The sequence below is a fragment of the Lates calcarifer genome, linkage group LG10, assembly GCF_001640805.2.
Source record: "Lates calcarifer isolate ASB-BC8 linkage group LG10, TLL_Latcal_v3, whole genome shotgun sequence".
NCBI lineage: Eukaryota > Metazoa > Chordata > Actinopteri > Centropomidae > Lates > Lates calcarifer.
Window position 1 is genome coordinate 21,395,148 of NC_066842.1, and position 111,130 is coordinate 21,506,277.

At 39.4% G+C, this 111,130-nt stretch overlaps 1 protein-coding gene across 2 annotated transcripts; it reads left to right on the top strand.

Annotated features, from left to right (window-relative positions):
- Nucleotides 1–6,176: 6,176 nt before the first annotated feature.
- LOC108901871 (guanine nucleotide-binding protein G(o) subunit alpha) lies at nt 6,177–96,544 on the top strand. 2 transcript variants are annotated; one of them, XM_018703525.2, is made up of 8 exons: nt 6,177–6,949; nt 7,793–7,835; nt 25,632–25,773; nt 65,249–65,409; nt 73,744–73,872; nt 75,310–75,439; nt 90,365–90,518; nt 93,560–96,544. In XM_018703525.2, exons 1-8 carry the CDS (start codon nt 6,832–6,834, stop codon nt 93,745–93,747), a joined length of 1,065 nt encoding a protein of 354 aa, XP_018559041.1. In that variant the 5' UTR covers nt 6,177–6,831; the 3' UTR covers nt 93,748–96,544. The 2 variants fall into 2 exon arrangements, with proteins under 2 accessions (XP_018559041.1, XP_018559040.1); XM_018703524.2 differs by lacking the exons at nt 90,365–90,518; nt 93,560–96,544 and adding exons at nt 80,270–80,423; nt 82,681–89,505 and having other exon boundaries at nt 6,180–6,949.
- The last annotated feature ends 14,586 nt before the right edge of the window (nt 96,545–111,130 follow it).

The following is a 111,130-nucleotide window of genomic DNA, read 5'->3' on the forward strand; positions in this document are numbered from 1 at the left end:
CTTGAACTGACCTCCAACTGACTTCTTAATGTTTCCAGTTGACTTGTTTTAAACAGAATCCTATAAAAGGAATTTCAAATATGGACTTGATTGCTACATACATGAAATTATGTTGAACTGAGAGTAAACCTAACAGGTCCCTGGTTCAAGAGCACAGAGAACAGCAACAAAATTCTCGCCTGCTGAAAGACATGGAAATAAAGAAACAGCATTGTTCTTGTGTCGCAGTGCAGACCTACTTATGTCTAGTTTAGTATTATAAGAATTAATGGCAAATTGGACTGTTATTTTGTTCTAACTTAATCTCTGTTTGGCTGCTTAGCTTATATATTCATATTTTTAGTTTTAAATCATTACATTAATTTATGTGTTTGACAAATGTGACTGTATCTTGGGTTGGCTGGGGTTGCTGGAGTGCAAACCTCCCCAAATCCAAAAAAGCACTTGACAGAACCTTTAACCTGAATTTTAACTCTGCTAGCATCCACAACACTCTTCCACATCTTCCCTTGTCACCAGCTTGAAACTGGTTCTGTTCTGAAGTGCCAAAAATAAATTGATTTAGAGTCTGAAACGTTGGTTTCCAGCTGGAACAAAAAATTTTGTACAGTTTCATGTGTGAACCATGACAACAACAGTGGGCGTGTCATATTCTACAGGCTGGAAAGAGTTCCGTTGTGCACTGAGCAACACCCTCTGTTGATGACACATTATGAACTGGGCTTTTAACTGTATCTCTATGCACTAATGTGTTTAGTTAATGATGGTGTTGGAAGTAATGCTCAGTTGGAAGCTAGCTAGCTAGACATGCCACAACAGTTATTGCTTAAGTAACAGCAGATAATGACACTGTCTAATCCATTCCCTACATTTTTGCTCATGTGCTTTTGGTTGTGCTTTTGTCCGTGCTGTTATAATTATCAGTGCTACAGATTGTAATTGATCTTTATCTCCAACTATCAAGAGGGTTAAACAGGGTGAAATGTCATGCCCATTGTCAGCACAGATTTCCAATTTAATGAGTTGCAAAATACTTCAAGTTTCTTCTGTTTTTCTGTCCTCAATCAGTAGATCCCACCCTGAGTCTGAGGCAACAGTGTAGTTCTTACATTCTGCTCGGAAGACTTGCATCATATCACTGTTGATAGTGTGTGTGTGTGTGTGTGTGTGTGTGTGTGTGTGTGTGTGTGTGTATGCTGCTTGTGTAACAGTATGTGTTGGTTAATGGACTGGCCAGATGTGATAAAGGAAGGAAAAAGAGAAAGAAGCTGCAACAACACCTCTCTAAGATCAGTGAAAATAGAGTATTCACTGATATTAGAATGATAGTATATACAGTAGTATAGATAAGCACAATTCCACGTATTTAGTGCAGATATGAGATTCTTCATCTAAAGCTCAGTATCATGATCACATTTCCTACATATGCAGAATAAGCTGTTTACAAATTTGCTATAGGCCACTGCAATAAATTGATAGTCTAACATTTGAGTTACCGCATTATTCAGTTTATATTTACTCCTATCATATTGTCGGACTCACAATAGACAGTTTAAAAGAATAGATTAATTGACTGGCCAGAGATTTGGGTGCATTATGCAAATATAACTAATATAACTGTATATTTTGTATATGAAGCTACAGCCAGGACTGACTAGTTTGGCTCTCTCCCAAGGTAAAAAGTCCACCTACCATCACCTCTAAAGCTCACTAATTAAAAGGTTATATCTCATTTGTTTAATTCATACAAATACAGAGGTGTAAAAATGACACCATGGTAACTTCATGGCGATAAGATTAAGAAGTGAGGTAGAAGGCATTATCAGTGAGTTTAAGAGGTGCTGGTAGGAGATTTTTTTTGGACCGAGCCAGATTAGGTGTTTCTCCCTCTTTCTGGTGGATATGCTAAAATAAGCTAACCATGTCCTGGCTCCAGCTTCACATGTAAACAAATAAGTATATTTCCCAAAAACTATACCTATAGGAATGCTTAATGTTGACTACATCTTGAAATCTGTGTCTGACAAGACCAATGTGTTATGTTTCTTTTCCAAAGTCTTGACCATGGGTATGCTCTTTAAGACAAACAACTTGTGGTCAAAATGGGTTGTCAGCTCCTATCAGCTGATTCAGATTCCACTAAGGTTATGTTTAGACTGCTCACTCTGAATAGGCAGCTGAGACACACGTGTTTTGGAACCACTGTCGCTGCTTCTGTCTCTGTGAGGTTTTTAATATGGTATCCTGCCCCAATCTTCCCCAAGTATCAAATGTCTTACTTGAGAATAGTGTTCATGAATTGAAAGTGTTTTAGCATCTCCAGCAGAAAAAGATACTATTATACAGATGAAGAAACCTACCATTATATCTCTCTCTATGAGCCTGGACTCTTTTGAAATAATGCTTTAAATCCCTCTATTTAGCATTTATAAGCAGTATAAAAACAATTAATAAATTGTTTATGCACTATATGCTATAGCTGTAAGCGGTGTGTTCACAACTGTAACACCTCTTGTGGGCAACCAAGGCTAGTATATAAACACATAATGATTGATCATATAAGCAAAACACAACAACACCGTTGTAATAGATTCATACAGCTGTGCAACTACATTATAAATTATACATTATAAATGAAATGATTTTGTACAGCTTATAAATGCTAAATAGTTGGACTGCGTGAGAATAAAGTGGGCTGTCAGCAGGTGTAGACACACTGACAAGCAGGAAGTTTAGAATAGATGTTTCTTTAGAATTACTCTGAATAAAGCAGAATATTGCATATATAGTGGTTGACACAGTTGATGACATTCATTATTCTGTGTGTATTACAATTAAAGTTTGAACGTGTGGGACTGCAGTCATTTTGTTTTTGCTTTTGTTTTCTCACATTAAGTTCTATCTTTGCTGTGAACAATCTATCTTTAAAACACCCCAGGATGTGGCTACTGTATCAGTTAGCAAATGCATGATGCTTGACTTCCTGCACCAGTCACTTGTTCACTTTGGTTCACTGCCATTTCATGCTGGGCAGGGCAGAGAGCTTGTTTGAGTGTGTGTGCAGGAAACAGCTGCCCAGGGTTCCATGTATAGGGACAGATCATAGCCCTGACCCTGAGCTCTGTAGTCTATGTGCAGTCTAGAGAACTTAAGGCTGCACAAAGCCACAGAACAAGGTGCTCATCAACAATAAATGCCATTTCCTGTCCAAAATGTATGAACATTTTAGGGCAATGACTAAACCAGGGCACCTTTCCCTGTATAAAATCAAATGTAACCCCTGCCAAAACCATGACCTCAACGAAAATGTTGTAAAACGATGTCAACCACCACAATATTACATATTACATTTGTAATATTGTTTATAAGAAAAATATGGAGATGTGTTTTATATTGGAAAATGTACAGTGGTATAAAAAATGCAATACAGTTTGGTGATGGAGACTTTAATTCAGAAAAACACGGGACATCTGTACATCTGCTGATTAAAACTAAACATTTTGTTTTGGCCAAAAATGAACCACTCACCAGTTAAATGTATACAGACTCTAATGAATTAATTCCTCTTGTTTCACATTTTAAATTATTAACAAAGGATGAACTAAACACACAGTCTTACCTAACAGCGTTTGTTTTCTGAAGTTTGCAAATCATCTAAATTGATCTAACCAATGCCAGGTCTCAAAACACTTCACCACTTCTGTCAGCAGATTTTATCTTTGGTAATGTCACAGATGTAAAAATTCAAACAGTGCTGAGAGACAAGTAACCTCCAAGTTTCACAGCAACTGTCAGTTGGGAGCCAGATATTACCAACAACCATTAGCCATTACTGTAAACACTGTTATATTTCCCTAAAACCAGGAAAGCCAGTACATTTGTCTTATTGTCTTTTTGACTGAGTTTGAGCTGTTACTTCCTGAGGCTTTGCGTACTAGGTCAAACAGGAAAAGATAAATATGGGCTCTGATGATCAGTTCAAAACACCATCACAAACACACTCATAAGCAAATCCTTTTTTATTTGTTTTATAGCAAAATTAAGTTTCACAACAGAGGATCCATGTCATAACCAAGGTTTTAGTTACTGAGAGACTCAATGAGTGCCTTACATACATACTTTAATATAATTTGCCTTTGTGGATTCACTTTAGATTCAGTGCAGTTTCGTAGAACTTCTGCAGTAGCACTAAGTAATGCACGTGATTACAGAAACAGCACAACTAAAAGAGAAAAGGGAGTATCAAAGTGGTTATGTGATGGCAGTGTGTTTGCAGTTCGAAACTTTTACTGATCAAAGACACCAAAGAAGAAAGAGGGGTCTTGTGGTTCAAGACATCAGTGGGGTATTTTCATAATTGTGGACATTATCGGTGTATCATTAGATCATAATGTGCCCATGATACATGGATCCAATTGGAATATTATCCCATGAAACTTGCATCCCTGGATTTGATAGCAGTGTTTTATGATTGTTGTGTTATTATATTCACAATATTCTACCACTTTCCTGCCAAAGCTAAGACACATGTAATAAACCTGCTCTGATGTGTATGTAATGAATATTATTTTTCTTGTCAGTTTGCTGATATTGTTGATGTTGTCAACAGATGATGATGATGATGATGATGACTAACACTTTATTAATGCCCACTATATTATCACTGGGAGGAATTGGCTGTCTTTGTACATACAATACAGTTGTATGGTGACAGTCTCTAACTGAACGAGATTATGTTCATGCATACATTTGTAACATAACTGTAATTGTTCTTAATATACAGAAAGCATCTCCCTAAGCTGAGATATTACTGCTCTAATTACAGGCCAATTAAGGACCTTTTGAGAAGAAAAGGCAGATACAGATTTGTCATCATGATTGTGTAAGGTCAATTATCAATATTGATAAGTATGCAGACCAACTGAATGCAATGTAATTCAAATAGAGAGAAAGAAAGAAGATTAAGAATTTTAATACATCAAACTGACAAAATGAATGCTGAACAAAATTAAAGACAGAATGGAACATGTCAGAATGGCATGAATATAAGAATATGCTATAACCATCACAACAAAATGAGAGAGAAATTTCAGTTAATGCAAAAAAAAAAAAAAATGTAATCATCAATTTAATCATGCTGATAACAGAAATAATGCTAGCAGCTCTGTGAGGTTGTTTAGGCACAGCAGTGATTTGAGCTAACTGCTAACATGCTCACAATGACGATGTGTGTTGATGTATAGTAAAGTTTACCATGATCACCATCTTAGTTTAGCATGTTAGCATGCTGACATTTGCTAATTACTCATAAAAACCAGGAACAGCTGAGGGAATTTCATAAGTCTTGCAGGTATCTGGTCATAATTGGACAAACAGAATTTTAACCTTGCAAGTAATTCCTGCAGGAAAATGTCTAAAAATTTCATGGCAATCTATCTCTATTGAGATATCAGTCTGGATCATATGATACATATACTGTATATAAAAAGGTCTGGACCAATGTGGTGGACAGATCCACCCACTGACATTGCCATCTCACTGACCCACTGCAATTCACACTAATATTGCTTAAACACAAACAAACGAACAAACAAAGAATAAAAATTAGGAACCAAAGCACTCTTGGAACAGTTAATTGTTATTTGTCCCAGGGTCACAGGTCATCAGCTGAACCATCTTGTAGAAACGTGACAATAAAATAAACTCCACCTGCTGCAGAAGATCACTAAAGTGGCTGAAAGCCCCGAAAAACCTACAGTAAGTAGACGTTTGGTGTAAAACTGCTATTTCCAAGGCCAACAGTGAACCTTAAGCTAAGCTTTAAACAGTTGTGTGTGTGGATAAAATATTGATATCTATGGATGTGTTATTAGAAAATTAACAAGTCCACCTCCGCTCTTACTGGCTCTAACTAACCTTAACACTTCATTTGGATCATTAACCACAGTGTTTGCGAAGGTTAGCTAAAAGCTACAAATTCAGCTTTTGCTGTTCTTGGCCTCACTGGGTAAGTGTGTTATTATTTCTATAAAATATTTCTTGAACATTGTATTTTTTTTAACAACTGAGTTTTATATCTGTTGAATGAGTCTGTAAGGTTAGGCTACTACATTGTGCACCACCAGGCCGCGCCACTGGGAGTAGGTATGCTCTCTCCCCACTATTTTTTTTAAAACTGTTTTGACGTCAGCAACCTGTAAATGAACGAATGAACTAACGAAGGACCGAGCCCCTACCGGAGCTACCGGGAGGCAGTAGAGTTACAGAGCGAGTACCCGCTGGAGGAGCCAAACGGAGGAAGGTCCACTGTGAGCCGCCGTGAGAACCAAACGATGCCAGCGCTGCTCACCGCCGCCCATTAACACGTACTATCGACGAGCGGAGAAGAAGAGAACCGTTACCGTGATTTACCAACAGAGAAACAGAACAGAGACGGAGGACGGACGGACGGACGGACGGACAGACCAACACCGAGACCACGCTTGAGAAGCAAACTGCTACAAGCTGCGGAGGCTACATCGTGTTGTTGTTTTTTTGCGCTGTGGATCAAACCGTGTGGATCCTTGATTTAAATGCTTTAACGGTGCCGTACCACCGGTTTGAGAGCGAGACAGAGGGAGCTGCCTAGAGAGTGAAAGAAAGAGACTGAGGGATCATAGAGGGATCGAAGGCACCGCGCAGAAAAGGAGGAAATAAACCAAGATAGAAAAAAAGAAGGGTTTGCATCCAGATTTGTTTCCACGCACGAGTTTCATTGAATCCATCTTTTTATTGCTTTTTTCTTCCGTGGATCCCGGTACCGGTAACGCCATCAAGCTGTGTTCTCTAACCATGGGATGTACTCTGAGCGCAGAGGAGAGGGCGGCTCTGGACCGGAGCAAAGCCATCGAGAAAAACCTCAAGGAGGACGGTCTCACCGCGGCCAAAGATGTTAAACTGCTGCTGCTCGGTAAGGAGACGCCGGTTGAATTGCCTACCATAGGGCCTGTAAAGCCAAGGCACAGAAATGAAACACTTGGGTGGGGGGATTGAAAGGTGTGGTATTGGGAGTGGGGGGTGGGGGGTGTTCGGTAGAAGCTGATCATCTGAGGGTAATAAGGGAGATGAATTAAAAAAAAAAAAAAAGACGTTTATCATTAAAAAAAATGACATGAACAGAAATCCAGTAAATGGGCGAGGAGGAACTCGTTTGCTCTCTAAACACACCCTGAGTCTTATTACATCGCATTCAAGCTACATGTTATAATAGGATGTAATTCATTAAAGATATGGTTGTTGGCTAAAATGTTATTCTGCAGAGTGTGTTAGAATATCGATTAAAAGGTGGGAAGTACATCTGAGATAACAACTGCAGATGGATACCAGAAAAATGGCAGTATGCAGCAATGGAGGGCTAGGCACAGGCAGTGCTGGTTCTTTGGTTTGGGGTGGAAGATTGATTCATTGATTCTTTGTGATAAATGATCTTGTAAGTAGCACATGTAATCTATTTGAATTGCTAAGTGATTAAAAACAATGGAGGGAATAAAAAGGGATGTTGAGGAAGAAAGGGTGCAGCCACTTTCTCCATCTTTTTTCATCTCCACCCTGCTGCTGCTGTCCTTATTCACTTAGGTTTTTAAGAGGCTGATTCTCCCTTTCTGTCTCACTCTCTAGCTTTCTCCTACCCCCTCCTCTCTCTCACTCTGTCTCCATCTTGCTCTCTCTCTCTCTCTCTCTCTCACACACACACACACACACACACAAACACATACACCCTGTTTACACTGTCTTCTTGTCTCTTATCCCTCAGGGGCTGGAGAGTCAGGGAAAAGCACCATCGTCAAACAGATGAAGTAAGTCTTTAATAAGCACGGTCTAATAACCCTATAGTGTGTATGTGTGTCCCTCTCTCACTTTCTGTCTCTTTCACACAGACAGACACACACACACACACACACACACACACACACACACACACCACACACACACACACACACGAGCCTGTGGCTGTAGCTTGATGGCCTACAGCATCTTATATTTCTGTTGTTGACCCTGTAGTACCCCTGACCTCAACCCAAACTGTGACTGGTTTTGTCAAACATCTGACCAAGCGTCACCCTGTCAACCCTTGTTAAACAGCTGATGTTGCTCTGTGTAGGTAGGAAGATGTACCAGATTGGGTGTGGAAAAAAACATAATGCAGATGGAATGATTTGCTGTGTTGCTGTGTATGTATGGAAACTGTTTGAAGATGTTGCTAAATTATATCAAATGGGTTGTCATATAATCTGTTATACACACACAGGGTCTGATCTATTACTGTCTGAACACTTATATTCACATAAGTCCAGCTCTTCCTGTAGTAGCATGTACTGAAGTGGTTTGAAATTGTTACTTTTCCTGCATAAGCTTGCATTAGTTAAAATGTTTGACATGTGGCCATGTCACCGGACCTCGCTGAAATAAAAATAGTAATGCTGAAGCAAATTTGTATAAGCACGTTAACATCAATTTAACCTTTTAGTCATACTCACACGCTATTCATTTTAGTGATAGTATTTGGACAGGGGACTCTGTAACTGTAAATCACATACTTGTAGGATATGGATGCCTAAGGGCAGGATAAGACAGCCTAAGATCTACTTTGATTTCCTCACTCACATCAATGATTTTGTGATCTCAGGTCTGCACTGAGAGAGGTAACCTTCTGTCACACAGTTGGGCATTTGCTGTCCACTTAAAAACTGTTGCTATGGTGTAGCTTTTTCTTATTGTTAAAAGCCATAGTAAGACTGTGTGGAGGGGGTAGTCTGTGTAGACACAGGGGATTCAATATTTTCCACCTACCTTAGCAAAAACTGATAGTATTCCCATGAGTGACAACTACTCCCTTCAGAATTTTACCAGTGCATTTTAATGACTAAATCCTACTTCTGTGTAACCACAGTATTACTTATTACTATATTTTTATTTTCTGAAACTGTTTATCCATGAATGGATTAGTTGCAAAAAAATTAATCAGCCATAAAAAATAAATTATTGTTCAGTTTTCTAAAATTATTTTTTTTCCAGCTTCACAAATATGAGGATTTAGCTTTTCCCTGTCACTTAAAACAAGGCATTTTAAGATGTCAACTTGAACTGTAGGTAATTGAGAATAATCATTAGTGGCAGCTGTAATATGTTTTGACCCAAAATATGAAAGCGCTACTTTTGGTTATGGCAACATCAGTTGCTACTGGCTGTTAGCCTATTGGCTGTGTCAGTGTCTGTGAATACCTACCTACTAGCCAGGAGTCAGTCTAATATAGCTCAGATAAAATACCACCACAGTACTCCTGTTTTACTCCTGTAGGGACTGAATATGTATCTGTGGTACTTAGCAGTGAATTTAGTGACTTAATTAAAGCTGTCTAATTTTTTTCTAATATGATATCATTATGATGCCCTTATAATACTCCTATAGGGACTTATCTGTGGCACTTCTTGCAATATTTCCATACTCCATAATAGCATTTCTGTGTGTACTATATCGCTGCAATAATCCTGTAATATACCTAGAGGATTTGCTATAGTTCTTGCTTAAGGTTGGCTGCACACATCAACAGCATATTCAACCCACCCCCTACTCCCATGTGTCATTTTATCTGTAATCCAGTCATGACATATGGTTTTTCTTCAATCTCCTCTGTTGCGTCTTTTTTACAGACAGCCGAGTGCGTTTTAGCCGATAATAGGCTTTGGTTGTGGTCGTATAGTGACACATCACAAGGACATGATTCAGTGGATCCAGATGAGCCAGTTTCTCAGCTGTTAATGGTCATTCCAGCAGCACAGCTCATTCTGTACACTGACTGACCAGCGCTCCCAGGGAGGTTCAATGAGTATATACAGTACAGAATATATACAGTTTAGTAGGCCATAACCTTTGGAGCAACTCAATGCATTGATCGCACTGGACTGTAGTAAATCACATATTTATGTAACTTGGAGTGATACAGATGTATATTAATAGGGGGCTGTGTTAGTCCATACTGGTATGAGCCTACTGTGGTGCTACTACAGATGTTGTAGGAGGTGAACCTCAGAGTTGTTGCTTTATCTTCATCGTTACATTACAAAGACTCACATTATGGCTGTATAGGATTATTTCTATGAGATGAATTTTGCAGGTTTTCTTGGTAGAACAGGAGATAGTTTTCTTTTATCTGGTTTACACTATGCTCACTTCTTTCAGTTATTCCAGCCATGCCACCTCCGTGTGTCTGGTTACAGTCTACAAGTGTTTCTTGCTAATTCTAATGGATGAGATGATGAAACTGGATCTGGCAGACATTTAATTGTTAATTGTCAAGACATTTTAGGTTTTATTTAATCCACTCTGCATGCTTCTCAGGGGACAACTTATTCGTGGGTAGAAAGCAGTAATACAATATACCCCAACAAAATTTCTAAATGTCATGAATGGTGCTGTCAGAAGCTTTTTGCCAGTCAGATTGTAAGAAAAAAAGTCGTCCAAACTGGAATATGTTCTTTAGTGGTGCCATTTGAAGTCTAATAAAGGATTATCTTATCTTATCTTATATACATTTTTTTCCCCAATAAATTCCACTGTTTTGAAGGCATCTGATATTATAGAGAGGGAAGCATAGAGTGGTGGACAGCGCCCTGCTAGGGAAGCCTTTACGTTCTTGTTAAGGGATGCTCGGCTATTTCCGGAACTGCATCAGAGGAGTGGAAAGCCCTTACTGCATTTTCTTTCACAGTGTTTTGAACATCTGGGCCGTGCTCAAGTGACCAATTGTGTGTGGGTGTGCACGTGTTTTCTTCAGAGAAAGACAGAGATAAGTGAATTAGATTTAGATTTCGATTTTATGGTGTGTGTATATTGAGCTCTAGTGTGTGTCACAGCAGTGCATGTGACAGTGAGTGGAAGTAAAGTGTCTATTATCAGTCTGTACAATACAGTGGAAACATACTGTCATTATGCTCACTATAAAGACTCTATTCTATAGGCTCTTCAAGGAGATTTAGTTTGAAACGTGCTCTCACAAAAATCCTTTACCAGACAGTACATGTGTCCGGCCAAACTCTGCCTATTGTTCTTTGAAACACAGATTATTGGTTCCTAAGATGATGCAATCACTGAGTGGCAATAACTCATGACAAAGCACTGATAACATCTCCTTGGGGAGCAGAAGTGCACTTTGGTGTGTGTATGCATGTGTGTGTGTGAGAGACAGAGAGAGAAAGAGAGTGGATTACAGCTGTGTATGGATGAGTGATTCAGCAAGGTGTGAAGCCACAGCACAGATCTAATGTAGGACTACATGTGTAAGAAAAAAAGAAGGAAGGAGTGATGAATCGAGGAGGAAAATATATGACTGTGCAGAAAAAGGGGATCTAAAGGAAAAAAAGATTTTCTGGACAAATGTGATTGGCTGGATTGTGTGTGTTTGTGCATACATACATACATGATCTTATATCACTTAGGGTAATATTTGGGCCAGCAACCCAAGGGACTTGGTCATGTGTGAACAACATATCTCTATCTTGTGCATAGAGCTGGCTGTGCATTTGTGTGTGTGTGTGCAGGAGACACCATCTGTTTATGGAGCCTGTGTGTGTTTAGACGTGTGCAAAGGTTTCTCTCGCTGACCAGCTGGCAAACTGACCTCTCCAGCAGTGCTCACTTTGTGTGTGAGTGTGTGAGAAAAATTATTTAACAGAGATTTTTTTTTTCTTTGAGCAGGACTGAGGAAGCCACTGTTAGAGGCAGCCACTAAAAAGTGGGGAAAATATTAGAGGTTCTACCCAGTGGTGGGTTTAAGTGGAGCCCCCTCCCTTTGATAAAGTAATAAGAAACTAGAGAAATAGATTAGATTTGTGACATGCAGTGTTACTTTAAACTGTAAATATGCACTTGATGCTCGATCTCTGTGTTGACATTAGTTTAGTTGTTAATGTAAACCAGAGAGGCCGCAGAGAGGTCCAAACACATTGAAAAAGTGAGCCCAGTGAGTCCTCCTGACTTAAGCTGTATGACTCATAATGTCTTTTCATACCCGATAAAATCTCCAGGCAATCGCTCTTTCAATCATTAACAATCTACAACCCATATAAAGCTATATAAACTATGAACAGAAGATGTGATAGGTTAAATGCGGTTTACAGCAGCAACAGAGATGGCTTCCATTGCTCACACAACAATGCTGATGTGTTGATCAGTGACAGACTTGGCAATTTAAATTTGCTAAGTCTGTCACTGAAATTTGTTTCTGATATTTTGTCCACCTCCAATCTAAAATCAGTAGGCTGTTTCTTGCATTTTGATTTGCATCTTGGTTACTGAACGGTTGCAGTTTTAAGTTGTGGTTTCTCTATTTGAATTAGTTTCCAAAGTATTTTTCATTGAGTATTTACTAGAAACGATGTGTCAGTTATTACTTGTGCCTGTTACCCTCAAGGATGAGCAGATACAGCTAACGGATGGATGGTGGATTTACTAGATATTAGTGTTTGATAGCTGCTATGAGTGCCATTATTTTAGTGTTTGAGCAAAGAAATATCAAACCCATTCAGTCAGTCAGTCTTGTGTTTATAATGTGCAATACTTCTCATTGTCCTTCTAAATCTCAGGCCTTCTCTTACAATGTATGTGTGTGTTTGTGCCTTGTTGACATGATCAGAGGTGACCAGCCGAAGGGAGAACAAACGCTGCCCATCCCTCATGGCTGCACTGTTTCCCACAGGCTGTTCCCACTGTGTGTGTGTGTGGTTTCTCTAGAACAGGAGATAATTAGGTTTAAGCCTCAAAGGAGGAGAATAAAAGGGGAAGGGGAGGAAGATGGAGGAAAAAAAGGTGGTGGTGTTTTGTGCAGAGTGGCAGAGGGAGAGGGGGAGAGGGCAGTTATAGATAGAAGGAGACAGAGAGGGAGTTTTAATGAAGGCAAATAAATACCCAGTGCACAGAAAGAAAGAAGGAAAGACAGAAAGAAAGAAAGATTGGAGCCGATCGCGAGTGGGGATAGAAAGGACTGAACTTACTCGAGTGAAAAAGCATGTTTTATAAAGTGGTGGAAGTAAGGAAAAAGAGAAGAATAACGAAGAATATAGCAAGGGATGAGGAGAGAGGTGAGAATACTCGTGAGAGGAGAAAAAAGGGAGGGGAGTTAGAGGGACACCCAGAGGAAGGAAGCAACCAGGGAGAAAAATTCAATTTTTTTTACAAAGGAGGGTAAAGTGATGTGAGAGTGTGAAAAGAAACAGGAGAGAAGAGAAGAGGATGAAGTAAGATATGAGGAGGGAGGTGAGTGTGAGTGAGGTTGGGGAGGTAAGAGGATGGACGCAAAGCCATTTTGAGCAAGAGGAGAGAGATTGGTGAGTGAAAGAACATATTCTCACTTATTAAGCAAGTTAGAGGAAGTGACAAAGAGAGATGAGAACAGGGTTGTCAAGGACAGAGCGCAAAGGGCATTCCTCTCTTGGACTCTGCCCTCTTTGATAATTATTAGCCTCCTTTTCCTGGGATGGTTGGACACAAGGAGAGAAAACCGAGCAAAAAAAAAAGAGAGAGAAAAGGAGGGTGGGGGGAGGACTTATGTTGGCACCAACTCAAGTCTTGCATGAAGAGACAGTCTGTAACTGGTCATCTGAAGCAGTCCGTCAGCCAGATAGTCACCCTTCATTGGTTAAATATAGCCCTGGGCGTGCTCATCACTGGAATGATTTGATTGGCTGCCTCAGTGAGCTGTGAAATAACAGCAAGGCATCATGATAGTGGTGTTTGCCTGTGTGCATGTGTGCATGTGCCCACTAGCACGTCCAAGCAGTCTTCGATAACAGCATGTGTGTATTTAGTGTTTGAATCCCATTTGCATCTTGTAAATAAGAAGCCATGCAACTTTATATGTAATGTCAAGTAACAAAACTTCAGTCCATTACTCATTTAGACACACACCCATTATTCTCCTTTTCATGTCATTTTGTCAACTCCCTTGAACTTACCTCATTTTCCTCCATCCTTCTTTCCACATTACACATTTCTTCACTGGTGTTTTTTACTCTTTGTTCAGCTCAGCTTTTAGACCATTTATCTAAAATATTTCTGAAAACCATACCATTAACGTGAAAACCATGCAAACCTACAGAAAAGGCATCATCTTGACTTTATTGAATGGTCAAAATGATGGAGACTTTGGATTAATTTCAAAACTAAAACACCAAAGTTGCCTCTGGCCTCTAGCACATCTAGATATCCTATCATCTGGATGACTAACCATCTTCATAGACAGGTCATTACCTGATGACTGTTTTTACCAGATAATGCAACTAAGGAGAGCACCCATATTGGCCACCAATCAGTTTTAGTTTGTCCCCATCTATTACCAGTGTTTGTGTTTATTAACAAGACATCGGCCTGACCTCTCTAGACAGCTAGCCAGCAAGCTGGGTTTGTTAAGTAGGGACAGACCAAACACAGAAGAATCAGTACATTGTTTTGTCCCATGGCTGTATTATACCTTGTCAAACACACTTGAGAATGTGATTGCTACCAGACAGCCAGCCAGACCCCTTGAGGTACGCTCTGTAAAAGTGATCTGTATGCCTGTACAGTGGTGGAAAAAGTATTCAGAAACTAAAAGTAGCAAAACCACAGTGTAAAAAGTTTGCATTTGTGTTTAAGTAAAAGTATGGAAGTTTTATCAGTAAAATGTACATGAAAATATATTAGTATATTAGTAAGTATTGGATTTATACTACTGATGCATTAACATAACTCAACATTTTAATTATGTAGCTGGCTGCAGTAATGCTGATTGTACCCATTCAGTTTTCTTCAGGTGGTATAACAATGACTTGCATTTAACTTCTTATTATAGGTGGTAGAGTATAATGAAAATACTCAAGTTTCAGTATCTTGGAATTGTTCTTAAGAACAGTACTAAAGTAAATGTACTTGTTGTGTCTTTCAGCCCAAATGTTTCAGTGCAGGACTCCTTGGGTGATTACTGTCAGATCAGCTGATACTTGGCATTTAAATTGATGGTCTATATTGGGCCCAAAACTCCTCTCCCCTCTCTTAAAATAATTAAGGCTCTGGAGACAGAACTCGTGCAGTCACAGCTGTGCTGATCAACAGTTTTCCACAGTTTTAGGTGTGGGGCCTGAGCCTGTCAATAATCATACAGTATGTGTCCTGTCAGAACACATCAGTAGTTTACTGGTCACTGGTGATGATTGTTTGATTTTGCCTCCCTACATATTCATGTCTTTCCTTGTTCTCTTCCTCAGTTGTAAATATTTAAGGCTCTTTTTGCTGTAAGTCATCTCTGCTTTTTCTTTCTGTCCTTTTTGGTCAGCACAGTTGTATGAGACCAGGTCAGTATGACTGTGTGTGTGGTCCGCGCACTAATCAGGGCTTCTTATGAAAAAGACAAAGGTCTTTTGTGGGAGGATATTGTGTGTGTTCGTGTGTGCCTGTGTGCGCACACTTACACACAACTGAGAGTGTGTTTCTTCTTCTGTCTGTGTTTTTGTCTGTGTGCATATGTTGATGCAGTTTTGTGACTGAGTGTTTTTTTTGTTGTTGTGTGCATTAGACCCATTTGGCAGATTTCATGTCAGTTCAGCACACTGCGAGACAATGGAGTCTTGTTACAGTGACCGCTCTCAGCTGATACAAAGTCAGCTGACGGGGACTCTGGCTGGATTTGTAGCTGGAGGAGTGTGTGTCTGAATGAATGTTTGTATTTTTGTGTTTGTATCACTCCTGAGTGCAGACAAAAATGTTATATAATCTATACAGCTGTGAAGTAATAAATACGACTTTTGTGATTTTTCTGTGACATTTTTGTTTTTACTGGTCACTCTCTGTAAATCAAGAAAATCTTGTTTTGAGGGTTGATTCTTAAATTCCATATTGGTATTTAGTCAATACAGGAAGTAGATTAGTAGATTAGTATCATTATCATTTCTATTACTGACAAAAAGTGGCTGTTTCAGATTTTGAAGAAAATAGCATAATAGAATAAACCATTAGATGTCTCTATATGACTGTCTCCAGCACAGATTCACTTTGATTAAAGCGTGGCAACATTCTCACAATAACAATGCTAACATGTTGATATTTAGCAGGTATAAGATTCACCATGATCACCATCTTTGTTTAGTGTGTTAGCACGCTAACATTACCACATTTCATGATAATCCATCCAACAGTTGCTGAGATTTTTCAGTTTGAACCAAAGTGGTGGACTGATTGACAGACCAACAGTGACAGAACTATGTGGCTAGCATGGCTAATTCATTCAGATTAATTGAATTTGAACATTTTCCCCACATTAAATGGTTGTTCAAATCTTGAGTCACAATCCTTAGTCTCCACTGACATGGCATATGGCTTTGCTGGGCCTCAGCCAGGCCAGAGCCATCTATCTGGCTCCTGGAATTCAGGGAGGCCCCATTCCTCTTTGTTTCTCCTAGATGACTGGGCTTTCCTTGGTTGCCATTTGAATCCCTCAAAGTAAGTAATTAATATTGACACAGGGGAAGACAGGAAAGCTGAATAATTACATTTCGACCTTGTCTCTGGGATGACCTGATTAAACCCATAGCCTTACTCCTCTCTGTCTCTCTTTCTCTGTCTGTCTTATTCCTTCCTACAACCTAGACCCATCAATCTACTAGTGACTCAAATTGCCTGCACCAGAGCACTTGGTGCCTTATACAGGCCTTAATATTGATGTTATCATCTGCTCCTGGAAACAACCATTTCCCATAATTGCAGAACATGAGTCACTGTTTCTTTTCCATCACTTCATGCATCTAATGCTAAAATGTCTAAATAGTTTTCACTTGTTTTTTTTTCATCTCAGTTTTACAGATGACATATTTACGCGTTCTTAGTCTACTGCCAACGAAGACTGGATAATATGGCTTTAGCCAAGATTTTAGAATTAATAAGGTCTGGTGGATGTGACAAACATTTGAAATGTTTATTACAGCAGCAGAACATTGTTAGAGTTTGGTGTCCAGGCTCTGACCTCATCACTCCCTGCAGATACGCTTACATAGGGATATTGGGGAGTGATGATTCCCCTGCTGGAGTCTGCAGATGGATGCTGGGGTAGTGGTGGGGCTGAAACAACAGGCAGCAATGCTGTTGCAGGGCCGCAGTGGCATTAACAGGCAATGGGACAGTGGAGACATTTTTGCAGCTTAAATATTGGGAGGGTGTGTATATGATAGATTATTGTGTAGAGTGAGGCATGTCATATGAGTACAGCAGTGAAACTCAGGTTGACTGCCTGAACTAGCTTGCAAGCATCATTCCATAAGTGATCTTGATTAAACTGAAAGTTGCAAAAAACTAAATAGCCAAACAGCAGCACTCTACAGCAGACAGATAAATTGATAAAATAAATCAGACGATGGAAACTACCCAACTCTGCTTAACGATAGCTAGCTAGAGAAAAACAATAGTGCTCATAGTTTGCTTCTCTTTATCTTTAAACCATTATTTCGACATCACTGACTTCTGAGTGGTTTCCTCAAAGCCACTGTGTCTATATAACTGGGAACTTTTACAGATAAGCAGTTAAAGATGCCAAAATTCAATCTCAAATGTACAAACCGCACCTAAAACATAATGCTGTGATTGGAGGAGACAGAGAGACAATTTTAGAGTTACAAAAGGTTTTTAATAAATTGACCACATATGGCCTTGAATTTCAACAGCTGCATTGTTACATCCAGCCAACAAAAATACAAAGCAGATGTCAACATTTAATTCACTTATTATTACCAAATATTGAGTTCTGATGGGAGTATCTGCAAAGGGACTGAACATTTAACAGTGTAGAGACTAATGCCACTGTCAGGTCCTCCAGCCAACAAGAAAGATTCAGATTGTATTTGGCTTCAAAATATTCATGAGGAAAATCCTACAAATTGTAACTGAATTGCAAGGCTTCTGTGCAGTTTTGGGTGTGACTCTTTGTGCAGCTGTTGTTACCTAACTGTTAATTAGGCAACGGTTATGACACTGCAGTCTCTGCAACTGTCACACTAAGAGCTTTACCAGGTGAGCACCTGTTTGCATGTGTGTGTGTGTGTGTATGTGTGTGTGTGCTCATGCATTTGTGTTTTCCTGTAGATCCTGTATATCAGCCACTGGGGAGGGAAAAGGGGTGTGTTGTGCACCAACACTGTGTTTTTTAATTAATAGTTAATTGCAAATGAAAAAGGAAGGAAGCAGGAGGAGAGGAGTAAAGAAGAGGAAGAAATAATTAGGGATGAGGAGCGAGAAGGGGTGAAAGAGAACATGAAAGTGAGTGGGACAGACTGATAGAGACCAAGTGTGATGTTAGGTAAAAAATTTACAGAGAGAGAGAGGGAGAGGACACAAGAATAATACGGGATGAAAGAGGACCTGGCAAGGGAGAGAGGTAGATAGAGATAACATGTGACAGTGAAACAGAGAGATAATGGCAGACAGATTTAATGAGGTCTTCCTAGATGTAATACTGAACTGTAATTATTCTGCTCTCCTGTCTGCCTGGCTTTATACCCATGTGTGTGCAGCTCCTAACATCCCTGCTGAACTAGAGTGAAGCAGACTGCGTCCCTTGGCACGAGAACTCCCCATCAGCACGTGACCAAACCTGGAGCCAGGACGACTCCTCTGCAGCAGGGGATACATTGTTAGTGTGAAAAACTGAACACGGGAGGAAACTCCTAATCTACCTGTCACAGTGGAAATATTGTGGCTCTCTACATTGTACCGGCTGTTAGTCGAAGGGCAGAACAGCCAGAGACAAGAGCTTTTTCTCCCTGGGAAGAAGATTTTTTCCATACTTGTAATTGAATATGCAAATATTTGCAAATGTGTTTTTTCTTAATAGAGTGTAATTAAACATTAAAGTGCTTAGCATATGATTATTAATATAATGTTATACAATACGGTGAGCAGGATTTTATTGGCTATTTTACAGAATATTTGTTTCATGTATTCATTTGGGTAATATTACCGTGTATTCATCACTCCTCTAATGTTTTTTGACTGCTGCACAGTCAACACATTTAGCTTTTATTGACTTTTCCTCCTCAGATATTTCAAGCTGTTTTTGAATTATCAGCATTTCTACTCATTACATTAAACAGGCCTTGTTGTTGAAATGCATTTCGTGAAATTTTACTCAACCACACAGGTCAACCCTCTAGTATCACTAGAGAAATTGTCAGATAATCACCAAAATCAGTGGGTCTCATTCTCTGGATACCATCAATATCATTACTAAGTTTCATGGTAATCCATCCAATAATATGTTTCAGGTTGGACCAAACCGGTGGGCTGACCGACTGATCATCCCTAGAGCAATTCCACTGTCGAGGCTTAAAAAAATAGGTTATTTCTGCTTTGAAGAAAAATAGATACAGAGCTGAGGGCATGGAGTTGTTTGTGTGTGAGTGTGTGTGCTCAGGATGCTGCTGCTTGACCTCAAGGTGTGATGGCAAGTGAGTGGAGCCAGATGACAGAGCAGCTGATGCCTCCATTTCACTCTGTGTGTGTGTGTGTGTGTGTCAGTCAGGGTGGGGGCTGTATTACTGACACCTTCAGGTATTTATAGCTTCTTTTTTCTGATTATCTGCCTCTTCTTTCATGCTCTCTTTCATACCCATTATCACCCATCACATTGTTATCCCCTCTTTCTCCTTCACTCTTTGCACTTGCTCTAACACTCTCCAAAACACTCAGCAGACACAAATGCACCTACACACACACATACATACATTGTGTTTGTAACTCTGTCGAGCAGTGCTGACAGGAGTTGGTCAGCGTGCACTTTATCACGACTAAGAGCTCTGTCGTCAAAGACCACAAAGTAAGTGGATACACAGCATAGCGATAACGAACTCATCCCAGGGTCTTGTGTGTGTGTGTGTGAGTGTGTGTCTGTGTGGTTGTGTCAGGACAAATAGTGGTAGCTAGCGACAATGCAAAGCAGAGATAAAGACCTAATTGCACAGTGCAGTGTGTAGGCTTTGTGGTTGTGTGTGTTCACATGAGTAGGTGTGAGGATAAAAATATGAGTGTGGGGGATAATGGAAGACAGAGAGGAGAGAGGCCAGCATGTTGTGTTTGATACAATGTGTGTGTGTGTGTGTGTGTGTGTGTGTGTGTGTGTGTTAACGGGTTTAAAGCTTACAAAGCAGAGAAGTCGTATGTGAACCACTAGGTTTTCTCTTATATTGTGGTTGTCCCTTGTCTGTTATTTCCACTTTGTGTTTATAGTAGTCAGAGACACTGACCTTCTGTACTGCTGTGTGTTGCAGTTCACTTAGAATGAATAATGTTTAGCTTTAGATTAGATGTCGTAGCTTTAAGCATTTGTCTGTCTGTCTGTCAGTCAGTCTGTTGACAGGACCCATAAAGTTGCCTTCACACATAAAGTAACTAGTTACACATTTTAGTGTTGATTTATTGTGAAGCATTTTGTGATAGAGAATCATATGAAGGTACACTTTGCTGACACACTTTTGTCACAGAGTGCAGAGAAACATGGACTCAGATGCTGTCAGACATATGTGGGGGGCGTTTTGAAGGTCAGTTTGATTCACACCAGGTCCCACCGGAGCTGATACTGAAGAGTGGTTGTCATTACTTCATTGGCTTCAAGCTGGCCAATTGGCATGGGCGGTTTAGCTTGCAGACTGATGCTAATATCTGCTGAGATGGACATCATTTTCCTCCACAGTGCACCCCTTAGAAGCAGCTGCATTGCTGACCTAACAAGCCTGCTAGAATAGCCTGATATTTTAAAGAACAGGGCCTGTCCTTGAACAATAAAGTAATGAATGTTGCTCTTCCATGTGTGGTTAGCACTTTGATATCTTTGCTAGTTACTGGAACCAGAAAACCCAAAGCATGTGTGGGTCATAAATTCATATTACATACTTACCATTATAAGCAGGCTATGTTTACACAGGAAAAGTGACAAAATAAAGTATACCAGACAGAATGCACATGTAACATGACCAGCTTTTGAAATGTGCTGTTGAAAGACTCTATTCTATACAACACAGTGCAGAAAGGAAATGGAGGAGCTGGTAAAGTTTTAAATAAATTGTATTTGATAAGTGAGGCACCTTGAGAAAGATCTTGGGGAAAAATATTATTGTGTTAAAGGATACTAAGGTACCCTGAAACCCCGGTTTCCTCCAGCTTTTTCTTGCTATTATCTTTCCTCTTGTTCATACTGGCCATTAAAAGATCCCTTTCTAAAGTGCTCTTAATGCAAGTGATTGAGGACAAAATCTGAGTTAGTCAAATCAAGTGGGTATCGTCCAGACAGTTTGTGTTTTCCCAGATATTGTTTTCCTATTGAGCTGCAGTGAAGAGATAATAACAGAGAGGGAATTTTGCACAAGATATCAGTTTTATTTGTCTAATTCAGACTGCTGAAGCCTGATATTAGCTTCTGATAAACCTTTGAATGTGTTTTGTGGATTTTGCCCCCCATCATTTACATAGAAGCCTCTTTAAGGGGAGAAATGGCCAGCATGAACAGGAAGAATGGTGACAGTAACTAAAAAAAATCTGTGTCAGGGTTCACACAGGCACCTGACTGTTCTTTTGAGACAAACTTGAAAAACTGTGACCCAGTCCTTTAACATTTAAGATGGACATTTTGCAGTCTTTTTTGGAAGTTTAATTGGAAGTGGGCATGGCACCTGGAAATTGGTTCTGGCAACTTCTATCTTTTATCCAAGAGGCTTGAATTCCTGCTCCACCTTCTACCCAGTGTTTGTCTGCTTTGACTCTGATTAAGACACAGAGATGTCAAAACACTGATCTGTTCGTATAATATAAAAAGGCTGCTTATCAGTGTGCGCCAGTCTTCTCTCTTTCCTGTTAGTACAGAACATAGATTGTTTTTTGCATACTAACTGCTAAAACAATATACGTTGATTTAGTTTGTGGAACCTATCAGAGTTCATGTTTTGGCCATGCCACATGACTGGAGTTGTGGTGGGTTGAGCATGTGCTGGCCAACTAAACCTGGTGTGATACCTGTCAGTCGAGCATCGAAAACCCCCAAACACACCTGTTGCATCACTGAGCAGTCGTGCTCAACAGAAGTGGAATGAGCAACTGACTTTTAAAAACTACCAGTATTAAATGGCCAAATAAGGAACTACATCCAAAAGTACTTCTCTTTGTAGGTAGTTAGATTAGTTTCACACAAAGTGGTATTTTTATTAAATTTCACAGGAGCAACACAAATACTGGTCATTTAATGCCATTATTGATTGCTTGCTGACATCTGTCATTACACTGAACACCTGCTATTTGGCCTCCAAAATGGCAGCCATACAATGATATCATGGAATACAACTGTGGTTAAATTACCCATATGTCTGTCTCTCTGTCCATCTGTCTGGCTCAGTGTGAAACTAAACTATGTTTCAGGTCACCGTGCAGATTGTGCCAAAGCTACGGGAAATTGCTCACATACACACCGACACTCACACACGCACATCGTGCTCTCTCTTTGCTGACAGAAGGGCTTGGAGAGTGGGTAATGAGAAAAGGTCCTCATGCATGAAAGCTCACGTCAGCAGTCCAGCCAGCACAACACACACACACACACACACACACACACACACATGAAAAACAAGTCTGTGATACACCTCTAATAACGCTTGCTACAACACTAATCTATCAGACTTCTCTTCTTTTTCTACTGTATTCTCTCTGCCTCTCTTTCTTTATTGCTTGGTCACTCTATCTTCCCATAGCTCTCTGGGTTATGAATATATTGCAGATGGACTTGCCAGTCACCGTTTTTCTTTTTGGGATGGGTGGTGTGGGGGGTCACTTGTCATTTAGTTTTGCTAATGGTTTCTGTCCTTGAGAATTCAACTTAATAACTAAATAATTAACCTGTAAAGTACAATTCAAAGAATGAGCCAATAGGAAATGGCAGTTAGATCTGGGACATATTATGGACGTTCCTGTTGCTCTGATTTCCTTTCACAGAACAGGGCAGTGATTAAGTGACAACTAAGCTGTCTTCAGGGTTGCTGTCTGATTGATTGGTGCTGAGAAACAGTGTTAATTTATAAATCATAATTGAGAACTAGACCAAAATCTGTGTGTGCACTTGTTCACCCTGATCATTTAATAGCATACTGTATGTTATCATTTGGAAGCTGCAAGCAGAGGCGTCATTTGTCTGATGCCACTGGACTCTTTCTCATATAGTGTTGGACACACCTGAGCTAACATATCAGAAACTGCAGACTGGACAAGACTAACATCCGCCCAACCCAATCACATGTCGTCTCATGTTAAAAAGATAGCCTGCTAATTTACTGGGATCCCAGATTTCAGTGGTGCCTGGTTCTGTTTTTTTAGGTTAGCATTTCATGTTACTGTGAAACACGCATCGCCCTCTCTCTTGACATCTTCAGCTCAACACACTTTTTCTGCAGAGACTGAGGCATCCAATTCTCTTAATTGGAGTCTTGTCCTTGTTTTACCTCTGTGGTGCAGAGAAAGATGGAAGCAAGACTTTCAGAAAAAGTGTTTGGTTGGCAAGTTATTAAGACTGAGTGAGAGGAGAGAGTAAGGACTAAAAGTCCGGGTTGCACATAAAGAGCCACAAAAAAGTAGATCTGTTTTCAGCTGTAATGCAATAGACATCCATGCACACCATTGTTTCAGCTCTGTATAAAATTTGTTGGACATGCATACAAAATAAACCATTTATCTGTCCTAGTTCCTGCATATAGATTTGTGCTTTGGCTCTCTGTGTGAATGTCACTGATGTAAATAGAATCCTGGTGTATTTATATAGGACTGGCAGGCTGTCTGATTGATCTGAAACATTACACTGCCCGGGACCATGCTGTCCTCGAGACCACAAACACACACATGCCCTCACACAACATAAACATGCTCTCACGCACACAGATACTTGCATACAGATGTATAGTGGCACGTGTTTGTCAGATGTCAAGATACACACTCAGGGAGACCAACCTCAGATGCATACTAACTACACTGCCTGCAGCTGCTGAGGTGTTTTGGAGACAGAGAACAGTGTATGTGTTTGCAAGTGTGCATGCTTGTGTGTGTGAGAGAGGAAGAGACCCCAATTAAAATGTCTGAGATGAAATCCCACTGAACGATTTGAAAATGTCATGTTGTCGCTTTGCAATTTCAACAATAATCTACTTGATAAAAACACAGGATATTAATTAACAGTTTGGTGTTCCCTCTGTGGTCTGCTTTTTTGGTTTCATGGTCAGTTTCCTTTAAAGACATTTATTTTATGAATGTCACTGAGCAGAACCAATTAAGTCCCCATGCCTCTGATCTGTGTTGTTAAAACTTGTTCTTTCTAACTTCGTAAAGGACTGCAAATTTAGAGTTTTGCGAATAGTTGCTCTGGGCTCAGCAGTACTGCACATGTGGGCCTGCTATGATAGCAACATTTGTTCCTCAGTTCTCTCAGTTGTATGCATTTTGGTCAGGTTTCAGGAGCATCCTCTGTGCCTGGATATGGATATTCTCATTCTTCTTCTTTTTTTTTTTTTTAAAGACCTTGAATTTGTGACACCTAGGATCTTTGAATTTTTCTCAGAAGTAAGGCTGGATGTCAAAATATGGTACTTATGGCACTGACTGAAAACACTAGCTCCTTAGCACCAAGTCAGTAATCTTGTTTGTTGTAAGATCTAGACTGGTGATTGGCTGTCTAGCTTATGTGTAATTGGCAGGCAGGTAACAGTATTTCATTCATCCATAGAGATTAGTGGGTGGCATGCCCATCGGCTAATCTCTTTGGTGTGCCAGGAGGTTTCAGGAGGGCAGAGGCACAATAACAGGCATTTATACTGGACAGTGATAGGTGCGGGGCTAGATAAATGTACTGTAAGCGTGGTAGAGACAGGTATAGTTGTTGTGAGATTGTGTTTCAAGAGGGGGCTGGATTCGTTCCTTAGTCCTTTCTACACAGAGGGCTTGTTCACCCCGATTAATTTATGCATGGGGTTGTTGTCTGTCTGAATTGTCTCACGATGTTGCCCCAACCTGTATCTGTCTCTCTGTATTAGTCTCCTGGTGTCCTGTCTATTGTTCTTGGCTGCCCATCTCTCTGTCATTTCTCTCCGTTTGACTTTGTCTTATTTGTCCATCTGTGCAGTCTGTCTGCCTGCCTAGCTGTCTCACTGTCTCTGCTTGTGTCTGTCGCTGTGTCCTCTGTGTGTTAGCTGCAATGAAAGATAGCATGACATTTAAAACAGCAGGATAGGGTGCTGCTAGCACTGTGGGCCTAAATGTCAGCTTAGCCCACTGGTTATGGAACCTCCCCTTTCTCTCTTTCTTTTGTGTTTTTGTTGTAACCTCCCTTCAACCACCTGTGTTACTCTCTAACCTTCCACCTCCATCCACCCAAAACCTTTATTTACATAACCCTTCTAATATAGCCAAGGAACATGACAGCATATTTGGTGATATTGGCTAATACGTGTAAACATGTATGTAATGGGTTTTTACAGTGTTTCTGTGTATTTGTACAAAAGCAAAGGCTGAAGTACATGACCCACTAACTAATGTGTGTGTGTTTGTGTGTTTTTAGAATCATCCATGAGGACGGTTTCTCTGGTGATGACGTAAAGCAGTACAAGCCTGTGGTTTACAGCAACACCATCCAATCTCTGGCTGCCATCGTCCGTGCCATGGATACACTGGGCCTGGAGTATGGAGACAAAGAACGCAAGGTCAGCACTCGATGAACACACACTTTCCAAACACATCCATGATACACACACAGTGGAATCACACACACATACCAACATAAACAGTACACTTAGTTTTCCAAATACTATCACCAAATTTATAGTGTATAATGACATACAGTCACACTCAAATGTGGCAAAGAAACAAGACCATCACAGATGGAAATGTCTCAAGATTGTTTATATTCTCAAGTCCAAAACTGTGAACTGAACAAGGCTGATTGAAGATGTCAATCAACATGAACCACTGAGCTAATGCTCCAAATGCTCAGCTTCCAGTCCGGAATGCAGCAAGTAGCCACTGGATAGATGCCACAAGAACTGATGGAGTTCAGGGAGAGGCCACTGTGTGCTTTACACAGAGTTACTGTCTTTCAACCAAAGCACCAGGAGTCCAGCTCTTGTACTGGCCCTGATAAAGTATCTCTGAGCAAGACACTGATCTCTTCCAGCTTCAGGTCCTTGCCCTGACCTCTGGTCTCTTTATGGAGACAGAATATCACATTATGCATGGTACATGTGTACAATAACCATGCGGTGTACTGTAGGTGGAAGGTGTTGTTAATATTACAGCTCCGTATAGCTGCTGTTACAGTACTTTGTTGTGGAGAGCTGAGGGATGGTGTGAGATCCTCACAACATTAGCATTTTCCACCCACACTGATAAAGAAATGTACAGGCTGTTTTCTGTGCATCAGAAGTTACAGTGAAATATTTGTGCTCATCACAAGTAGGACTCATTTTCTGCAAAGCCAATAGTAACTTGCTATTAGATTTGAGTTAATTATCTATTAAGCAACCTTCAGGTGCAGCAACGTAGTGATGTGGTTGAGACACACTGCTGTCACCGGGCCATAGGCTCACTGTCAGCACATGATTCAAGGTCTATGACAGATGTGTGTTTATGGATCCCCAGCCCAGCAGTTTTGACCAGGTTAAACATTCAGCGGTGTGAAGCTGTGTCTGTTTGTTGTGCTCTCTGTCGGAGAAAGTTGAGCAGAGGTGAAATCGAAGCTCATCCACGTTTTTTTGTTTGGCTTTCATCTTTAACGGGAGCTCACCATCATTTTTTAAGCAGATGCTACAATCCACAGCAGTAACAGCATCATATTGATCATTTTCAGATGCTGTAGAGCATTTTGTAAGAAAATCAATTTGGATAGTAAAAGAAATGCAGTGTTTTTTGAAGACATGGAATGGACAGCAGCTCTTTCACTGAAGTTAACCTGAGACATAGTCATAAAGTAACACTTTTTATAGTTGATAGTAGAGATAAATGCTATCCTCAAAATATCACTTATTACATGTTTTTATGTCACATTTTAAAAGTCTATAAATACAATCTTTTCCTCTCTTATTGGTCCTTAAATTGAGCAGCTACTTTGACTTTGTTATTGAGTGTCAGCTCTTCATCACCCTGGGTCTTATATTTATTAAACTGTCTACACCAGCACTGATTCGTGAGCAAATTGGAATGGCTGCCAACTAACCCCGTCGTTCTCGTGCCAAAATTCCTTCATGCCAGTCTAAGTTAGTTATGCTTCTAAGTCCTCTAAATCCTAAAGCACACAAGTTCAATATATGATACGCTAATTGAGGATTATGAGTCTAATCCACGGAAGAGCATCAGTTCTATCTCAATACAGAGTAATGGAAAGAGGTTAGTTAGATATGTAAGGATCATGAAGACACAGTGTTGCATTATACCAATCTCTCCTGGCCTATGCATCAGTTTTAACTCCCAAGGTTTTCATTATTCAGGCCACTAGGATGTTGTCAAGATATGACTAAGCTATACTTCAGTCCCCAGTTTTCAGTATGAAGTGTGAAGATTGTCAGATGACAGAGCTAATCTACATCAGAGGACAGCCCCCTCCCTGTAGGAAATACTGGACTATATGTACAGGTGGCGAACAGCATATAACACCTTTATTCTATTTGTGGCAGCATTCTGTATAAGTTTTAGAAATCCTCTGCAACCCCATCTGTATATCAAGTAACCTCACTAAGAATGACAGTTGACAGTGATGTGTGGCTGCTGATGGAGATGATGAAGATCACATTGGCATAATAATGTCAATGATGATTATAATAATAATCTTAATCTAATAATCTAAGTTGAATACTTCAGTGAATGGAGTGTTGACTTAATTACCTGTAGGTGACTGTGACCAAATTCACCCTGCCAGCAGTCACAGGTTTGTCTTGAGTTGCCAGTTTTCTTGATTAGAGAGAAAGACACTCCAAATTTCTCTGTTTCTGTCTATCTCCCTCTCTCTGTCTCTCTCTCTCTCTCTCTCTCTCTCACACACACACACACACACACACACACACAGACACGTGTCATTGGCTTTAACCTTATCCAAAGGCACAGTATATTTTTAATCACAACGAAGCTATTGATACTCAGAGTAGAGGACTGAAATAACAATACACCTATTGATTAGGACATGATATCTGTGTGTGTGTATATGTGTGCTTGCCTTGTGTGTGTGTGTGTGTGTGTGTGTGTGTGTTTTTGTGTTTGATATATCTTGGTATTGCATTTCTAGTCAGAGGTGAAGGGAAGGGCCTGAAGCATGATGGATTATTGTTGCTATAGAATAATTTAGGAAAGAAGGCAGTGCGTGTGCATTGGTCAGGTGGTCGTCAGCGGTGTTGCAGAGGTTATGTGCCTTGAGAAAACTTCCTCCTCATCCCCTCCCCCCTCCTCCTCCATGCATGTATCCCTCTGCTCTGATGGAGAGAATGAGCCGCCCTACCAGCTGATGACAGTGACCGCAGTGAGATACAGCAGTGGATTCAACTGTATAAAGGACAGGATTAAATTACTGAGAGTGGCGATAGTGTGAAAGGAAGGGAAGTAAAGTGAGAAAAAAATTGAACGTGCCTGTTTCACACATTTGGACTACACAAGGTTATTTTATTGACCTTTTTTTATTACTACACTAGAACATGGATGGATGGCTGGATTTAAATATATACAGATAATATATACAGATACTGTCAATGGTTGACTTCAACTGTCAGTTCAATTTACATTTTAGCAAAATCAAAAGCACACCTGTTCCCACTCCAGGGTGCACTGCCTCATTAATCAGAGGTGTTGAGTTGTGCAACAATGACAGATTTTACATTCAGGGTGTGTTTGCACCTTCACACTGCAGTATAGAGTTGTGAAGTGGGAGGGGGCACTCACTTCTGGAAGTGTTTTTCCCCATTCTGCATTCCCATTTTTGTTTTTTCTTAAAGTGATATCCTTATTGATATTCAACGCAGAAAGGCGGGACTCTTCCAGATTATGTAACAACCCCAAAGGTTTATGTTATGGCCACCAATTTGAATTATTTCTACTTTGTGTCTGGGAAATCATGTTTTGTCTGACATTTTGGCATCATTTGGGCTGATGATTGAAGCAGGAGAGTTTCATGCCGATCCAAATCTGTTAGGAAAAATTAATGGGGTTTTTACCTCTGGAACCAGGGGTGCTCGAAATATTTGCTCCCACTCTGCAACTTCATTGTACATTAAAGGTAAAAAAATAAAAATAAAAAATAAAAATTACCAAGTAAACAGAGCACTAAATAAGTCAAGTATAGTGAGGCCTGAAGAATTCTGGATTTTTGAGACAGATATTAATATAAAAATTGGATAATCATTTGTTGAACGGTAAACAAGTAATCTTGATACAATCTTTCAATCTTCAAAGTGACCAAGAGACTTCTTCAGAGGCACATTTTACTGTGGAAAAATGAACTTGTCAGTGCTTTCTGGTGGACACACTATATTACTGTCTAAATTACCTCAGACCTAGTTTAGTGTTTCTGTGCTGCCATTTTTTGTTACTTATTGGTCAAACATAAACTGATGCTGGTATATATATATATCTGCAATAAACTGTGCAATAAGTAAAAACAGGATTATATCCATTCAGATTAGGAAACACAGGAAACAGCTAATGGGGATTACTGCTGTCTTGTAGCTACTTTCTTCAGAGTTCATGACTCTTCCTTCTGATATTGTTAATTCTTTGCAAGCTCACCACCCAGGCAAAAACCTAATGGCTGTATCACAAAGGGGGGGACGATTTTTTATTTCCCACATATTTCAGTATTCTGAGATTTGATTCTATTCATGTGCTGATTTTTTTTTTTTTTTTTTTTTTTGGTCAGTTTGGTTGGTACAGTTAATAGTAATCTGATAAGTCGCTCTGATGTCACTTCTTGTAAGTCACTGTTAGCAATATTGAATTGTTATTGTATTAACCAGTTAATTTTGCAAAAATATGTTTCACGACTAAGCATAAAGGTGAAGGATGACAGAAAGATGTGAGAGAAAAATAAAAGAAAGTGCTAAAGAAGAGAGACATATTGTAGCTGATATGAAAGTCAAAAAGTATAAGAGGGAAAGAGGAAGAAAGCTGATTATTTAAGAGAGAATAGAGAGAATGTGACAGTGGACAAGAAGCAGAAACAGAGACCAGCCTGAGCTGTGTTTAAACTACACTCTACGTTTGACTTCCCCTCAAAGTAACCAGATGACTTTGGGACATCCTACTCACACTAATAAAAGATGAGTAGTACAGCTCCAGAATGGGACACCATTTGAAAATTATGATTATTATGCTGATGTTAAATTTATGTATTATACATTCTTATACATTCTTTAAGTTAACCTCCACTCTTTGGTTGCGTCCTCTAGCTCACTCCTTCACCCTTTCTTTCTCTCTAATATTCAACTCCTTCTGTCCTACCTACCCCCCCGCACACTTTCACCTCATCTCCTGATAACACCCCCCCCATCTGTTTCCCCCAGCCTTGGCTAGTTGCTGTGGCAACCCAGTGTTTTGCCTTCCTCTCAACACATTCCGCAAGCCCATGTCCAAGGGCGGTGTGACACATACACTTACACATGCATAACACACACACTCACACAAAGATAGCGGGCTTGAAATAGACTGCATGTTGTCACTGCTGTATGAATCTTCAAGCAGTTTTACTCAGGTTTCAAAGAAGCTCCTACCACAGGCATTTTGAATAAAGTCACAGGTATATTGGGCCTTATAAAAACAAAACTGACTTTCTGTAATTACTAATTGACCGTTCATTAAATTCTTCCCCTGAACAGTAGCTGTCTATTAGCTTAGTATCCATAATGAGGTACAGAAGGACTGTCAAGTTTTGGATTTCTCCACATTTTTAAGTGGTGTGCATGTGACTGTGGAACGAATTATACTTGACATATAATGAGTTTTGATGGTGGTGTCTTTTTTTAAACCCCTCTCCAAAACCAAAAATACAGTACATGAGCAAAGGTGTGGGGAATGGATGTTAGAATGAAGCAGTCTGATTATATATTTTTATTATAACACTAGGACACAAGGGATGATATGCAGTACAGAAAAATGCTGTTTCAGTATTTTCATATCTTCAAAATGGTTAATCAGCTGGTGAGGATGCTGTTTTTCTTTTTCAAGAATGTTGTTTTAAAATGAGCCAGCTGGAAACATTAACAGTAAGCTGGAGTCATTGTTTTCAACTAACTCATTGTGCATACTTTAGCTCAATGCTTTTGTCTACTACTGTATGAAATCAGAGACCCATTACATTGAACATTTTGGTGGTAAACCAGATCCTGTTATCATTGTAAATTGCATATGTATTGTGTGCGAATGTAAGGCTTGATGTAGCAATATTTACTAAGGGGTGTGGGGCTGTGCTAACGGTCAGTTTGGTGATATATGAACTTAAGCCTCAGTGTCCTCATTGTCAATGTCAAGCCTGTGAGAGGAGTGACACACAATCAAGAAAAATATGATCAAATATTGATTTAAAAATGCAGTTTAGTATATGTTTTAAACATGTATGTACAGCAGGTTTGTTTGCATATCTGTCAGGGCATACACTAATACCGGTGCTGTATATTGGTGATAATGGTTAAGGCACAGCTGAGCATTCTTTCACCTCTACTATACTGGTTGTACAGAACTGCAATTTAATCTTTTGTACTCTGATTCCTCTGAATGGCATCAGTGAATCGTAAGAAGGAGCCCAGAGCGATAGCTAGCTTTTACTTATTTATTTATTTATTTTTGTGTGTGTGCCAGCTTGTGCATTGCTGATGTATTGGCCTTAGGCTTCATTTTCTATACAGTAATTGCTTCAATGCGTCTCTACAATACAACAGCCTTACATTATGTGCATGCATGTATACTCAACTTTATTTGTTCAAGGTTGGTAGACCTGCTTGTAGAAATAAATGAAGACAGACACACACACACACACACACACACACACACACACATACTGCACATACAGCATAAGCTGAAGATGGAGATCAACCCAGTTCAAGATATTTACTAGCATTTTCTTGCAGCTCCAAAAAAACTAATTTCCTCTACAAAGGAATTTCTGTCATTTTGTCAGATCAGTTTTTTCATTACTATCTCTATCTAACGGAAAAAAAATCACAAATCATTTCCAGTACAATTTTCAACTGTAGTCGGACCATACCTCTGATCTCTTTCCTCTTATCATTACTGTTGTTATTATGGCATCTGACACACAATTGTAAGATAGAGGGACTGATGAAGAGCAGGAAATTTTGGATGTAGCTGCTGTTCAGCTTACACATACACGCACACATATTCACAACAACTGCTAACAGAAAAACACTTTGTGTCTCAATGGACTATTGAAGGGAGAGAGGGAGGTGGAATGAACAGAGGGATGAGATGAAGGGACAGACGGAGCAGACGAGAGAGGGTTATAGAAAATGGGAGAGAGGGAGCTGGCAGACAGGTTGCTGCCTGTTGTTGTGGAAACCAGCTAGTTATTCTCTTGGGTTCATCTGTGTGTGTGAGCGTAGGGTGGGGGTATGTGAACAACGCCCCACTGATGATAATGTTCCCTCTGCTCGTTAAGGAATACATTGACATGCACATGGGCATGCTTAAGTCTCACTTAAAGTGGAGGTAAGTATGACTGGACTGAACTAAATGCTAAATTCAACTACAAGACTCAGAGAACATTACTGTAAGAAACACTCATTCATAGAGTTTAAAGGATGAGTCTGATGATATTCTATATTTTTCTTAATGTCAACACATCCCATGAAAAAAGAAAACAAACAATAAATTGCTCCAACTAACAAGTTTTGTCTGTGGATCCTAAGCCTGATGTATCTTATTCCTCTGTCTCACAGATCTTTATTGTTGTCCAAAAACTATTAAAAATACACAATTGAGCCACATGGTTGCACTGGGTAACATGTTCCTTCATTACTTTGAGCAAAAACAATGTAGTTTATTTTGACTCAATCCCACAGTCACCTCCAGTTCTCATTAGAGTATCAAATGTGTATTATTCCACAGCAAAAACTAGTGCCCAGCAAATACGCCACTGTTTTGCTGAAAACTACTAGTTTTGTTGTTGTTGTAGTTGTTTTGTTTTTTCTCAAATAAAAGTATGGGCCCCTGGAGTTTAGGGATTTTGTTTTTTTCCATGGGATTTGTTGACCATATCAGAAAAATGAGTAAATGTCTCCAGCCTTATCCTTTAAAAGGCGTAAAATGAAATGTAGAGCTTCAATTTCCTTTGTCTATCTGTAGATTCAGCAATTGTAATACATTCACTGGATTTTTGAATCAATTTGGTAACTACTGTATGGATCTGGCTCGTGTGTGATAGCTGATATAAGGCTGGAATGGGGATACTCAGCAAAACTTTGTATAGTTTTGTTAAATTGGTAAATTATCCAGGAGTCTGGTGGGAAGTGAGGTTGTTCTTCTTCACAGTGCTAAAAAATAATATTAAATAATAATAACATAGATCTGGAACCAGATGCTCCTCCTAATCTGCTGCTCAGTTGCAGACTGATCCGAAAAATGTGTTTGACCCATATTTTGTACACTAGTAAACAGTTTGAGAATTGCTTATTATTGAGAAAAGGGATGCCTGTTTTCCGCAGGACAGGGATCATCCCTAGCTGTGTGTGGATCACCTGTAAATGAAAAGGTTAAAGATGGTTAAAGACACTGATGATGCTGCACGTGACTTCTGGTCTCAGCATGGCTTCGTTGTCTTAACAGAATATGTACTGTACTACACCACACCAGGCCTGTGTGTGTGTGTGTGTGTGCGTGCGTGTGTGTGTGTGTGTGTGTAATGGAGGCAGTGTCCATACAGTGACCTTCTTAACCTGGCTGGAAGGAATCTATAATGACAAACACGCACAAGCCAATTCAAAGATTCACATGCACTGATCAATAACCACATGTGTGTGTCACAGGTTCAGGCATGCATGCACGCACACCCACCCACTTACACACACACACACACACACACACACACACACACACTTTCAAATGTTTGAACTTTTTGTGTGTTTCTGTGTGTTGTTGAGAGAGAGTGTGTGTGTTTTTGAAGTGTGCATCAGTCTGCCACCTTCCTGCAGTGCTGAGCTCCCTTTGATTTTTCCTGCACCCTCTCTCCTCCCTCCCCTCCTCCTCTTTTGTTATTTTCAGCATCCTCCCTTTGTCTCTCCCCTCCTCACATCCTGTCCCTTTATTCCCTCTTCTCCTCTTCTCCTTTTCTCTTCTTTCTTCTTGACTGTCTCTCTTCTTACTTCTTCTCATATCATCATTTCCTTTTTCTCTCTTGTCCAATCATCCTCCTCTCTCTGCTTTCCTAGTATTTATACCTCTCTTAAAATGTTAACTTCCCTCTCTTAACCCTCTCTTCTGTCACTGGAGTATTCTCTCTGTTTCCCCACACCCTTGCTCTCAACGATCCATTCTCTTCAACCAGTAAAATCCATTAGATCAATTCATAAGCTCTTTAAGGCACCTGATTGGCTAGTCTAGCCAATTCATCAAGACATTCAATCTTTAATCCCACCCCCCAGTGATGAGAGGTCATTAGTTTCTGGGATACTGCAGCTGGCTAATTAACACACACACACACACACACACACACAACACACACACACACACAAGCACTCTGTGTGGATTTTAGGCCAGCTGTGTGTGAGGATGTGATCAGAGAGAGGGAGAACCGAGGAGAAGAGTCTGCATCATGAAAGTGAGACTGTCACAGCAGAGAAATGAACCGTATCCTAGCAACAGAAAGGACCATGATCCCATACCTGAGATTTGGGGAGTGTGTTGTTTCTTCGTCTTTGTTTCCATGTGTCTCTTTAATTATCGCAGCATGTCTGTAATGATTTATAACATAGTTGGGGAGTACATGTTTTCATAGACTATTTCAGTATCCATATTAGAAGAGATGGTTGATTGTGGGGCTATGAGAGGCAACCTTCTCCCATTCCACATCAGCTAAGCTCTTACTGTATCTCCAAATGCTCAGTTTCACTTGGATACAGGAAGCTGCCTTGTACCGTCACAATATCCCACTGTTTACTGTACTGAGGCTTCATGGCTTGGTTCATTGGCTTGTTTCACTGTCACCCGAGGGCTGGCTGGGACCCTCCTGTGTACAGTTGGCATGTTCTCTTTGCTCTCCCACTGTCCAAAGACATGCAGGTTTGTTGAACTGGCCGGTGTAAATTGCCAATAGGTGTGAATGTGAGTATAAATGTGTCTTGTCTGTGTGTGCCAGCTCCTGTGAATGACTGGCAACCATTGCATACTGGGATAGGATCCAGCGTCCTGTGACCTTGAACAGGCTAAGCAGTTTAGAAAATGGATGAATGTCTGACTCAGCACATCTTAGTGATACTTACAGAAGAGGAAACAAGCACTATACAGTACATTCCCCAAGATTGTCAGTATCATTAAAATCTAAGGTAAAGCAATCTGCGGTTCATTTGAACACACAGTTAGGGATGCTGTTATTAATTTTTGGCCATGCTAACAGCATGTGTCCGGACTGAAATATCTCAACAACTATGACATGGATTGTAAATTTGTCAAATCATCAATATTTTAATGTGTCCAGTACTTTGATTCATGACCAAGTACCTGTAAAACTACAGGTTAGCGTTGCTAATTAGCAAATATTAACTTACTAAAATAAGATGGTGAACAGAGTAAACATTATACCCACTAAACATTAGCATGTTAGTGTTGTAACTGTAAGCGTGTTTGTATGCCAATGTTAGCATTTAGTTCGAAGAACGGCTGAGCCTAAGTTCAGATTCATTGAGCCATTTGCATGGCTGTAAACTGGTAATATTGTTCAGTATTTCTTTGCATAATGCTTTTGTAAGTTGTTATTCGACCAGCAGTCCAAATGCCAAAAATAAAAAACTTAAGCATTTTTGTCATTTCACTGTGACTCTATTCACTTTTTGCATAGACAAGAGACAGTCTCATCAAATTTGTTACAGGGCATTCAAGTTTCAAGTGAGACTGTCAAAAAGAGTGATAAAAAGTGTTAAACACAGGGGGATGCTTGTTATTTCTGCTGTTATCAGCCAGGGAGGGCAAGATTACTTCTGAGAAGAAACACATGGGGTGTGTGTGTGTGTATATGTGTGTGTCTGCATGTACATGTGTCTGCGACCCACTCAGTGTGTTTTTGACTTTAGCCACAGCCTCTCATTGCATTGCCCTCATGTCTTCCCTGTGTGTGTGTGTCTGCGAACCAACACTGCCTTTTAGACAGAGTAAAGTCTGCAGAACACGTCAGAGTACATAACATCAGAAAGGCTCAGAGAAGGCCCTTTGGGGCAAGCAGCATATACACACTTGCACCCACACACAACTAGTTCTCTACCAGAGCTCCATAAATTGCCCTGTAGCTTTCTAAAACCACACACACACACACACACACACACACACACACACACACACACACACGCACGCACACGCACACTTAATACACAGCCTCTCTGTCGCTAACCTCCTCACTGTGTCTGCCAGACTGGTGCTGCCAGCATCATATGACAGGCACATGGACCTGTCTCACCACGCCAGGCCACTACGCTGCTAAGAACAGGACCATGATGCCGAGCTCCTGTCGCCCCCAGTTACCAGGGCCGCCAATCATTAGAAAAACCTCACTTTTCCAAATCCAATACAAATACATACGCATGCATACACACATTCAGAGACTTTATAGAATGACTGAAAACCACGTGTGTAGGCTGACGTTTTAGTGGTCAGAAAGGAATTTAGCATTTTAGTCCCTCTGAAATGAAGAACCTGACTTGTTACAGAAAAGTAAAGGGCAAAGAAAAAAGTGACTGCCAGCTGTAGTGTGATCTTAACTTTTTAATTCCATACATTGGAAGAATAATAACCATTCCTGCAGTATATTTATATGAGGAGTAGTTTAGAGAGAATATGAGATCAATTCATCCATAAATGTATTTGTTAAAGTGTGGTGTTTCTGTGCAAGATCAGCCCAACAACAGAACACAACAGAATAGCTTGGAAGGGTTATTTTGTGTAAAATAAATAGTTTTATGTCAGTGAGTCACTTAGATAGGCTTGTGATCAGTCAGTCATGAAGGCAGCTGGCATTTACATATGTGTGTGTGTCCAGTAGTAGAGTTTTCTCAAGGGATGTGTGTAAGTGACTGCAGGGATTGGGATCTCAGGTGCTGAGAGAGACAGAACATGGACCATACTCCCCTGAGAGGGAGAGAGGGAGGGAGAGAGAGGCAGAGAGAGAGAGAGAGAGATGAAGATGAAATATTCTCCCTCAGGTGTAAAGCATGATGAATAGAGTGATGGAGGAGAGAAAAAGAGCACAGGGAGGAAGGAGGGAGTGAACATGGGAGATGGTCCTTAGGGGTTAGCACATTGGCACACCACTATGCAATTCTGTGCCTGTGTGTGTGTGTGTGTGTCTGTGGGTGGGTGTATAGATTGGATCAGGTTGATAAAGCACCCTGCATTAAGGTCATCACATTTCCATTCCCCTGCAAATCTACAGAATGTCACAATTTGCTGTATCAGTTCACACTACAGATACAGTGTACTGTTCTGTATACAGTAGATGCTGTTTGCAAACACACACAGACACACAGGGTGGAGCAATGGGATGATAATATAATATGATAATAAATTTGTCAGCTGGAAGAGCTGACAGCTAAACTAGCTATCCACTATGGTTGTATGAGGCCATTGTGAGAAGTTTTGCAGCAATATTGGATTTTGCTGTATAAGATTTTTTAATCCATGTGATGACTTGCCTGGATTTGCCAGGTATTTAATTCAGTGGATTAGGTGAGAAAAGACGATGTGGTTATTTCATCTGCTGGAAAAGTGTTTTTATTAATGGAATTTCCCCCAAAAATATTCTGTCACTATATGTATTGCTGCCATGATAGAATGATGATAGCACTGCATATACTGACATACTGATAAACGACAGTGATTAAAATCAGTGACACCCAAAATGTACATTTAACTTTCAAGTTTAATACTGTCAAGTTTGAAAAACTCCTAATATAGTTTGTCACAAAGTAAATTGTAGGAAAACAGCTGGGGTATAGTATAAGGTGTAGTGTATGTCACACAGTTTAGACTTGTTTCCACTGACATTCCTGTGTTGTTGTGCCTGAATTCTTCTCTGTTCTGCGTTCAGTCTGTCAGCCAACTGCTGGTGCAGCTAATTAGGCCAGGATAAAAATAGACACCTGCCTATAAGATTAATATATCAACTCTGTCAAACAAAAGCTCAGTTGTGTAAATCTCCTGCCCCCTGGCTGGTCACTATTTTCCAAAGGATGGTTTTCAGAGGATGGTTAAGTGGACCAGGTAACCAGGTTATGGAACTGACAAATTTAAATAAATAAATAGATAATAATAACAATGAGAAAAATTCAATGGGATGTAGTGAGAGTGGCCTGAACATTTGAGACTTTACTCGTTTGGTGTGAAATGAATCAAAATGGGCATTCTTCATAAAAAGTGTTAATTCATTGCGACTTCAACATACACTTGAGTGTGCTCTACTAGTATCCCATAAATACCTCTGTACTGTTGAGAACATGGTTAGCCTGTTAATTATACCTGTCTCAAAATAGACACTAATGTAATTAAAGTATGGCTCTGAGGCAGCACAGTGCTTTGTAGTCTGATAGACAACTGTACAGTACTATGAAGCATATACTGAACTAGGCCATTGGAAGGCTATGTCTGATAATTAAGCCTAACTAAAAATAGACACTTGGATATATGATCCACATTTAAAGATGAGCTGATCCAATGTTCATTGTCTTCTATTTGTCCGATACTAGCCAAGAATGATGGACTGGATATTAGAGAAAGTAAAAGCTAAGAAGCAAAGATATATGCACATACACTACCTAATGCACAGTAAGTAGATTTTCTATGACTGGCCTTGAGGAGAGGTGGTAATGCATCACACTATTGTAGCATGCCAAGTTAGAGCAAACTAGCAGAATGAGTTTCATCAGAGCCAGAATCATCATGGCATCATGAAGGCATACTGAACAAGACCAGCAGCTCTGTGTAGTAGTGCTGTGTTGGTTTGAGCTAAATGCTCACAATGACAATGCTAACAATGCTAACATTTTGATGTGGGTATAATTTTTTTTGTTCACAATATTAGTGTGTTTGTGTGTGTGTTTTAACACACTAATATTTGCTAATTCATACTAAATGTAAACTCAAGCTGCGGATGATGGGAATGTCATTAGTTTTGCAGGTATTTGGTCATAAACATAAACACGACAATATATCTCTATATACAAAATGTTTTACCAAAAGCCATATATTTCAAAGCAATAAGAATTTATGTATGAGGCAAATCTGGCTTTGGACATGCTATATGCCATTCCTCTTTCCTATCTTCCATTTTTTTTCTTTAAAATATACTTTAAAATCCTTAATCTGAAGAACATGGTTTTAAAGTTTAAAAATCGCTAATTTTCTTTCCTTTTTGTTCTTTTATTTTTTCTCCTCTCTCCTTTTCTCTTGCATTGCACTGTGGAGGTTGACGTGATCTACATTGTGGTACCTTAGTTTTAATGAATCATCTGTAGATATTAAGACAGATGGCGGTTACGTTATTGCTCTCTCTAAGCATTAGCCCAGTTAGCCAGCCATCACGTATCTAGTCCAGATCTTTAAACCTCAGCCTCACTGACAGAGCACAGCTGTAATTACAAACCAACAACCAACTGATTAACAGCATTAAATCAAACTGACTCACTCTTTGGTGTGAGAAGAATGATGGCAGAGATTGGACGTCATTCACGTTTATATATATGTGCATGCATTTGGAGTATCAGCAGGAAAAGGAGGGAAGCTACATAGTTTTATATACTTCAACACAGGGGAAAAGAGATGGAACATTAATTGCAAAGAAGAGAGGTCAGCTCAGACACATGTCAAACCTGAAAACAGAGAGGGAACATTTTTGTTTATATCTGTCTTTACTTTTCTTCCTCTCTTTCCCTTATAATCTGTTGTGTCCTAGTTTTCCCGCTTGGTGACTTATATATTTCCCTGTACACACATCCTCTCACTACAGATACACAGAGAGGGCAATGGTAATGTGGGTGTGTATGTGTACATGTGTGTGTGTGTGTGCCTGCTGTGCCTTGTAGATGTAAATTATGAAGGACATTTGAATCTATATTTGATGACTGCCTCTTATTTAGAAACCAGGCATTTGGCAGAGCTCGGTAGCTGCAGCGGCTGTGTGTGTGTGTGCCATTTAATATGTATTTGAGTCCATGTATGCGTCTGTTTATAGGCATTGAAAAGGTAAAAGGTTGCAGCTATTGAATTTCTCATCCATTGTTGCCGTGTATTTTTGTGTTATGAGGTCAGCACAGAGACTTGCCTATTCGTGCGATTCTGAAATGCAGCTCTTGTCAGTATTGAGGAACTTGGCAGTAGACTTCTTCATTAAGAATTGGGGAAACCAACTTTTAGTTGCAATTATAAAGTTTACAACTAGCAGTTCAACTCTGCTCTCTTGATGATATGATTACCCAGTTAGAGAGCTGACATATGATAACAATAAATAAACATTTTTCATACATTTGAAGCAGAAGTGAGGTTGATTACTCCACCAGTAAAAACAAGGATTTGGTCAGGAGTGACAGAAGTAGGACCAAGGGATCTGTGAACTTTTGGAGACAGAGGGGTGAGGCAGAGGGGTGAGGCAGGGGTCCTGTACATCCCAGGCATCTGTTTTCCTCTCTGAGTTGTTGTACACCAGAACTGAACTTTTGGTGACCTTTCTGACCTCCTGCCAGCTTAGGAAGGAGAGACCTGTCTCTTTTTGTCTTCTTTATTATCTGCAAGACTGCTAGTTCTTGATTGTCCTTGGCTTGGCCAGCAAAGTTGGCGCAGAGGTGGACAGCATGGCGGTGGCCAGGGGTGAGCTGCAGGACTGGGAGTGTGTAAGGAGATTGATCCATGAGCTGACTGTCAACAACCTGACACTGAGTGTGTGGTGGCCTGGTGGTCTTTTTCGTGACCGAAGTATGGATTTTGTGGCCTAGCTACAGATTGGTCCTGGAGGCTCTGTTGAAAATTGTCTGTTTGTAGTTTGATTCTATGTAGAGGTCATGTAGAGGTCCAGGCCTGCCCAAGATATTGATGACAACATGCCCAGAAGAGACGGAAAAACTGGGAAAGCTGCAATACCTTATCTGTGAAAAGTCTGGAGGAAGTGTTAATTTATGTTTCCTTAGCATCATTTGGGCTAAAGGACAAAGTGAAACACCTGTCATGACTTTTGCTGTTCTGATGGAATTAGCGCTGTGGAATTTATCAAGAAATTGTAAACATGGAGGAAGTTTGGAGTATGTATTAATTGGCGAACAGGGGGAATTAGAAATAAAGAACTGTCTCCAATGTAAGCCTGTCCCAAATAAAGGCCTGGTTTTCTCTGGCACTGAGGTAAATAAAGGCCCCTAAACGTAGTAAGACTTCTGTAATGTGTAACTCAACTGCTAGAAACACTTGTAAAGCTATCCAGTCAAAAGTAAACAAATCTGTAAACAGGAAATCTTTGTAGCATCACAATTATAACTTCAGAAATAATTATATTGATATATTAAACTTGATTGCCATTCTTTAATATTAATATATTATATAATATATTTATTCATACACTGTATGAATACATGGAGAAATCCATGTGTTTCAGGGTTTGTAGTCACTTATTCATGCTAGTTAAGAGTGAGGGAGAAATATCAGACTCAGCTAATGTGAGCAATTATATGTGGGTATTTAGTCAAATGTTGCTGGTAATACTGTAATATTCTACACAACTTATTTTAGGTACCTAGTTCAGTCAGCTAACAGAGCATTACAGCTAAGTCTTGCGGTTGCTGGGTCTTAATAGGTACTAATTAGTAACAGCTGATCTCTATATAGTAGTTTTTGTTTTCATTAAATTAAAAGTAATGCCTGAATCTCCACTTAGTAAACACTTCATGTGTGAATTAGGCTAACTTTGAAATTTCATACAGCTGGTGCAACTGGCTCAGGTAATAAGCGTTAAAAAATTCTAATCCCAATGATCCAGTTGTCAAGGGAAACTACTGCTGATCCATGGACTGCAGTGAGAAAATGCAGCAAAAAGTTAAAAATGAAAGCTATGCAGAGAGCAAAAGCAGGAAGATACACTTTATAATTCAAAAACATCATATCAGATTACTTATTTGCAACATTCACACTTTAATTTCTAGATCAAAGCTTATTCATAATATAAAATGAAAACGCACAGACACAAACACTGCCTGAAATGCCAGTCTGCTGTGTAACTCTGCTGTGATTTAAATTGGTTATATAAGGAAAGAATTTCCAATCATTACAGCAGCTCATCTTGGCATGAATGAAAGTGCTTTCAACTGTATACAAATATCTGCATCTGTAGATGAAATCCCCTGTCATCTCTTCATCCCGTAAGTTATGAGTTATACTTTGTTAGAATTTTACTCATCTTGTGGGGGCAGATAGTTTATCCGTGCTGTCAGTACTGTGTTGAGGTTGTGTGGGTCATTCCCAGTCAGAGGGTTTTTTCTATGACCAAAATGTTCTTGGGCTGTCAGATAAGAGTGGTGGTTGTTATGATGATGAGGCTGTGCATCTGTGAGACTGGTCAAGGCACACAGATGTGCCTGTGACCGTGTGTGTGGGTATGTGTGTGTGTGTTTGTTACGCATGGGCTGGTATGAGATTCTGACAGTATGATAACCTTAAGCAAAAATATTGGTATCATAGTATTGCACTTACAGCTCTAAAATTAGTTATTTTGAAATGCCTGGAAAGAAAAACAACTTTTTTATTGATATTGAACAGGTCTATCTGGTAGCCTGAACAGAGCTGACTGCTCGCATGAACCGGAGGAAGAGGAGTCATGTTAATCCACGTTGCACACTGCTTTCTGTCTCTGACGAGTCATTCAATGGGGTGGGGGCGGCGGCTTATACTGTAGGAGTGGTATGACAGAAAATATTAGTGGTTTTCAAACCTTGGCTTTTTAAACTGGAAACTGGTGTGTGTGTGTGTGTGTGTGTGTGTGTGTGTGTGTGTGTGTGTCAGCGTGTCAGCCAGCATAATGTATGAGCTCTTGGTCTTTGTGTTGTCCCTCTGACCAGGTAATGAAACTCTGACTCAGTTGTTTTCCAGCTAGAAACTGTCTACCCTGATCTACTGTACACACACACACACACACACACACACACACACACACACACACATGCACTGTCAGAGAAGACACAGTCCACATACACAAGGACAAGCATGCATCCGTATATGACATGCAATGTTGATGTATTGCTACAGGCTTGCACATCCTGCTAGGCACACAGTTTACCTCTCACTCAAACACACAGACACACACACACACAGCAACACAGTCAGCATACTGTTAATTTTGTTTGTCGAAGGATATATTTTTGCTTTTATACAGTAAAAGGTAGACAGATGGAGAGAATTGCAGTTAGAAAAAGAAACAAAAGACAGTGGTATACTATACAGCCTGACTGAATTTGCTCCTTAAGAAGTTTTTCATTCTGGAGAGCATGAGTTGCCCAGCCTTGTAACTAGAAAACAGTGTAGAAATATAAACAATTTGAAATTCTAAACAGATTCAGAATTCACAACAGTTGCATCTTTAGAGTAGACTGAGTCAGTGACAGGTGAAGAAGAACTTATGACAGAGACATCTGTGTAATCTAATACAAACCATTACAAAATCCCTGCAGTAAATGTAAACTCTGGGTTATAATTTCTTTTGGGATTTGCTATACATGGAGAGGAGTCAACACCTCTCTGATGCATAATGAAAGGAAATATTATGCTGTCTTTGTTGGACAAAGCCGTTGTGGTCATCAAGCAAGATTAATGCAGATGTAGAGTCTTGTGGCTAAAGCAGAATTCATTATTTTTGATCCTCATTTCACCAATCGTGTCTATGAACATCTAATCCCTATGAAATGACTTGTGACATTAATTCCTACCTGCACATGTGTGTGTGTGTGTGTGTGTGTGTGTGTGTGTGTGTGTGTGTCTTTTTGGATGTGGGTGTTTGCACACTGCTCTGGCATTTAGAGGCTAATCAATGCCCTCCTGCTGACTACCGCTGCTAATTGAAGGTTAGCAGATACCATCAGCATGAGTCTCTCCCTCTCTTTCTCACTCTGTCTCTCTCTCTCCTTCTCCCTCTCTCTTTCTTTCTTGCTCTCCCCCTCTCTCTCTGCCCTTCTCTCTTCCTGTCCTTGGTCGATAGAGCTGTATTTTTGTCCATCTCAAGAGCTGCATTAATCCAACTTCTAGTGCACACATGCTAACACTCACCTGACACTCACCACATCAGCTTGCTATTACAGGCATGTCTCCCTAGTTTTTTGCACCTTGAATGTGCCGTACCTTTACACACACACAGTCATACACACACTGTCCTCAATTAGTAACATTACACTGTTGGTTGCACTGTTCCTCAAAGATGATGCAAATACAGCCTCAGTGGCATGGCACTGCCTGTTATCTGTTAATACCTGAAAATATTAAGACCTAATAGCTGAAATTCCACTGGGTCTGGTCAAGAACAGCATGACACAACTATAGGGTTACTTTACCCTCCCACATCTTACACATCACTGATTAATGCACCTCCTTAGTAGCACAGTCTGATCATTTTGTTTCTTGATACTATCAAGTAAATGTTTAGAAACCAGTGTAAAAACAGAAATATATATACATTTATTCCTCTTTACATACTGACAAATGAATGTGAGTATAATAATAACTGTTCTGTGTGTTTGTGTGTTCTCACTGTGGCTGCAAGAGAGTGGAGCACTCTAGGTGATAGGTGATTAATTCTGATGTCTGCTGTTGCCATGGTAACAAGGGCACCTGAGAGAGAGGCTGAAGAGAAAATGAAGATGACCTGTGTTGATGTGGAAAATATGAAGAGAAGGAGAAGAAGGTCAAGGGGCAGAGAGATAGATGAGAACAGAAATACAGAAGATGCAGTTAGAGGAGGGGGTGGGGGCTGGGGGGTTGGACCTCATTTTGAGCACCCCACCCCTTCAGTCTTTCCCCTCAGTCCTCCTTTCCCGACCCTCTAATTCATCTTTCTTCAATTATTAACTTCATAAAAAGCTGCATCTGTCTGTTCATAAATAATTTAGCCTTAAATGGGATGTCCCTTGTGTGTGTGTGTGTGTGTGTGTGTGTGTGTGTGTGGGGGGGGGGGGGCATAAGACCTATTCCCCTGTGCTCATGTGAGATAGAAATGAAAACATCTCTCTGCCCTGTCCAGTTGTCCTACCATCTTTGTTCTATCTATCTATCTATCTATCTATCTATCTATCTATCTATCTATCTATCTATCTATCTATCTATCTATCGCATTTATTTATGAAGAAAATGTAATATGCAATAAACAGTGATAGGAGCACATTTTAACATATGATGATGCGATGCTGGTGCGGTAGTGTTGGCCTATGGAAAATTTCGGACTCATTTCACAACCTTTTTAAAAGTTGTTTTGCGATGAAACAGCAAAAAGTGAAAATTGCATTGTAATTGGTCGTGTCTTGTTTATATTTAGTTTCCTTTCAAATGGGGTGTCAGACACGGGCTGAACGATTAATCCTTTTCATATCAAAACTGCAGTTTTGAAAGAGAGAAACTTTAAAATCAGAGCTGTAATTCAATTTGCATAATTAATTGTGTCTTAAGCTGTAGCAGCTGAAAATTTACTCAGCTGTTGCAAATTAATGTTAATTCTGTGACTTGGACAAACAACAAAAAAGACATTTTTGGCTGTCTAGTTAATAAGCTCTCTGTGAGCCAGTGCTTGCTCATTTTAGCTAGCCAAAGATGGTTTTGTGGAAAGAGGAAGCACCGCTCTCTCATTTTTGATGTTTGAAAAATAACATAAGCATCGGTCTGAGGTTCATAGTACACCAGCAGAGTGGGAAATCTTTTTTTTTGCACAATCGCTGGCCTCATGTCAGTTTCAGACAGGTAGCTCAGCAAGACTGACGCCAAGTTGTTGGTCTCAGTTAAATATTTAAACACATCATATCATTTTAAGGATTCAGGGCAATGAGGCTACTGTGTCCTGTTAGTCTTTTTTTAATTTACAGAAAGTAATTGCAATGTAAACTGACAATATTAGTCAGAAAAGGTGCAATTCAGAGTTGTCTGTATTGTGCTAATAGACACTGAGTTTAGAATATTGTTTAGAATGTCATTGCTTATATAGTATGCTGTAGGTGTGCATACACTGTAGACTGTAATTGAGGATTTAGGCAGCACTCACCCTTGGATTGGGCCTAATTCTTTCTCAAAAGCCTTCCCTGCTCTCCCTCTCTGGCTCTTTTTGTGCTGCAATCTTAAGTGCTGCTTCTATTGATCAGCTTGGGTAGAAAAGGCTCAAGGGTTTGTATGTGTGTGTATTTGAGTTTGTGTGCATATGTGTGTTGGGCAATGACATAACAAGGGCCCCAACGTGTCTGGACTTTTAATGGAAACCTCTCAGCCATCCTTGGTTGCCTCTCTCTTTCCCCCTTCCTCAGTGTCTCTCTTCTTTTCTCTCCCTCTCTTTCACCTCCTGTCCTCTCTTTTGTCCTCCCTCCCATCTCTCTTCGTCCTTTCCTTCCTACTTCACTCCTCCCTCTCCACTCAGTGTAAAGTCAAGTTGACCAGGGAATTTAATCTGTACTGGGAAAGCGTTTTATTTTCTTGTGACTGACCCCTTCACCTGTGGGCTCACATTCACATGCACAGATACACAAACATAGAGACGCACACACATTTAGCACTTTAATATGAGGACACTCATTAACTGCATTCACTTTTCCAGTAAAATGTAAATATTTTGTGTCCATACCACGTAGAAATGCAGACAATTATATGTCTCCACCTTTCTCTGCTTATTAATATAGCAGCAGTTGTATTGATTTCAGGCTTTTCTTGTCCTTTGTGTCACTATCGGCCAGTATGCTCATTATTTGTTCTAGATCCAAGCAGTTGAGCTATCTTAATGTCACTAATCCAGTCTAAATTGTTTCATCTGCTTGTAAACTGGAGTTTTCTCTGTGTGCCCAACATTTCTCAATATTTCTTGAAAAAATAAAATCAGCAATACATTATGAGGGAAAATTTTGCAGCAATAAACTTGTCAATCTGCAAGCTGTCTTGATGGTGCTTCCCTCTGAGGCTACAGAGAGCTGGAGGGTCCAAAATGAAGAAAGCTGTTGTAGCTTGTTCTAACAATCCTGAAACCAAAATGCCAGGGAGGGAATACCTGGTACAGGACACAGAGAAAATAGAAAGAGAAGCTGTTGTACCTGGCTTGTGCTAGCATGTTCAAAGCTGGTTAGCGTGTAGACGGTTAGTGGTTTACTTCTTAGCCCTGCAAGCTGTCACTTTGTCATCAACCAAATATTTTACAGACATACCGATGAATTTCACTTTGTCACTTTCTGGTGTGACCAGGCTGTTGCACTGTGTCACATTAACTGTGTTCTTGCACAGTATTCATCTGTATTGAATTTGAATCTGTCTTTTATACCAGCTTGATAGTATAAGTATCTTTTAGTGCTATCATTTCAGTTTTATGCTTGCATTGTTTTCTCTCAGCACATGTACTGTATATTAACACACACTCACAGGGCTTGTGACAGTCACTGTGCAGCTGAGGGCCTTGGTATGGGAGATAAAGACTGAACTCGAGTCTGTTGTGATGAAGAAGGTGACACACAGAGGAAGTGCTGCAAGATAGAGAAAGAGCAAGCAAGACTTCATGTCTGTATGGTCTGATGTGTTCTTTGTGAGTTCACTGCTATAGTGAGTCCTGTATGAGGTCTGTCATGCACACAATAATACGCCCCAGTGCTCCCCCCTTCTGTGTGTGTGTGTGTGTGTGGTGTGTGTGGTGTGTGTGTGTGTGTGTATGTGGTGGAACTGTTTTCTGTCCATAGCTGATTCTCTTCACTATTCTTCAGCCTTCCTACAGAGAGAGGGGGGAGGGAGGCAGCTTGAATAGACCAGAGTAATGGGCTGAGTGGCGAGAGAGAGAGAGAGAGAGAGAGAGAGAGAGAGAGAGAGAGAGAGAGAGAGACAGGAAAAAAGGATGGAAGATGTATGTGTGGTTAAAGCGCCCAGTCAGCCAAGCAGCTAGTGCATCACTGCTGCTTTCTAGTCTTGTACTGCAGAAAGTTCTGCCCACTGGGTGCTGACACACACACACACAAACACTCACGAATGTGCACACACACAGCACGGTTTTATCACACTAGGATGAGTGTTACAGTAAGACGAGTGCCAGCATTTTTATGACTTTGCACCCATATAGGCTGTCACACACTCACTGGGGTCCACAACCCCCAACCACATAAACATACACAGACCTGCACACACATACTCAGTCAAGAGCTTTTCCTCACATACACATGTATTTTCATAATCATCAATAGTGTTATCTTAGTTTTGTCTTAAACTTATTGAAAGTATGAATAACATTTACGTATTATACATGATGCACTGAAAAACTCTCCTGACTAAAGGCCTGGTTATACAAGCATGTAAAATAACAAAATCAGCATTTCTTAAGGACAGAGTATATCTGCATGAATCTTTCAATGTTTGTGACTTCAGTGTTTGTGAAATTTGACACACAAATTTTAGCTATTGATCCATACCAAAGTGTCTTGACAGTGTTGAAGTTTGAGGAAACAGAGTCAAAAATGGAGGAAGCTAAGGCAGTTTATAATCTGTGTTGCACCATCCACTTTTATTTAACTTCCTCTGTCAAAATAAACTGTTCTGCAGAAGAGGAAAGTCAGGAGTCCGTGGTACAAGTACAGCTCATGAATAAACTATGTGAGCTTATTGTTCTGTTAGTGACTCATTAGTGAGCTAATGAGCTTGCTAACTAACAGTTAGCAAGCAAACTAGCTTAGTGAGCTTTATCAATCCCTTCGTGAAATCTTAATTTTAAAAAATGATGTGCCACACTAAGAACAAAAGCACAGGCAATATAAAAGAAAGTGATTATGACTGACGTGAGCTAGCCTGGATTACTAGCATCTTAGCTATTCATTTACCAACCCTGGTTTCTCAGAGTATGTATGGATGAATTTCACTGTGCTACTAGAAGGAGAACATAAAACAGATAGAAGCTAATTATTAAGGGGTTGACAGAAGTTATTTTGCAGGATGAATGTCCATGATATGAATTCAAAGTAGCATAAGAGAATTAAGCTGGGGGGAAGCTTCCCAGAGTTTATTTTAACCTATCTTGTATGTATGTCATCATCAGTAACTATGCATTTTTTTAAAATAATGCATGAATATTGTAATAATCACATTAATGTCAGCGTTGTGGAATTGTCCAAAGCAAATATTGGTTGTACACATACTTCTCAGCATAGAGATGTACCATGACAATATGGTCTGAAAAATTCACAGAAAACCTTCTCTCAAGATGACAAGCTCAGAGTTTTGGGACTAACACTGAGCCTCCGCTGTTAACAAGATTCACATACATGCACAAAAAAATCTGCTATTAAAACAGCACATAAGAAATACAGTACAATGTGTTCTCAGGATGAGATGACACACACTAACGCACACGCAGTCTACACACCTCTATTCACTGACAGATGATTCACAGACATACACAGGCATATCTAGGCTGGGCTCATCACGCATTCTTGTATTTGAGTGTTTGTGTGGACTGTCATTATTTATAGTTCAGTGAAGTATTGGGCCTGACTGCATGTGTGCGTACACACACACACACACTGTTTACATTTATTTTTACGTGTGTGTGTGTGCTTGTTTAAATTCTCCAATATGATATATAGGATGCAGTTTCTTCTTCTCCATTTCTATCACTCTCCTCTGAGTGTCTTACCATTCAGTTTTCTATAAGCCCCTTTGCCAGTCTCTAGGATACCAACCAGTTACCGTAGCAACCAGACTAGCCGGCCACCTCCATGAAGCATGCAGCCATGCAGTCACCTGACAATGTATCTTTCACATGATTGGAGGCCTGTGTTTTGGCCACGTCTATTCACATCCTATTGGTTGGAATGGGGGCCCCAACAAATTGTCTCCCCTCTCATTTTTATACCCTTACTCTATTTTCTCTCCTCTCCTCTTCTCCATCTCTCTGTCCCTTCCCCCTCTCTCTTTCTCTGTCTGTCTCACTCTCTCGCTCAGCAAACACAGAGATTGTATTACATCAGCATAATGCTACAGTCACTGCATGGATTCACATTTGATACTTCTGTTTTGATGGGCTGTATGTAAGGAAAACAAACATGTTATTGCAAATGGGATTCAACTGAGGGGTATTAGCTGAAACAGCTAGAAAAGAAGAGTGAATTCAGACGTTCCAGACTAAGATAATTTACAATAGATCCTTAAAAGTATTAATTTCTGTTATTCATTTTTTTAAAAACTTTTTTTCATTACTGTTACTTTACCAGAACAGTGATCAGCCTGAATTTGTTGTCTCTTTTGGTACATTCATTTGAACACAGTTGCAGACAAAATAAGCTACTTTGCACCCCCCCGAGTCACAAATGATCTTGTGACTGCCTGATGTTCATGACCTGAAGGTTGAGACCAGCTGAGTTAAGGACTGAAGCCCATAGACTGCCACATTTCTGAATAGTGCAAAACATTTTTTAATGTTCTAAAACCACATCCAACAAGTATTTTCATCAGTGATTAATCAGCTGGGTATTTCCTTGGTTTTAATTAATTGTCTATAAATGTCAGAAAATAAAATGCCTATTAAAGTTTTCCAGAGCCCAAGGTGGTGCATTCAAATACCCCAACCAAAGCCAAACCAAAGATATTCAGATGATAATCATATTTGACGCAGAAAAGCAACTCCTCACATTTCAGAAAACTGAAATCAAGAGAATGCGCCTGTCTGTGTTGAACGTCTGACTGAAAATTGAGTAATATTGGATAGCAAGTCTGAAATAGAAAAAGTTATGATTTTAATCTTCAATCTGTTTTACTCATTGGATTTTAAATCAGAAAATATCATGATAGAACCCAATAATGTATTGACCAAAAAACCACTTGTCAAAATGTGCTTTCAAGAGTTTGATTAAACTATATTTTATCTTCCATTCATCCCTTTATTTTCTAGCTCCTTTGTGGCTGCAGATGTAGAGCAGTCCAGTACTACCTTTCCTGAGAAGCTTCTTCTTACTACTGCTATGATCCCCTAGCACCCCCAGGCCACCTCAGCTAGTTTGAGCATGTGTGGCGTTGTGTGGTACCCACTTGTACCCACATCTTGAATCACTCCTGACTGTGAATGTATTGGTAAATGAAAAGCAATCAGTGCACACCTTGTGGCCTATTGGCAGTAAGCCTCACTCAGGAATAAAACTTTAAGCAGCTGTCTCCCCATCCCGGGGGATAGGTCCTCCTTTTCCATGAGATAAACGTGGTCTGAGTTCTGAGTTTCTAATCCTCATTCCATCTTCATTACCCTGACATTAGAGAAATACATTAGAGATCACTGTCTGATGAAGGCAGAATTACATATTCTCAGACAGCAGAGTCGGGTTAATGTCACCAAACATAATACTCGAGACAGAATTTGGCTTTGTCTTGAAATCATGCACATAAATATCAAAAGCAGTAATATCCAATTTATGCTTATTTAAAGAATACTTTAACTGACAAATGTGAACATTGTCCTTTAAGACCTACAGGAAGTGCATAGGAACCACATGGCTCACAGCACTGCTGAACTTTGGCAAAACACAGGTGATGAACATTATAATTTTAGAATACACACCACTGATGGTTGGCATGGATGACAACAGGGCACAAATACACACACAGGCAGCAATACACACATCTATAATGTGTATAATTAGCCTTCTAAACTGCCAGAGAGCCAACACCCAACCATAGGAACTACTTGTTATCCTAAATATTGAAGCTCTTCTTCACTTGTTTATCTTCTTTATATAACAGCTCCCATGGTCTCACATGTGCCTGGTGCAGAGGAGTGACTTGAGCTCTATCACCTCTTGGTTTTCCAGTGTTCAATCAAGCAACATTCTTTTAATGTTTCATCTGAGTTTATTTAATATTCACTGTGTTTTAATGAGTGTCCAGATGGTGTGTGTGTGTGTGTGTGTGTATGTGCATGTGTGGTTCACCAATCGAGTCTGAGGATGAGGTATGTTTGGAAAGGGGTGGGGTGACAGCTCACTGCTGGATCTAAGTATAGACGAAGTGTGAGAGGAAAGAGACAGTGACTGACAGAGTGGCAGATTGGACGAGAGACTGATACTCCAAAGACACAACAAGAGAGAAACTGGGAGAAGGAGAGCTCAGAGCACAAAGGGTGACAGTTAAAGAGAGTGATAGAGGGAGGGGAGTTTGCCTGAATCTGAGGTGGGAAAAACAAAAAAAGATATGGAGAGAATTTCAAGACTTATTGATCCCTGTGGGGAAATCTGGTTGTGTGGGGGAATAAAATCACACAAGAATGTAAGGATGAAACAGAATAAATAAGCTATGCATCCTATTAAAAGTACAGAGAAATAATAAAAATTATTTTCAACCCATCTTAAGGGGACGTGAAAAGATGGGAAACAGTGGATCGACATATTGTTTGACTTGCAATAACCTGTCTTCATTATTTACTTAGTTATAAATAATAAATGACATTTTACATACGTGTGTTTCCAAACAGTTATGAAAAGCATGACATTATATATTAAAAATATCATGTTCATATCAAAAATCATAGTACCGTTAAGAACACACCACTACCATACTCACTTCAGTTGAAGAATACATCTTATATCGAACATCATAGATACTGTGTGTGTGTGTTGTTGTGATCTACCTCTTTTTATCCTAATACAGAAAAACAACCAACCACAGTCTCACACAAATAGCAGTGATGTGTTGCAGAGCAAAAAACAGAAAATAGAAACTTAAACTAAAGAGAGAGGATAAGAGAGAGAGAATGCCAGCTAACCAGCAAATAGTCAGGTTCAGTCTTCTGGGTCCAGCAGAGAGATCTTTAATAAAATGTGCCAGCACAGGTAGGAACAGACAACAGTTTGAGAGAGAGAGGCAGAAATGGCTGTTGTAGACCTTTTGGCTTGACAATGATAAATGGAGATCCTGGTGTGTGTGTGTGTGTGTGTAGGGGTGTGTGTGTGTGTGTAGATGCTTGTAGGGAGTGAATTTATGCCATCCAGGGGTCCTATACTAACATACTTGTGACCCATTTGTCCCTGTTATCCAGTAATTACACTGCATGTGGCAGGAGTGTTTATGTCATGAGAATTGCAGGTAAATGATTCATTTAATATTCTCAGTTAATGTTTAATTTAGTGTGTACACATAGCTGACGTAACATGTTTGGTGAATGTCTGGAATGTAGGTTGTATCATGGTGAGTGTGTTGTTGTGCCAGATGTGTACATGGGCACACATATGCACATTAAAAGGTCCCATATTGTGAAAATGGGTTTTGATTGTGTTTTGTATGAATTTGAATATGCCTCCTGCAGCTTTACAAGGTTTCTACGTCGATCAGCGATAGTTGTTGAGCTAGCAGTGGCCAACAGCTGTGTTGTCTGTGGGGAGGTGGTAACTGTAAGTTAAGGACTGAAAGTTTCGCTGGCAGTTGTGTTGAAGAGGTCCATGATGTAAGGTCCATAGTTGAACCGGCCATTGGTACTACTAGGACAAATCCCCATGTGTCAGTGGGCCAGCGGACCATAAAAAAAATCCATGAAGTGTCTACCAGGACCAGGACTTTTTCTGGTATTTACCAGGACTATCATGCACATCTCCAAGGAGAGGGACACAAAAAAGAGGTTTAGAGACTGAATCCATGAAGTACTGGACCAGGACTGGTAAACATTTCATGTATTCAGTCCTTGCGCATGATAGCGTACTGCATGTGTGTTCCAGGACTGAGCTTACTGGCCATTCACAACTGAGAGTCAACCCTCACTAACCCATCCCCCCCTCTGGGTCAGTCCCAGTGGATAAGTCTGGGAAATTTCTGTCCCTGGCCAACAAGATCTCATTGATCCTGTAGCCATGTTAACTGTAGCCTTCCACTAATTCTGATGTCAGGCTGCATGGTGAGTTGATCTGTGCTCAGCCAATCAGAACTGATGAGTAGAAACCAATTTATTCCATCTAGAAGTAAAAACCTGACCATGTGTGGGTTATTTATTTCTTACCATTACAGAAGTGTTTAATGGACACACATAAACTGTACAGCTATACATGTTTAAACATAGGACGTTGAATTGAAGCATTGTACAACTTTATATAAACTATTGAGCAGCTGCAAAGGATCACACACCTTTTAAATTAGGAATATGGGGTGTTGGTGTGTGTGTGTGCATGTGTGTGTGCACATGTGTTGGTGTAAGAAAACAGAGCAGAACAGTATCTCCATAGCAACATCACTCTACAAAGCAACTAACTTTGTTATTAGGAATCCTTTGTTATACTTGTCTTTGTGTGAGGACAAATGAAATTGGTATGGAGAAATGTGAAAACTGAATATTTTTTTAAAACCAAACTGCACTGAATATCACAATTTTAATTGAATTCATGAATTCCTGATTGGTGTGCATTGGTGCACACTGTTTTCAAACTGTGTCCTGCCCACTGTGCTCAAAAGCACAAATGCAGAACACGTGACGTCATGTCAACTAACCAAAACTCTTTGGCTCTGGCTGAAAATTTGGTGTTCATGTAAATCCCATTGCTTATAATAAGAAGCTAAATCATTTTCCAGCCTGTCATGTGTCGTTTATATCTGTAGTTCAAACAGTTTTTTTAAATCGTCTTTAGCTTTTTGGTACAGCTATTGCTCGAAGCTGGATATAGTTTCTCACTTCTTGGTTACAGAGTGGATGACGAAGCAAATAAGCAGTAAACTGGTAGCTCAGGCTCTCTTCAAAACAGCCATGAAATGTGCAGTGAAAAAACACTCCCAGCAAATATGATCCCTCTCAAATTAGAATCTCAGAACAGAGATCGGAACACACTCGCTCATGAAGCTCACTGCACATCCACCATTTGCTGCTGTGATAAGTTCCTGTTGAGACAATATCCTCATGAATATACTGTCCTGCATCATCTTTGCATACATTTTGTTTAGTAACACACTCACATACAGTACATGCTTATGCTTAGTTGGATTGATTTTACTGCGCTCTCATGCTGCTGTTGACTAAGTGTATTTTAACGATCTACTCGTATAACAGCACATACTGTACATGCCCCATATCCGCTGCTTTCTTCCTCTGTGTGTGTGAGTGTGTGTGTGTATGTGTGTGTGTGGTGTCTTGGGTGTGGTTGCAGGATGCCCTGCGAGGGAGGCAACGGAAGCTCCACTGGAGCAAGGCATGGACCACACACACACACTTAAATATATACATATGTGTGTGTGTTAGGGCTCCAATGGGGCAGTCTACAGGAGGGCTGAACAACAATTAAATATTTTATCACTTCCATTATTCAGCAACTGCTACAGAGAGGGAGGGAGTGGCAGAGACCAAGGCAGAGAGAGGGCGATGGAGGCGGTGTGTGAACCAAGATGCTTTGGCAATACATCTGACATTCATATCAATAACATGGGTTTAATTGAAAAGAGGAGATGATGCAGAAAAACAATATTTATTTTTTCAAATATGTTGATACTCTAAACTACGTATTAAGAGGGAAATGGAAGAGGAGGAGGGATGAAGGAAAGGGAAGAATGATGCTGATGAAGGAGGAGAAGGAGGAGGGTGCGGCAGAATGGATGGGAAGGGCAGAGAGAGAGAGAGAGAGAGAATCAGAGACACGATTGCATTCCTGGGAAATGAGGATAGTCACCATGGCAACTGCAGCTGAGAGTCACATGATGCGGAGGAGTGAGAGAGAGAGCAAAAAAGAGAGACAGAGTGGGAGGGTGGGGTGTGCCAGCAGACGACAGAGGAGGAGAGAAAGGAAAAGAGATGGTAATGAGGTGAAGTAATAAAATGGAGGGATAGATAGAAAGACTGCAGGAGGTGTGGAGGGAGGAGAGTTAAATGACAGAGTGTATGTAAAGTCACAAGTGTGTCCGAGTGTGTATTTATTTACCATTGGGGGTTTTTTGTAGGCCACTGGATTACAGTGACGTCATGTAAGGCTTGTCTAGAGGGGGATTGATAAAGGTTGGACTATGAGAGAAAAGGGGGGGTGGGGATATGGGGGGCTGATTGACAACAAGGATGAAGAAGATGATTTAAAGAGTGAACTCAAGCCTGAAAATAGAGGCAAGAGAGAGAGAGAAAAGGGCCAGAGAACAGATTGTTGTCATGTTTTTTTCTGTGCGATAACTGATTTGATTTGTTGATGTTCACTGTGACGTTAACAATCACTGTTGTTTTTCTTTTTTTGTCTTGCATATAGTACTGTCTCGTACATGCTGTTTGTGTCTGTGTTCCTTCATACATGTCAAGCTAATAACAAATGAGTTTTTCATGTCGTCTTTAACAACTGGCCTGTGCCAACAGGCACTGCGTTGATCTGATGGTCCTTGTCCATTTGCCCAATTTGGCCATGTCTGGAGTTTTTCAACACATTACCATGACATTCTAACTAAAATTTCTCATTTATTTTTTGTTATTTTTAATATTCTGCATGCCATTTATTTTATGACGCACCAACATTATACTGGACTTAACACTACATTTGCTTCAGTTGTACTACTTTATATAGCAGTACTTCTCATTACATATCATCCTTGTTAGTTGAAGAGAGTATTATTATTCAAGTAGACACCTAAACTGCTTAATAAGGTCAGTATATGGGCAAGTAATGACCATCTTTATCTGGCACAAGTAAAAAAACATTTGAATACATGTTTGAATTATTGATTGAATAAATTTACAGTAGTCTGTTGTTTTAAATTTAAATAATAATTAAAGAACTGAATGTTAATTGTGTCCTGATACACCCTGACTTACAGAAATTCTCAGCATCTCAGTGTCAGATAACTTGATGAGCAGATACACCTGTGCTTGGCATTTCTACATAAGTTACATAGCGCAGGTTTTCAGAGTTCATTCCTTTTGTTTGCAGTGTGAGAATTGTGTGACTTGGTGTCTGAAAACTAAGGAATGACGCAGATGTTTAATCTTACTTTTCATAAAATGGAATTAAATGAAAAGTCCTTTTTATCAAAAGCTCTGACCACACACTCAGCAGAAATGTATTGTGCACCAGTAATGCACTAACAAGAAAACTGAGTATAACTCAAATGTGAATGTGAGAGAGAAGAGATATTTTCTGTTCAATAATGTCTATTACACAGCTTTGTTGTAGTTGATCTATAAAGGCGTCCGAAGGTGTGTTATTATTGATGTTCATTTTGTTGATTTAGGATTAAATTAGTTTACCATATGTTTTGCCCCAACACATTACACATTTGTTACTGCGGCTAGCCTTAAATTACTCAAGCCTGCGGTAAAATGACTTAAAGTCAGTATTTAATGTCAGATGATTAATGTTCTGTGATACATGGCTGCACAACAAATGGGATAATGCATAAGCAAGCTGGCCAGGATTTCAACATCAGCTCCCCTGAGGGGTAGATATAAAAGATAAAACACATCTACTTTGCGGCTGCTTCACTTACATAGATGTTAGACAAAAAAGGTCTACATGATGGTAAGTACTCCATTTTAGTTCATTTACATGCAGACAAGTAATCTGGTTATAGTCAGATTCCTGCAGTAACTTAATTTGTAAAACATGATCCAAAGAAGAAACCTGGTTTACTTAATGGGGTCGGAGGATTAAAAAACCCCATTCAGCACAGCAATATTCTGCTGGGGAAGTGTTTTCTTGGCCATGTATACACACTTTCAAGCTCAAAATTTTTATTCGGAGCTGCACTTTGTGTTTAATGCTCCGGAGCAAATATTACCATGCTAACACGCTAAATAGTGGCTCTGTCTTGACTATTTGTAAACTACAAACTCTAACTGTCAATCAGCCAGCCTTTATAGCATTTCAGACACATATTACAGATGGATCGAGTTACTGTAAGTCTCCCCAGATAAGAGTGGGTAATTTCAATGGGCAAAGGTTAAACTCTTCCGATTTCCTTGACAACTTCAGGTCAACTGTGTCTATGTGTAGACGTATGAGTTGAGTTGAGAGCAAAGATAGCTACATAGGAAAATAAGGAGCATTTCCACTTTGCTTGGCTTAACAGTCCATTACTATCACAAAAGCTCAAACACACACACACACACACACACACACACACACACACACACACACATATACTGACCCTATGCCTTCCAATATGTCTGTTTAGACAGTATCCTTGGCTTTGGCTGTGGGTTTAAAGTGCGTCTGTGGCCCACTGCCCAGCACTTAAACTGTGACACACTCTGTCTGGACACACACACATACACACACACACAAACGGAAAACAGGCTCAGTTCTTCTTGTACTGTCCCTTCATTCATGCCCGCACACCCAGATGTAGACACACTCTCTCTACCCCATTCCTTATCAGGCATTATGTAGCTGCTGACAGAGAGGACAGAACATCAGTGGCAGACAGGAAGCTGGAACCAAGCTTTACCCCTCGCTGAAACACATTTACATCAAATCAAATCCCCTCAAGTGGGATCGACGCCTAGCAGAGGATGACAGATGGAGAGAGCTTCAGCTTAATGTTTGAGAGAGAGCATGTTCGGGGTGTCATGGTGTCTCAGCAGGCCAAAGATCAGACAGTAGACAGTGGGTTTTAATGTGGCTCATGGACATTGTCACTGCCAAAGCTCCTTTTTCAAAGACAGTACTGTCCACAGTGTCAGAGGGCAAATGAATCAAGTCTAGCCTCTCTCATGTTTACTTTACTAGGCAGATTTTGTCAGTGTTTCCACAATAAAAGACCACAACTTATACTGAGTATAAGAACTATGAATGAGACAAAATACAATTTCCTCTCCTCTGCACACACAGAGACTGTAGACTAAAAGCTTTTATTCTTCTGTTCTTTTATTAAACCCATTTATAATACATGTTGTTTCCTCTCATTTCAGAAGAGTCTGTTTCTAACCCCTTGATTAGAACAGAGGGAGAGATGGAGCGTGAGGGGCTGATAGAAAGTTGTTGTGGAAAATAGTCACCTTGTTCATTGTCGAGCAGGACAGGAGTGGATTTATTTTTGTTGCCCTGCCACTGAAAATACATGAGTCATATAAAACCCTTCCTCCTCAGCTGAACACTGCTACACTTTCTAATATGAATTCAGGTAATTCAGAAACTCCATTAGCGTTTGTCCACCAGGAACTATGGATAAGGGTCAGTCCACCAGTTTGGTCCAAACTGAAACATCTTGCCCACTACTGGATGAATTGCTATTCCATCTCGACATTCATGGTCTCCGGAGGATGAATTCCACTAACTTTTGTGATCTCCTGTCTTTTTCTCTACTGCCACCATGAGATTACTTGGGTTTTCAAGTGAAATGTGTCAACATTAAAATTAACTTTTGGTACAGATATTCTCCTTCTCCACATGATTAATTGCAATCACTTTGGTGAAGCCTTAACTTCTCATCTGGCATCATCATTAAGTCAAAATGTCATGTTGCCTTTAATTTGGTATATTAGCAAATACCTGTAAACAAAAGACGCTCCCAACAGCATCTTGTACTTTGTGTTTAGTGCTTATTAGCAAATATTAGCATGCACATCAAACTAAGATGATGAACATGATAAACATTACACTTCCTGAACCGCATATCAACATCAACATCAACATTAGCGTTAAACTATTGTAGAGTGTTCCTCTTGTTGAAATATAAAATGTCAGCTCAGTACAGTAACCAAATTCAAGGGATCCTTATCAACAATGCTTGTTTAAGTAACACGACTATGTTGAAGAATGAATATTGGCCAATATACGCTATTGTAATTAGATTTCTAAAAAATCTGAAATGTCAGTTCAGTCTTAAGTACTCTGTATTGGTTGGGCACTAATACAAACCCCTGAGATATTTTACATCTTACTACTTTCAAATGTGTAATTAAGAGGAAATTTAGTTGGTTTAGGTGCATACATGTGAGTTGGACGTACTGATGTGCTGTGCAGCAGAATGAATTGCTATATGTTTGGACAAAATGCCAAAGTGCTCTGATTGTCTATTGAATACAGGGACAGAGGTACCGAGGGAGTGAACGGAACAGATGCAGAGGATGTGGGACGATGATGGTGATGATGGTGATGATGGTGGCGATGATGATGGTAGTGATGATTGCCTATTCAATGTCCAAGCGGGGATGTAGAGCAGGCAAATAGATAGCGAGTCTTTCATCAGACTGGAAAGACAGGAACACAGACACCACAGCTATAGCCATCAACATAGAGTAAAAAACTCAAATATATACTCAACTATTTGTGGAACTTTAAATGCAAGGATACTTTTCCCAAATTCTAACAGAAAAATGAGTTTAATCAAAATAAACCAAATGGATTAAATAAATGCTGGAAAAAAGTATGGTGACAGGCAATTATTTAATGCTGTCATAATGTACCTCTCAAACCCCTCAGTGATATTAATAATATTAATAGTGCATCATAAGAAGGATGTATGAAAATACATACACAAAAACAATAAAAGCAAATCAATGGGACAAATGTAGAAACACACTCATCACATGTTGTTACACTCACACACATACACACACCTCAGTGACAGAGTTAAAAGTGGTTTAACACGACAGAGGACAGTGACGCTCATGTCAGTCTCATAGAGGTGAGAAAAGCTGAGCAAGACAGAGGGAAGGAGAGGATGTAGAGTTCTGAAAGGTAAGAAGAGATCACTGCTTGAAAGAGAGGAAAGAAGCGGTAGGGGAGAGGAACAGGATAACAAAAATACAGAGATGAAGAGAGGGAAGAAGGCAAGGAGACGCCAGAGGACAGTGAGATAGGCAAGAATGAAAGGCAGCAGGATTGACAGAAATACAAAAAAAAGAAGGAAGAGAAACATGACGCCAGGCGGGGACAAATGCAGAACAAAACATGAGCATCATGAGCACAGATGGAAGGAGATATGAAGGACAGACAGATTAAAACAAAACACTGTAGAGAAATGAGTGCAAATAGAGGTTACAGAGAAAGAGACTATAACAGAGGGATGATGATGGAGGGATGGCTAATGGCTTAAAGAAAGACTGGATGACTGGATGAGGTCAGATAGGTGGAGAGTTGGTATGCTGAGATACAGATGATGATAGACAGGAAGGAGCCAACTGCCCACAACAAGGAAGCAAAAGAATAATTGAGAAAATGACAAGTCTGGTTGAGGTCTTATCGACCAGTGACTCACACCATGATGATCTGCTGTAAGTGCAACTGTGAAGGCAACTCTACTTTCACACCTGTAGCTGTGGGCTATCTTACATGTTGGTCAAAAAGGCAAAATGAGGCATTTTGACCGTGATATTACAAGATGGATGTGGTGCAATATCATTTTATTGAATTCAGGTCCAAATTCTCTTGAATCCAAATCTTATCCAGATATCTAGCTTGTTTGGTGGGGAATGCAGATATCTCTCAGTTAAAAAAAATATGCACTGTTTTTATTTCTCGCAGCATTACACCCAAACCTTGGTGAGTCCACTGTTCTGGAAGAGTGCAGGGCTTTCACCATATATTTTGTCACTGCTCTGTGACATTCATTAACTGTATTCTGACTCATTTTTCCTTTACCTGCGAGGGAAAACAGAGTTGACTCCTCACTGAGGGACTATATGATGCCTGCATATTTCAAAACAATCCAGTGGAAAAGATATTAACTGTACTTTCAGTAAATATCAACAATATTTATTGTCAGTTTATTGATTTATCAATCAATAAATCAATGATTTTTCTGTGTGTGCACTTAAACTTACCTGAAGGCAAAACTGTTGGACAGCCACAGATCACAGAGTCTGCTTCTTTTATGGTGATTGTAAAGCATTTATGTGTTGAATTTGGAAAACAGAATCACTGTGAAATCACTCCCTGTCTGCTGGAGAAGCCTTTGTTGACACCATTAGCTTTCTGACCTTCCTAAGAGGATGTGGGGTTAGTCTGGCACCTGTGCTTGGTGAATTCTTCCAGCAAATGAAATGAGCCCGTAGTGAGGCTGCACAGGTTGCACCGGGCGACTCCCAGGTGTGAGTGTGTCAGACCGGGTGAGTTTTAATCAGGTTGATGGTGGAGAAGCATATGCGTACTCTGTCAAATCTCCAAACTCATGTAATCTGTTATTATCTCCTCCTGATTGCTTTGCACTCTGTTAATTTCTGGGGGAAATATGGAAACTCAAACACATCATTCCTTCAGTTATTGTAATTTCAGACTGAGTGCTAAGCAATCTAATTATAATGTCAGGATAAAATTACAGTAAGGGGAATAACAACACTTATCCTGACCTTATACTGTTTCATTGGTTTAAAAAAAAGATTGAATTGTTTATGACATAAAACCTGAGGATATATTGTTCTAGAGATGGAGTTAGCCAGGTTTAGTGTTGCATAGATTACTTGATTACAGTGCTGTTCAGTTGCATAGATATGTAACTGTGATCAGTGTTACTTGGTTTTGCTGACTCAGCGATGCCTAGGGCAGTGATGCATGTATCACATTGATAAAAATAGGTTGAAACTGTATATCCTAGTGACGTCCATTGTTCCATTATTTTCTATGTTTGATTCTTTTGCACTACATACAGCAGATACTCTGCAACATGGGTCATATATCAAGCTGACTCAGAGAATATTGAGCCAGTGGGTTTGATACAGAGTAGTTTTTTGTTTGTTTGTTTTTGTGGGAAAAATAGACATTGCCATCTTAGAAAGAAGTATTCTGTTTAGAGAGAACAAAATGAGGACTGGAAGATCACCTTTAAAATCAAATGGCAAAAGGTGTTTGGCATCTCCAGAATCATTATAGAGGGATGTCATGATGTACGTAAACTAGTACATTTGTAGCAGCAGACTGCATCATCCTGGAAATTGCTGTGGGTTTAAAATTGTCCAGACAAAGAATTTACTCTGTTCACTTTGGTTATTCCTACTAGGTGTAATTAAAGTGCCACCTAGGTAATTAAAATTTTAACATAATGGAACGCTAACATAACAGATCCCATATGCATAAACAAGCATTTAAGAAGTGCAGCATTATAATAAAATGTCATCTTAAGGAAAATCTTTGTGGTACTTATTATTAGATAAGAAACAGGAAAATTTCACTTTTTGCATAATATCTGTCTCTGTAATAAAATAACATAAATTTTGCACACAAAGAGAAAAAGCCTTCCCCAATTATAAATTTTAATTTACAAAGTAGATTAAGACTAACCACAAACTAACACAAAAAAAAAACAAACACACACTACTATATATAATTAGTGAGTTGTTTGGTATGTGCCCTGAAACAAAATCAATTTTTTATTTCACTTTCATTTAAAGAAGAAAGCTGCATTTTACAATTTTGCTATGGTGTACAGTTTAAGTGTTCAGCTGTAAAGTTCTTTGATTATCTGATTTATCAGCATATGAAGCCGCCAAATGTTGGGAGTACAAAGTTCAGGGCCTTATTGCCCTAGAACTATTACTGTATGTAAGAATGATCATGTAGGAGGAGATAAGTGCCAGGAAGAGAAATCAATAACGGCAAAGAGCAAAGGAGAGCGGGGGGTGGGGATCAACTGCTGGATCCAGACAAGATGCTGGTAATGGCAGAGGCATCTACGTGAGATCTCTGCAGCTGGTTTACTCATAGCTAAGTGGTTAGAAAGATTTTCCATAAACACAGGATGACATGTTTTAAATACATTGAAAAATGAAATATAATCAAAAATCATCTTGAAACACTCATGCATACAAAAAAAGACAGGAAAAGTCTTAGGTACAAGCAAGTTATTGTATTAAATAGATGCTTGTCCATTGTAAACATTCATACTCACAAATTATACTGATTAAATTCCTTCTCTATGGAATTCAGTTTTACAATATGAACTAAATGGTTAAAACTTTGCTTATTTCAAGCACTAAATGTATTTTAGAGCGTGACTGACTGACTGGACTATTGCAATTACATGACCGATACAGCTTTGAGTTTTAAGACACTGACTCCATTTCAGTTATGTCAGTTACCAGCAGCTAATTTATCTGCCTCTTTTGTCTGGAAGGAGCTCAGTGCAGGCCAACAGTCTCTGCCCCTCAAGCACCCAGAGCGAGATCACTGCTACATGACAACAGCCCCCTCTTTGGCCTTCTGCAGCTAAACAAAGACCACTGTCTAAGCCCAACTGGCATGATTGTTTAAAACAGTTAGTAAGGCATTTTCTCAAAGGTGTGTGCCCACATTATAGTACGCTGACATTAAAGCAGAACTCAAACTCAGTCTTCTCCATAAACTGCAGCAACTTCGTGGTATGTTTCTGTATGTGCACTGACTCAAGGTCTGTAATGACACATGGATTTTAATTGACGCTTTTGTGAAGGCTTTTCACCAAGAGAATGGACCAAAGGGAGCTGAAAACACTCATTCTCCTCTCTCCCCTTAATCTTATTCTTTTCTTGTGTTGACTGCAGTAATCACCTTCTGTAGTTGTTGTTACCTCTAACCTCCTCCTCTCTCCTTTTCCATCTATGTCTCTGGGTCATGCATGGTTTGTAGTTTTTGTCTGACTGTTCTACAATTAAATTTATCACACATGCACTATCAAATTACATGCAGTATTTATCATACTGTTGTGCACTTGAACAAATAATCTTTGTTTACCCAGCGGCACACTGTTTAAAATGCATTGTACAGGCTGACGGTCTCCCTGTGATGGCTGTGTTTGTTTACAATTATTATACTAATGTCTTATAATTAATGTGGTGATGTTTGAATAATGTCGCAGCATTTCCTACTCAGGCCACTAAGATTACTAACCTGCTGCTTCTTCCCTTTTGTGTTACCTTAGGCGGATGCCAAGATGGTTTGTGACGTCGTCAGTCGTATGGAAGACACGGAGCCTTACTCCGCCGAGCTGCTCTCCGCCATGATGCGTCTGTGGTCCGACTCCGGCATCCAGGAGTGCTTCAGCCGCGCCCGAGAGTACCAGCTCAACGATTCAGCGCAGTAGTACGTACATGTGGTCATTTATGTGTGTATGTTTGTGTTAGGGCTGGGCATCAATTGAAAAGTTGCTCAAATCGATGTTTGTGTGTCTGTGTCTGCCTGCAGTGCGGACGGGTCATGAGACCAGAGTCAGGTCAGCAGTAACATTGAAAATAGTTTATGAGATAGAGTTTATCCAATAATAAATGTTACAGCTCCTTTAGAACCAACATTCCTGAGTTTTGCAGCTGAGCGTAGCGATGGAGGCTAACCCCAAAAGTTAGCCACTTCAGCCTGGAGTTGTAATAGTCTTGTTTCAGACACAACAATTTATTAAAAGCATTAATAATGTCAGTCAATGCCCTCAAACATTTAAGAAATAAATTAGAGATAACAAAAGCTATAAGTGTATTATTCAAATATGTTAATAATATGACTTACACCCAACTACTGAATATGATTCATATTAATGACACAGAATTAATAAGTGGTCCAATTTCTGCATGGGGGGAGAATCTTGTGCACAGGTGTGTTTCACGAGATATCATTTATTATTTGTTACGTTGGATAAATGAGACAATTAATCACAGTATTGATTTCAGTTGAAACTGTCCACCCCAAGTGTGTGTGAGTGTGAAGGTTAGTTCACAAAGTGACAAATGAATGGTACAACAGAATTGTGACCTCCCACTGGAGAAAATAATTTAACAACCAGTATCAGACAATAATCTGTTACATTTTCAGAAAAAACATTGATTTTTCCTGCCTGCTGTTATCATCTTATAATTTACTTCTAATTAGCACCATCAGTTTAGACAATGAGCACATTTACCATCCTTTTACTGGTTTGTGTGCACTGAAAAAACAGGGTGTGTTCTGAATTCAGTGGTGTTCATGTTATAATTCCAGAAGTACCATATCACTGACTCAGTACAGTATTAAAGGTGTGTGTATGTGTGTGTTTATGTGTGTGTATTGCACCTACCTAACCGATTCCTAATTTTCTAAGTCCAGATCAATAGATCACTCATTAGTCCCCCTAAGCCAACCACCCACCATAAAAAAATACACACAGACACACACACACACCCCTCACTATTTATTTGTAATCTTCTAAATGTGGTCATACTCTACACTATTAAGACACACAGTCACTCACCATCACAACTGCCGGGCCTGATTTATGCTGAGTGCCTGTGTGTGGGTGGAGAGAGAGAGACACAGCAGGGAAGGAAAAACACATGGAGGGAGAGAGAGAGAGGGGTGGGGGGTAGGGGGTGGGGGTCACTTCCCTCAAGTGCCATGTTTGTGTGTGTAGCCCTAGATTAATTGTGCACCATACATCTAGTGAAATTACACAGAGTGACATCAAGAAAAATTGCAGTAGATTGATGGAGTCAGTAACTGATCAAACACTGTACACCCGTGACAGCAGGCTATAACCATGGATGTAGTAAATATAGCTTGTATTAGCAAACCAGTGTAATCATAAGATAACAGGGTTTTTTATGGGGACGACAAAGTTAAATTGTGAGGGTGAATTGGCTTTTGATTTAGTCATTAGTTCATAATATTTAGTTGATTTTTTTGATTTCTTCTGTGTTCCCAGGTTTGTTTAACTGACTTGAACTGTATGCATGAGTTAGTGTATATGTCAGAGGCAGCAGGATGTGTCGGAAATCCTCAATAGACAAGACTCCATACAACACCATTTTATTCATCCCATGCTAAATAGTTCAGTTCAGCAGTTTAGCCACCATTCTGAATGTAACCATAGCAACAGTGCTTCTGTGTCATGGTATGTCTAGCGTAACAAACCCCAAGTTGCTACTAAAGACATTTCAAGTTACATACTAATTTCAAAACTCCAAGTTTGGTAAGAGAAGTGAAAAAAACTGACCTTGCAGAGAAAAGCTTTAACGTCATCTTACATAGCATCTTTCTCAAGGATATTTTGTTGTATGTTCTCACTTATTTAGAAATAGGAGGCAATGGTCTGTTCAATGTGATAACTAAGTAGAATAAGTAGAAACCACTATTACAAACACGAACCTTTTAGATGGGAATTAGCCACTCAGAATAAATGTATACAAACAAGACTAATGAAAACAGTAAGGCAACATATAACAGAATAAACAGCATAAGAGTGAGGAGAGTACAGAACATGATAAATGACAGAAAGTGAAAGGACTGTGAAGGATATAGTGAAATAGTAAAAGGTTATAGAGAGATATGGAAGGGAAAGTTAAAGACGGGAAATTAAAACAGAAGTGTAGTGAGTGAGTAAGTGAAAACTTACCAAAATGATTGAATGAGACAGACTGCAAGACAAATGGAACAAAAAAGACACAGAAAAGGGCGAGTCAAAGATGATGAGAGAGCAAGAAAGATGGTGAGAGAGAGGGAGGGAGTCATTTCTTATCATGGCAGATATCTTGGAAGGAGCGCAAATATATTCCTATCAACATTTACATGTGGTCAATTAACTCAAACAACATCCGCTCTGTGTGCAAGTGTGAAGCATATGTGTGCGTGTATGTGTGTCTGTGTTAAATGTCACATTAAAGATTGATGCACACTTCCTATTATGTGGTGGCCTGTGGAGCAGTACAGGCCAGTCAGCCAATGAAGTGATAGGACAGATATCACATGATCAGACCACACTCAGTTTGACTGTGTGTGTGTGTGTGTGTGTGTGTGTGTGTGTGTGTGTGTGTTTGTGTTTGTGTTTGTGTTTGTGTCTTTTTTGAAAACCAGTAGAAGAAAGTTGGTGATATTTCTTCAAAGTCAAAAGATGTTATCTTTTGGGTTAGGGTTGTTGGGTGATAGACTTAAGTCAACAGTTAGGCATTTAGTGAAGAGGGTTAGGGTAAGCGCAGGGGCTTTTTGTGTGGGTGTGTGTTAGTAATCATGCATGCATGTAATGTGTGTTTTCAGTACATAGAAAGCAGAAAGCTCCATTCTGAGAGGGGCAAGTACTCCCTGAAGCCACTGCTCGCTCTCTGTCTCTGTGCAAATGCTCTGCATGTGCTGACCTATTTACCACAAAACACATACACTCTGTCTATGATTTACATCTCATGCCTTTGTGACACCGTGGAATGCATGTACCCACTTGGCCTCCATTAAAAAAAAAAATTACAGTCACTTCCTCCATACGCTCATATGCAATGGCATTAAAATACCACATTAAGTAGTTAAATAGACACTGGACATGAACATGGCCATGGTGCATTGGTTTATTACATTGCAAGAATGCTGTATTAAATTGATGAAGTGCATAGTGCCCACGAATAGCAGGCAATCTGAGTGTACCTGTTTAGAACTGATTGCCAGACAAAATGGCAAAAATGGCTCTTAACCACAGACACTGATTCTGCATCTTGCATTGCATCATATTATTTAACAGCATTTTACGTCTTACCAGGTCATGATGCAAAGCTTCTTCATTCGACTCTAACACACAAAATCCATGTCATGATCTGGTCAGTTGTGAGTGTGCATTGCTAGCATGAAATTCCCTGGTTTATTTTCCTCTTCTTCTCTCTATAAAGGTAATGACAGGGCTTTTTCCTCTTTCAGATCCCTTTTATGCTACGGCCAGGTTGTATCATGTTGCATCATGTTGCTGCAGCTTCTGTAGACGTGACAAGTGCTGGTTGTAAATATGTGTCAGAACATCACGGTAGGGGGGGACGTCTAACCATCTAAAAGCTGGTTACTTAGCAACAGCCATGAAGCAGGACAATTGAACAGACATCCCTTGGGCTTATCCTTTGACAAAAAATACATGCTACATTGACATGTTTTAAGGTGTATTTCTTAGTATAGGCCTCAATTCAAGGCAAATGTATTGGCACACATCTGAATGTATTTACTGTGACAATTCATATTATGCTTGTACTTTCAGTTGCAGTATATAGTCATAAATTGAAGAAGTGTCACTTCTTCAATTTATGTACCAATATATCAAGTGTTTTGATGTAAACATGACCTGTTTTTTATTTTACAGTACAGTGAATGTGGGCTTGGCAAGCTACTGTATTCTAATTTGTGGCCCTTACTTAATGCATTTTATTTCTGTAGTGAACCACATGCCAATGTAAATGGCTAACTTAGGGTCATTTCACTTGAGTTAATACAGCAAATGATCAATATGACTTGGCACTAAAGACTACCAGTCCACTTTAGCATCGAGTCAGCGTTTTAGTTGATGTTAATTACTGGTCAGTGTGATGACTCTTTTTGCACATTAGCAACACTGTGGGCTACTGAGAACAGAAGAGTCTGGGACAGAGGGAAGGGTGGAGTGTGTGTGTGTGTGTGTGTGAATGTGTGTGCATTAACAGACTGTTGAGAGGGTGATGTTGAATATTGCAGCTTGTCGGGAGAATTCAGTGGCTTTCTATGCTAGAAACACACACACATGAATGCACTCGCCCTTGTCATTATCACCTCACAGACAACATTCTCTGCACTTGTCTGTCTTTTGTGCGCAACGCTCTTTTAGTGATAATCTATAATACTGTACATCACCAGGGAAATGAGACAAGCATACACTGGGGTCTGGTGTTAATCGACTTATAGCACCATGACAGGTAATGTCAGGATGAGGAAAAAGACTAATGCAGTGGTGGTCCACATACTGTATGCCAGCTAAAAACCAGGCTACACAATGATATAAAGCTTCAGGAGGCAGCAATTCTATACATGAAATAATGTTATCATTTGTGTTAATGTGAGTCACATGCCAAAACCATTTCTATGAACAGTGACTGTGGGGTGAAAACAGTGAGAGCGTGGAGCAGACAGCTTCTATTCAGGGAGGGTTCAACCTCCTGTGTTGGTAAAGGTCATGAGCCTCAACAATAGTGGCAACTTCCACTGCAGCCTGCTAGCATTTTCAGGTGTTAATAATTTCTTTAAGGAAAGAGAGGAAGAAGAGACAGTAGGGATGAGATACTTTAGTGGCCAAACATAAGGACAAGATTAAATGACTGATGGCCACAGAGAGGCCACAGAGAGACGTACTGACTGAGAGGGTACTCAGCATGCATTTATCATGCTTAGTGGGGTTGCAACTAGCATTATTATCAGTATAATTAATTGAAAAGTCGGTTCATCTGTAAAATATTTCACACAATATTCTTTTCCAACCAATACCAGAATCATCTTTAAACTTTAGACCACTCTGAAGCAGATGAATCTGAAAATTCTGTGTATGCAGAATGACTTGACACTATAGTGTACTATATAGTATACTACTGTATATTCCCTACTGTAAGGTGCTGTCAGACCTTCAGTAGGTGACACATGATAAGAGATGCAGCAGGAGGGGATGCATGATGGAGGGGAGAGTCAGAGGTGCTATTAAGAGCTTGTAGGCTGGGTTTATTTGTCTATTTTTCTATTACAACCTCTGCAGAACAGTTGTAATAGAAAATAATGACAGAATAAAATGAACATTCTCCATTGTTGCATGTGCTGCATCAGTAAGGAATTAAAAATATATAGATATATTTGGCAGCTGAATTACAGTGTTCATGGCCTTATTGCAACCCGACAGCAGAACTGAGGGACAGCTCTCTCCCAAGTCACTAAGTATTGGATTTAATTATTAAGCCATTCCTACAGGATTTGATATTATCATATTCTCATAATTCAGTGCACATGTTAAGCATCTGCCTTTTAATCTAATCAGCACCCTTTCATTTTGTAAATTTAAACGTGTTTTAACGCCATTATTCATCCAGTCACCTGATGTCCTGTATGACTGTAGTAGACAGATCTGTTTACAACATGCCACATATTTGTGTTTATTTCCTATTTGAACATAAATTGAGTCAATCACTTTATCTCATTGTGGTCCAGGAAAAAATACTTCCTCTTTGTCTGCTACCTTCCAGCTTTCTCTATCTATTTCTTCTCCAAACACCAATCTAACTCGTATTCCTTTCTGTGTAATCAATAGTTCTTATCACTGACACTGTGTGCATGCGCAATGTGTGTGTGTGTACTTGGCTGTGTGTGTGTGTGTGTGTGTGTGTGTGTGTGTGCACCAACCACTTCTTAGTACCATCAGCCCAATATCACCTTTATCTTTTTTTCTGGTGCTCTTGGAAGTAACTCTGTATCCTTTTAAAAGCTCTGAAACAACACCCTCACCGATCTATAAATAAAAGCATCCATTACACTAGATGGATGTGGGTATATTTTCTGCTCATCTCTCCTGCTCCTCTGACTGTCAGTCCATCTCTGCTGGCTTGGAATATCAATGTCTGAGTGGTTGTTGTGTGGAAAAATAATTTGTATAATTTAGCTGCTGAGACCTCACTCTGCACTTGATTTTAGAGGTGAAGCTATCTGTCAGAACAGACTGTGCCATGGATAATACCTTCCAACGTGGACATTAGAGACAAAATACACAGTGTTAAAAGTTCATAAGGGATGCATGGCATCTGATCACAAAAAAAGATTCTCACTGGCATCCATCCACCCTGCTGAAGTGTTATTTTAAAACTGGAAGTTGCACTGTTGTCATTTTAAGTGCTGTTCCATTCTGCCAGCAATGCAGTCATGTCCAGGAGAGCCGCCTTCTGAGGGCTGAGAGAATGAATCTCTGAACTGTGCTATTCAGGATAATTTGATTTATACTTCTACATTAAAAAATAAAGGTCCACTTCCAGGGATATTCCATTACATAACTGAACAGAGTCATCTTGCCTACCCACTTCCCTTCTTCACTGCTAACCAAGTGGCTACTCAGTGTGGTAACTTACTGTAGTTTCTCTATGTATTTTACATGGCCAAGTAGAACTGGCAGCCTTAATTCATTGAATGTGTAGGAATCAGGGAGTCAAAGGCAATTTTTGTGATGGGAGACCATGAAGATTTGCATCATTTGAAATTAATTTCCACCTAAGATTTTCTGTTTTCCAGAAAATAGAAGTAATTTTATTTAAAGAAATGTAAACAAAAAAAGGCAAAAGAACTTTTTAGTTGGTTGCATAGATAAGGAGGACATAGATTCCCTACCTGTTCTAGTAGTGTTGATCTGTGATTGACCCCTGACCTCTTACAGAGCTGAGAGGAAAGAAACTGCAGTCAATATAGTAGCACATTTACTCTCATTATTAATGACAGCAGTCCAGTGGGTGGGTGTCACATTGTGCTTGTTATGTAATGTTAACTGAGCCACCTAATCATAACATACAATATAGAGTTTGCACTATAACGCAAATGCATCCATTTTAAGTAATCATACTCCTACTCTGTCAGTGTGATCAGCAAACTCTGCCCTCAGCCACTCAGGTCCAAATAAGACTAAGAGGTGAGATGTTCGGAGTGACTGGTCGATCAGAGGCAGACTTCAGTAGGAGAGACCAAGGGCTAATGAAAACATACTTATCAGTCATTTTTAAAAGCTGACACCAGCATCAGAACTGGTCATTCACTAAGCCCCTCTCCCAGTAATTATTTTTTCATTTCCACACAGCAAATATGCAGCTTACAGTGATAATTTGGGCAGATTTACAGTCAAAATTTTGGATAATTTTTGAAGCACTTAGTCTTTGATTTTTAGATAGAGGTAAACAAAAACAGCTTCTCATTTTTATGCAGATTTTATCAGCAGTAGCTAGCTGGCTAATAAAACTAATGGTAGCTTCTAGAGGAGTTGGTTGAGGATGCTGTCTTCTTTTAAATGTTCCCAGCTGACTCATTTTAAAATGAGAAGCTTGTAGAACTATTTGATGGCTGCATACATGATATTATGAATGTTCCATGTCCCCGGCAAAAAGTCAGCATCCTCACCAGCTAATGAGAAAAGCCTTAAAGTTTGAAGACTAACCAGTGTGTTTGGAAAACCTTTCTTGTGTAAAACAGGCAGGAGTTGCTTAAGGTTAAACTCCACAAATCCAATAAAGAGCAGGACAGAGCTGCTAACGCTACACTCTAAAAGCATCCAGGACAGGCTTCCACACAGCAGGGAAGCACTACAAATTAATGTTGTGAGTTCATTTTTTGCTCCTTTGTCTTGTACCTTCAGTTCCTTCAGCAGGTAACAAAGTAGTTAGCCAGAGGTGCTAGCAATTATAGCTGATGTTAGTGCAGGTAAACACAGTTTTATCCATTATATATTGTGCTTTTGCCCCTATGCACAGCTAAAAAAAAAAAGACACTATCCTCCAAATTCTTTGTGTACCCAGTATTGCCTTTACAGCAGCCCCATGCACACAGTTTCAGCATTTGAAGAATTCCAAAGCTTGACAGGCCTGTCATGCCTCATTACGGCAGCTAACCTAGGAGTAGATTGCTGCTGATTTACAGTCTGTATTTTCTCTGTGTGTCTGTGTGCAGCTACCTAGACAGCCTAGATCGGATTGGTGCAGCAGACTACCAGCCGACAGAGCAGGACATCCTGAGGACCCGAGTGAAGACCACAGGCATTGTTGAGACACACTTTACCTTCAAAAACCTTCACTTCAGGTCAGTATTAACTCTCAGCTGTGACATTTGTAACTTTATATTTGTCCTCTTTTGATTTTCCTGCCACCATTGCTTCCTTTTACCCATCTATAAGTCTGCTCCCCTATCCATGATTACAGTAGGAACTCCAGTCTGTAATTAATAACATTAAATGCTTTAAGCATGTGCCTATATTTATGATTGTCTGCCTATTTAATAAAATCTGATTCAATTAGAGGAAGGAGCTATGGGAATGAGAGGAGGAAAGGAAAGAGAAAAGTGAGAGAAAAGAGGGAAGGAGTCTTGTTCTGACCTCTAATTTAATTACCATATATCTCCACCTCATGTGTGTATGTGCATACAGATACACACACGTTAACAATATCGGTATGCAGAGCAAAGAGGTTAATATACTGTAGAAAAACCAGCTGTTTTTCTGGATGGATGCACCATCACACTTGGCAACTTGTTTCACTTTTCCTCTTACTTTCTGTCTCAGTCTTCCTCATGTACACACACCATATTTGTTCAGGTACACACATTCACTTTAAACATGCAGAGAAATGTTAGTTGTGCTAAATAGTGCTTTCTGCTGTTGGGCTTTCAGGTGAGTAGGCGATGCATTGGGTGTGTTTTTCTGTAGAAGCCCAAATATTGTAAGCACAGTTGCTATTACTGGCAGTCAGGCAGTGTGTGGGAGACTACATTATTCCTGTACTGGGTGTAACCCACCAACCTACCTACCATTATACCCATCACATGGACCATGAAAGTAAATACTAATGAAGACATGAGGTGAAGCACTGGAAAAGATTAATCTAGTCTCAGATACAGTATACACTTTATGAACTATTTTTTTCTTGTTGAGTCAACAGGACAGCATCAGAACACTGTCACACTGTTTGATTAAGCTGGCAAAAATATGGATGCAAAGGAGAGGTCAGAGAAACACATCAGAAATGCTCTAAGGCCCCGTATTGTCTTTTCAAGTGTCCATATCCAGATAAAATCCATGAGATTCAAGACGCGTTTCATGTTTACTTTATAGTCAAATATCTGCATCTCTGTTGGCCAGATCACAAATCTGACAACAGTCCGTCAGGTTTTATTCTGGGCTATATGCAAAGTGGTGTTGGCACTCCTCCAGCAGCTGATACACCAGAGGAATGACGAGTTCCCGTAAAGACTTTGGTTACAACATTTACAGCTTAGCTACCCAGCTAACAATTCTCCATGAAGCAGCACCCTTACCCATACAGATCAATGCTCTCCCATCCACACAGATCATTCAGTAATTAAACTGATCAGAGATCAGATGAATGCTACAGCATCTCAGTGGAGTTTATGTATGATTCTATGTGTTAAAACTTCTTGAGTGATTTCAGTCCCTCTTGTGCAGAAATACCTTAATGTGTATGTATGTCTGTGTAAATGAATCTGTCTTTCTATGGCCATCAGGCTGTTTGATGTGGGAGGTCAGAGATCGGAGAGGAAGAAGTGGATCCATTGTTTTGAGGATGTCACAGCCATCATTTTCTGTGTGGCACTCAGCGGATATGACCAGGTGCTGCATGAGGACGAGACCACGGTAAGAACACGCGTTCACATGTATGTTCTCTCTCACTCTGTCTCTGCTGCTCTCACTGATGCTTTTCCCTTGTCATTGTGTGGCCTAATGACCCATTTATACTGTTGATATTTGAATACACCTTTAAAAGACACTACATCAAAATAGCATCAGAGTTGTATTGCAGTGTGTCCAGGGCTTTTTCATGCATTCAGGATGTGGGACAACATGGCAAATAGTCCCTTAATACATTTTGACACAGGCTATACTGTATAATAGCTAGTATAAAGACAGAGTGTACACTTGTTCTATATGTAGAAAGAACATGTAAGCTGACATTAAACACATGGTCTGTGTAAAAGCTTGAGACAGGAGGGGATAAATGTCTCTGGTGGTCTTTGATGAGCTGCTAAATAAATTAAGGCATGAAAGAATAAGATAAAAATGTTTATATTTACATTTTACGCATTCATTTGAGAGAATGATTCAGGACTGACAGGCAGACTTATCTGCTTTCTGCCTTCCTTAATTTACATCTGTCTCATCATCTGATGATATTTAATAAAACTGACACATCACCAGTCGTTTACCGCACTGGTGTGCCTTCATGCTTAGCCTACTATTAAAATACATTGTGAATTCTGTGGAATTCCCGTGGAACTACTTTTGGTACACCATCCTCCGCTTATTGTAGAATATACAGCAATATCACAATGGAACATGTAAATAGATAAACAGAATCCCACTGTAGGCCCCATTCAAAATACTTTTTGGTCTTGTTTGTTTAACAAAACACTTAGTTGGACAGTGCACCAGAGCTGGCACACACACTGCTGACTGGTTTCTACGCAAAAATACAGGGGTTTAATTTGCCTGTGAGGTATTTTTCTCTATGCAAAGTAGTGTGTCCATTTTCCCTGCACTGACACTGCAAACTAAGTTGCATCTGGGCAAAGCAAATGACCTGCTTTGAATAGTGGGAATGACAGGTACAGTAAGTAACTTATATTAGGACTAAATTTGCACTAAAGGCAAATTATGCTGACTGTAGATTCTGAGATACACAGTAGTATATTATATTCATGAAGTAAGTGAGTAGTTTATTTACTAAACTTTGAGAAAAATTCATTAAATAAACATAAAATGTATACTGAGTAAACATTAATTTCTTTTTGGTTCACTACAATTTTGGCACACCAAAAAAAACAGTAAGTGTGTGAGTACCGTAAGGGCTCTCAAGTGGTTAGACTGCAAATGTGGACCTATTAGATCTTTGGTTAAGATGAATGTCTGGGGAACAGTTACGATGGAGTAGCTCGGTGTTTCCTCAACAAAAGGCCACAATCTGCCATGTGGCTATAAAGGTGGTGCCATGTAGTCTAAAACAAATAAGCTGATTTGAATGCACGGTGTTCACTGCTATTTATAAGCCTGAAGTGTATCCTCGGAGAATTCCAGGCTGGGAAATTGTGTTCAGTAGCTGCTCTATTTATGCAGATGTCATCAAGCCTCCCTCTGAGCTGGGAGCACCAGACGAACGTCAGATGAGGAGAGGAAATATCCATCATAAAAAAAATGCTCACAAACAGCTTCTATTATGTGTCTTGCATATTTGAGTCCAGATATCTCAGCGGATCAAACTGCAGTGCAGTGACAAAACATGTTTTAGTTAATGGGCTATTTTACCACGATAATGTGATTTCTGTCCCCTCTGTGGTGTACTTCTACCTCAGGTCTATTGTTTGGTGTTTGTTGGATGTCTTTCTGAGAAATCTACAAAATGTAATTGAAGCAGAAGTACACAAGGCAGGATGTGGCAAAATGTGTTAACCAAAAAGGACAATTACCAGTCACGATTACAAACAACATTAGGCAAATCCAGTAAATATCTCAGACCTGTTCAGACAACATTAGCAGCAAGTCTGGTATTTTTTTTTTGATCTGAGAGACAGTGTTCTGATCAACATTATGTGTTATTATTATTAAAGGACAAACACTAGTGTGGGAGTTATAATTACCAGGCAAATAACCAAATGTATCTCAGTGGGCTCCCACGTCCTCTGTCAGTTCTACTACCAAATACATCTATTGTATGTGATTCAGAAATTACAAGCACTTTGTACAGCAAAAATATTCAACAATCAGACAGCACAGATAACAACCTCTCAGTAATGGGAGTGAAAAGGTAATGCATGTATCCCTTTTGGCCAGTTCATTAAAGTAACTGATATGCCCTGACTTTAATTAGAATTATAACAATTTGCCATAATACTAATCCTGTGTGAAGTTATTAGAATCTAAAGGTGGAATTTTTTTTTTTTAATTTAAGCTTAAATTCTCTTCCATAGCAAGATAATACATATATAATACAAACTGTACTGTTAATTGTTCATACTGTTAATAGTTCATTTTAACTAGCCTAAGTATGAATAAAATATTATGGAAAACCAATACAAACTACTTTCCAGCAGTATTTAAAAATAACTTCTAATCAAATTAGCAGCTAATGTAACTGGGTAAATATCATTAAATAGTTGGATAGTCAAAAAAGGCTTATGAAGCTTCTAGTAGACAGTGTTTGCTACAGGTCCAATGTTACTAACTGAAACTCCACAAAAAGTATTAGACAGTCCACTACATGCATAATCCACTGTCACACCAATTCTTCTTTTAGTTTATGAGGTTATGATGTGTCCCAACAGTCCCGAGTTGGATACAAAAACATTCCATACGTTACCATCTACCCAAAGCTTTTCGGACAAATACCTTCAGAGACCTTTCTGAGGAAAATATATAAAATACACTAAATACCTGCAGACACCCTGTCATTTACAGCACCTAGAAGATATGGATTTGCCAGATTTATAAGGTGTCACAACATGTTGTCTGTCTTGTTTGTGGGTTTCTATTATCAAAGGCTAAAGGTTTTACTGTTTACAGTATATCTATATAAACATCTATGTGCTGTATGAACACAGACACATCCAGTACCACACGTGCTATCACCACCACACATACTTGTAATGTCCTTCTTTCTACTCAAGAACTGCTTGCATTGTGTCGTTCTCTGGCTGTCCCTGTCATGTTTCTCTGAAAACACACTCATATACAAACACACACTCTGAAGTGATGAGGTGCAGGGAAGTGGGATGTGGGTGGGTGGGCCCCTTGCATTTTCTGTTCCTGCTCTAAGCTCCGCCCTGCAGCATCTCTGGCTCCTTCCACTCCTCCTGTCACTCTCGCCATCGACTGTCCTCTCTAAACAATCAGCAGTAAGATCTTCTACAGATGCTCCACGCACAGACAGGTATGAAACCTCCTGATAGGTTGATGCACTCATCAAGAGTTGAAAGCAGTGCCTCTTTGTGTTTGTGAACCAAAGAATTGTATCAGTGTGTGTGTGTATCTATCTATCTATCTATCTATCTATCTATCTATCTATCTATCTATCTATCTATATACGTTTGTGTTCTTCCTGTCTGATCGCTACATTATTCTTCTAAATTACTGTTAACTATTCAATCTTCCTGTCTTCTGTCATTCCTTTGTATGTGAGACTGCATTACCAAAATCTGAAGTAATTTGCTACAATTCTGTTTTCTATTTTCTTATCTGATTGGTTGATGGGCTTCATCAATTACCTGTTCTTCACTGGCAATAAAGCATCATAACCAGAGAGAAACTGCTTTCAACTCATTCCTTAAATTAATCCAATCTGTTTTCTTCATTAGGCACTTCCATGCAGTATGACTAGTTTTTTTCTTGATTGATTTGTTTTTTGCCTGAGCACTAAAAAATAATGCCAATAGCTAGTTTGCTTTTCACCTTCCACAAATTTCATCAACACAACAGTGGATTCTGGTGAGAAATAGTCAATTTTCATTAACAAAGCATTATAGCAGTGCCAACAACTCAGTCTTGAGAACCAGGTGATGACATGAGAAAGTGCCTAATGATGAAAAAAATAATCAAATACTAAAATTGATTTAATCTTTAATGTATTTAAGTTAGTTTTCAGTGATCAGTTGAAGTTTTCAGACTTTATTACCATTAAGCTACATTTTAGAATCAACCGTATTTATATTTATGTCGATTTCTTGTTTTTAATATAGTATTTATTCTTTAATATCCCTGTGGAGGTTTTTTTTTGTAAGCAGCGTTTTTTGAAAAATCTTGTTTAAATTTTAAGTTAGTTAAATTTCCCACCTCAGAAAGCACAACAAACATGCACATGTACATAATAGACATCAGCTTTCTTTTTCTTCCACTCCTCCTTTGTCAGTACACAGTTACTTTTATAATTCATCACTCTCACAAAGTATTGCTGCCTTCTACAGTGGGCAGAAATGTATATTACATAAATACTCATATATGATGCAAGAACATGTGATACAAATAATACTGGGGCAATGCTCTACAGTGCCCCTAGTGATCAAAAACTCAGTGTACTACAGTTAGAACACACAGTAGCTCACAGCTAACAAGCTAAAGGTGCATGGCTTTGTTTAACTAACTGGCAACAAGCAGCTTACTAACAATTCCTATTACTGATGTGGTGATAGACACATGCACACAAATACACGCTCAACATGCAGCAGCAAAACACTGTGTCCATAGACAAGAGGAACTCCTCAGTACTTCTGTTCTGCATTCTTGTTTTTTATTTTCACAGTTCCTCCTTGTGTTTTGATAGTGTGTATGTGGTACATGATTACTTCTTCTTGATTACTTGTGTGCATGAGAACACATTTATATTTCATTAAAATACACATGAATTGATGTGTATCTAAAGAATGTGTCTATGAGAACGTTTTGACACCCATTTAACCTGTGCTAATGTCTCTCCTACAGAACCGCATGCATGAATCTCTGAAGCTCTTTGATTCCATCTGTAACAACAAGTGGTTTAAGGACACTTCCATCATCCTCTTCCTGAACAAGAAGGACCTCTTTGAAAGCAAGATTGTCAAGTCACCACTGGCCATCTGCTTCCCTGAATACACTGGTATATATCTATATACTGAACATTCATTAGTGTATACTAGTATTCACAAAACATTAAGGAAAAAACAATACCCATAATTTTAAGACTTGCAATGTCTGAAAAAGATATTGACCAAGCACTTTAACTGTAAAACAGCTCCTGAAAATGTAGTGATGATATAGTCAGGTCACTGCTATGACAGATTTTTATGACATAAAAATATGCAGCTTCAAATGGAGCCATGTTTTGAGCTGACCTCAGTGATCTGTGGATAGAGCTACACACTGCATAAAATCATACACGCCCTTTCTAGACTCAGTGTTCCCTGGCAGTTCATTTGTTTCCTCTAACATTTTCCTCTCCAAAAGAACAGCTTGATTCCCTGTATTCCCTGCCTGTTAAAGATGCAGTGCATATTCAGATAATTATATAATCCAAAGCTGAGGCAGTGTTTCTTAAAGTGTTCCCACTTGACAACTGTGCTGCTGTTTGAGAGGCATCTTGTCTCACATGGTGGAGACACTGGTTGTCCCAGTGTGGCTCAATATGGCTCCTCACAGTATTTGTCAAGTTGAATTATGCATGCATGTAAACTAACAAAACAATGATAGTTTCAGTTTGCTTTCCCTCTGAAATTACACAGTTTGATTAGGTATAATGATTAGAAAAAATCTGTAATTGTTAATATGGCTACAGTACGGCACAGACATCCACATTAATCATCAGTTTCAGCAGAGATAGAGAGAAGTCTGCAAACTGCTGCACCTGCGCCAGCTGTTTGTGATTCGTGACATTAGTCAGATAGCTGCTCGCTAGCATTAGCTACTCAAAAGGCAGTGACAGGCTAAATCTGCACACTATTTTAGTTGATTCCTGTGACTTACTTCTTGTAACCATATCAGTGTGTAGAGTCTTTATCTATATCTTTATATGCAGATTACAGTGCCTTGATTTTGACTGCAGACATTTTACACATAGAAAAAAAACACAAATTAGAATTGATCAAATTAATTACATATATTTCCCAGCCCTAATCTGAGTTATTAATTAATTAACACAAACAGGCTTGTTGAACAAGGTCAAAAGTTTTTCCAACAGCTTTATGAATAAGTCTAAAAATTCTACCCTATACTGTAAAAGTTGAACTGTACGCAAGACATAGTGAGATGAAGGATAAATAGAGAGGAGGACAAATAGACAGAATAGGAACTAGAAGATTAAAAGGCAGAACAGATCTGGAACAAAACAAGGATGAGAGTCAAACAAGTAAAAAGAGTGAAACAGTGAATGAAATCAGGAGTGTTACTGGGAGTCCAAACAAGAGGAGCTCAAGTGTGAGAGAGACAAGAGGAACAACAGAACGTGAGAACACCACAGAGACAGAGAAAGCAGGAGTGTGAGAAAACTGAAAAAAAAAAATAGACAGCTCAAGACTGTGGGAAAGCAAGATGGAGAGGGACCAAAAGAGCGAGACTGTGAGAAAGGGGAAAATTAGAATTCGGAACCTGTTTCCTCTTCTCTTCTTCTCCTCTCTTCATCCTTTTACATAGCCAGACTCCGTGCCTGTTTGGATGGAGCTGCCACTGAAGCAGACAGACAAACCACAGTGCTGCTAATAGCTGAGAGCCAGATAGATGCTAGTGACACACAAATTACTCCAAATCACTGAGATCTGACTCATTCCAAAAGCATTATAAGAAAATCAAGCTCTTTATTAAAGCTACTGCATGCCAAATGTTTGCATTACAAGCAGAACTAACTCTCACACTTCATAATGACTAAACACTTGAACTAAAAGGGCATACAGTAGATTTGGCACTGCTGTAAAATTAATCAATACAGTATAAATAATGGCTCCATTCTTTTTGGCTCTAGGACCTCACATCTGTCACAATCTTGTTCTGTTGCGCTACAAAGACTACAATACATTGGTAATATTCACAAACTGGCAGCCTTTGCCCACAATGACAAGACATAATATTTTCCATCACTTCTCATTTGTCTGTTCAGAACCATGTTTCAATCCTGTCTGAAAAAGTTGTCCATGTAATATATTTTGTAAAGCTTGGCTAGCAATAAGCACAGCTCTCTGCACACCACTGAGTACACCTCAGCAGAATCTGTGCTGAGCTAGAGAGGCAAAGGTCATGTTTACAGAAAATATCAGAAAATACTGCTGATACAGAAGATGAGGTACAGCCCACTGATACAAAGGTTCAGATGACAACAGCTTTTAAGCCTTCACCTAACTCCCACTATATGTCATCTCTCTCCTTAGGTCCAGACACTTACTTGGAGGGAATAGCCTACATTAAGTCTCAGTACGAGAGCAAGAACAAGTCCACCAACAAAGAGGTCTACTCCCACGTGACCTGCGCTACAGACACCAACAACATCCAGTTTGTCTTTGATGCTGTCACTGATGTCATCATAGCAAATAACCTGCGAGGCTGCGGCCTTTACTGATGATGCTTTGAATGTTAGCCAGTGGTTGACGGGTGTTTGACTTGTATAAACCCATGTAGGTACCACATGTTAATAATGTTAATACATGTGGTACCTATGTGGTATATACCACATAGCTTGTGTGGTCCATGTTAGTGATGTCATCATGTGACAGCCAGTCAGATATGTTGTGTAGGTTGTGTTCATCATACTGCTTAACCATAAGGCTGACCATCAGTCCGACCTGACTCTTAATTAATGAATTGAATGGTTGGTTGGGACTACTTTTAATCTTTTTTTTTTTTTCTTTTTTAATTCCTCATGTCAGTACCTAAAGAAGAGCCAGCAGCACATTCCAGTAACACTGTACTTCATGTGTTTAATTGTACTTAAACTCCAGATCTGTTGCTGATGTGCTGCAGAAATCTTGCACAGTACCTACAGATGATTCTCCAGGGACGCAAAGTTCCTCAGACTTCTTTGTACATATAGCAGTGCCTTACTCATAGAAGTAGACTGAATGCAGTTTAAGTGCACCTCTCTCTAGGAGCAATCCTCAAAATGATATAGTGGGAATTATTCCTGTACCCCAAGAATGTCTAATTATTTTGAATTAAATTTGAGCTGTTACTCTTTTATGCCATAGATGTGTGCCTTAGTCTAATGAAGGGCCAATGTGAAACAGCTTTTAAACTATGTTATTCAGTGAGTACTTGTCAGAGTCAAGTTCAGTTCACTCCAAGTTTAGTTGTTCTTCAGACTTTAGATGATAGAAGATTGCATCTAGCCTGCCAAGAACAGATTCAAAGAAAATGCTAAATCATCAGACAGAAACATAGAACTGTGTGTCATGGGGGACCCTATTGGCCTAGTGGTTAAGGCACATGCTCTGTAACTGCTACATCCCCATTTTGATTCTAGCCAGGGACCTTTGCTGCACACACATCCTGTGTTTCTGTGAGACAAGTTAGCTTTTGTCGCGTTGTGATATTTGTTTTGAAGATCCTGCTCAGATGAATGTGGTATGCTGTTAGTCATGCCCTTTGATAAATGCATACATAAATAAAAGACATTATGAACTAAATCATAATAGATAAATACAGAAAAAATAGATGAACTAATCATCAAACTGATATTTAACTCGTTACAATGAACATAACCACAGCAACACTTTTATTGAAATTAATATCTATTTCGTAGCAGTTTGTGAGTCTGATAAGACGGTGGCGTCATGTGATTTGCTGGTGAGTGAGGGTGGTAGTAATTGTAACAATGTTATGATATTTAACATTATAAAAACAAGTTTTTTTTATTTTAGAAAATAAAAACCTGAAATAATGAAAAACATATATTTTCATATTTCTAATCTTTAATTTCTACATATTATAAGTTCAGAATGTCTTTTTATTAGTATACAATATTCATTATTCAATATTTGCCTTTGTGAAGTTCCATATTAAGCAGGGTGATGCCTTTCAACAAAAAGGACTAATTAATGACACCCTGTGCATTCATCTCATCCCACCCTCCACTGGCCTCAGAGAAACATGCAGAATCAAAACAGTGTCATGTCAGCTTCAATATAGCAAAGCTTCGCTCACTAAAAACCTGAGGGAGCAGAGGGATTATCAGGGAGAGTGGACAGTTCAAAATGCTTAATATAATGAGACCAAAAGTAATCTCAGTTATGAAACACAATTGTTATCATATATAGTTTTTCTGCAGTGCCTTTTTTTCCTCGCATTTTGAATTGGTGCCATTTTGATAACCACTTCAGATTTTAAAGGCCCAATAGTCACACCTTAAAGTCCCTATTTGCAGGATTTCTGACTTTGTCAACTCCTTGTGGGACTATCAAAAACAATAACAACAAAAAAAGACTGTGTTGTTAATCCAAAGCCTTGGCGCCCATGTGTTTTAGTCTTGGATGCATCTCCTCAGGAGAAAGAAATACTGTAATTTGAATTGTACTGTAAAAAAAAAATATGGACATTTTCTTTCTTTTGCCCTTCAACCTAAATTTATAGTTAGCAAGGAAATTGCTATTTATGGGGCTGCATTTATCAGCTCTGGTCATATTTCAGAATTGATTTTTCAGGCTCTCATGTTGCAGCACGCATGGGTCCACTATAAAATCACTTTAAACCAAGAGCTACAAGGGCTGGTATGCTGACTCAACCAGACAATTCCCAGATAATGCTTCAATGGAAGCATTGATTTTATAGGGCCCTAGGGCCTCAACCATTGTGTAGGGCTGCACAGTGTAATATCCCCATTGTCCACCACTCTGCCTTAATAAGCCAGAGGTGAGCTTTGCAAGATTGTGTGCTGGTGAGCACATACAGTCCTCTGGGACAAGAATGTCAAGCTTGTGACTATTGTTTTAGCCTTGATGTTTTGCCTTTTGCTAAATGACTTCCATTTCCGGTTCTTGGCTAGATGTCCCAGAGCTGCTGTAGGATTGAGGTTTGATGCGGGGCACAGCTTAGTTGAAATGAAAATTGATGTGTGCTATTTGTAGGAACAGTTGGTATTTGAGTCTCCATATTAAAGTCAGAGAGACGCATGTAATATCAGGAAAATATCATCAGCTCCTCCCTCCTCTCTTTATAAGCGAAACTTTACAGCATTGTATAGACACTGAGCTCTGTTTGTCTGTGGGACTTTGTTGAATTGACCAAAGTGAGTGTGTTTATAGCTTTGCTGCTATGAGTGCTCCCTGGCAAACAGAGGCAGAGAGCATCTTTATTTATTTATGAGGAAGGCATTTGCTGTATTCCACTTTTCCCTTCACACTCAAACAGGGAGGGCGTGTCTCCTCCCTCTGCTCAAAGTTGCGATTTTTTTAAACAGGTGGATGACGTCATCAGCTCTTCCTAGCACATCTGTGCCAACATTTCCTAATTAGAGACAGAGAGCTGCTTACGGCTGTTGATCAGCCTGCTTTGTGTGTGCGTGCGTTTCTGATTGTGTAACAGATCGTATATAGTACAGGAAAGGTGTGTGTGTGTGTGTGTGTGTGTGTGTGTGTGTGTGTGTGCATGTGAATGCATTTGTGCATGTGTATGTGTTGTGGAAAAGACAACATCAGCCCATGGGTTTTGTGGTGGAGTCAGTATCTGGATTCATTACCCAGAAGGCACCTGTCTACCCTTTCCACACAGACAGGCCCTAGGCACGTGCACACATGCACACACACGCACTGAAGACACAAACATGCCCATGGGACTTCTAAATGTCACAACACCTTACTTTCCAGCGTCAAATAATACCACTGTATCCAACCAAAGAGCCTCTGCCGTTTTTTGGTTCTTTTGCCGAACAAGAAACCTCCTGCCATTTGCACTGAAGGCATTTATCATCTTCTCCTCTGACCTGTTACATCTATTATATGATGTGAAAGTAAAGTGATCTTTCTGCGTTAACTATTTAATTATTGGTCTCAGGAAGACATGACTTAAAATATACATCAAAAGTGTCTGATCTGAAGTTAATGCAAAAAGATTTTAAAAAGTATTAATTAAAATAATATACTATTAATTAACTTTTTACTTCTCCTTTTACTCCTGTCAGTGGTTACATTGTGCATAGAAGCTTCCGTCCTTTTTTTAATACAAAGTGTGCATGTGTCCAGTTTTGTTTGTCATTTACATAGAAGCAAATATTTCCCACTGACATGCTGAAAACAATGAGCATCTGTGCCTAATGTTTAAATTTGGAGGTTTTTTTTCATTTCAGTATGACAAAACAACAAAACAAACTAACCTAACTTTTAATAACAATAATAATACATTTTATTTATAAGCACCTCTCTGGCCACTCAAGGACACTGTACAATAAGCAATAAAACAATGGATAAAATTAACATACAATGACATAACATAACAATGGATGACTATGATAGATTCTTGCACAGTTAAATTACAGGATTTTCCTGTACCTTGTTTGATTCAGTTGTATGAAGAATGGATGCTCACAGAGATGTAGTTTTTGGCCTCTGACTTTATGCCTGAGAGCCTAAAGGGCATCCAGCAGTAGACACAGCACTGCATTAGTAGCAGTTGACACAAGCTGTGGAACACCAGGCTGGTGAAATTTCCATCCACACTAAGTTAGTGAGCTCCAATTCACATTCAGATGATTTATTTGCCCTCCGGATGGCAATGGCAGCGCACTGTTCGGGTTTCGTCTTCCAACTTCTTTCATGCCTGTATTAACCTCTGGCAGTGAACAGAGTGAGATATATCTATGATTCTGCTGTACAGATTCTTCAGTGGCATACTAAATCACTCAGAATATCAGATGCATTTAAAAGTAAATTATCCCTCAATTTATTCACAATGTACAACAACACTTGAATATTTTATGACATTAGCAAAGAACTGAATTTAAATGGCTACAACTGTGTTTTTGCATGTTTAAATCAATTGCTACAAATCCCATTCCATAGTATATGTTTCCAACCTTTCAAGCCACTCTTTAGTTTCACTTAGTTTTGTACAGCATTGAAGTCACATTGCAGACACTTAGAATTTGGTGTTTAGGTAATCCATCATACTGTGAGCATCATGTCTGCGTCTAGTGTTGTCAAAAAGTCATTATCATTGTGTGAAAATGCAAACTTTTAAGTGCGGACCGATTTTCTAGTCACTTCATTACATCTCTAAAACAATGCAGCAGCAAAAAGAAACACAGACATGATACTAAATGTTAGTTGTGATGCCATTAACAAACTCAAACCAGTTATATAATTCAAGTTGAAAAAACAGGGGCTGGCTAGAAAGTAGTACAACAGAATTCATCTGTGCATCTTAGCAAAATATGTTGCTCAATAAACTCACATATGGAACTGCTTGCAAGGCCAGTTAGTAAACTGCACATTGAACAGGAAAGATGACTGCTAACATGCTAGCTAGCATACACATTTGATTTGATCAGTTCTTACAGTTAATTCAAGAGAGGTATTAAACACATCAGCTTTTGTCTCATGTCTATTTTGTAGAGCAGATTAGGGGAGGTTAAATAAAACTGGAATTGCTTAGCCATGATATCTTTCTCCATTTTGACTTTTGACTTGAAAGTGAAGGGTGGCTTTCCAAAGTCTAGCTAAAATTTTCCCACTATTAATGACAGTTTCATTGGATTGGACAATCTGAAACACACCAGTATGATCTTAGAAAGCTGAATTTAAAAGTAACTCTGAAACTAAATAAAACTAACTTTTTTATTGGAGGAGAACAGAGCACAGCAATTTGATTAAGCGCCCTACTTGTGCTTCATCCCACTGAACTCAGTTATGCAAAAGGTGTAGTCCTTCACAAGCCAAAAATGTGTCTCATCTCACATAGGATCATTTGATTTGCTCTGTCTTTGTTTCTTGCATTCAAACCTCTCCACTGTCTCTCTCTCTGATCCACTCTGCCCGCCCTCTCTCTGCAACACTGAAGCTCTAAAGCTATTAGTGGTTTATAAGGTGCAGACAGGATTGATGCTTCCACAGAGGAGAACTATGAGAAGCTCACTCCGTGTGTGTGTGTGTGTGTGTGTGTGTGTGTGTGGTGTGTGTGTGTGTGTGTGGGCATGTATATGTGTTTGTGATTTTCACAACCTGTCCCTACTGCTGATGAATTACCAATAACCCTCAAACAACCAGTGGGAAATCACATCAGCAAGCGAGGCCAAGAGGGTAGTGGGTTATGTAGTTTATGTCCTGCCTCAGTCCCAATAATAAATAATAGATTCCCATATGCTGCGGTGAAGAAGAGATTTGTGGGTAATGTAGTCTTAGGCCATGCAAGAGAGGTTTATGGGCGATAATGTTTTTTCTTCTTTTTTTTTGGTGGCTGGCTCTGGTGTGGATAATACAATCAGTGGTCCATTCAGGTAACAAAGGTCCTGTGTTGCTGTTTTTGTGGGCAGCAGGTGGCATCACAAAAGAAATGTTTGTGCCAACTCAATACCTTAGCAACATAAAACAGCTGTTGAAATGTCACAGTGGCAGCCAAATGAAGAACTATTCAGATTGAATTTCATTCCCAAAATTTAGTGCCAAATGTTTCCCACGTAAGATTTAAATGAGCTCCTGTGGTGTCTTTTTGCTGACTTATTTATGCATCAAATTTAGAAGTAGAGTTTTGCCTGCAAATGCTTTTGGGTCGTGTTATAATATGTTCAGTTCCTACTCAGCTTTGCCAAGTGATGAAATGAGCACTTAAGCCTCTGCAAAGTCAAGGAAATCCCTGCTCTGCTGCTTGACTGAGAGAGAAGTCAGAAAGCCGCAGGGCACATGACCACAATGAACTTGGGTAGAATTAAGGAGGCAGAGTATAAACTGGTAAAAGTCCTTACACCCGTGCTCTCAGTGCTGTAGCTTTTAATGTCCATTTAACCCATCTGTTCATTCTGCATCAATACCAACCAACACCTGTCAATACTGTACAGATCACCTACAGCAAATGTGTGTGTGTGTGTGTGTGTGTGTGTGTGTGTGTGTGTGTGTGTGTGTGCGTGCGTGCGTGTGTGTGTGTGTGTGCTGTATTTTACTGAGCACTGTGAGTAAAATGTATCTGCTGTAACTCCCTCACTGCTGTGATAATTTATTGAACATTGTATTTATACATAAGAGAAATGATAATAAAGCACCACATGAGTAACGTGATATGTGTGATTATTTTCCTGCGACTGAATTATTTTGTCTGCCCTGTGTGTGTGTGTGTGTGTGTGTGTGTGTGTGTGTGTATTTGCACAGTATTTGAATGGAAATGTTTAAACCGCAATGTTTAATTGTGAAGAATGAGTTTGTTTATATTTTTCTCTTTTATTTCCCTCTCTTTTCGTCTCCGTGTTTTCCTCAACTATAATTATTTATTGAAAATGATGGAAAGTATTTCCTATACAGGCCACTGCCACTGTTTCTCGCTGGAATTTCAGTGGGAGAGACCACTCCTCAGTCAGCATCTTTGTTACTGCACAATGTGCATGCAGAATGTTGTGCTTAATTTAATTAAAAATGCACAACGTTTACACAGTGTGTAGAAAAAGTTGTACATTCCCCTGATGACTTTATCCCCCGTTTCCTCTCTAATCAGGTGTGTTACTCTCTCTCTCTCTCTCTCTCTCTCTCTCTGTCTCTCTTTGTGTAAAAGTTGTTGGCTCATTTGCATAGTTTGAACCCAATACAGGCCAAAACAATGATATTCTCTCATTCTACCAGCTCGTCGGTGTCACACTGTAAAGGTGTAAAACTGGTGGTAACTTAACCTTTTCCCTTCTTTCCTGTTCTCTCTTTATCATCATCCATTCATTTTTCTTTCTGTCTGCTTTTGCTCTTTTGCGGTTTTACCCTCCCTATCATCTCTTCCCTGCCTCTCCTTTCCTCCTTTTCTGTTTAATCCTCCTCTCTTCCTTTCACCTGTTCCCTTAATCCCACCTAATCCCATCTTCCCCTCCTCATTCTTCTTTTCTGACTCATTCTTTCACCATCATCCCTTTCTTTTCACCTCCCTCTCCCACCACAGAATCGCATGCACGAGTCTCTGATGCTGTTCGACTCCATCTGCAACAACAAGTTCTTCATCGACACCTCCATCATCCTCTTCCTCAACAAGAAGGATCTGTTTGCAGAGAAGATCAAGAAGTCTCCGCTCAGCATCTGCTTCCCCGAATACACAGGTAAAAAAAAATAATAATAACTTTTTAATTTTTAAAAGACAACACGTTTTTAGAGTACAGTGGTGAGAAATTTCAGTTCTCAAAACACATATGCAGAAACAGAACTTGACAGGTGTACAAAATAGTTTTTTTAGAGAACATAAAAGGCTGTGAAACAGTCAGAGTGACTGATCAAGCAGACAGACATTTGCTAGGGTACAAAAATTTGAAAAAAAAAAAAACATTTTTATTAAATCATTTTTTTAGTTTGTCAACTTTACTGTGAGGTTTATTGTCAGTCTTGTGCAAAAGAGGACCAGTATTACGCAAAAGTCTTGAAAATTGTGAAGTTAATGCAGTTTTAAAGAAATAATTATACATTTTGAAATGGAATTGTGCAGAGTTAGATGAGAGGATTAATACCACTGTCATGTCTGAAGCTATAAAACATGAAGCTACAGTTAGCTTTTCTTAGCAGAAAGACTGCAGAGAGGGGGAAACAGCTCGCTATACTCTATCCAAAGAACAAAATCTGCCTCCCAGTGCATCTGAAGCTGACTAATTAAAATGTTACATATTGTTTCTATAATTCATACAAAAAACTAATTTAAAAGAGAAAATAGCACAGCACATAACCTACCCTTTAACAGCAAATTTTCACTTTTGTTCTTTTGTTTTTGCACATATTAAAGAAGCAAGATAAGACATGATAATAAGTGAACTTGGAACACAAAGGTGGGTTGATTTTGTTACTTTTGGAGAGAGCCAGCCTCAGTGTTTCCCTGTCTCCTGTCTTTATGCTAAGCTAAGCTAACTGGCTGCTAGTGGTAGCATCAAATGTTTCGCAGAGACATGAGAGTGGCAGATAAGCATATTTCCAAAAATATCAAATTGTTCCTCTAAAAGAGCTTGATTTTGTAGAACAAGCTGTTTACGTAAAATCTCAAGATGAGTTCTAAAACTGCCTTAAAGCCAATTTAAAGATGCTGAGTTAACACCAGATGAGGCAGGGTTAACGAGAGAAAGACCTGTTTAAATGGCATGATGTAAAAGTATGAATGACTACCATCTGTCCTATCTAAATGTGAAGTGAAATAGTTTTCTAAAACCCCTCCCATGTTTGTAGACACTGATTAACCTCTGCTTGATACAGCAGATTAGTTTGACTGAGCCTGACATTTACTGTCACTGAGTTATAAACCACTCTGAGAAATGTGGCACTTTAAATCAGAGTTGTTTACAGCGCTGAGTCACTTTGCGTTATCAGGAAAGATAGCTGCAACAAAATAAACAAATGTTTGATGTCGCTCGTTTGAAGTTTCCCAGTTAAGTCAAAAGAACAATATACAGTACATGATGATTTACTCGACTGTGTTTAAAAGGACGGCAGAGAAGGAGCCGGAGGATACAGATAAACATATGGAGGAACGAAAAAGAAAGAGATGGAAGTAGCAGAGAGGGTGAAATAAAAGCTGCGAGGGGAAGAGAAAAAAAGTAGATTTCATGTGGAGGTGAGATGCAGATGGTGCTGTGGCAGAGAAAAGAAGGGATTGGGAGTAAGAGAGCAGGAGACAGTCACGCTTGGTCAGCCACGGAGACGGAAGAGAGGGGATGGCAAGTGAAAGCTGTCTCCTGCCCTCTCCACACACACACAGCACTCTGAGCCGATCCTATTCATTTCTGTCTCTCATGCTTTACTTATTTTCTGCTAACTGCCTTGATAATCACAGTAAGTCTATCTGACATATTCCATCTTTTTCGCCCTCCCTCATCACGTCCTCCATTACCTTCCCCTGAGAAGCCTCTTAGAATAATATTTTTAAACCCTCACATCTGCGCAACAGAAGTAAACTAGCTAAAAAAAAAAAAGTGCTATGGATCATGAATCTGAATTAATCTGAGCAGAGTTTCAGAAATACAGATCGTGGTGAAATATCATTTACACCGGAAGTGTAAAGGACTACTCCAGCTATTTACTAGCTGGAGTGTGCTATTGCACTGTGATATTGCACCTCCATGAAGTCAGGGCAATTGTGAGATACAGAATTTTTTAATAGTAAAATCCATGCAGCACAAGCAGGTTTGTTTTGACTTTTTGCTCCAAGTATATCAAATAAATGTAACTCAAAAGCATCTCGGTTTAATATCTACATTTAAAACATCCATCTGTCGTTATTCAGTGATTGGGTAGACAAAATCCACAATATTAAACGTAGCAGACTTTACTAGAGAATATACACCAGATCAAATTGAACAATCCATTATTCCTTTATCAAAAGGGGATGTAGCCTTCAATGGTAACTTTATATAAATATAATAAATGTGACTGTGTGAAGTGACTTGTGTGCTGTTCACTGTAGCTAATGTCAGTATGGCTGCAGGAAACACCTGCTCAGCTGGGACAGACATTCCAGGGATTCACAAATACTGTCACACCAACTTTATGAGTTTGACATTAGTACATCTCATAAAGTTGGTGTGATTGGATGGTGTGATTTAGCTAGCTAACTGACATAGAGTGTCAGTTAGCTAGCTAAATCAGTCACCAACCAGGCAACAACTTCATGCTGGAGTGTTTTACAGCCACAGTGAGCAAAGAAAGCCACACTGCGCATTCGTTTTATAATTCGTGCAGGCCTTACAGGCAGTCGACGCATTTAATGCCATCTCTTCAAACAATAAGAGCCACCACCTAGTGGCGCAACAGGATACTACACCAAACCTCAGTACATTTTCACAGTCACACAACATATCTTCACCTCCTGCATTGTTAGTTAATATATTTCAAGCAATTAATCGATGATTAATTAATCATTGACATCTCTGGCTACGACAGTTACAGGATGAGGTTTGATCAGGCATTTTTGTTTCAGTAAACCCTTATATATCAACACACACACACACAAAGTGTCTTTTCCAAAAAATGAGAGCAGATTTCACCAATAATACCTGGGAAATGTTGGGATTTGGCATTCTGTAAAATCGGGGAGTTGTTGCTGCTGTTGTTGCGGTTGAACTGTATCGTCTCTGTTTGACTCTGTCTCTCTTCTCGCTCTCTCCAGGACCCAACACCTATGAGGATGCAGCAGCTTACATCCAAGCACAGTTCGAGAGCAAGAATCGCTCTCCAAATAAGGAAATCTACTGTCACATGACCTGCGCCACGGATACAGGAAACATCCAGGTGGTGTTTGACGTCGTGACCGACATCATCATCGCCAACAACCTCCGAGGGTGTGGCTTGTACTGAGCACGCCCACACACCCTGTAATATCCTCCCTCTTTGTCCCCTCCTCTCTCCCGCCCTTCCTGCCCTCCTCCTCCCTCCTCGTCCCTGTTCCTTTGACACTGCTGTGGAAATGATGATGGTGATGATGATGATGATGATTCTGCTGATTATTTAAAGAAAAAAGAAAGAAAAATGCAACTAGGTACATATTAATAATGAGGATAATTTAAAAAAAATAGGCATACGTATATATAAATATATATATATAATGTTTTTAGTTCTTGTCTCTTCTCTTCTCTTCCCGCTCCGACTTCTCTGATGTTCTTTGGCCTGCTGCCAAGCAAACAAATTTGTTTTAGTAGAAAACATGAGACCCTGCAGCCTTGAAAACTTCTTGAACAAAGTCGATGAAAGCCTCCGTTCCCCCTCTTCTCTCTTTTTCTTCCTCAGCTGTGTCTTTTGTTGGTAACATAAACAAAACTTGTACCTTTTTTTTGCAGATTTTTTTTTTTATTATTACTATGAATATGACTTCTGTTCTATTTTTGTTGATTGTGTGTATATTTATTACATGAGTATCAGTCCGTACACTGATTTTTATTCACATTTTGCCTCACCTGACACCTTTATTTGTGTATTATTATTTTCGTTCTTTTGCTATAGTAGTGATTACGTAATAACAACTTTTGCGGAAATCTGTGAAAATGTTGATAGCACTAAAAAACACCAGACAGGTCAGCCAAAACCTTACAAACACTTCTTCAGACCTGCTGAAACTGACAACGCTGATTTTAACATTTGTCTTTTGTTTACATTAGCCAAGAAATTTTAAGATGTTTGTCGTCAATTTCTTTTTTGTTTTTGTTTTTTTGTTTTTGAATAACCTGTATCATTTTATTCCCTGCATTCAAGACCTGGTTTTCATCGACAGGAAGTGAGGCTTCCTGTTTCCCCAACCTGGCTTTAGCCATTAGCCAACTGTCAGTCATGGCCAAGCCTGAGAGCCAATAGGAAATGTGCTAAATGTCCTATCAGTGCCATGTAACAGAGGTACTGTACTGTAGATAGCTACGCTTTTAGAAGCAAGTACACAATGTTATAACTCTACCTTCCTCACTGTTATAACCTCTAGACCTACTAACATTCTCCATGTAAGGAAACTCACTCCTGGTTTGATAATGGTTGATTAATTTATTAATTTATTTATTGATTGATTGCCTGTCCTACATATACCTATCTGTCTGTCTGTCTCTCTCTCTCTCTCTCTCTCTTCATTTACACACCACCACCATGCCTTCACTTCTATCACATCCATCCATCTCTCTTTTGTTTTGCCTTCTTTTTGCAAGACCCAGATATCAGGGTCAAAGATCCTCGTCGTTTTTGCCAACCTTTCTTTCCCTCCCTCTTCTTCTCCTGTTCCTCCTAAACACAGATAGCATGAGATACTCAAGCCTTTGTATAAAGAGACCAGTCAAAAAAAAAAGCTTCTCATCAATAATGTTCAGATAATATTAAAAAAAAATCCTTTTAATAAAAATTGCAAAAGATGAATAAAAAAACATAGGAAAAAATACAAAAAAGAGCAAGAAGATGGATAGCAGCAACTAAAGGAGAGAGGTTATTGGTTCCAGAATTGGACTGGGCGGGGTCAAATATATATATAAAAAAAGTGATAGTTTGGAAGGGTAGAAAAGTCATGTGGGAGGCTTGGAAGAAGAAGTGTAGATTTTGGGATTCTTGCAGTGACGCGTAGAATTCAACATCAAAAAATCTGCATTTATTATTACAATAATTAACAAAACCAATGAACATGGGTATTACCACAATATCGACAATGACAACATTGATCATGATGATCCTGTAATATTCTCAAAAAGATAATCTTTCTTGTGCTTTGTAGCTACAGAACATTTTTTCTCTATAGTTCCCTTTTTTAAATAAAAAGATGTTTTGCAAAGGGTTCCAGTTGAACAGCGAGCTGATTTGGACCTGCGGCGATCTCAGACCGACCCCGTGTTGTTGTAATGCTCTGAACTGTGCCCCACCCCCTCTCCTTTTACCGTTTTGCCTGTTTCCCTGCATTAGAACCATGTCCTCACCTTAGCCTGACTCAGAACAATTAAATATAATATTATAACAATATCTATTTTTTATTATTTCAGGAAAAAAAACAAAACCACTTTTTTTGGGGAGAGCACGTTTCTCGCTGCGTTCGCTAGTTAGGGACGCCGCATGTTCACACATTGATGCTGTATAAAGTCATGCTCCTTTCTTCTTCTTCTTCTTCTTCTTCTTCTTCTTCTTCTTCTTCTCTGTCTCTTTTTCAGTTTGACACACACCTTCCAGGTCTACAATGAAAAGCACAGTTCTCACGTCTCACACACACACTTGCTTGCACTCACACACATACACACACAATAAGTAGATTTGGAAATTTGTTATCTATTCATGCCTAATCTATGTTACCCCTCATCTATCTATCTATCCATCTACCTATATAGACCTCTATTTCTTGCCTTCTTGATTTCTAGTTTTTAAAAGAGAAAACAACTGTGTATAATGACATGATATACCTGTTTTTGGCATTCTGTTCCTGTTACCTTCATTATTTTTTATTTTACCTCCTCTATGTTCTGTTCTTTACCCAGTGAATGCTTTTTTCTGTGCAGGTTTTTTTCTCTCTCTCTCTCCCTCTACTCCTCTTTAGTGAATGGTTGTTATTTCATGTGGGATGTCCGTGCTGGAAAAACCAATCGAATGTAGTGTTTACATTAAAAAGCCACTGTTTTCATGACTACAAAAAAAAGCCAACCTCTTCTTGTCTCTGAGTCATTCAGTTATCACCGTGTCTGCGCTTTCACCTTTCAGCTTCAAGGAAACTGCTGCTGAATAGTGTCATACATTCAGTCAGATTGAACATGTGGCGCACTTCAGGGCAGGTATTTAAAAAAAAAAAATTTTTTAAAAACAGATTTCACAAAAAAAAAAAAAGAGTCAGATCTACCTAAATTAAAACTTCAAAATGAAGAGTAAGAGTCTAAAATGTGACTTTGCCAGGTGCTCGCTGGTGTCACAAATGCTCTATGTAATTCTATTTAAAATGTAATAGCACTCCAGTAAATTGTTCACCAACCAGAAATATAAGACACTGTCAGCAACTGGAAATGAAATGTATTGGTTTCATATCAGAAACAAATCAGGTTTCAGGCTTATTGTTGGTGCACACTGTGACACCTTATGAAACGGCCCTGTTGATCCCTTGTAATTACATTTTAATAAGCTCTTGCTGTTTACAGCTGGGTGTCCTACAGGCAGCCTGATTCTGCAGCAGTCACAGAGGGAGAAGATTAATTATCTCAAGAGACAAAACTTTCAATTGAGTTTTTAAAATGTACCAGGCTGACCCAAGTAATGCTGCAGCAACCACAATTTAATCTCTAGAAGACTTGTCCAGAGATAATACAGCCCTTTATATCATCTCAGCTCTTGCATACAAAGACTTTTTAAGTGCAAATACCTCCTTTATCTTTGCAGTGACTGATTACAATTCTCAAAGGAAGTGGCTGGTTTTTATTGCCATGTGGAGTAAAGAGAGGCTAAATGAGACCAGGAGGTTTGACTAAACTGATCAATCTACAGTCATGGTGACTGCATGTTTAAACTGCCTGTCATTCCTGTCAGTTGTGATGTAACATTTTACTCACCAGTGTCATTGCTGATTGGAGAGATGGCAACAACATTACATACAGCTTTACAACCAGTCATGCAACAGTCTTGTAGTCAGCAATATAAGCTCACAGACACCTGCATAGTTGTGTAGTCATGCAAGGGACAGCAGCGTCAGTCCATTTGTTTAGTCCAGACTGAAATATTTTTAACAATTATTTGATGGATTGCTGCACAGTTTTGTACAGACGTTCATGGTCACCAGAATCCTGATGGTTCTGGTCATCCTGAATTTTCCCTCAGTACCACCAGCAGGTGACTTTTGTTGTTTTGAGTGAAATGATTTGATAATTACTAGATGGATTTTCATGAACTTTGGTACACACAGTCTTGGCCTCATAAGGATAAATTGATATAACTTTAATGATCAAATACTTTGGTTTGTCCCCAGATACCTGCAAAACTATTGACACCAGTCTCAGCTGTACTTAGCACATGTATGCATGCTAACATCTTAACTACGATGGTGAACATGGCTTAACATTAACTGTGACGTTAGACTAGTCTGGTTAACAAATCACCAGTTAAACTATATTACCTCATAATTGCTTATTTGGAAGTAATGTTTTGAACTGATGTGTTATAGTTAACAACTGTATGCACACACAACCATGGCAAAAACATTATGTCAAATTTACACCAGGTAGTGGTTTTAGAGGATGTAATGGACGTTGTCTGTGCTCAGCTTTGGCAAAACTTTAATGTTTGCCTTCTGTATGAGTGGTTTCGATGATGTAGTTTAAAAAGTGCACTTGTTTAAATCATGTCTGATCAATCATGCAGGTGACCTCCTTATTGTCTTCAACCCCAGACTTTAGTGACAATGTTTGTTAGTAAAATGTATAATAAAGACAAGGATGGTTTCAGGTTTGAAATATCTGCTCCTCATGCACACAAACACACACACATTCATGATTTACTCGTGATAACAGAGAGCAACAAACATGTTGCTTCCTGTCCTTCACTCAGCCAACCCCATGGGGCAGGAAGTCATGAAGTGAGCTGACATATTTCAGTAGGACAAACACAAAAGCAGTTTTTCTATTGGTCTCACACAGACACACACATTCTCAAATACTAGAGATGCCAACTTTACCTCAGACAACACGAACAAAGCATACAGGCTGCGCTAAGGAGAGCTAATGTTTACCTTCCTGTCTGCTTGCTTTACACTATATAGATTCCCATACTGCTGCTTCTTCTTCACGCACACACTGTCAACAGGAAATGGGATTCACTTACATCCTCTGTTGGTACTGGTGGAATTACAAGAATCTTCTCCAACGAATACAACATATATACACACACATACACACACTGTACAGTTCTCTATTCATGTGTTCATGATAGTGTATACTGTATATCTGTGTTGATGTGGTGCAAACACACACACACACACACTCACATCTCACACAAAGTCGTGTCTTGTGAGTGCACTCACATCTCTCTGGCCTCTTATAAAAGTGTATTTCAACTGTAAAGTAGGTCCTATTGACATGAAACACACACACACACACACACACACACACACACACAGATCAGAAAGAATCCCTGGCATGGCAGATAGAATAGTAAATGTGAGCTGGAGTGATAGGAGGCAGAGAGAGGTTGTGTCCGACTATTCATTCACACATAGAGAGAGAGGGAGTCAGAGTGGAGCCACTGCTGTGGCTGTAGCTGCAAGGAAAAGGCTGGTTCACTGGGTTCAAGCATAATACAGAGAAAGGAGGAGAGAGGCTGGGCAGATGGAGAGAGCCATCAGACAACAGAGAGAGAAGGAAGCTGAACACAGAGAGGAGGGATGGAGGAGGTGTAAGGACAAGCTCTGAATCTTATCTACTTCCCTCACAATAATTGCTTTACTGGTCTTTTACTTACTTCATTTTTTCTCGCCATGTAAGGGCTAACCTGACATTTCACAAATTTGACCAACGAGTTTATCTTTATCTGCTTTGCTTGTTTGTTCATTCAGAGCCATATCAGCTGTTGTTTTAGATCAGCTATTCTTCCTGAGGTCTACAGAATTTCTCATAATGAGAACACAGCACACATCATCTATACTCATGAAGACATTCACTCCAAAACTAAAATAGAATTAGTGTTACAAATTACATTAGACACAGCACTAGAAGAAATGCAACAAAAACAAGCTCAGAGAAAATAGGTCAGACTTTCTGACCACAGAAAGCCTATCAATAAATTACACAATTCTAGCTACTTATTGCTGTTAATACAGGTAACATCATTATGAGTACTAGTATTGTTATTCTATTGTGATCATTATTACTCTAACAATATTGTATCTACTGACCTTTGTGTCAATTTTCATAATTTGAAATACTGACCTTTGTAACTGTCAGTACATACTGTAGTTTTGTAATTGTAAAATGCTTGTACTCAGACAAACAAGAGCACTGCATGAAAAACAAGACTAGGTCAAAAGCCATTAAAGGTCTGCACAGTGTCAGCCTTTACCTGTTTGCACTCCCTGTGCTCACATATGCAGTATTATAACACAGCCCAACTCCTGATAAAGCTGTTCTCATTTACATGTTTTTTTCTGTGGCTGGAACAATTATGAAACAGATTTACTGACTGATTTACTTTACCTCATTATCTGTACAAAATTAAAGTGTGTCACTGTGATATTTTCCAGACTTGTAAATAGTGTCACATAGTAGTATTATAAACTGTTATTGTTGTTATATTCAGTGTTTTATGCAGTGTTTTGGTGCCTGATAAGTTCTCACAGTTACAGCTCTGGTACTGAAACTGGCCCTCCTGAATCATTTGTCATTGTCTCACTAGTACCTGAAACAAAGGGCCCCCATCAGTATAGCCCTTAATTTGTTTTTATGGAAGGTCTGTTTATGCTTATTCATGTTAATTCTCGGGCTGGTAGATTTGTAAATTCTGAAAATATTCAATGTCATTGTTATTCTACTCTACTCCCTCCACCCAGATGAATGTCAAATGAGCCAAACTTTTAGCAATTAAAAGTAATCCTTTAATGAATAGAGAGCATGTCAGTGAACTTTACAGGTGTTGGTAGGTGTTTCTTTGGGGGAGTCAGGTAAGCTATTTCCCTCTCTGTCTAGTCTGTATACTAAGCTGGCTGAGCTAATGGACTCTTCACCTTAGCTCAATGCCGAAAGCATAGACAAGAGTGTTTGCAATTTTTTCATCTAACTCTTAGGAAGCAAGTGAATGAGTGTATTTCCTAAAAAGTTAAAAATTATGTATGGTCATTTCACATGAACAGAAAAAGAGTGAGATGGTAGGGGTGGTTATAAAAAGCGGCAAAAACAAGACAATTAAGGGGGATCAAGGAGCTTTGAAAAAAAAGAATCAGAAATGAAAATGCCACAGCAGAGGAGTGGAGCAGATATTGATTTGTAATTGAGCAGGGTGAAGACTTAGAGTGAAAAATTGATTGATGAGTAGAGTGACTGACAGCTCCATTAGACAGCCGACTGTAAAGAATCTAAAATCCTACCCTGAGTGACCTCACCTCCTCACTGCCTGTGAGACATTTTCAAATCCTAGCGAAAACACTGATGAATCATCATCAAGTGAAACAGAAGATAAGAGCAGTAACATCAGCTCTCTGCCGAACTGAATAGACACAACGCTTTATTCGCTTTATATAGAGTTAGCCATATCGATGAGGACTGCGAGTGGTAAAGACTTTCATCATTTTTTGTTGTGTGATTCAGTGGAAATGGTTCACTGAATAGACTTCCTCACTAAGTTTTTATTTTTTGGAAAATAACAGCATTTTGTGCCATCTCACATGTGCTTTTGCACATCTCAGAGTTATAAAATTTTGCTGAGGGCACACGGGAAAAATCAACCTACACAGAATGATGAGTTCCAATACAATTTTTTTTTTTTTTTTTTTTTTCAAATTTACTCTCAATGGAGGGAAATGAATATCTAGTTTTACTGCATAATGGTGTTCATGACACAGTCCCCACTGGCAAGTGCAAAATCATTTGCTGTGCATGATTCAGTGCATGATCTTTACTAGAACAGTCATTTTAATAGCCAAGAGTACAAAGTAATACCTGAAATATGATGCTTATTTCCATCCTGCAAGCCATTATAATTAATAAAGGAAGATGGGTTTTATATGGAAATGGAATCCCTGTCAGATTTAATTTGGTGTACTTTGTGATGGTTTAATATCCATTTTGGTCTGCAATTGTCATACTTTTCCCACGTAGTTAAAAATACATCTCAGGTCCCACCAAGAACAAAGCCCACAAAGAAAAGTAAAGTTATACAAGCCTTTCAGCAGCAAAATGTATTGGTGGTTGTGTTGGCTCTGTGCTCTTTTATATTATGTATATTATAGTGGTTTTGAAATGAAACCTTGATTATGAGGTTAAAGTGCTGACTTGGCTTTAATTTCAGGGTGTTTCAAGCCACAATAATATCATTCAGAGCCTCTGCCTTTCTACAGTTTTCAAGTCATGTGGAGTCATCACTTACTGAGAAACCTTTCAACACCTTAAGATCTTTGCTGGTACAGCCTGGAGACAGGGATACCATAGTATTGTATGACATTGCATACAGTGGGGAACACTACATTGATGAAACAGTGAATACTCTGGACAAGAAACTGAATGAACATTGTAAACAGAAAACATCAGGTGTCTGTGAACACCAGACCAAAAGTGGTCACAGCGTCAGGTATCAGCAGTCTTAGAGCTGAAAGTAATTAATTTGCAAAGAGTATGATCTGAGAGTGTAATATCCTCTCATGTCTGTCCACTGATGCTTCACAAGAAGACAGTCAACTAAGCTGGCTTGTGAGCTTCAGTGGAGCTGTAGCAGATTTTTAGATAGAGCCTAAGATCACTGATAGCTTCAACCAAGTAAGATTGTATTTTTTTTTTTTTTGAAGGGGCATTCCATGAAATGTTTTTCCAGGTACTGAACAGGAATACTGCATGTGTGAAGAAAGTTGTAGAGAGTTTTTTGTGGCCCCATAGAGAGATACAGTAATTTATGTGATCATATATGAAACTGACAGTACTTTAACCTTGCAGTCATGGGTTTTTTTCATCCAATATGCAGCAGAGCTAACATAATGAAATGTCACAGTCTTACATATTACATTGTAACTGTACTGAAGCTGGAAGAAAGTGGCCTTCATGTTATACTGAGAAAATGCCTTCATATTCAAACTCCACTGAAGTCACAGATCAATGAATAACAGAGAAGACTCTGCTTTGGTTTTCTTCCATATGTCCTACAGTAGAAATAGCTGAGTTGACAACAGCAACTGAGACAAGTTGTTTCTCTTTTTATTAGAGGCATTTCAGTGACTACTGCTGCTGAAATTACTTTTTTTGCACACTGGTAAAATGCATCCATCCTGTGTTTCGAAGTTGACTCTCTATCAGATCTGTTATATTAGGTCCAAATTGGGAAAGTGTAGCATCAGATAGCTGCTCAACAACAGTCATGATTAATGAGGTTCATAGATTAGTTTGAGATTAAGAATGATTTAGGACTCACAGCAAAAACAATGTTATCTGCCATGTTGGTAGCTGTTGGTAGCTAGCCCCTTGTCTGTGTTATTTCTCTCAAATGTCAGTGACATGGTTTATTGTAATCATCTTCAAAGCAGGTTTGCCATGTGCTGTATTTTGTCTCTGGTCATACAAAATGTTATGCTGCATATATACGTCACAGTTTTTTTTTAATTTATTTTTTTTTTGCTAGCATTGTTTTTTAGTGCAGAAAAAAAAGCTGTGTTGGTTAGACTGAAAATTTAAGGGGATTGGGAGGGAGTCAAGAAGCTGAGAGGAGAGGTTGCGAGGTGGGGGCAAGTGAGAAGAGACGAAGAGAGAGATGAGGACAAGAAGGGGGAGGGAGGCTTATCGCCTGTCAGAGCACTGCTATAATTTTTAAGAGGCCTGCACTGAGATCAAACAGAATTACCTTGAGATGTTTAGCCAGGAGCCTGCCAATTTAATGAACCTGGCCCACTGCCAATGCTAATTAGCCACTAGAGCACCTGTATTGCACTTCATCTTTAGTGACTGAACATGTACATCAAAAAAAATAATAATAATTCAACTTGCTGTTTCATAAGCATGTTCCCAGCTGCTTTACACACTGTTCCCCATTCTTAGAAAGTTGCATCAGTTTCATATCTGAGACATAAAAGTTTTACCAGGTCACTTAAAGTGTTGGTTCACAGAAAACTTGCTTCTCTCTAGTGGTATCTGTCCATGTAGATAATGATTTTGTTTCTCCATGAGATTTCTGCTTCCATGACACTGAGGGGGAAATTTTCTCTGTGATCCTTCCAACATAAAATAATGTTTTAACAAGGTTTGACAAGAGTCTACAGCCTTGAAATCAGTTCTGAGAGGCTGTGCACAGCACACTTTGATGCCACGACACCATCATCATCAGACATAACCAGTTTATTGTGTTAGCATGCTAATATTTGCTAGCACTAATCACAAAGGTATTTGGTCAAAAATTAAAATGGCATTAACAATGGTGGATGTTATTATCATGGTAAGATAATAAAGTTATTCATATTTATACTGTGGCACTTTAAATTTGTAGAGATATTTCAGTCCAAACTGGCAGACTGATCAATGCTGTCATTAGTTTGGTGTTAAACCAAACTACTGGACAAATTAAAATTTTGACTTGTTAATTGTTCCCAATTAATTGTGAATTATTTGTAATTTGGTCAGACCAACCCCTTATGTTTTTCCTCTTTAGATGCAATCCAAAGATGGATGGTACAGATGCAACTGTTGTCATCATTGCTCTGCCAAAAAAAAAACTCGTATAGCAGTGCCATAATGTTCCCACTACAAGTTTTAAAACAGAGTGTCTGTCCTCCTCCTGTCATCACACTATGCAAAAATCTGAAAGTGCAACTGATTTATCACAACACATCTGTGTGGATATCATCAGCTGTCCTCCACCATCTGGCTGCTTTCAGGTTACACATACTAACTCCTCCTGCACTGTCACCATCACCTTACTCTCTACCCTCTGGCTCTCTGTGTGGGTGCTCTGCTGGTGTTCCAGGGCTGCTGGATTCACACCTGCCCTCTAGATGTCCTCAACAAGCTCCAAGCACCTGGATGTCACCTGAGACTCTGCAGAGCACTGGATATATTGACTTTGTTTGTTCAAGCATTTGGGCTATCTCTGACTTTAACTACCAGTCTGATTTACTTGTGTCACCTAATCTTACAAACCTTTAGAAGTGTCTTTGCAGGAGTTCATCATTAAGACATATGAGGTAGCCAGTACAGTTATTTTGCTATGTTTATGTAGTATAGTAAAAGTAGATATTTTAAATAATTTAGCAACAACAAGGATCTCACAGCTGTTAAGAACAACAGTCAGTTTTGTTGACCATGGTTCAGCTCCCAGTTCAGATCGTGACAGTTTATCTGCTCTTGTTTATTCATCAGGTCCTTGATTGAATGGCTCTTATGTTTTCCTTCAATCAAAGATGAGGCTACTTTAAGTGTCATGTAATCCTTGCTGTCTTTCCTATGATGTTTGGTGTCTGAGTTTCGGTGTAAAACACATCAGTTTGGTACATAATTCCAATCAGTATTGTATAATGTTCAATGTGCCAAATATTTTACATATTTTAAATCCAGCATTATTTGTTTGAAATTTCCACATGATTAAAAAGTAAACATACTTATAACATGCATTTTAGCAACATTACAAAATGATAAATGAAATTGTCAGAGATACTTTGAGTTTGAGCCACCAACACTGATATGGAGAATGAAACAGGCAGAAGAGTTGTCAATTGACCACTAACGCTCACTGATTAACATGTTATAAGCTGTTTATTTAATATCTAGAAAAACAAGATATAATGAGTTCATTGATGAGTTTTGGAGCTGCTGATAGGCAGATGTTTTTTGTTATCTTTGGACAGAGCCAGGCTATCTGTTTCCCCTGTTTCCAGGCTGGTGCTTTATATCGAATGGACAGATTTCCGAGTGTTATCAATCTTCTCATCTAATTCTAGGTAAGAAAGCAAATCAGCATATTCTCCAAAATTATACTATTTCTTTTATTCAGCTTGGCTGACCACACAACTTACCTTCAATGTGCGCCACACAAACCAAATCAGCCTTTCACTTCATGTTCAGTTAATATCCAACCTATATAACACATCCTTCCTGACTTCCTGTATTGTTTCTTTTCTGCTGTTGAGACTGTCACCAGAATACTGGCCACATTGGGTGTTTGTCGTGCCTATTATACATGTACTGTGACGCAAGTAAAATACACAGGCTGATCAGATTTCCTATGTATCTATACTATATCCACATGAAGTCTTATATAAGTAAGACATCAGTAATAGTTAGAATTCTTTGGATGGAGTGATGCACTGTTGGTAGTGGGGCCCACACTCCCTGTTCAAAGGTCCTTTTAATGACTTCAACTGGCAAACCAACCAGTACAAAAACCTATAGGAATACATGCAGATGAGATGTGATGAAAATTTCTTCCTGTCTCCCTTTCTCATTTATACACCCCTATCCCAAGGAATAGAACATAAAAAGGACTGCCCCTGGCATTAAATCAAGCCAACCTCTTTGCTCTCTGATGTCTGCCCTTCTTCTCTCTCTCTCTCTCTCTCTCTCTCTCTCTCTCTCTCTCTCTCTCTCTCTCTTTCAGATTCTCTCTCTGAAGTGGAACAGGTGGCCCACCTTGTGGTTGGATGAGGGCACTGCACCACCACACCCAGTGATCAGGCTGCTGAATGCAGGACAAGCTGCCAAACACCAGACTACATGTGTCATGTTGATTAGATGATGATGATGCACAAACACAAACTCCTGTGAATCAACACACTGACACTGCTGCGTGCCTCCTGATCTCATGCTGTTGTATGCCTTGCTCCATCCTTCCCTTCTTTTCTCTCTCTCTCTGTCATTTTCTCTATTGTTTGTATTTAATCAATAGTGATAGATAGTGTCCATGCTACTAACTACAAACATGCACAGAAACACACACACACAGAAGCACACACACATATACACACGCACACACCAAAAGGATATTTATAGCCCTCCCTACCAGCCTGTCTGTTGCTAGGATACCAGCCAGCTCACTATTCTCAGACATGCAGTTTAGCTTTGTTTACAAAAATGAACATGTTCAGTATGGTTTGTCTGATGCACACACGCACGCATGCATACATGCACACTCACACACACGTGCACACACACACACACACACACAGACACAGACACTCACACACATTTGAATGTCTGAGAGGATCATTTTGACCTCTGAGCTCACAGTAACCATGGACAAAAGTGTCTAAAAGAATTGCAGAAAAGGAGAGAAAATGCTGACAGTATATATTTCACAGTCTGACAGTGCCTGGTTGCTACAGCAACTGTCCTGGCTTCTCAGCAGCATCCCTTTGGTAACACAGGGAGGTGGCAGTTGGGAAACCAGAGACTCCTCATGGGGAACAGAGCTGCCATGTCTCCCTCTGCTGGTCCAGCAGGGATAGTCCGACCATTTCACAGGGGGAGTTTCAGTAAATCATTACTAGAACTAAACTTAAGGACCCAGTTTACATCAGGAAACAATCTTTTTCATTGACAGAAAGTGCTTGTTAGCTTATAGTGTTTTCGCCATTGCAAATACAAAATCCCTACGGAGGGCTGTGTTTAATATTCTGAATTTAATCCAATTAACTTTAATCCAAATCCTTGTTAATCTTTTGAAAAACAGCTGTTCTGCTCCTACAGTTTGGAAGAGTTATTCTGTTCCTGACAAAATTGTGCTGTGAATATAGTGTTGTGACATGACAACAACAACTGTAACAGTAGATTGATTTACACGATGCGACGGCATGTAGGACTTCAGTGTTATGATCAACGTTATTACTGTTAATGTTAAACAAAGAAATACCTCTGAGGTTGTTTCATTGAGAGCAATCCATCCTGTGTGTACAAGGATAATACTATGAAATGACCAATGAATTGATCCTAATAACAAGTATTGTCTGTGCAAACAGAACTTGATTTATCTTATTCCTTTGTACCATAGAGCTTGGCTGCCTAAAGCCATTACATTTCATCAGTGAGCCACACTTTTGCAATGGGTGAGATGTTGATTCATTGCCATGAACATGGCCACTGTCAATCCTACATATGCTGTCCTGCTGCTAGAAATGAAATCACCAAATGACTATTAACCCAAGAAATACACTGTTCACTAGCTCTTTGAGTAAGCTCTGCTACTATTACAGTGTCCAACTGTTTACTAAGCCTTTAAAAATGATATTCATAACCCATTTTTAAGAAGTGATGCCCTCAGTAGAAACACTTGAGGCTGAGTGTCACAGTTTAGGGCAGTCAGAAACTATTGAGAAATGAACTGGTGTACTGTTTGTGGAAAAATTAGAGAATGTTTGCAGTTTATTTGTTGCTTTACGCCCATTCATCTCAGCGTCCTTGGGTCAGATACATAGAGAATGTAGCAGTATGCATTGTTGTCTTTTTTTGATGTTTTCTTTTGAGGGTCAAAAGTCAGAAATTTCTATGACATTATTTGTAAAAAAATAAAAAATAAAGTCTTGCTGGGGCGCAAAAGCAACAATGTGTTGAAGCCTGCAACAATCTCCCTCAACAGGCGCAAGATGACTCAACCTTCATGTCAAGAATAATGACAGGTGACAAGAGTTGCGTCTATGGCTATAAGCCAGAGACCAAACAGCAGTCTGTTCTCAATTAACTGCAAACATTCAGCTTGAATTTCAGTGGAAGAGCCCACAGACACATCATGATCAACTTTGTCTTTGACATTCACAAGGTTGTGAACCATGAATTTCTCCCCTAGACTGTCAACCTCAAAGTTCTTTCTGAAGACAAATGACCTCAGACCTGTGGCACAATGGCAACTGGGTGTTGCAGTCACAAGTTTTTTTGGTCTCACCACCACAATCGTCATTCCTCACCCGCTCTACTCGCTGGATTTTGCTCCCTGCTACTTCCTCCTCTCCCACAAAGAGAAATTCAAGCTGAATGGTTGCAGTTTTGACACAGTCGAGGAGATCCAGTGCACATCTCAGGTGGTGCTTCCAAGCGTAGCAGGAGGGCTGACAGCAGTGTAGCATTGCAGAAGGTGACTACTTTGTAATGTGTCCAAATTTAAATCAGGTATGGTTTTTGCTTGTCAAAGGTGCAGTCTCTGAGCTTTTTGATTGCACCTTGTATTGCCAAACAGGGATTCTTGCACCCCTCACCCCCCATGCATGCCATCTCTCAAAGCTTAGCCGCCTACCTGCTCCACCAGTTGCTTCTATTGTGACTGACCTCAGTAGTGGTGCACTTCAAGACATCTTGTTAACAGAACATCTCCATGGTAGTTACTGAAAAAGCACTGTATCTACCTTCAGCACTTCAAAATATAGTATACTTTAACACTGTGATAACACCCAAGTCGATTTTACACATGGATGTTCTGTGTATATCATTGAGTATATGAGATATTTTAACACTATGAAGTCTGTTAATATGTTCAAAATGGGGGGGCCAAATGGATGAAACTGTAACATTAGTACTAGAAGACACAATGTGCATGGTGAAAACATCAACATATTGCTGATTTGCTGATTTTCACATCCTAGCTACTTGTGGCACTATTTGTGTGGTGTGTGTGTTTATTTTTTGCCTGTCCTGAGGAGTAGGAGACCCCCACACACACCCACCACCCTCGTCTCTTCATCAGGCAGACAGACAAACAGACGGGCAGACAGACAGACTGGCTGACCGTAACATTGTAACCGATATACTAAAATACTGGACCATGTGCCATTCCAAATTTGTCTTTCAGCCACGGGATCCCACCGTCTGACCAGGAATAAATACACATCCAGGCGTCTCCCCTGCTCTATACTGTACGCCTGTGTGTATGTGTGTTGGGTACCACAGTTGGAGGAAGGAGGTTGATTCTCAGTCGCTGATGTAACCAGACGGGCAAAGTTGGGTCACAATGAGCCCACGTGCAGCTCTCTTTATGGAGCCGCAGGGTGATCTTGTCTGTTGCTAATGGTCACTTAATTCGAAGGACTGCTGTTACCTCTCTGTAGCTGCTGTCTGTGACTTCACTGGGCACCACAGGCCATGCTGAACTTTTGCTGACCCTCAGCAACTCTCCCAGCAGTCAGTACAACTCATTTCTCTGTTCGCTGCTTGCTGCTTCATCAACAGCACAGAAAAGCAGAAATTTATTTTTCAAGGCTGCCATAAAAAGTAAATTCCATTTGAGGAGAAAGAGGCTGAGAAAGAAGATTGTGTGTAACTGTGAGAAATATATATACTTAAGATGTTGTATTATAATGTTTTTGTAATATCCTCCCCTCATGTATGATGTATTTGTTCCTTTAGCGCTTTGGTTTTGCAGTGAGAGCAGAAATGATTGTGTAGACAAGTCAGATGGCAGTTCGTAGTCTTGGTTTCTCTGTAAGAGTTACAGACAGTCAAGAAACTTGCAAACACCTCATTTTTGTGCTACAGTGCGTTTGAACATTATTGAAGAGGAGGAGATAACACCCAGGTAGCCGAATACAGAAAGAAAGACAAATGAGGAGTCACTTTGTTCATATTCTTGCTCACTCTCCTTTTTATACACACATCAACGAGATGAGTTGAGAATGGCATCTTGAGTCTCTGTCCTCCTCTACACACACATGCACAAACACACACACACACACACACACAGATTGTCTCGAGTGAGCTGTGTGTCAGAATAGCATCATTAGCTTTTCTGTGTTCCTGTGTTATCGATGCATTTTAAATATTTATTAGGCCACTTCCATGGCAGCAGCATCATCTTCTCAGCCAACGAACAAAGCCAAGATATTTCTGTATGTGTTCTTGAATAACAATGAGGAGGAACAACTGGGACAAAGCTACAGTTTTTCTCTTTCTTTTTAGTCTGAAAAAGGTTTGACTTCATGTATCAGGGATTGTTTGTCAATTTTAAACAAAATCAGACAGCTATTTACTATTCAGTCATTGGTGCAGCCTTATATTCTGCTGCTGATATCAACTGTCATTGTGACACCAATATGGTGATTTAATGTTTGAACTTCAGTTGAGGGTTTAAACTATTCTATGTAACCTATATGTTTATTGATTAGCACTCCGTTTCTGAGAGATACAGGAAATTATTTCATATATATTATATATTATATATATTGATTTTTAATTTTCTGTGCAAATACTTGTGTGTAGTTTACATTCATTGTTCTGAAGGTCATAATATTGACAAAAGACAATGACCCAAACAAAACAAAAATACAAGACCATTATCACAGAGTGCAATAACAGGCAAGGTTATGTAAGTTGTATAAATATTTGGGTGGCAACAAAAATTAGGCATTCTATTGATTTGCAAGTGAGTTGGTGTGTGTGTGTGTGTGTGCGCGTGGATTTTTGGGTCCACATATTGATGTTTAGCATGTAGAATGTTAAGCATATTCACAATATTTAGTTAGTGTATTAGCATGCTAATATTTGCTAATTAGCCGTTTGGCCTCAGTCCAGCATGAGAGGATAAAGTCACGCCTCCCAAAGAGCATATTCCAACTTCTTGTCATAAACATAACAATGGCTGAAGTAGGCAGATGTTGATG

Excerpts from the sequence above, each read along its gene's own strand:
- LOC108901871 (XM_018703525.2), top strand. The coding sequence starts at position 6,832 with ATGGGATGTACTCTGAGCGCAGAGGAGAGGGCGGCTCTGGACCGGAGC. Across the intron at positions 65,410-73,743 it reads CTCAACGATTCAGCGCAGTA|CTACCTAGACAGCCTAGATC; the intron begins GTACGTACATGT and ends GTCTGTGTGCAG. Across the intron at positions 90,519-93,559 it reads CTGCTTCCCCGAATACACAG|GACCCAACACCTATGAGGAT; the intron begins GTAAAAAAAAAT and ends CGCTCTCTCCAG.